The sequence below is a fragment of the Melanotaenia boesemani genome, chromosome 7 (genome assembly GCF_017639745.1).
Source record: "Melanotaenia boesemani isolate fMelBoe1 chromosome 7, fMelBoe1.pri, whole genome shotgun sequence".
Taxonomy (NCBI): Eukaryota; Metazoa; Chordata; class Actinopteri; order Atheriniformes; family Melanotaeniidae; genus Melanotaenia; species Melanotaenia boesemani.
In genome coordinates this window covers 22603557-22708559 of record NC_055688.1, presented here as the reverse complement: position 1 = coordinate 22708559, position 105003 = coordinate 22603557, and the positions used below count along the sequence as shown (strand labels likewise).

The window sequence follows — 105003 nt, the reverse complement described above, 5'->3', positions numbered from 1 at the left end:
TCAAGAACCACAGTTTGACTTTTACCATTGGTGCTCTGTAACATTTCCTGTTTTTTATGGAATCCATGCGGTGGAGTGATAGCAAGCGACAGTAGCAAGAATTAACCACCAAGGGGAGCTGCAACTATGTGCAACTGCAGGGTCAAAATAAGTTACCCAGTAGTTGATTACCAGTTTTCAGTCAATCAGAACTGCTTAAACTAACTTTTTTTAATATGTTGCAGTACAGAATGCAGTAATCTATCAAATGTTTTTGTTCCTCATTCTTTTCAAAAAATAGTTTAATAATATTTTATGGATGCATAGGGAATAAACTAAATGTTTAGAAATGACACAGAGAGAAAATTTGGTTGTTTCTACTGTGTGATTTAATGATATGACAATCAATATATATACAGTGGTATATCTGCACTTTTCCTTGTGTGATCAATTGAAATATGTCTAATGGCAAAATTTATCTCATAGCCATTTTAATTCAATTAAATACAGCTGAAGGTTAGAAAAAATGATGTAAATCCTCTGCCTGGAGGCTGGGTTAAAACTTGTTCAAACATAAAATAGGATTATATTACAAGTGAGATGTGTTGATGACACCCCTCCTATATATATTGTAAATATTGATTCTAATCTGGCATAATCCAACAAATATGCTGCCGACATGCCCACCTTTCATTCACAGCTTTGTTTGGGTAACACATTATGGTACTCCCCAGAGACGTTAACGGTTAAATAATATCAACATGTGGCTTATTAGTTTACATAATAGATTTACCTTGAAGAGTCGTTTCAGTAGTGTGGGGATTAATTTCTTCCATTTTGTTGGAGGTTCATGATTATCCCAACCGTATAAACTAAGTCTACTTAACTTTGGTATAAGTAGTTATACATTAATAAAAACATATAATAAAGAAGTGAATAGAAAAATATAAGATTAGTATATTGTGTATCAGATTTTTAATTATAACAGGGGAAAAGTTCACTAATGAACAAAAGTTATTTATAACTTCACTAGAATTCAGCAGATTAATAGTAGCATGTCATCGTAAGTAGCTGCTTCATCACTAACATGTCTGTTTTAAATTAGCCTTTGGAGGATGAGTTAGACCGTGTGGCCCACTCTGGCTCCACAAGGTCTTTAAGTTAAAATTAGCAACTCACGCAACATCTGCTTGAGTCTAGTCATAACACTACTCTAGGATTCCTTCTGAATGAAGCAGAGGTTAAAGGTGACAGGAATCTAGCCAATGGTAGTGCTTCCTGTTTAAAGTAGAATAGTTTAAATCCTCAGAGAGGTGTGGGTAGGAGAAGAGTGAGGCCCACACATCTCTGAGTTTGATTAAGTCAACTGAAACTCAAAGAATGACTAAATGTAAAAGTAAAGGATTCTCAGTTGGTTTTTAACAGAGAGAAAAGGGGATTTCCAGCCTTGTAGCTTTTATTTTAGAAGAAACAAAGATGTGTTGTTTCTGAGAAAACCTTTGAATCATGAATGAGATATGTGCAGGTTGCCTGACAAATGTCCAGCTACTTGCTCAAACATGCTACAGTGTTGAAAGAGGAATCTGCATTGGCAGGCAAGTCATTATCTATGTATGACTCACACTCTATGGCTTCCTGTGTTCCACAGGGATATCAGGACTATATTTTTTTTAAACTTACCATATTAGTTTAACACTCAAACCAGCAAATTATATGATAAACCTTTTCCCTGTAGTAATTTTGCCCATTTTCAACTGAGCTATCAAAGACTTTACTCATCAGTTCATGAGAGCATGTTGGAAAACCTGTGTAGACAAAACAGTGACCTGTATCGGAGGTACAATCTGCAGGCAAGCAGAGATATGTGTCTGCATCTTGTGTTTGCTTTCACCTTAGAGATGAGTCCAGACATTCATCTGGTAATTACACACCTACCCATGATCAGGCATGTTAGAGAACAAAATTTACCACATGTGTGTGTCTAGCTCTCTCTCTCTCTCTCTCTCTCTCTCTCTATATATATATATATACATATATATATATATATATATATATATATATATATATATATATATATGTATATATTGACACAACTGATCTGCAGAAAAACAAATCCTTTGTCCTCTTTATTTCATCAATTTACTCATCATTGCAATGGCCAAAAAATGTGACCCGAGATGTCATCAAAACTTTGAATGTAGGATGATTAAATCCTTTGAAACTGAAAAGGGGCTTCTTCTGGGTACTTTTCCTCTCGTCTGTGCCAAAGTGGCACTTAAAAAAAAAAAAAAAGAAAGCCTACTTAGCCAGTTCTGCCCCATAAAAGGACAAGAAAACAGAAAGGCTCTATCGTTCCACTGCTCTCTTACAATGGGGACGCATGAGGGGTGTTGGGGGTTTATAATAAACATGCATGCATTCCTCACCCCCCACACTCAAAGTGCACATAAACACACACCAAAGTGACCTTACGCCCTAGTCATTACTACAAGAGTACCTGCAGAGTAGGCAGGAACTATAACGTTAAAACAAGTAATCAAAGACAGACATCTACACCTACGGATTACACAAACACTGCAACAAGCACAAGCCTGCCTCCTGCTGCTGCTTTGCAAATTAATATGCTGAACAGCACACAGGCACATGTTGATCCCCCCCGCAACACACATGTACACACAAATTCCAGACAAAAGAGAAAGATAGGGAGTTGGGGAGGGTAGGAGAGCCTCGTTGAGAAAGAGAAACAAGCGTGAAAAAAGACAGAGCATGAAATAGTGAAAAGGGAGGGGAGAGGCACTGAGGGAAGAAAAAGAGGGGGATGTTGTAGAGGAGGAGAGTCTGAGAAACTACTTAAAACGGTGAGAACTGCACACAGTTGTGAGCACGCAGTTGAAGCAGTCACAGTGGGAACAGAAGACGGAGTGAAAGCAGACTTATCCATCATCATTGAGCAGGTACAGCAGACTATTTTCTGAAATTTTACATCCACTTTATCACTATCATGATATATAGATTCATAACTCCTAGACAATAACATTTTTTTTCTGGACATTTAGTCATTTGTAGTAGTATTTAAGGACATGAGAAAATATTTAGATAATTTTGAAATAAACCAGAAAACAAATTAAATGTATTACTTCACTCTTTCAGTATTCTGAAAGGAATAATGTGGCGTACTGCCAGGAGAAAATCAAAGTGTTAGTTTCCTGCACTCAAAAAATCTATTTATCCTACGGTGTTTACAAGACTGAAGCATTGTAAATGTTTAAATGCACTTTAAATGCATCTCTGAACTGTAAACTGTGGTAAAAGCATCTTGTGGAATTAATCTGGCCGAAGAGGAAGCAGAGGAGGAGGAAGAAAACATTCAAGCCTTTGTCTCTCTTCTTTAACATGCTAAAAAGAAGTTCCCCTTAAAATCTTGAATAAACTATTTTATCCTTGATAGAAATAGACCTCAGTTAAAACAAAGCTTCTTAGTAAAAATAATGGGTTTGAAACTATGCTAAGCACAATCCAATAATCTGATTAAATTGAGACTTAAATAAGTGTTAGTGGAAAACAAATTTTAAATCTGTTTATGCACTTGTTTTTCCCCTTTAATTAGAATGGCTGAGAGGAACATTGTGGCCAGTGAGATTTTATAGCCTCTCTTACACTAAATGGTCAAATATAACAATGGAACTGGTCTATTTTTACTATGTAATGACCAATATTTAATTATTCATTCTCACCCCTTCTGTCATTTCTATCCACAGAGATGGCGTCACTACACAGGATTCTGGCTGCACTTCTCTTTTTTGTCCTGCCTCTTATGCGCTTCCATCTTTTCAGTCATGCTGCCTCTACTTCCTTACCCACCACCCGTCAACAGATCATATTCTTGACTGGCTTGGGCTTTGAACATGAATATGAAGATGAATATGGAGATGAATATAACGGTCAAACCTCTCTTCCTGAGGTGCCGCTATCCTCTGTGAAGACTCCACTTTTACACCAGGAACGCAAATTCTGCCAGTACAACTTATGCTTGGAGAATCAGGAGCCCTGTCATAGTCTTGCAGAAAAGAATAACTGCCTCTGTCCTGGGATGAGTGGATCTGATGAACCTCCTCACGCACCACGTATTCAAGCATTACTGCCAGTCAGTCAAGGGGATAACATAGGGAAGATAGAGGTGCAGTGGTGTGCTCCAGCCTCTTTGGTGTCTTCTTACAGGGTGATGGTTGAAGGAAAAAACAGTGATACCTTGGAGTTTGGGAATAATTTGCGACGAGGTTTGGTGGGCTTTTTGGAGGTGGGTACTAAGGTGTGTGTGGAAGCAGTAAACAATGCAGGGCCCAGCAGTCCCTCAGAGTTCTCCTGTAAGCGGTATGAGCATCCTGAATCATCTGACCATAAACTATTGGCCTGGGTCATAGGAGGAGGAATTGCCCTATTTCTGTTTCTTGTCATAGCGGCTGTGATTCTCTGGAAGCATCTCCAGCATCAAAACGCAAAGAGAAACTCATCTGATGGACTAGGGAACCCCTCTTACAAGACAGAGGGAATACTGTAATCCAGACAATCCAGTAAGGACCATTCATTCCAGTCAAATAGAAAAAAGCTCACTGATCTGTGAGACAGAGTAATAATGAACAATAGACCAATAGTTTTACGTGTGTGTCTCTGATTACAGAAAGAAATTGTTCAAACTCCTGTTTCAAGGAGACTGTACATTGCACATAGAGCAGTGACTCACAGAACCTCACTAACCACTGTTTAATTCTGTTGATTTAGAGTTAAAACTACAGGTTTATTTGCTGGCGAATTAACCTTTGTAGGTTTGTTATAGATTTTTCCATTATGTTACAGATGAACTGAATTGAAAACGTCATTTTTTGTTAAGCTACTGACTGCAATTTTTTAAATAAAATTTATCTAAACAAAAATTGTGTGTATATCTTGGGTGAATCGTTTGATTTCTCTGCAAATACGTATAATCATAATTTAAATGCAAACAGCTTAGTATTTCTTCGCTTGCTTTTCTCTTTTCCCCCAACCCACTAAGCGAGCCTTCATACTTCCTCCACAACAGTCTGGACTTGTATAATGCCTACTGTTGGAAGCCCGCGAGGAATCTTCCTGGTTAAGCCCCGCCTACTGATGGTACCTAAGCCAATGATTTGCCACCAAACAAAACGCGGAAAGTGTACTCCTATTTACATTGGAATCCTGCACCTATATCATTCATATTTATAGCTTCACACTGTAACCGGAATGGCTAACACAGGTGAGTTTTTTTAGACAATGACATTTACGCTGACAGTGACTAAACTGAAACATATTTAAAGGAACGCTAAGAATGAGCCAATTCTTTGATCGATAGAAGAAAATTACTGCAAGTAACGAGAATTTAACAGAAGCTGTGGTTTTTTTATGAAATATTAAGCTGATGGTTTGGCGTAACTACAAGCTCACATTTATCAGTTTTAAAAATGTTAAACGAGGAAACAGGAAAAAAGTTTAGTTTGCTCCGAACAGTTTATTGTTTTATTTTCTTCTTACCGGTATACTTGAGAATGACTCAGCAGTCTTGATATTGTCGTATCTGAAGCTACTTGTTACCTTGGTTACATCAAACAACAAACCACTTAAAATGTTTATTACATAACTGCAATATACTTTAATCTGTTGCATCAAAGGCCAGAGGGCATCACAACTTTACCCCTTATTTTTTATGGGTGGCAGGGTTTGGTCTTTGATCATGTCCTACTCCAGACCTAAAAAAAATCTTAACAAAAATGTATTGTTTTCAGCTTTTCAAGTAAATATGAAGATATAATGGATAACATCTTAGTCTGGATAGCTCTATTGCTATCTCATGATGTCTGCCAACTATAAAACAGTATTAGAAAGATTCACTGTATATAATTCCTTTTTAAACATTTAATGGAAATGGTTATAAAGCTGACATTACAGTCACTTTCATGCAGTTCATTGCAGAAGTTCTGAATTTTGAAATACCATCGACCCAACACATGATTTAAAACAGTCATGTCACAACTGATACCTCATTGTTTGGCACATGTTTTATAATGGCGCTGTTTGCATGCACATCTCTTTACATAACAACATATGGTGTCATATTGCACAAATCCCATGTCCCGAACAGTCGCTGCTTCTCTTTGAAGAAGACTGCTGGTAGTACATTCTTGTGTCAGTCTGATTTGTGCTTATACTTTAAGTTTGTGGTGCAGTTTTATGGGAGTGTAACCCAAAGGGAATTGAAGCCTTTAATGTGTTGTCTTTCGTATTGCCAGTCAAGGAAATTTCCCATGAGGATCTGAAGGCAATTCTGGGAAAGAGCCCGAATCTGCTTCTGGTTGATGTGCGCACTAAAGAAGAAGTGGATAAAGGACATATCCCAGGGTCCATTCACATTCCAGGTAAGCCTGGTTTTATATTCACGTATGTAAATATAAAAAGGGATGATTATAAACTCCCAAACAGGGGTTTCTTGATGTGCTGCTTTGCATACTAAATATGTGGTGGCAGATGAGCATTGGTGTACTCTATTATGGTTTTTCAGGTTTTGGATGTTTTTAAAAAAATGTTCAGTTTTCTTTTATTGTCTTTTCCTTTTGATTTTTTTCATTAGTTGAGACTGTAGGGTCTGCTTTTGCAATGGAACCGGAGGAATTCAAGGCCAAGTATGGAAAAAACAAACCACCACTAGATACAAAAGAGCTGATTTTTCACTGCCAGGTGGGCCGGCGGGGAGCAATGGCCACAAGCAAAGCCCATCAACTAGGATATGTGAAGTAAATATCCTATTGTTTAGTTCTAGTTTCATACATAGGATTAATGGCATACCTGCACAGAAGTCTTCCTGATACTTGTTGAACCTTGTTTTATGTATTAATAATGCAACACCTGAAATATGATCAGATTAATTTAGAATTTTTTATTTGTAATGATGATAATTCTTGCTCTTTGTACCATTGTCCTCTCTTTCAGTGCATGTAATTATGCTGGTGGATTCAAGGAGTGGTCTGAAAAAGAAGGAAAGTGAATCATGAGGAAGAACAGCACATCATTGCATTTTATATGTATAACTGAATATAAATAAAATATTTAATTTAATCCAAAAACATGTCTTTCTTTGGATTTTTACAAAGAAGTCAGCATATAGATATAAAAAAGGCAAGTTTTAAAAACAAAACAAACAACAATATTCTAATTTTCTTTGCAGTGGTTTAATTATACAGTAGTTTCCTGCAGTTGCACAACGGGTCCAAAAATGAGCTTTTTGGCTCATCTGCCAAAAGAAAGTAAGCTGAGACAATGAACCAGCTTAAGGTGTCCGTTAACTGGACTAGGCATTATTAACCTTCAGTTGTTTATATGCAAACAATAAAATATACAATTGACTAACACTGCTAGACAGATATTCTCACCATGGTAAAAGCATGGCCTGACATTGTAGAGAAGGGCCAAATAGCAGTAAGCAGAAGCAATGTGATTCATTGTACAGAAGGTACAGTGGACAGTGGGGTCACATTAGCCTCAGCCAGTGCACATAAACAACACAGCACTGGAATGTCATAATTACAGGCTACCCAGCGTGGGCTTTTTTATCTGCCATATGTAAAGCTGACCAGCATTTTGGCCTTTAGCGAGTTAGTGTTGGAAAGTTTTTTTTTGTGTGTTTTGTTGTTGCTTTATGCATGCACTGTAAATTAGTTAATTACAGCAAAATTATTAAGTGTGTGTAATTTAGATAAATAGTGTTAATATATAAATCTGACTTGATGAGGATCACACTCAGTACAGAAAGGATTCACATAACTCTTCCTTCAATCTTCCAATGCTGTTCACGTCGAGCTTGGCTCCTATACCAGAGGCCGGGAAACTTGCTTTTATTTATTTATTTACGAAAAATTATTGTTTTTATTATTATTTTTTATTTTTTTATTTTTTATCTTAGGCTCATACAAAAATTAGCTTAGTATTTCCAAACGTGTGGTTCGTAGTCTGCTTTCAGGTACAGAGAGGATACTGTCGAAATCAAAAAGTGGCATTCATTAATACAGGAATTAGTAGTCAGGGTGAAGAAATGATTAGCATCTCTAAATATTTCACTTAGCATAATTAGACTGTTTCTAAGCACGTGCACGGCTCCGTCAGGCTTCAACAAACTGACATTGAAAATGCTAAAAGACATACGGCAGGTAAATGCTTACAGTCAAGTTGGTTTTAGATTAAAACAAAAGTATACATCATTACAGTTCCGTTTAAAGTGATTAAAAGAAGCTAAATTTGCTTTTTGAGGTTTGAAGTTAATGTTTATAACATAGCTTGCTAGGCTAAGAGTTTTGTTTTTCTAGGTGCTGCGGCTCATCATGCTAACGGGAAAACTACGACGACATAGTGTTTTAAGGGCTACTGGGGGGCTTCTGGTGCTCTTTTGGACTGAAACGGGGAATTCTGTTCAAATAATAAACTGTACTGGTAAGATACAACACCACAACATGTTCAGAAAAATGCTTTGCTTCACTTTTGATCACATATTTTTATCACAGAGCAAAGTATGTGGGACAAATTACATTGATTATACAGAATGCCAAGAATACTTAAAGAGAAGTGGAGGTTTGGATTGATGAAACTTTGTGGTCGATTTTTTTTAAAAAGGTGGAGAGAAAAAAAAACTGATTTGGTAGAGTTGACTTTTAACATTACCAGGTCTTTTGAAACACAACATTCAAATTCAGTTGTATCAGTACGTGTGTGTTGTCGACTTCCTGTAGCTAATTATAAGTAGCATGAAAATCAAACACACGATCTGACATGATAGGAAATCTGTTATCAAGGTTTCTTTTGTTATGTAGTTGCAGCTGCTGGTCTGTGGTGTGCAGGGACTGAAATGAAAGCACTTCAGTTGGGTATGTGTCCACTAATATACCTATATACATACACTAGCAGAAAGTTAAGGATTTTAAAATTCAGTTGAAATTGACTGAAAATGTAATAAGATAAGTTCATGCACTACTGATATATCGTGAATGTGGGGCATTTAAGTAGAATCAGTCTGTGGTAATTCCTTCATCGTAAACAATTTATTGAAAGAAAAGATAATATACATAAACATGAAATGTTAATGTCTCAATAACTTTTCATGAGTTAGGTGTCGTCTTGGTCTGATGATGTCTAAACAGTATGATGAAGAGAACAGATGAATACTTGTTGCCATTGCACCAGAACATTTAGTTGTCTATTCATGGTTAAGACACTACTTTTTTCTTTTTTTTTATTAATCATCTTGCTAGAAAACAGCATGTTGTGCAGTAAGTGCTTAGACATTGAACAGTTATACATGAGCATTCAAATGTGTAAAGAAAGTCAAATTAAGTTCATCTGCAAAGATTATAGTGCATTTTAGGTACATTCTGAGTTCATACAAAAAGTCAAATATCCCTAATGTTTGTGTGTATATGTGTTGTCAGTGTTTATGTTCTACATTGTTTATGGCATCACTTGGTTTTTGCTGCATTTATTCTCACAGATTTAAAGAAGAGCATGTCTTGCTGTATGTGGCCTTGCCCAGAGCCTGATCCTGAGGAACTGAGTGCCTTCACCGATCTGTATGGTTCTCTCAGATTACTGTTGTCTTTTCAGGTAATCAACTTACATTTCATTGGCTCCAAAAATAATTATTTTATGTAAGATATAAAACAAAAACAATTGAAATATAATCCCTTTTTAATAAGTGGATCCAAACGCTGACTATTTTTCATGTGTAATCTTTCTAGTATAATTAATTATAGACTTATCATGTAACTGATATGGTGTTGCTCTTGCAGATGAAAGACATAAGACATTACACTCCGGACTGGCAAGCCCACATACAGACATTTCTTCAAGCATTTAGTTTGGCAAATGCAGGGGTATGAAATAAAAATGTTTTTCTGTCCAGTCATAAGGTCAGAGTGAGGAAACAAAAACAAAAGGTTCTGTTTTCATTTTTTTTCTCAGATAAAAATTTATCTCAAATTCAAATTAAAGGACCAGACGTTACTGCGTGAAATTAGGTAAGTCTGTAACTATGTCTACAACAATCACAGTTATATTTATTGCCTTCCACCTGTTAGATAATGTCACAACAGCGCAGGTCTGTTCAACACGTTATATGAATTTCTAGTGTCTGTATATAATGTTGATTCTTTTTATAAAGCTTCTTAAACATGTCAATGTTAGAAGACCTCATACAAAGAACACATAATACATCATTCTGTGCATTTATTCATAGTTACTTGCAGGAGTTGGGATTTTGGAGTGAGAACATAATGATAGCCTTCATTAAACCTCCTGGGTAAAGGTGGTTCAACAACTGAAATGACCAGTTGAAATATTGACTTCCATATTCCTGCAGAGTCAAGCTCAAGCGTAAAGTTGCACAGGCAGACCAGTCGTCCGTGATCCTGGATGTGTCTTCCTCTGCACAGTCAGTATATCCATATAAGCCCTTTTTTTGTTTTATGAGATAACAAAATAAAAAAGTCCTAATCTGTAAACTTACTCAAATTTGCTGAAAGAGTGTTGTTTGTATAACAACATATCACGTGTTGTTTCTCCTTTTTTAAAGGCCTCCACATTACGTGAAGAAAGGATGCTGGTGTCAGGGAGGACATCCTGTCATTGGAGGCAAGTTGCCACTCAGCATCCCACCACAAGCCATGGATCAAGGTCTTTTCGGGGAGCTCAGTGTCCAGCTTGTTACACTCTTGAACCCTTGTGTGCTGCAGTACCCTAATCTACCTACAGAGCTGACAACCATACAAATATCCTTTTTTATCCAGATTTTATTGGAATTCTATTTGCAATAGAAAAACAGCAGTTACTTTAGGCGCTGGAAAATTGTAGGGAGTACTTTAGAGAGATGTATTGCAGATTTCTTCTGGCTGTTAGAACTGACGTTGCTCTGCAGCTGTAGTGCTGATTTCCGGTGCGCTAGTTTGTGTCTAAGTGGGGAAAACAAGGATCAGACAAGACACCTCTGTGTCCGAGGACATGGCACACCGCCAGAAAATTGTGGATTGCTCCCTTTAGATTTCATCTCTAGAGAAAAAGATTTACTATTTTGGTTCATGATCCTAACTGAAGGTCATCTTCATGTAACACTGAACAGAACCAGCAGAACATGCAATCTGACTTTATTGGAAGTTAAATGTTTTTTTAGCAGTTTCCAGCAGCCTCAGTTTTAGGTGGAGTAAACAACTGGTTGTCACAGGGAGAGAAAAGGCGAAATGTTGATTTCAAATATGGTGATTGTTGGATGATGTTTTGTTTGTTTGTTTTACACATGAGAAGGGCCACAAAGAGCATTAGAAGTTCAAACCATGGATATTTTCTTGCCCCCGCACAGCTGTCTGATCACAGCATTACACAATTATCTCACCAGTTTTTTAGATGGGGACACAGCGCCCTTATACAGCTCTACAGAGAAGTTCTTATGCTTGTGTTCTCGGCCTCACCTCCAAGCCACAATCTGTAGAAATCAGAGATGCGAGCAATCTGTAGAGCAGCAGCACGAGGAGCTCAGACATCTGGTGACCGCTCAGAGTGGACCTGCTGCTTGTGTTTGTTGACTGAGTTCATTTTGGCATGTGACTTGAATTAGTCATCCTTGACGTGACATGTTTTCAGGTGTTGGTATACAACCCCAGTAATATTCCTGTGCCAGGTCCATCTGGCTTTTTCCAAAACCTTCCTTCTGCTCTTGACTGTCAACAGCTGGGTTTGGACAGACTTGACTGCTCCTCCTTTAAAGGTAAACAGCAACCACAGTTGGGAACAACATGTTCTGTCAGCCAGGATATGTTGTAGGTCTTTAGCTAGAGGGGCTGATTTTTTCCAATAAAATTGTGGAATTTAAGGCAGGGGTAGGTCCCTCATCCAGCACATTTAATCTTGTCTTGTAAAGACGTTGTCTCACTATTAAAACACACTTTTGTTTTCTCTTGACTACAGGGTCTAAGTTAGTGAGGATTAAATTCAACCATATGTTTATGTTTGTGAGATAAAGTATACAGAATGCTGGGACTGCAGGAAAAAACACTTTAATGAATCCCACAAGCACATAATTAAAACGAGAGGAATAAAACCAAACAATGATGGAAAAATAAGGGGGGGTGCAACTTTAAAGCAGCAGCAGCTAAAGGGAATTGACCAAAAATTTCACTTATTTTTCTAGCTAATCTGCATTGCTGAACTAAGATGATTTTCTCAGCAATTTGAACTCATGTGGTGTTATATTGATGTAAACCTGATCTGATCTTCATGTTTGGTTCTAATGCAAGATGTAGTTTATCATTTACTAAATTTCCTCACCGCAGAGATTTGAGCAAAAATATTGCAATACACTATACCGTGTGATAAGTATATATGTTAAAGCATTCAGCGTTATCAGTTTTAATGGAAATATAAATACTTTTTTTGAGTCAGCAGTCCAAAATTCCTCCCTAGTTGTGGGCGTAGCAGTGTTTCACTTGGCTGAATTGTAAGGTCAGCCCAACATCATCCCAGTGACAATGCTCAAATTCAGATGACTAGCATGACAAATGTTCATTTTGCTCTCAGTGTTGCTTTAAGTTTTTTTTCCTGATAAAAGCCAGGGCAAATCAAGTTATTTCACATAGTCCTGAGGGAGGTAATTCATTTAGTTGTATTTTGTCGACACATCCAAAATGATAACTGAAGGGAAATCTGACACCTTTAGTCTTTAGGGTTCACGTTCTAGAGAAGTTTGACAATATAACATTTTTCTATCGCGCAAACACCTCAGTTAATTCATTTACTACTCTTATTTATTTAAAATGTTGATTTAAAAAGATCAAATGTGAGCACCCAGGTTTAGGACTCTTGTACATACAAGACTTTAGTCACATTGTGATGATAAAAAAACAGCTGATTTCTCTGAAACATGTCTTTCGTAATAGTTTTTTTTCTGTGGGTAGATTACACAATGAATCACAAAACCACAGGTCTTCATACATCACTTGCAGTGCATAGAATCCTGGCAGCTCTTGTCTTTGGATGTGAGAGAATCTGCTTTCATTATCACAAGTTTGATTTGATGTGAAACAAAAGATGTTTTTGTTCACAAGTTGTAACTTTACATTATAGAAAAGACTTGAATCAAGTCGTTAAGCTTGAAGATGAAAGTGAAATGTTCAGCTATTTGCCCAACCCAAAGGTGTGTCTTTCATATTATTAATGGTGGGCATATTTTGTAATTACAGCACAGTGAGTGTACTCTTAACCAACATTCAAGTGCGGACTTGGATAAGCTTTTTGCATTCACCCATTCACACAAGTAATCATATAGTACTTCGTATTAAATATCTTATATGTGTCCTTTTATTTATATATATATATATATATATATACATACATATACATGTGGAGGAGCCGGGATGAAGCCACCAGCCTTCCTATTTTAGGAAATCCACAACCATTCCAACCACTGAGACACATTCACCCCATAATAGTTAGTTGAATCTCATCTTAAATAAAATATGTTTCCCATATATATGCATCCCTTGCAGGTTGTGTGCACAGTATTGGTACCATTTACACAGTAGAACAAGAAAACTGGGATGATCCAGAGCAAGAATCAAGTCATTCAAGTCATCTCCCAGTGCCTCAGAGTCTCCTGCTCTTCCTCTTCTTACAGCATAGTGACCCCTTCATCTCCCAGGTCACTGACCTCATTGGTGAGAGCAAACTGCAGCATCTATAGCTACGAAACACTGATAGGTTCAAGTCTGTTTATTCTTTTGGCTACTTTCCTTTAAGCAAATGAAAACACTGAGTATGGTGTCATCTACAAGAACTGATGTTTGTGATCTCCCAGCTGCAGATGTTTTGATAGAGCACCACCTGGAGGATATTTTGAGTAACAATAAGCAGGCCGTCACAGCTGCCCTGCAGACTGAACTGTGGAACACAATGAAAGCACAAAATCACAGAAAAAAGGCAAGACCAACACACACTAACGGCCACTTTACCTTTAGTTAAAAGGCTTCTGGCCCGCAGCAATCATTTGACTAATTAATTAACCTAATATAGTTAAATCAAAGCCGTTTAACCCTTTCTGGGCTGCAGCCTCTAATATATGAGTTTGTTTAATACAGTTTCAGTCAAAATAATTGTAGTGTATGAATATATTTCCTCAGTTTTCTGGAATTTAACCACTGATATTTATTAGATATTTATAGGAAAATGCTAGTACATAAATTAATTGCCGTTATAACAAAAATTGATTTGTAAATGCTGTGTGTATTTAAGCAACAAGGGAGGCTGCATTCAGCGGCTGAGGTGATTCTCAGTTCCACCATCAGTATCGTGAGCTGCAGCAGCAACATGGACTTCAGAAATGCTTGTTTGAAGCGCATGAAGGTGTGACAAAAATGTTTTCCATGATTTATGCAGAACTTTGAAATTAGCTGTAAAATAATATGAAATTAATATGAAAATATTTGACCCTGCCAAGTATTTTATCAGGCCATATGAATATTGTACCTGCCACATCTGCAAAGCAGCTGTAAAATGTGAGGCAGAGATCCAGCATGGATGCAGTGTGTATGTGTTTGTCAGGTGTGTGACACTCATGAGCTGTCAGCTTCCCTCCGCGAATCACTGTGGAAAGTGACATCATGGAAATTCCTTCCCAGGAGCAGGTGCTGCTTCACTCAGGTTAGTAGGGAATGTGCTTTCCACCAGCACCTAGAGTACATCTGCTTTATACGTGTAATCCACACCATCATTGTTTCGACAGTCGGAGGAACATCCTGAGTGCAGCGAACCCACGAGAACAGAAATCTGAGGATGTCTGTGTTTGTCTTGAAAAGGTTGGGTTCTGACTGTGAAGGCAATTTAGAATTTAAAATATGTTTCCATTTTAAAATGTGCTGGTTATAAAACTATAGCTGTTAAATCTTTAAGTACATTGTTAAGACAATAGTTTGTAATACGCCAAGTGTGACTGATTTATTTAATGCTTCTCTTGCAAACACCTGGATGATTATTCCACAGTAAGATGTACATTTTCCAACGCTGGTCTAAATTGAACTAACTTGGTTGTGATAGTCCTACCTAAAATAAACAATGAGCTAGAAAGCATAATATTTGTAGATTTAACTGTATCCTTATGTCTGTATCCTTATTGATGGTGTAAAGTTGCATTGCCGTGCTAAAGTACAGCCAAAGAAGTCAAACTGGAACAACTACATTGTTTAACAGCCATGAAAGTGATTCTGAAGATTTTTGAAAATTTTGTTTTACTTCTATTTAAAAAATTACATAGTGATGGATTCACATCTGTATATTCAGCTAAATGTTTATTGAACTAGTTCATTTTCACACAGCATGTTTTGGTATGTATTTCTTATTACATTTGCAAGTATATAATAAACAATGTGCAAAAAAATGTTTACTTTTTAAATTTTTTTCTTAAGCATTAAATAAAAGTGGGGATGTGAAAATAGCACTTACATGTGAAATACAAGATGATGGTGTTAATTAAAGGTTCATTTGATTGGTTGTTTAAACCCACTCTAGACTTTATATTGAAAGAAAAGAAATCTTCAATTATAAAAATTGTCATTCAGGTTTAGATTTCAAGAAATAATCACTTTATAATCAAAATGAAAGCATTTCGTAAATTTAACTTTGGCAGTTCACAGGTGACAGCTTTCAACACATTTATATGGACTTTCTCTAAATTTAAGGGGGGATGTAATTATAGTTGTCCTGTGTTTCCAGGGCACTGGATATTTGCGGAATGTGTGTAATCGTCCAAATTTCACCTTTATTGTAACTTTACAGATCAGGAAGTTGTGTTTGTTAGACCTGGGGAGTTTTTAATCTATATTGCCCTAAAATGACAATAATAATCATCGTGGTATTTGATGTTTCAAATGTTAAGAGCTATACATGTCTTTCAATAAACTGGATAAGTATATTATTTTAGGAGACCTTGAATGGAACGTCTATAAGTAGAGAGAGTCTATAAGTAGTTTTTATTTTTGTGGTGCGCCGACTTCCGCTTACTACGTTCAACGTGACGCAACTTCCGGCCGCCAACACACTCAGACCGTTTTCGCGCTAAAGTGAAATGGCGATGTAATATTAGCATTTATTTCGTATAACTGCATATTAGCAGCCTACTTTTTGTTAACTACTGTACATGTTTTTAGACTAAGATGTGATGATTGGATCGTCGGAGTTGTTATGAAGCGAGAGCAAGCTAACCATAACTAGTATCGCCACAGTGTTGGACCCTCTTTATACACTTGCTAAACTGAGTTATCTTAGGTTGTAAGACCATGGCACTTGTAACCGCAGAGACTTTAAAGTCAGAGCTGGAAATATTCGGCATACCCTGCGAAGATGATTCTGTCCTCGACAAAAGTGAGTAAATTACAGTGCATTAACCTCATGGGCATGTTTTTGTAGGTTTTCATATTAAAGTCCCATCTGTTATGAGGATTTTTTGTATGTATCTTGTTTTATAATAGGTCTCACCGATTTTGCCAGATTTATTTGCAGTCTTTATAAACTAAATAATAAATTAATACTTATTTATAGTTCATTGTTTATGTATGCTGTGCTACATTGTTGTATTTAGGTAGATATTATACCCTGTTGCCTTAGTGACTTTTCCTTTAATTGCTTTAGATTATGTTATTTTATGTTCTCTGTTTACTCATTTGCTCAATAAGAAATCTGCTTAGTAGTTTATTCTTTTGTAATTATACTGTGTGTTTGATGTTAAATGTTCTTTTGGGCATTGCTGTTAAATCACATTAATGGTGCCGCAGTAAATATGTGGTTGGTTTGTTGTCTCTTATTCACATAATATCCGTTTTTACCCACTTTCCCTCCATCTTTTCTGTCTATAGTGGTTGAACAGTGCATTTGTAGCAGGATACAGGCAGATGAAATAGTACTGGAGTGGGTGGCGTACAGCAGCACAAAAAACAGTCTGAAACTCAGCGTGGACAACCTGGAGCAGTTTGAACACGAGGTATCTGGAATTTGTGCAAGCGAGATGAATGTGGGGTTTTCAGTGCTTGATTGCCATGTATACCAATAGTTATAAAAGTATTTCATCATGTTCTTTGTTTTCATTTTCTCTGCTCAAGTGGATTTGTTCCACAGTGAAATAATCTGTGACTTTGGTTCAAAATGGCAAATAATTGGCCAGATTAAGCAACTTCTCAGAAATGTGCTGTTACTATTTCCCAAGTGATGCGTGATATAAAGGGTTTAATGTGTCTTACTGATTTTGACATCACATTTGATCTGGGGTCACTTGTGCTCTCATCACAAACAACACCCATTCACTATCTTTGTGTGTTTGTGTGTGTTTTTGCAGGTCTTAAGGAGGAAGAACAAATCTAAATCAAGCTCCAGAAAAGAAGAAACTCGTAACAGGACCAGAGACATTTACACAATAAATGACATGTATCCTTTTGGACAAATTCCCAAAACAAAACCCCACACTCAGTTATAAGGTAGTGACTTTTTTCTTGATTTTTCTGTTTAGTGTGTGTTTACTGGCCTTGACTAGGTCTTTTACTCAGAATAAAAGCTGAGGAAGATGAGGAGAATCTCTTAGACTCCTATTCCACTCCTGCTAAGGTAAGCTGACATATAGTGTTTGACTAAACTTTTTAAATGTCACAGCTTTTCTTTTAGCTGTTTTTTTTTTACTTTTCTATATTAAAACCAAGTTCAGTGTGAGTCTCATATTCACCCTAAAATAAGTCTGACTGTATGAATTCTGTGTTTGGGCAACAACTTTTAAAATGTCTAATTTTCTGTGCTCTGTGTTTATGTACAAACAGGGGTCTCAGAAACGAGCACTAACTACTCCAGAACATCCTCAGTCTAAGAGGAGTGCAGCTCTGCTGGCCAGCCCAGGCCTTCTGCTGTCTCCAGCCAGTTTCTCCCCCAGGTATGCTACAGCACAAGCCAAAACTAGTAGTCGTTTTCATACTGTACACACCATCCTGTGTGAAAGGTACAGTGGTGCTCAAAGCAGATCCACCTCTGAACTTTCCAAACAGATACTCACAGCCAAATTGGCATATATTTGATATGCAAGTGGAAGCCAGAGCTGGAAATATTCACTCCCATTTACATGAGAAATATTTTAATATAATATCTTGATTCAAGTAGGTAAGAGAAACAAATCCTATCAGTCATATGCTTCCTCTTTTCCATCTCTCCTTGGAAGTGCAACGCCCTCACAGAAGTACAGCCAGCGAGGAGGGAAAGGGGAGGTGGTGGTGACATTTGGGGCAGTGCAGGGCACTCGCTGGGTGGGCAGGAAGAATCCAGGTGTTGATGTGCAGCTGGAGCTCCTGGAAGGGCCAGAAGACTCCCTCCGCTGCAGCTACAAATACATGTTCCAGAGGCTGCGAGATGTCCGAAATGGTGTGTAGTTTTACAGACTTATTGCCACAAATAAAGGTTATTCTATAATTATACTTGTATTATATCTGTATTGGAAACCTTTTGAATAACTAAATTAAATAATGTTATGATTTTGTACACTGATTGTGTTGTCCACATGTCCATATTTTTCCCCAGTGTTGTCAGAGAAGATTGAGGAGCTGGGAGAAAGCCTCAGGTCTCACTTCAGCATTGAAGAGTTCTCTCCTGTCTCTCTTCCTGCCCAGGTACCACTGTGAAAGACTAATGCAGTGTAAACACTGCAGTGTCTTCGTATTAAATGATTAACTAACCAACAGCTTTCTTTGTGTTTACGCATATCTGCTTCTAGGATGCTATAACTGTGTTGGGTCAGGTGTGCTGTGACAGTAATGGCAAACTGAATGCACAGTCAGTTCTGTTGGAGGCAGGACCAGAACTGGGTGGTCAGCAAGTACCTGTTGACCTGTCTGAGCTTAAAGAGTATTCCCTCTTTCCTGGTCAGGTGAGCTGAAGGAACCAACTTAATTTGACAAATCAAGCCACTAAAGAGTGCCTGAATATTTATTTTTTTTCTACTAGCCTCTGACATTTCTGTTAAGTATTCTTCTCTTATAAGTTAATAGAATAAGAGCTAGGTGTGGCATTAATGAACAAAACACACACACTGGTGGTTTTTCCTTTGCCTGTGCACTGAGGTTAGTGTGCAGCAGGTTATATGGCCACCTAGAGCAATAGAGCATGCCAAGGACATGGGTTGGAGACTAACCCATGTCTGACCGAGAACTCTAACAATAGTTTAATGAACATGTGTGTCAGCTCTGTCTTCCTATGCTTCATGTTATAAAGCTTGTTTTAAATCATTGTGATCAGGTGGTGGTGATGGAGGGGATGAATGCTACAGGAAGAAAACTTGTCGCTTCCAAACTTTATGAGGTCAGACACAAATTTGGGCATCTCTGAGGCTCTGCTTTCAGAATTATGGCCAGATTTAACATCTTCTGTTAATCATTTTGTCCTTTTTTTCAGGGGGTTCCTCTTCCTTTTTACTCCTCAAATGTAAAGATGGAGACTGATGAAGGTATGGAGCAACATTAGTTTACACTTTATGATACACATCACTGCTTCCTGTGGTACGTTCCTGTTTAACCTCAGTCTGCACACGCTTCATCTCATGCAGCTGCAGAGCCAGTAAATGTACTCGTGGCCTGTGGACCGTACACACCCTCAGACAGCCTGACTTTCGATCCCCTGCTGGACCTAATAGGGGTCATTGTCAGGGATCGTCCTGATGTCTGTGTGCTGGTACAGTTGCTAAATGTTTTTGTTACGCTTCAGTATTTTATATATAGAAGAGTGCTAAGTTCGTCTCTGTCAACAATCCTCACATTTCTGTTCTTTTCTTCTCCAGCTCGGCCCATTTGTCGATTCCAAACATGAACAAATTGAGGTTGGTGTGATGACAATCCCGTCTGATGTTTTGCATTTTAATCCATAAAATTTGAGTCTCATCCAAAGTTAACGTTTGTGTCCAGCTCTTAAAATCTTTTCAGCTGTTTCTGAACGTGTCTGATCATTTCTGTCTCCATCTGTTTCTCATATAGAAAGCTCAGGTGACCGAGACGTTCAAGTCTATTTTCTCTAGATGTATAGAAAGCATCGTTGACGGCACCAAAAGGCATGTTTCATCTTCCACAAACAGTGCTCTTTCATTCTATCCAAAATGTTTGCTGCAGACAAACTTTGGAAACTAAATCCCCCCTCCAGCTCTAACTTTAAACTGGGAATTTCTCCTGGATTATTTCTTTAACTTTGCATTATTCCACAGTGATCATTGGTATCCGACTCTGCCTTGTGCAGCAGCTGGCCTGCAGTGGTTTGATTACACATCACAATACTTAAATCATGCACAGGAAATTGTGTGTAAAATATAGAAATAAATACATTTAGGGACTTAAGTGGTAAATAAATTGAATATACATATATATATATATATATATATATATATATATATATATATATATATATATATATATATATATATATATATAAATTTTGGGTTTTTTTGTCAAAAGATGAGAAAAGTCAGCTAATCTGGTTGAAAAAACTTTGATATTTGATATAATTTGAGATATTTCATTGTTTAGGTATTTAAACAATTTTTTTTATTTTGTATTTATTGGTATTTTATATATTTTGTATTTAATTAGTATTTCTTTAATAATAATGTGCCCAGTTACGACAACTTTAACTCAGTACAGCCTTGTCTTTCTTTTATTCAGTGTTGGCTGTCAGCTGGTGTTTGTGCCCTCCCAAAGAGACATCCATCACCATTTCATCTACCCGCAGCCCCCCTTCACCCTGCCGAATTTCAGCAAAGACCAGGCCCAGGTCAGACAAACTAAACTTTATCATATATGTGAAAGAATTTGTGAGTAATCACAACAAGCCTGACAACAAAAAGATTAAACTTTTTCATCTCAGCAGCGTATCACTCTGGTCCCCGACCCCTGCACCCTGCTGATCGATGGCGTTACCTTTGGTTTGACGTCCACAGACATCCTGTTCCACATGGGTGCAGAGGAGATCAGCTGGTGAGCAAAAAATGTGTTTCTAAACTCAAAACTCCTTCATCCAGAAGATGTTTAGCACGACATCAGAGACTAGAATGAACAGATTTACTACAAGTACAAAGTGCACACCTGGCCAATTATACTGTGTACTAACATGGTATAAACATGAACAAATATAGTATGTACAGCACTGATTTGATATTTCAGTGTGTGAATGAAAGTACCCGTGTATTTTGTTGTAGTGGTACTGGCTCAGACAGATTCTCACGCATTCTGAAGCACATGCTGATCCAGAGGAGGTAAATTTCTTTCAACCATTCGGCTCTACTTCCTGTCTTTATATTGTTAAAGCATAAGCACGCCTGTGTGTTGTTTTTTTTTTTTTTTTTTTACAGTTACTACCCGCTGTATCCTCCTGCAGAGGAGGTGAACATGGATTATGAGAAATTCCAGAGTTTCGGTCAGATGCCGCTCACCCCCGATGTCCTCATCACTCCATCTGAGCTGCGATACTTTGTAAAGGTACACAACACTTCATACGCTAGTGTGAAACATTTTCCTGAAAGGGAAAAAAAATCCTTTCTTTAATCATTTGTTAATCTCCTCTTCAGGATGTGGCCGGCTGTTTATGTGTGAATCCTGGACGGCTGACCAAAGGTCAGGTGGGGGGCACATACGGCAGGATGCTCATTCAGCGCAGCGCCACACCAGAGGAGGGGAAGCGAGTGAGCCCCTGTTTGGCTGCTCAGGTGGTAAAAATCTAACGGGAATAAATATTTTAAAGGATCAGAGTCACCAGAAATGAGTTTAATTGACCACAAGCAGTTTTCTGTGAGCACTGTATTCTTTAACATCTTCAAAAGCAAATTCACTGTACTGTTAAGACCAATAAAATATTGGTTTATTTTTGTATTGCAAACATGTTTGATTGATCTGATTGATGACGTGTCAGTCACTCAGATAAAGCAGCAAAAATCTTTAATTGTGCATTTTTCTGGTTTCTTTTGGGCTTTTTTTTCCTGCTCTATGCTTTACTCTTTAAATATAGTAAGTTCCCCTTGACCAGAAATAAGAAATTGTTAGAAAAAACGAATAAACAAATAAAAACATTCATTTGTTTGATTTTTGCAATGGAAATGGGACAGAATTCAAATCCATCTCTGTTCAAGTTTTACTTACACTGATAACGAAAAGCAGTTAATACTTTTTGCTAGGTCACAACCCATTTAGTCGTAAAAGTGATCAAATTCATCGGAGTCACTGAGGTGCTCGGTCTTCGACCTGGCGTCCACCACTTGGAAGATGTCCACGTGACAACTCGCTGGAAAATGAGTTGAACATAAATCAGACTGAAAATCAACAAGTAGATGCAAGAAGATGTTTTGTCCATTTCTTCCTGGTGTACTGTACCTTTGGGATTCCCATCAGCTTTTCCATTTTCTTCTCTAACATAAAAAAAAGAAAAATGACATCAGTGTGATGTCACATTCATGATGTGTTCCAGTGGACAAAGTCAAAACTACTCACTCTGTCTTTGATTGGTCCTGAGGTGCAAGAAGATTTTCAACATCGTCTTCATCGCTGTCTTCATTTGAGTCATTATTTGAGGATCCCTCTTTACACTCTTCATCATCCTCATCCTCCTCTGTTCCATCCTCAGGAATAATCTGCATCTGCTTAGGCCTTAAAAAATGGATGCATGTAACTCAGGTGGCATCATTAATGAGGAAGATTATTTCATCATCTTCATACCTCTTTTCCTGTGGTGAGATGATGTCGTCTTCTGAATCTGTATTCTCTTCTTCTTTTTCACTCCTCTGCTCCTCATCCTCACTCTCCCCATCTTCCTCATCTTCTTTCTTGCCCTCGCTGCCTTCACTTCCATCCCCATCTTCATCTTGTTTTCTGATCTCTGCATCGTTGTTTTTCAGCTTGTTTGGCTCTTCATCATCTCCCTGATCATCTTCGTCCTCTTCTGCTGTTCCCACTTCTTCTTCTGTTGTATTTATTTTTGCAGAAACCTCATTGTCATCACTTTCTTCATCACTTTCATTATTCTCACTCTCTTTTTTGTCATTCTCTCCGTCTCCAGGAGGTTTCCTTCTTTCTTCTTCATCATTTTCTTCTGTACTGCTTTGCTCAGAGCTGCTCTTCTCCTGCTTTTCTGTTTCAACTTTAAACCTATTTTCTTTTTTTACACCATTGCTTCCTGATCCCTGCTCCTCTCTGCAGCTCTCTTTGTTTTCATTATGCCTTTGATTCCCTGCTTTTTTCTTCATGGATTCCTCACTGGAACTTCCAGGCTCTTCACCAGCAGGCTGACTCTCTTTATTGTAATTCATTGTCTGTTCCTTAACCGCTTTCTTTAATTTTGGTGATCCAGCAGTGAGACCCTCATCTCTCTTTGACCTCCTACTGCTTCTGGTGTGTTCTTCCTCTGAGGTCTCTGTCATTGCGCTTTGGGCTACTGCCACTGATGCAATGACAATTTCACTAGAAGTTCTGGATAACCTGAGGAGAACAGATGAGAAAAAAGATGGTTTTAAACCACTTCAGGCTTGTGGAAACAGTATGTGATGAGAAAAATGTCCTCCATTAGCTAATGTGCTGCGTTCCACTTGTACAGTTCACTCTTAAAATAAGTAAAAATATAAATCTAATACTTTAATGCTGGTAGCCAGCAAGAAATTTGTGAAGAGTTTGGTGTGACTTAAGTCATTTTTCTGGGAAGATGTTAGTTTCACCTGATTAAAGCAGAGTAAAGTGTCTTGTTCAAGTCTGAGGGAGGTAAATACTAGGGGACCTTTTCTCTGTAAATGAGAGAAATGTCTTTAAAGATGTTTAATGTCTGTTGGACAAAGCACGAGAGGACAAAAATCCTACACTTGAACCTGGAAAAAGACTAAGGATGTGGTGAGTGATTTTAGGAAGTCATATCAGCCTCCATCACATACGAACATTAGCAGCTTAGACGTGGACATGGTGGAACAACATAAATAACTCAGAATGGTTTTAGATAATGCAGTTAAATTTTATGCCAATGTGAAAGCGGTCATTAAAGAGAAAAATTATGATTGTTTTATGGAACCAGTTTAACGTCTTTTATTATTACCTGGCTTGATAGAACCATGGATTCTGCAAAGTTAAGCATAGTGGTGATGGTGGCCGATAAAATAATAGGCCTTCCACAGACTTCACAGCGTGTTGTTCATGAGCAGCAGGTGGTGCAGAACGCCAGAGCCATGTTGTGGGAAACCCCAACCTTCCTTTGCATTGAGAAATGAAACTGCTTCCCTCAGGCTGTAGATATAGAACTACATGAGGGAGGATTAAAAATCTCTGTTCTTGTGGTATAGCTTCATTGAAATAGGTTTATGTGACTTTATTCGTTTTCACAATTTCTTTTAAGGATAATTTTTTTGTGTAACGTTTTTATTCCGTTTTGTCTATTTCAACGGACAATCGTGTGGATGTAAGTGGAGCTTTTATTGTTTGTTGTCTCTTTTTCACTTCTCTTTAAACTACATTTCCTGTTGTAGGACAAAAAATAAACACATGGATTATCAATTTCAGGAAGACATAATATATCAGTGCTTTCAGGATTTATCAGCAGTATAAGTGCACTTTAGTTTCAGTTGTGTAGACAAGGGACTGTATTTATGGTCTAAGTGTGAGCATGTGTATTTTGCACTCTATTTAAAAAAATATAAAAAATCTACATTGGGACTTGTTATAAAGTATTGTCTGATTTTGTGATTATAAGCTGTCCTGTGGAGTCTTGTGTAATTTTGAGTGTGTATATTCCAGGTGCAACAGACCACACACAGCTGAGCTATTTAACCTGTGATAAGTCTTCAGAAGAGGAATGCTTTGATGTGCACAGATAAGGGAAGTTTGGACTCTGACTACAGTCTAATAAAAGAGGCAGATATGTTGATATTGCTGGGATCACTGATTTAAGAACACGGTGCAGTATGTACAGGAGAACATTATGGGTCAGGTCTGATTTACTGCAGTGAAATCTGTTGAGAGTATCTCTTACTCCTGAGAGACACATCTTTCGCTGTCTGAAGAGGAATGCTGTGTTCTTTCTCTCTTCTCCCTTTTCTTCCTCTTCTCTCGGGAAGAGGTCACGCTGGAATCTCTGCTGCTCCCGCTGCTCGCTCCATGAGCACTGGGCAGACGAACTGGATACAGAATGTGAGCAAGCACAAAACATAAATGCATAATGAAGTCAAGCATGAAGCATGCAGTACATTATGACAGGAGACTATTTATTTTCTGAGATTTTCTTTTCCTCCCACCTGGTTTAATGTCCAGCTCCGGGGACAAACGACTACTGCTGCGTCCACCACCTCTTTCCCCTTTTGAGCTCGGTGCTCTGCTTATTTCACCCTCCTGTTTTCCAGTCTCCGAAACCCTCGAATCAAAACGAGGTTCCTCTGAGTAGAGCTGGCCCCAGGATCCTGGTGGGATCCCCGCAGCCCGTGGCCAGGGATAGTTGTGATCTGAGGGATCCCAATATGCTGCATCCTGCCTGGACTGTGGGTGATGAAGAACCCCCGTTGAGGCAAGATGATGGCTAAATGGGTGAAGGTGGGTTTGACCAAGCACCCTGACAGGAAACCTACCAGTCTGGGACTGAGTGTGGGTCAACCAGGAGGACTGTAGGTTAGGATATTGGGAGGACCTATCTTGGTTATAATCAGAATACTCTTGAGTGGAATACGCTTGAGGAATGTTTTTTTGTGGTCTTATAGGGGTACCTGCGAATAATTATATGGATCAGATAGAGGCTTGTAGATATTGTTGTAGTACATCAACAATACTGAAGAACACAGGAGATCATATCACTTCTAAGTGGCAGAAGATAAAGTACAAACTTTGTAAAAGTAAAGGCTCATCTTCTGTGGACATTGGCATCCGTTCTTGTTCTGTTTCCTTTAGATATGACCTCAAATAGTCTTCCATCTTCTGTTAAAGAAACAGATGGGAATAAAATACAGGGTTATGAGATTTGCAAATCTATGCATGCTGTTTATATATACATTTTATATAGCATCCCAACTTTTTAGAATCGGGGTTGCAAAAAAAGCAGTACTTAACTTTTATAATTATATAGTACTTCTACAGGCCAAACTGCCTCTACATTCAGTGCAATGATTATTATACCTTCTTCTCAGCCATCTGTGTCTTCTCCTGAAGTTGCTGCTGCCAGCGGGGGAAGTTTTTCTCCAGATACCTCTCATACTCCATCTGCAAATGTCAAAGTGGTGATTTCAGTGCTGGAGCTTCTTAGAAGAGACATTTGAGTAGCTGTTATAATTTAAACTGCAGCCAAACTCCCCGTCCTCAGCTACTTCATAAAACTTTCCAGCGTTGTGTGTTTTCTGTGAGTGTGTACCCGAATAGTTTTCATAGCGGCATTGCGAGCCAGCATCTCGTTTAGTGTGTCCTGGGCATCTTCAAACTGCTGCAGCAGCTGCCTGTTGTGCTGTTGAGCAATGCGCTCTCTCGCCTGCAGCTCCTGCCACTGCTGCTGAAGGTGCATTTCTCTGCTACAGGAATATACACAAATGGTAAAAATTTTAACAAAACATACACGGGAAATTACCCTGCAAGCATTCGGTAACTTTTTTTTTTTACACTCACATATGTCCCCGACTCACAGTTGAAAACCTGTCTTGAAACATCACTGGCCCAATGATACTGTAAAAGAGAGACAGCGCATCATAACACAAGAGAAGAATAACTATAACCCGGATAAATTTGCTGCCAATTTGAATTCAACTTAACCCCTATTAAGCAGCATAGAAAAACAGAATAATAATAGAAATATATCTCAAGCAATGTATGCAACATTTGTATCCTTAAAGAAAATAGAAAATAAATCTGTTATAACAGCTTTACTTACATCAGCTTAGCTGAGCTTTACTCTGAGGTCTGATAGATTTTAGTTTCACATGAGAACAAATAGTCTGCTGTTTAGAGTCAATACAGTTTTTGAGAGGTGATACAAATTCAGTTATTTTACATCCGGTTGGTGGTGATAGGTCAGAGTTGTACGCACTTCTGTCTTTGACTGTAAAACAGAATAAGAACCTAAAATACTCTTTCAAGAACCACATAGTAGAACAAACTATACTAGCACGTTACTGTCATAATCATATGAGTAGTTTTTTTTATTCAAAAAGACAAAAACTAACAAGTTCAAAAGCAAAAAAATCCACATTACACTCTTCATCTCTATGTGGCATTCAAGTGCCTTACCTCTTCTTTACACAGCGCTCCTTTTGATTTATAAAAGCGTTTTGTTTTGTGCTGGTAAGATCGCCAAAAGACGGTAAATTCTCTGTTGGTGCAGCCATCACCACCAGCTTTCATTAGATGTAGAGATTATCTAGGATTAAGGACGAGGCTCTGAGGGGGAGGGACCACACACATTCAGCCATTCTACATATAGACATAGTAAGCGGGTTTAGTTGTGTTTAGCTGTGAAATTTTCTGTTGTTTTTGTGTTGCCACAAAGATAACCTAGCTAATAAAGCACATATTTAAATACACTGTGGGTCTGTATGAGCTTGAAACTATTAATATGGCACTTAACACAAAATTAAGCTAATTTCTTTCTATTACCTGATATTTTGACCATTTTTGACCTGAGCACCTCAGGAAGGCACGGTCTAGTTACAGTATATAATTACTCTTGGCTTCCTGTACTACACTGAGGCATCTTGGAGCAGAATGCATACTTTGACTCACATATAAAACACGACTACCTTCTTTCACCTGGATAATATCACCAAAATTATTAAAACATTCTGTCTTAGAGTGATGCAGAAACACTAGTTCATACATGAGTTACTTTAAAGTAGGACTACTGTCTGCAATTCCTTATTATTGGGCTTTAAAAGGCCTCCAGCTGATCCAAACTGCTGCAGTGAACATTCTGATAAGAACTAGAGATTAAATCATATTTCTTCAGTTTTAGCTTCTCTTTGTTGGCTCGCTGTTACATTCAGAATATTTTAAAATTCTTCCACTCACATATTAAGCTATTAATGAGCAAGCTTTGTGGAGTCTTAAAGATGTCATAGTTCCATATTTTCTTAGCAGAGCACTTTGCTCTTAGACTGCAGATTTATTTAAGTTGGTTCGTCAAGTTTCTAAAAGTAGAAAGGAAGGCAGAGCCTTCAGTTATGAGGCTACTCTTATAGAACCTGTTCCCAGTTTGGGTGTGGAAAGCAAACGCCCTCTCAAACTTCAAGATCAGGCTTTAAATGATGTTTTGTTTTGTTTTAATAAAGCTCATACTGTAGGTAGGACTAGCTTTGGGGATTCTTGGCCATCCTGTTAGTCACACTGCCAGAGATGGCTGTTGGAGAACTTACCATGATGCATTGAGCACCTCCCTGCTCCTTTCCCTCTTTGCACTTTATTCTCCATGTATAAATATATGACACTGTTGTCATGAATTTGTGCTTCTCCTTCTCAGCAGGAATACCTGGTTTAAAATTATTGACCACTTTTTCCAATCCTCCCCATGCCCAACCAGGTGAAGCAGATGGTTGCCCTTCTCTAGTTTGATTCTACTGGAGGCTTTCCTTCCTGTTAATAGCGTTTTTCTTTTCCACTGTTGCCAACTGCTTCATGAATGCTCAGGATGGGAGACTGAATCTATGATAAGATTCTATGCAATCTGTATGTTTAGGGTTAAACTGGCTTATAAGAACATATTAATTATAAACTGGACTAATGTCAGGGATGTGTCCTATCAACTATTGTAGGAGTCAGTATCAGAACAGGCACATCCTAAAATTTGCATGATGTCTGCTGCATGGTGGTGAGGACAACCGTGGGCCAGTGGTGGACAACTTTCGTCAAATGGTGCAATGAAGTCCACCTGCACCCAAATACTGGGGGGAAAAAAACTAAAGATATTGATTTCAGGACGTCCTCGCTCCATTACAGACCAAATACCTTGGTATGGTTTTAGATATGTTAAAATTTGATGCTATAAGAAGAGCTTACTTCTTGAGGAAGTATAGGTTTTTAATGTGGATGGAAAATGTATTACTTTTTTTTCCTTTTTCTTCTTTTGAATTGAATTGAACATTTTCTTTTATTTCCTGGTTATACCAAGTTAAGCAGAGTGGTGACGGTGGCCAGCAAAATAAGAGACCTCCCACATTCCTCACTACCTGCTGTATATGAGCAGCAGGTGATGAAGAAAGCCAGAGGCATCGTGGGAAACCAGGACCACCCTCTGCATAGAGATTTTGAACAGCTTTTTTTAGGCCAGAGATACAGAACAACAATGCTTAGGAGTAACAGACTAAAAAAACTTCCTTGTTTCTCACGAAATATAATTTTTAAATAGCTACAGGTAATCTTATATCTTTTTAAGATTTTACTGAATGATCATATTTTATGTAGTGGTTTTATTATTTTGTGTGTGTGTTCTTATTTTGGGTATTTTTAATTATTTAAGGATCATTTTGAGTATTATTTTCCTTTTCTTTCATTTTAGTGGTTTTTATTTCCTTAGTGGCTTTTATTGGTGATTTTATTGGGCATTCATGTTTGATGTATGCGAGTGGATTTTATTGTTTGATGTTGTAAAGTCTTGAGGAACAAAGTTTCCCATTAGGGACAATAAAATTACTTGAACTTAAAGAAAGATTGAACTGGAAAGTGACCAGGAACATGGCAGATTTTATGGGTTTTTTTTTTTTTTTTTTTGTTTGTTTGTTTGTTTTTTGTTTTTTTTTTTCATGTTCATGACAGAAGATTTTAGCTTCTTCTTGTTAAACAAAGATTAATTAAAGCTCCAAGTGGTTGAAATTAAGAAGGTGGAGGTGTAAACTGAAGCAGCAGAAACATTTGATGTAGAAAACATACCAGTATTTTATAAAGTAAAAATATAAGGTGGTTTTACATGAACTATACTGGATGAGCCACATTTTACATGTTATTTTTTATGCGGAACCATATAGTGTTGTTTCATTACGTATGTGTTATTATGCAACACCTGTTAGTGGACGTGTCGACAAGCCACAGTAGCGCAATTCTTAGTTGACAGAGTGAATATTTAATAGTTCAGCGTGGTGTTCTTTCATCGTATACATTGCTTATTTGTACGGAACATATATGAAGAATAACTGGTTTCTTGTGGTTGAATTAAGCTCGCGTAGGAAGCTAACAGTCGATTATTTTGCTAACTAGCCAACCAAGCTAAACTGTGTGTTTGTAAAACCAGGACGTGGACGAGCTCAAACCATGACGAGTTTTGCCAGCAAAGTGTTTTGTCGGGCCGAGAAGCTGTGTTACCACCTGCCCGTGTTCCTGAATACGTTCTTGGTTTTCTCGATTACCGGAGAGGTGAGCTATCTGGTGCTGGTTGAAGCTCCGCTGGAGGCGGAACAGAAGAAGACGGCGTGGTCCTCTTGGTGGAAGGGGACCCACCTGCTGGCTCAATATTTTATGCTGGGGAACATCTGCTGGAACGCCCTCCTCTTCCTTAAAACTAACCCCAGCATCAAAGGGGTGTTCCTTGGGGGAGATGGCCTGGGTCAGGGGTGGAGGTAAGGAAGAAGCACCTGAGTGTTATTTTGGCTGTTAACGCCAATATCGCCTGCACTGTTTAGTGAATATAAACCACAATATTGGACTGGAAGTACGTGTGTATCAGTTAGTGTGTAGTGCACCCCTTTCTTTATGTTACAATACCCTCTTTATCCACTCCTATAAGCCCAAATTCACTGACATGACCTCATCTTAGTCAGCACCACTGAGGTGAACAAGAAACCCTAAACAACTCTGTAAACATCTGCAACCAGATTCAAGCAATAATGTGAATCTGTCCTCCATCCCAGATGGAAACAAAATGTATATTTATCTGTCCTCTGTGATACATAACATACATTTCAACTGCCATAGTTACACAATCACCTATTTGTGATCATTTGAACTAAATGTTATTAAAGATTTAAGCCAATTTGTGGGGAAAAGAATAACCTAAAACTAATCTGGACATAAACTGGTCAGAACATTATTCATCACACAATTCTGACAGTTGTTCATGAACTAGAATTTCATTATTTTACAGCTGTTCTTGAAACTACGCAACATTATAACCAAAGAAACAATCTGTTAAATGTTATTAAGAAACATCTCCAACTATAAGTAATGTTTTCTCTCTTTTATAACCACAGGTACTGCTACACATGTGAGACACACACTCCTCCGCGCTGCTCCCACTGCTATGACTGCAAGGTGTGTGTGTTGCGGCGGGATCACCATTGCGTTTTCTTTGGCCAATGTGTCGGCTTCCGTAATTACCGCTACTTCCTGAGCTGCTTGCTGTTCATGTGGTCGGGACTCCTGTACGCCATGCTGATGAATGCAGAGGTCTTCATAGTCATTCTGAAGGAGGGTGTGACAGTGCACAGTGTCCTGCTGTTGCTCATACCCTGGATCATGCTTGTGTCAGGTACAATCCCACATCTTAGGTGTCCCATTTTGCTTTTATACAGTGTTGAGTGTAAGAGTTGCTCATATGATCATCAATTACATTTCCAGCTGTAATTTAGCTAAGTCTTCTACTCGCTACCATCTACTTTTCTTTTATTTCTTTAGGTCAGGTCTCGGCCCGTGCCTTTGCTTTCGCCTTCATCGCTGACACATGTGTGGTGGGTTTCCTGCTGGTGTCCGCCTTCTTCTTTTTCCATCTCTTCCTGCTGTTTCGAGGTCAGACCACCAGGGAGTGGTACTCATCCCGCCGTCCCTACAGTCTGGGACTCCTTGGAAACCTGCGTCACACACTTGGCCTCCGTTGGTACCTCTGCTGGCTCTGCCCACTCATCCCATCACCGCTGCCTGGAGATGGATTAAACTTCAAGGTCACAGGGTCACTGGAACCGACCCGGTAACAGATGGAGGTCTGAACAGGCTTTGATGGGTTTATTTTATTAGTGATGGTTAGTGGGTTGTTTTTGTGGAAAAGAAGCAGGGACAATTACCTCAGTAATGGGAGAGGTAGCTTGGGATGGGGTGATGCTTAAATGCTGTGATGCTGTTTAGATGTTACGGGTTGTCAACATCTGCACGCATCTTCTGTAACTGTTAGCTATGCTGAGACAGTAAGGGTGTTATTGTGAAGATGTATTGATCTTTGAGCTTAAGGTAATCTGTGCACTGATTGAGGCTGGCCTCAGAATATTACACAGTAATGAACAAGGTTCTTTAGGAACACTAAGCACTGAAATAAGAATGTATTTTACTGATCCAAAAAAGGAAAATGTAGAATTACAACTGTTCTTTAAGAAGGATTAATAGCCCCTGACAGTGATTTCTGGGGAAAATAGACTCTTGGTTGTGGTCTGTCTATTTTGGTTTTTTGCAAACAATTCAGCTTTCTGAATCTCAATCTCATTGCAACGTGTTTTCTATTGTTCCGGATTAGATCACAGGATTATAAATATGTTTTCATTAGCCTCCTGTTTGTTGTTGGACTTCGGCAGCTGGGATGTTGATGTATTTGTGTTGTCCACTTGGTAAACATCCACTGCTGAGCTGCAGCTATGGCAACGAACGGGGGTTCACAAGGATGTCTTAACACCTACGGGACAACAAACCCTCGAAAAACACTCAGAAATGGTACACGGTTTATAACCTTGTGTTTCAGTTTACAAATTAATGTAATATCTTCTGGTAAATACAGTATTCAGAATTTATATGATGCTGATGTGTAAACGTCTCATCGTTTTGTTTATGTTTTAGTCTGTAAGGGACTTGAGCAACACCGTGTCTTAATGTTTTATTACATGCTAACAGCATGCTAATCTTTAAAGTCTCTTCTCTTTGCAGGCTGAATAATTCAACTAAACAGTTTTTTTGTTTTGTTTTGTTTGTTTTGTTTTTCCCAAAGTTGCTCTCTTTTACAGTGCTTTTTGTTTACAGTACATGTCATTGCATCACCTGCCTCAGTTATTGCGTAATATGGATTTGAGACTGTGCTGTGTTTATTATTCCACTTGATGCCAACAGAAATCAAATGATTTCACTTAATTTCTTTTTTTATTTGCACCTTTGCTATTTTAATTTAAATTCTTCTTTTTGGATGTTTGAGAGCTTGTTGCTAAATGCAAATTATAGCAAAAAGCAGCAAAAATTCTTAAATGTGTTCATTGTTTTGATGTGTCCCTTTTTATGTTGAGTTTCCTTTTGAAAGCTTATCAATAAACTATATGAAATGAGGTGTAAGATTTGCTGTGCTTTATATACATTATATTTGAAACTGAAAAGAATTTTGTGCCATATCATGTTAAATACCCATGTTTCAATTATCTACACAATAAATTCCTACTCATATTCCTGTTGATTTGTGTAAACCTTTTATAATTCTTAATTCTTTGGATATGAAATATTCTTACAGCCTGAAATAAATAGAGATCAGTTAAAAGGGATTTAATCTAGCATCTACAACATAGAAAGTCTTTTGCAACAAATACAACTGTACTGAGTATTGTACATTTGGACATAATGTACTTGGAGAACATGTTTCTTTTGTCAGGAGCATAAAACATGGCAGAGGGAGGAGAGTTCATTGCTTAATGATATGGAATATTATGACAAGATTGTGAATAAACCATTCAGCTGCATTTATTCAACATCAGTACAACCACGTTCTTCATTATAAGGCAGCATTTGAATAAACACATGTATGATCATATTTGTCTGTTCAAACTGTTTACATTTTATAAAAAAGAATGTAACAGGATGTAAAAACCACCAGATGCATGCTGGATGGATATAGGTAAAACTTCTGATTGGGCTAAAAGCTGCTGTTTTTTAGATGCAACCCTTCTCCAACACACCTGAATCAAATGACTGGCTCATTACCAGGCCCCTGCAGAGCTGAATGACATGCAGATGACATTTGATTCAAGTGTGTTGGAGGAGGGTTGCATCTAAAAGTTGCAGGATGGTAGATCTTGAGGGCGGAATGTGGGCACCCCTGATCTAAAGTCTTTATTTAATAGCAGTTAAAGGTATACAGGACTGTCATGGTTCACATTTCCACCATGCCATATCTATGTTTAACATGTTTTATTTTATTTTCTCATCTTTTTTTTTCATGCCAAGGCTCTGTTCACCAATCAGCCTTATTCAGCCCACCTGAGCTTTGCCTAATTTCTTCCCTGTCCCACCTGTGCGCAGCACTACATAAACTCTCTCCAGTCTCTGCCCCTTCACCAGAATAGTATCTGCCAGTAGATGACCAGTAGACTTGCACTTGCATGTTTCAAGTTGCCGACCAAGTTCACATCCCTGGCTTGCTCTCTCCTTGCCTCGACCGCGACATACCTCTTCTGCTTTCTGGTTATCTGGTCATTGACCCCTGCTCTGATTCTTGACCACCAAAGACGGAGGAATGTAGAAAGTGGCCCTCAATTTTAACTGCGCCTTCAGACATGACTGGACTGTCCCAGACTCCTCTGCCAACCACCATTCTCACAATTTTTTTTTTTTTTTTCTTTCTTTCTTTAGATCAGGGATCACCAACTCCGGACCTCTTGAGCCAGTGTCCTGCAGGTTTTCAATATCTCCATTCTGCAGCACACCTGACTCAAATAATGGGTCGTTAAGAGGCTGGTGTAGACCTTGACTATTGACTATTTAATTTGAACCAGGTGTGTTGCAGCAGGGATGCAGTGAAAACCTGCAGGACACTGGCTCAAGAGGTCCGGAGTTGGTGATCCCTGCTTTAGATGCTTACCCCCACGTTGTGGCTGAACTTCTGAATTCTTAGTGTTAGCTGTTAAATGGGGCAATCCTAGATAAAATCAGTTATTGATGAAAATAGCACCATTGACTTTTTCTTTTTTTTCTTTTTTTTTTTTTTTGGAGGGGGAGCGGCTCATTGGTTTAGTTTTTATACCAAAAATTTCCCCCTGAAATTGAAAGATTTAACTTGCACTACCGTTTTCCCTGAATGTTCCGCCGTTAGCGTTAGTGTCGAAGCGGATATTTTGACTGGCTGATATCGAAGTATCGACTCCAGGGTTTCGATACGTCCATCTCTACTTGACAAATGTCGCCTAAATACTCGAACAACCTTCTTGGCAAACTTTCAACTGAAAATGTTATGAAACTGAACCAACTAACTGAAAATAATTCCAGGATATATTTGAGAAATCTGTACAAAAACAGCCAGCCAGCATTTGTTACCGAAACCGAGTAGACCAGCCAGTGCTGCCAGGTACTCTGTAAGATGTCTAGCTAAGTCTTCAACTTAGCTGTATTTAACATTTCTTGCTGGTAAGGACTATTTTTCAGATTTGTTAGCAGAAAAATTAACAGTCGCTATCAAGTAAAGTTATGAAACACTGTGTGGGCAACTGAACTGATACTGACAAACATTGGTTAGCTTAGTCACTAGCTTATGATAGCTTAAAAACTATTACTTTTTATTTCGTCTAACCCCGATGTTTATATGTTAAAAAAAAATGTATATAAGTAAAATGTTGCATTTTATTGGGTAATTTGGCTGCTCAGCTGTTAAGGATGACTTTAACATTAGTTGCCATTATACCTTATCTGCAGTTATTAGCATTAGCGTCAATTTAACACCTGAAACTCGAGTTGGTCTTAAACGTTAATTTAGCTATTAACACTAGCTAAACTAATAAATGGCGGTTAGACTGTATCCTATTGTTTTGTATAGATTAAGTGTAATTGCCATATTTGTGTTCTTAAATGTTCATTATAATCGGCTGGCCATCCTTTTCTTAATCCAACTCTCCCGATGTGTTCCAATTTGTTATTAAATAATGCAATAACCATGAAATCAAGCCCCTTCATTGTCACACTTCTTTCTGCCACCCTCATATGCAAGGAGAGGACGCCGATTTTTAGGGCAGGCTGAAAATGTAAAAATCAAATGGCGCTCTCGGATCAGCCCCCACCCTCTTTTTTTTTTTTTTTTTTTTTTTGCGAGGTCACGCAAAGCGCATTGCGTGGTAACGCTAAAGAAGAAGAAGGAAAAAAAAAAACGTGTCCGGTAACATCTGAAGTTGATTGATTGTGGTGCTTGCATTTAAAAATTATTGCAGTACATTGTTGCTTGTACACTGAGATTAAACTTTTCTAATCTGCACTTAATAACCATAATAATTGTGTGTGTGTGTGTGTGTGTGTGTATGTGTGTGTGTGTGTGTGTGTTTTAGTTATTTAAAGTTAGAAAAATGGAACAGAAATCGTAAAAGAGGCACTTTTGTGCTTTATGTGTAATTCTTTGGTGAACATGTGATCTGGAGCACAAGGAAGGAAAAAGCCAACAGCATGGATGCCACAGTCGACAATATGTGAGTGATGCTAACTGAACAAACTGAACCCCAACACATAAAGTAGTCAGGTTGAGTGATATAACAGCAAATTGTGTCTTCTTGGTGGTGTGTATTTGTGAAGATCACCGAAGGAGATGCTTGAGAAAATAGCTGAGCTGGATTACAGTCAGTGTCAGCTGAGGGACCTGAATGCTGAGATGAGGCACTGGCTAGATATTGCAGATGATGACATAGCGACACTGCGGTCGGAGAACACCACCCTCCAAAAACAAGTGAAAGCGTATGCCATTATGCGTTACTGTGGATGGGTCACTTTTCAGTTCTCTGTCTTTTGTTGGATTTCATTGATCTTAAAGTGTTAGAGCACTAGGTTTCAGATCCAAGTTCCTTATTACAATGAGTTGGGAAATGATGCCAGAAGCTTGTAGCTGTACGTCTATGTCTGCAGCCTGGAGAAGATCCTCAGTGATGCACAACAAAATGAAGCAGAGGCTTGCAGGCCCTTCATGGCTGATGACCTCGATGCAAATAAATGCAGTCAACAAAAGATTCATGAATCAGTGCGTTAACAGAATTAATATTCCTTCATAAATGGTGCCCAGATAAATAAGTACTCATTATTAAATGTAGATATGTTGGTATGCTTCTATATCAATGTTTGGATTACTTCATTGTTGCTTCGTGTGCTTTTCTGGCAGGAAAAGGAATCCATCATGATGAAGGAGCTAAATAAAAAGCTAACAGCAGAGGTAGATAGGTTTATTTCTGTCAGCAGACGTTACAACAGTGGTTGCAATGTGTAGTAATACACGTGTAGAAGGGAATCAGGTCTATCTTCCCGTTTTTTTAGGACAGTTTGGCTGATGGATTTTGATTTTTTTTTTAACCAGCTGTGGCAAATGTCTTAAGTAGTGCAAACATATAAAAGAATATTGCTTACTTTATTTGTTTTGGTGCTTTCAGCTTAAAAACTTAGAGCAAGAGAGAGACCAGGATAAGATCACTTTGAGCAAGCTCAAGACTGCCCTTCAGACCCTCAAGGTAACACTGGATTTTACCTGGACAGGTTTTATTACTTGTCTCTCTAGCTGTCTTTCTCATGCTTTCACTTCAAACTGAATAAAGTCAACCAAAAGTTCCCACCTACAATAAAATCTTATGCTTCCTTCACCTTTGTTGTCTATGAAATGAAGGGATTGTTAATCAAACATATCAGATTAGTCTTGTGATTAAGGAACATGTTTAGGTTTTTATCAGCTCATTTTGTTTGCATTTTTAAACATAACTTTGCAGAACATGAGAAACAGTTGTTTTAGTAAGTTATCATCTAGCAAAGTTCAAGTTTGACTCCTTTCACCTGTTTCTTTTCAATATATTATATTTATAACATAGAGTATATATATATACATTTATTTATACATTTGTGCTTTTTATATATTCTACGGAAAAGTGATTACTTGAATGTAGTTATGTGACTTTAAACTTTAGGGCATTAATAAGTAAATTATGTTTATTATGGTTTAAGTACACAAGACGTACATGTCTTCCAACTTTAACATTTTTTTTCAGCAGATTTTTTCTATTGGAGATTATTAAATGTTTTCTTCTGCATGCACACAGCAGACATTGCATTTTTACTTTGGAGTCTTTCTGTCTAATATATAAAACTACCTGTAGCTTTGAATCTATACAGATACCTGCAAATGTTTGCTGCAAGTTTAAGAAATTAAATTTTTGTTGTATATTTTTCAAACATTTTAGGATTTCATATGTTTTTGGGCGTGTAAAAAAAAAAAAAAGAAAAGAAAAATCTGACCCTTGGCTGTGAGACCATTTAGTATAATTTTACCCCCTTAAAGATGCTCAATAATTTAAGCTAAGCTTTAAATTTGACCCTCCTTCTGTAAAGGTGGCATCAATTATTGATTAATTGATCAAATATTCCCCTATGTCTTTATTTTTCCACTATACAGATATTAAATAGATTCAGCTTTTACCAGTAAATGGATTTAAATAGTTAAATTGAGGTGAGAAATATTGAGTGACCTGACATGGAATAATACAAGAGCATCAACCAGCGTCTCATGTTTTATATGGTGTGTTTTGTCAGATGGAAATGGAGGAGGTTCAGCTAGCGCTGCGGCATAGTGACGAGGTTATTGATCAGGTAAGAGCAAGAGTACCGTGCCGTGACTGAGGAGACAGGAATTTCTCACAGATTTTAATGTTTCCCTTGAGTTTTGACAAAAGTTTTACAGTTTTATTTATCTCTCTCTTATATTTTCTTCGAATATAATATGTTTTCTGTGTGTGATTACGTTAGAAAAACCAGCAGTTAAAGCATTTGGAGGAAACTGTGGAGGAGTTTTCTGACGTCATAAAGGTAGCAACGTTCACATCAACTTCTGTCAAGTTACAGAAATAATAATAAAAAAAAGTTAGTTTGAACTTTATACAGTTATAGAAAGCAACTTTATGTTGCTTTCTATAATATAAGCCTGTTTTGTATGTGATGCAAACTAGGAGAGCTGTCAAACTGAATTGCACTTAGAGGAATAAATAAAGTTTTCTGAACTGAACAGGAAATAAGCCAGAGTTTTTTTGGGGGGGTAAAAAGGGCTGCAGGGACAAATTTAAAATTGAGGTTAAAACTGTTAAAACTGATGCTGGAAATTCAATTCTGTTTGGGTGAAGTGGCTTCCAGATGTGCTGGGAAAAAATGAATACAAGGAATAATATTTTCCATTAAATATCAGTGGATTCATTATAGAAATGTAAGTCAAGGGATGAGACTGACAAGCACTTGATTTATATAACAGGACAAACTACCTCCAGATTTCTGCACATGCTCTACCACAGTTGCTTTAATTGTCTTTTTTATTTCCAAGCCTATGAATAATAAAGGGAATTTTTAAATTTGATGAAATATTAGTTTTGATGCCTCTTTGCCCAAATGTTTGTGTACTATTTTGTTTGCAGTGTTACATAAAACCAACAATGTCCATGTTTACATTCACAGTGCTCACACATGTTAAAAGCTGCCTTGTAGTTAGACTGTGTTTATTTGCTCCAGGATCTCAGACTGACCAAGCAAGAGCTGATGAATCAGCTGGAAGACAGACAAGACGAGGCCTCGTTGTAATTCTGACACACAGATCCACAAGTGATTTAAGTGCCAAGTAATCCACGAGCACTAGATCTTCACTGTGTTGCTGTTTGTTTTCAGTGCTTTTCAGACTGAGCTAATGACAGAAAAGGAGAGACTGATCAGTCCTCGCCTGTCCTTAGCAGAGGAAATACAGCTGGTGGCTTTATCATCCGAAGTGAAAACCAGCATGACAGATGTTAAACATGTATGAACACTTAATCTTGTCACAAAAATATTAAAATAGTTCCCTGCATATTAGGTGTGCTCAGCTTAAATTTTGTTCTGCATGGCTGTTAAAATAAATTAGATTAAAGTGAATCTCTACTGCCAACTTGACGAGTTCATGCAAATGATCCTCCTGTAATTCCATTAGTGGCCACAAGTGTGTGCCACAGCACAGTCCACATGCAAACCCAGTCAGGAAGCTGGTGTGTGCTGACATATGTGTCGCACTGTGTCTGCAGGAGGAGAGTCAAACTGAGGAGCTACTGGAACATCACAGTCTCACAGTTGACATGAAAACCAAAAGGTACGTCAGTTTCACATAATAAAAAAAAGCTCTGTTGTGTGATCTTTAAATGTTTTCTGTCTTGCAGTATTCATGTGTCACGTGTGTTTCACTGTCTTTACCTTACTGCAAATTGCCCCACAGGGGCAGATCTGCAGGTACCTTGAAGACGGCTGTTCAGAGAGCAGGACTCTTTGTGTTGTGCATCTTCAGTCTCTTTGTTTTGGCCTATGTGGCTGTAGGATGCTGTGCAGGAAACTTTGACTTATTTTCCAACATCTTGTGGAGCAGTGCACGTCTCATGTTACAGCCCTGTTTTAGTGTCCACTACAGGGCTTTACCTCCCTTTTGATTTGTTATAAACATTTGAATTCAGTTCGTTCAGCCTCATCTTGTTTCTTTATAATTAGTTATTAAGTCAGTCCTTGTCATATAAATATATGAAATCTGTGACAAACAAGCAAAGTCAAATTAACCAGTTTCAGAGTTATGTCATTTTGTTACAACACCTGTGCTGTTGCGACATGTGACAATTGGAGTTGTCAGTTTTAAACCACTTAAAAAAGGAACTATATCATTAAAAGTGTTTGTATAAAACAATGTAAATGTTTTAGGACAAAATGTAGATGTCATTCAGAAACTATTAACATTGTCCATTCAGAGAGTTGGGGGAATAAACTGTTTTTCTTTTTGTTTTGTTTTCTTTTTCTTCAAAATTGAGCAAACCTTGTTTAACCAGTGTTAGATCCTGCTTTACTACCCCTGGCAAAAATATATATAATTATCACTTTTTGGAAGAGTCTGATCAAGTAACAGAACTAGTATGGAATTACCTTGTAATCTGCATGTCTCATAAAAATACCTGATCATGTCTGAATATGAAAATAAGTCTGCACTAAAAGGAGTGCGTTCAGGGCTTAAGGAACTGTTTCTCCTGGCAAATTGGCAGGAAATAGCCCAAAAAGGCAGCTGTCAAACTGGCAGAGAAGAATATAAAATTCCTTCAACATGGAGTGTGCAAAAGATGGCTGTTCCCTGTCACCTTTTGCACTCTCCATCTTTTTTAAGAGGTTAAGGCTGTAAAAGCATCAACCAAAATAGAAGTTAAAGCATCAGGACAGAAAACTCAGCAATATGCCTTTTAATTTTAAATGTACAAAAAGAAAGAAAATTTAATGGAGTGAAACAGGAGTTATTGTTTGGGAAAAGGAAATATTTCATATTTAATGAAAATTTATATTCAGTCATGAATGGCAAATCTGCTGAGCAAGGAGATGATGCCAAAAATGTTTGATGCAGGACCAATGAAACATATAGATGACTGAAGAAAACAAATTTCCACAAACGTTTTTCAGGATGACATAACTCACGTTACCAGCAAGCAGTTCACATCTCAATCCAAACAAATATTTATGGTGGAAATTTTAGAAAACAAATAAAATGGGTCTATTAGGAAACCTCCAGCCCAAGCTGATCTGATAACTCCTCTAAGAGAAAGCTGAAGCCTGACTGATGAAAAATCAATATAAAACTGAACTGCCTTTTGGGGAATAATACATTTGTCTTAACTGAAAATCTGTAGGTTGGTTTCGGTGCTGACCTGAAAAAAAAAATGGATGTTTTACTAAATTTGTATGTTGAAATTTGTTATTTTTTCTGCAGAATTAACATAATTAAAGAACATAGACAGAGTATATCATTTTTGCCAGAGGTTTTTAGATAGTTTTAGAATTGTGCAAACTTCTATATTCACATTTCCCTGGATAAACTCCTGATCTTTACAAATAAAATGTAAATGTAGGGTAGCTGCTGTGTGCTTCCAGTCGCCCCACCCAGCTGAAGGCTCTCCAGTCTGGTGGGAAAACTCCCCCTCCCGGTCGGGAAAATCATAAACGGGATCAGATTTGGGGCGGAAGGGATGGGGATAGAGATGTCTGAACTTGTGGATATTTTCAAATAAACATTGACTGGTCATTCGTTTTCTGCGCTTATCTGCTGGGGGTGAAGCTGGTGGTGGAGGATGCGGGGTCGCTGACGCTGACTTCACCGGTGCTGGATGCTGAGACACTGATGACGGGCCGAGGCTCGGTAACATCTTCCTGTAACGTGGATGGAGCCCTGTGTCGATAGACGATAGATCAGTGTTGAAAAGCAACAGGCCAGTCAGATCCGGTCTAAAAAAGCGGGGACCCGGTGGGAGGGAGAGTGATCGTGGCGGCGGCATGTTCTGAGCGGAGAGCCGACGAGCAGCGGCGGCTGGCGGGATGAAGGTTCCGAGGAGACCGAGGCACACGCTGTTCCTTCCCCGGTTCTGCGTCGGTGGACTCGGTCTGCTTGCAGCTGCCTGGATCTTTCATTTTAATGATGTTACAGGTACTTGGACAAATAAACACATAAAACCTATTATTCTTGTGCTGTCTCTAACCAGGCATATGACATTTATGTGGAGATTACATGAAAAACAAAAACTGCAGAAGCCTAAAGTTAAAAAAAGGTGCAACAAAATTAATATAAACTTTGCGTAAATTTAGTCAGAAGTGAATGCACTTATATGTCAATCCTTCTTTTTAGGCTCTGCTCTCCAAACTCATGACATCTTGTCAAAGAGAGAGCTCATCCAGCACAAAGAAGACAACCAGAGTGGCAGTATTTCTAGATCTGGTGAGTCATCTTGGAATTTATTAACTTATTATTAACTTGATATTTATTAATGCATTAACTTGTGAGAATCTTAATCTCTAGACTGAGGATTTTCTCAACCATCACTAGGCAGAGATTTGGATATTCCTCCACTGTGTATAACCAGTGTAATGATTGTGATGCGTTGAGGCAAAGTGAAAGTGTGCTCATCTCTACTTATCTGTTTAATTCAAATCCACCTCCTATTTGCATTGATCTACCTTCCAGGTCTACTTTATTCATTATTTCTTAAAAACTCTGCACATCTAGATGTTTAAACACAGTGAAGCTTATGTGGGATCCAGTTGCTAGGAAACAATGCTGTATTTGTGGTTGGATGTTGCATGCATCTATAGCAGTTCAAAGTGCCTACCCTGTCGTAATGATCTGCCGATGAACAGCCTCTCATCAACATTTCTTCATGTGCTGGGATGTATTTGACTTGTTTGAAAGACCCAGAAGGAAACAGTGACAGCAGCTTATAGGCTCATGTTGAAATGAGGAGGTTTTTGCCAAATATAGAAAATTCATTGAGCTACATTTATTCAGCAAGAAAAAAAATGTTCTATCTCAGGAAGCTACAGAATATATTAGCTCAAAGGACCCAAATACATCTTCTTCCAAGTATCAAATTGGACTATTTACCACCAACACTGATCCCTTGACTGTTAAGACAATGAGCAGGGTGTTCAAGGAAATCCAAGTGGAATCCATTCTTGCACATGTTGCATGTTTACCTCTAACTGCACAATGTCGCCTCTGTCCAGAATCCAGTCCACTTTAGTCACACTTGTGTTACTTAGATGTTATTTCCACTCATCTTTGGCTAAGGTTTTATAAATCCTCACTCAGATCTAAATCAGAAAACATTGTGAGGAAAGACATTTGGGAGGCAGCTTTCATAATTGCTGTTTTGTCTGCTTCAAAATGGGTTTTTTTATTGCAGGATAGCTGTGGCATTTGAGGTAAGGCCAACAATCTGTTAGCAAAAGTGATTGCAGTGCTGAAGTCGGCCAAATTGATCACGTCTTTTGTATTGTTAACTTTTGACAGATTTTAAAAAGATAGTTGATAAGCACTCATTGCTATGGCTAGTATTAAGACACAGTGTAAAGTCCCATTTCTAAGTAGAAACATGGATGTAGCACTGCTTTAACCTCAAGTAGTCATGGCGCTTGTTGCTAAGGGATACTGAACATATATCCAAAGCAAAGACAAGGGACTTCCAGGTTCATGGTGCAGCTGCAAGTGGCGCTTTTTGTCATTACTGATTAATCTGGTTATCGTTTTCCCACTGTTAATACATCAAAAAGCTCATCACAAATTTCATTGATGTCATCAAAGGGCTTGTCTTGCCTGACCAGCAGTCCAATAGGCTTTTTAAATGAGATCCCTGACACAATGTGGAGGGCTGTTCTAAAAGACACACAGCGACAACAGTGAAAGCACAGCCATGTTTTATTACAGAAGCAGATCAGCAACACATCTAATAAGCTCATTCCAAAGATTTTATGGGAGTTTTGCTTGAAAATAATTAAAAGAAATATGAAAATTTAAACCACTTTGTGGTTTCAGCTGTGCTTCAGTAACTCATCTCATTTCACTCATGATGATTTTACCCTCCGCCCATCTCTTCCACAGCTATCAATGAGTTTCCAGAAGACATTTTTACTGTGGATCAGAGGAGACAAGGAGCGGTGCTCCTTCATGTTCTCTGTGTGAGTATAAGCTCTGTTGTTTTTTTTTCTTTCTTTTGCTAAACCTACAAACAAAGGCCCAGTGGTTAGTAATGTTTCTCCCGGTTTTAGGCTATCTACATGTTTCATGCACTTGCCATAGTGTGTGATGTTTACTTTGTGCCATCACTGGAAAAAGTGTCAGAGGTAAGAACTTGAGAAAAATTAAACGTAGTTTAGACTAAAATAATGTGAGATATAAAGTAGTTTTTGTGACTACAGATTCATACTTGATTTTTCTTCTTAAGTTGTTAGAATTTGATAACATAATGTGTTTGTATTCTATATTTCTAAATCTGTATGTTTATTACTGCTAACAATTTCCTTGCAACATCAAATCAGCTTTTTTAGTGTATTATTAACTATAGCCTGATGTGCCTCAGTGAAAACAACTGGGCATTGAAGTTCAAACAGAACTGAAATATAAATTTAATAGAAAATAATTACATCTTCAAGAAGAAATTGTCTGAATATCTTAAACCAGTTTAAACTCCTTACCTCTGTCCACTAGAACCTTCAGCTCAGTCAGGATGTTGCTGGAGCAACCTTCATGGCCGCTGGGAGCTCCGCCCCAGAGCTCTTCACCTCTTTGATTGGTCAGTATGATACTTATCTAAATAATCACTTGTGGGTTACAGCGGATGTATTAAGTGTATTCCGGTCCATGTCACTAATGGCCTATTTCATTATTTAATAAAATGAACATTGAAGTCAGAAAGAGCACATTTTACGTTGCTATAGAGTCTGCCATCTCTCCAATTACCTGTAATTGTTACTTAAACTCATCCGTGTGACCCAGTTTTGTAAGTGTAATTGTCTTGTAAATATGCATCAGTGAAATTTTCAGGGGTTAAATTCAGGAAATTCAGGTTTGTTCTTTACAGCACACTGTTCATGGTGTTTTAAAACTATCATCTGGATGAACAACAGTTAGCCTTGTTATCATCAAAATCTTTCAAAAAGGAAGTTGCCAGAAATACTTATTATTGGTGCTTCTTCTGATAGAGAACACAGCATAAAGTTAACTAAAATTACAGATTCAGTCATATAGGGACAAACAAAACAAAAAACATATTGCTCAACTTTAAGGTTTTATACATATCAAGGCATAATTAAAAAAAAAAAAATTAATCTGGTCCGTGTGGCGGACTTATAATTAGCTAAGTTAAACATAAGAAGACAAAACAACAAATGACATACAGCTTTGGTTCCCATCCTGAGGTCCCCAAAGGGGGTCCCCCAAAGAACACAAGGGGTCCTTTAGGCTTTGAACATTAGAGCCACTGTGATTAATGTCCACAAATTGTCCCTATTTTAATAAATAAAAGCAAGGCTGGTTGTTGTTAATTCAGCTTTGGCTTTATCAAAGAACAGAACTCAACCAGAGTACAGTATTTATGATGAGAATCTCACTTTTGAAAGCCTAAAACCAAGCATGGTTTCGCACTGGGTGGAGCACAGGGTGGAGCAGGGGATCCATGGCATTTAGTAGATGCATGAAGGGGTCCCCAAAGAAAAAAGCTTGGCATACATTATCACACCATGATACTGTTTTAGCTAAAATGTGAAGAAGTTCACAGAAGACTAAGTACACTTCATGTTTCATTAGCTGGTAAGCAACAACTTGAAGTGGGGTTTTGTTTATATGTATTTATTTTAAGGTCCCACCAGTCCTGAGGCTGCAAAACAAGCCCAAACCATTACCCCTCCACTACCGTGCTTAACAGTTGGTAAAAGGTGTTTGTTTTGATATGCTTTGTTTGATTTGTGCTGACTGCAGAGCTACAGTATATATTATGCCCATATATATATATATATATATATATATATATATATATATATATATATATATATACTAAATGGCTTCTAGCTACCTGGATTTAGATGCAAAGTTTCCATTCAAGGAAATTATACAGTAATATAGTCATGACTGATAAAATACATTTTCCTTAATGTACCAGGACATCATAAACTACATAAACCATGTCTTTGTGGTTCCAAGTGAAATCAGTATAAATGTGTTCAGAAGAGTAAGAAATTCCTAATGTTTAATATATAAACCTTATTTTTCCAGCTAACATATTTGAGACCAAATTTTAATTTCATATATAAATATATATATAATATAATATAATATATATAATAAAGGTCATACTTCTGCTAGCTATTTATAGCTTATTGTAAGTTTTCATGCTCTGGTTTTAGGGGTGTTTATCACAAAGGGAGATGTTGGTGTGGGAACTATTGTGGGATCTGCTGTTTTTAACATCCTCGTCATCATCGGCCTCTGCGGCATTTTCTCCGGACAGGTTTGTTTGTTTGTTATTTTATTAGCATGAAAACAACCTACAGAATCTTGCTTCCAGATGATGTCCATCTGCAATCACTTGGCAGGTAGGTGGAATAATAAATGTGTAAATTAGATATATAAACAAGATGCTGAATACACATATGATGATCAGACATGCAGTACATACACCCCACAATGAAAAACACACCATTAAAACACACACAAACACATGCTTCACCATTAAACTCCAGAACTATCTCATTAGTTTTTTTGTTTCACACAAGTGAACAAAGCACTCTTTGGACTTCAGTATTTAATGTGTCCCTCCTCTTTCTCCCTGCAGCCAATCTCTCTAAGCTGGTGGCCTCTGTTCCGTGATTCTGTTTTCTACATCCTGTCCATATTGGTGCTTATTTTGGTAAGATATCATTTTAATAAAAAAGAATTGCAGCTTTCCTGTTGACCTCTTCTCAGTGTTTGAATACTTAAATGTTTTCATGACTAATTTAGCATCAGTGTTTGGTGCTTGTTGACCAACAACAGGCCCAGTAGATGATCCTTACAACACTAACCACAAGTCCAGAAAGACTGATGAATACATGTCAAGTGCAAGAATCAGCAAGTTAAATCACAAGATGTCACACATCAATAAATACATTTATTCAGTTTATTTTAAGACATGTACAGACAACCTACAAGCTACAGAACACACTGGATGACTACTACTGCTTGAATCATGCGCATAAAAAGTCCTTTACTGAGTTGTGCTTAAATTTTCATTTTATTTACAGGTGATCTATGATGAAAAAGTCCTGTGGTAAGACTGTAATTGATCATCTTACATTAATTTTAGCAGCTTCTTTTGTTTTGAAATTAGACCCACAATAACTGTGATTATGATGACAGTAATGTTGCACGTTTCAGGTGGGAGACCATCATCCTGATCTCCATGTATGGAATCTATATCATCATCATGAAGTGAGTCTCTTTTTACCACATTTCTGTTAGCTTGGTACCAAGATGACACAGGCTGTATGTCAACTGATGGAACATTTTCTTTGTGTGTGTTGTGTGTAGGTTCAACCGATCTTTGTGCTGCCTGGTAGAGAGACATTGCAGAGTGGACGGCCAGCCGTGCCTGAGCAGCCTGCGACGGACAACTGCTGTCGGAAACGCTGGCGACTGTGACAATGATATGGTTCCCCTGAAGCCAGGTGCAGGAGCTCGAGTTTGTACGTTTGCATGTGTGCTTCCAAAACATCAAAAGCTTCCCTCGGTTTCTGAGCAGTGCTCAGCAGACCTAGTGACACAGTTTGTGCTGCCAATCAAAGCAATTTCTGTTCCCTCGTGGATTTCATACAAATTAAAATAGAACTTGATGCCCTTTATCTCGATCCATCATCTTTTTTCTCTCAGCTTTCAGTTTTTAAAGCAGATTATCTTTTTTACTTCTATGCCCTGCAAACAGTTGTCCATTTCCTCTTTCCGTCCTCAGACTCGTGCGTGGTGGCCGGTCAGGACTCAGCAGTGGTGATGGTGGATGAGTTACTGAATCTGCACCCCCATCAGCTCACCTTCTCAGAGGCAAGCCTCCGCCTTCTCATCACCCCGCATTTTCCCCCCTACACCCGCCTGCGTATGGCAGGACGCATAGTCATCAATGAGGTACACTGCACGTGCTCACAGCCCTCATATAACATCTGGTTCCCCTGGTTGTTTGGCTAAATTGATATTTCTTAAATGTGGGTGTACCACATTTTTAAAATCACCAAATACATTTCATATGTTGCTGATGATTTTACTGTTATTAAATCACAATTTAAAAGGCCTCCTGCCTTGTAATAACCAGACCACATTATAATTTTTGTTTTGTTTGTTTTTTTTTTGTTTGTTTTTTTGACTGGGTTATGAAAATTTAAGTGAGTTTTAACTCATTCTAATTTGTCACTATATCAATTTGAGGCCATAGTCGTCCTTATGTGGTGATACCTAAATTGGTATTAGATGAGATAAAATGGGATAGCTGCATCTGCAGCAATTACACATAGGTGTATCAAACAACATCCATAAAAAAACCACAACTAAATCACACAGACACAGAGTGCTGCCTGATGCCTAATATTATGGCCGACACAAAAACAAACAAACACTGCATCCTCATTCTGTCTGCTCTCCTGCACGCTTTGCCATTACCATCCCTGCTCGTGTTCATGCCCCTGATCAGCGCTTTCCTAATCCCCTCTGGCAAATGTGAGGCCCTGCTTGGCTGCATAATCACTCCTCCTGCTAGTTCTCATAGTGTTAGCCACAGTCAAATAAAGTCAGTTCCATAAACCTGCATCATTGTTTCTTTCTCCCGACCCACAGAGGCAGAGGCTGATTCGGGCTCAGGTGAACCCAGAGGAGGGTGCGGCTTTGGAGGAGGAAGGTTTAGGGGCAAGTGGAACTTTGGGGAGGGAGAACGGGACGGCAGCTGAGGGAGACAGACAACTACTGGAGGGGGAGAGGGTTAAAGAGACGAGTGGAGAGGTTGGTGGGGGTGCGCAGCTGAAGGAGGAAGAAGAGGAGGAGGAAGAGCAGGTTGAAGAAAAGGATGAGAATGCTCCTTTCAAACCTTTCGTCCTGCCAGGTGAATGAATAAAAGCTCGCTGGAGTAAGGTTATATTTGTAGCATTTTGATGCTTGAGGGAAGTTTGGTATTTATCTGATTTAAATGCTGAAACTAAAATATAAAAATGAGATGTCATCAGCTGACTGGGATAAGGTCGTATTTATCCAGAGCTGGTGACATGATGAGATCTGTTGGCTGTCTGCAATCTTTCAGCTGCTACATTTAATAAAAAAGGAGGCAAGCTGGAAACCAAAGACTTCCTCTCAATGCTCTTTTGTCATTAATGCTTCTATACCAACCAGAACCTCTTCCTGCTTCACCCTCTGTTAATATTTCACAGCTCAATAGATGGTTTTATAGCTGATGGAGCTAATTAAAAGGAGATGACACAGAGATTCACAGACACATTCAGGCCATGCCATGTGAATAATTTAGCTGTTGAGATAAATCTGTAATGATGCCTGTGGAGAAACTGTTGTGTGTGTGTGTGTGTGTGTGTGTAGATTTACGTATGTTATCTGTGTTTCCTCAGACAGTTGGTGTGTGCGACTGAAATGGCTGCTCTCTTGGCCCGTGAGCTTCCTGCTTCACTGCACCATCCCTGACTGTAACCAGCCGCGTTGGGAGCGTTGGTACCTGCTCACATTCCTGTCCTCTACACTCTGGATAGCCCTCTTCTCCTACCTCATGGTCTGGATGGTATGAGTTCAAAGGCAACGCAACGGCTCGCATACACGTGCAGACATAAGATCACTCGTTAACAGTTTTTTTTCTTTTTCCTCTGCAAAGGTTACCATTATCAGCTACACACTTGGAATCCCAGATGTCATCATGGGCATCACTTTTCTAGCAGCTGGCACCAGTGTTCCCGACTGTATGGCCAGTCTCATCGTCGCCCGACAAGGTGTGTGTATACGTGTGTATTCAGTACTTGCCAACAAGCATTTAACCAGCTGATTTAGTCATTTTTTACATATTTTGGTTGGTTACTAAATTAAATCAGAAACTATCCACAGGCAGCAATGATCAGAGTTCAATAAAAGCATTTATAGCTTTATTTCTGGCAGAAGAACATGACTGACAGAAATTTTAAAAACTTGATCGTATTATCCTACACTGTAAAAAATGTTGGGAAAACTTAAAAAAAAGTAAGGCAACTAGGTTTAAAGCATTTCTGAGTAAACCTAACAAAAATTGGTGTTTTTTTTAACCTACATTAAGACTGTAAATAAAAATCGATATATTAAGTTGGACAAACTTGAGATTACTATTTAGATTTACTAATGTAATTAAGTAGAGGCACCTTTTGAACAGAAGTTACCTCAACTTTGTTAACTTAACAACATAAGTTGTTCCAGTTCAAAGACACGATCAGACCTGAATAGCTATCCTAACTTGGATATAATTTTGAGTTACCCTCTTAATAACTTAGGTTTACCAACACTAGGAGCCTTAATTGAGTTTACTCAAAAAAGGTTTTAAAAATGCCTTCATTTTTAAAGTTCACTCAACCTTTTTAACAACTTTTTTACAGTGCACGTTTAGGCGACTCCACATGGTTTGCTAGAAACATAAACCTGATCATTACAGCTTCACTAACGGTTGTAATTCCTGGGGTCTGAGTGGTGGTGAGTATTTAGTGATGAAACATAATATTTCCTTGAAACATTTATGGAACAAAATAAAAACTTTTCCAAGAGAACAAACACAACTGAGCTCCATCAATTTTGCTGTTTGGACCCTTAAATACTAAATGTGAAGGTTTACAATCTTGAAGAAAAATTCTCTCACCAGTTTTTCGTAGCTGCTTAAGCTCTGAATATTATTTGGCCCTGCATCATTTCCTGTGCTGCGTGTTCGTGTTGAATGTTGCAGGGATGGGTGACATGGCTGTCTCGAACTCCATTGGCAGTAATATCTTTGACGTGCTGCTGGGCCTGGGCTTCCCTTGGGCACTCAGGACTTTGATAGTCAGCTATGGATCAGTGGTAACTCCTGTTATTCTTTCTGCTTCATGTCCTCAGGCATGTTGTCAGTGATGTGGTGCAACTATATCAGTTTAAGGAGCATCCACTGTTTACTGGCACCTTTTGACTGCCTACCAATAACAATAATTAAAACATGTAGAATATTAAAATTTGGGGCTAAACATTATACAGCTCCCCCAGCATCTGTTTGGCAATACTCCTTTAAAAGTTGGTAGAGGCTAAAATTAGAGATAATTTGGAATATACAATGAACACAAAGATTCATCACAAGGCTATGGACTGGACTCTATGTTAATTATACTATAATATATACTATATTGTGTTTTTGATGCTACAGAAAAATATCTCAAATTATCTGAGATTATTTTTTAAATATTTTTGTGATGGAAATTTTAATCCAAGCACTCAGCCGTTGTATCACAGTGCCATCATTTCATATTCAGTTTCAAAGCATCAGAAAATGTTGTGCTAATGTTTACTTTTCTCTGTTTTAGGTGACAATCAACAGCAAAGGTCTGGTGTACTCCGTGATTTTGCTGCTTGCTTCGGTCACACTAACTGTGAGTAACGTTCCACCTACTTGAGCACTGCTGTTCTTAAAAAAAATGAGAGATTTAATTGTGAGATTGTAGTATTGGTAAACAGATGCAGATCAGGTGCCTGTTTGTTCTCACATCTAATTTTCTTCTTATCATTTTTCCTAGCACAGAGTCCCTGATTCAGTTTTCTAAGATTTCTTAAGATTAAATCTACTGCAGGAAATGAAGTTTTTCTTCTATTAAATTTTGGTTTCAGACAGAACAAAGAACACGTGTCTTGTCTGTCCATCCATCCTCAGGTTCTGTGTGTCCATCTGAACCGCTGGAAGTTGGACCGCAGGCTGGGCCTCTGTCTCCTGCTGCTTTATTCCATCTTCCTCCTTTGCTCCGTCAGCTTTGAAAGGCTTTAGACGACAAATTACTCCGCATACACACTGATGGGGTAGCCTGACTTGTTTTTCACCTTCACTGCTGCCATCAGGTGTGTGCAGAGAGTAATTTTAATTTCATTTCACAGTGGCTGTACATCTTTAAGCAGCATTACTGTGACACTGGATCTCTGTAAGCGACATTGTTTACCTTTAACAAATGAGTATTTTAAATAGTTTTGTACCGAAGCACCTGCAGCCCAAATTTTGTGAAATCGGACCCAAATGCTAATGCACTATTTGTCACAATCAATGTATAAAGTGTTGAATTTGTATTCTGAGATGAAGAGTATTGTATGAGGAACCCCAGTGTGTTAGTTTACTAAATACTTTATAACTGCCACAAATAACCTCAATGACAAGATTATACATGTGCGTTTATGTAGCTGCTTCTTAGTTTGTGCACTTTTTCCATGTTTGACGTCACAGTTGTCATCACACCTTTGTGTCTGTAGCTGTACTCATCATAGCATGGCTGCTCAGCACGCTCCAGATAGTTGCACTAAGCCACTGTTGTCCTGGCCTTGTACATGAAGCCCTCCTTCCCATAATGCTTCTCAACTCTGAGGTGTTTTTGAATGTCTCTCTGAAGAGTCCTTGAGTATTTGTTCTTGAGGCATGAGTGCAATAAAACATTTTATTCTGTGAGATTCTTCTTCTCTGCATGAAAATTCATTACCTCTGTTCTGATCCTCTTAAATGTCTCCAACTAGCTAGTTAAACTTGCGATGTACACTCAAATGTTTTGTGAGTCAGTTAAGTTAGGATGAAACCTTGAAGCTTGTAAAAATGTAAAATGCTTTTGTATCAACATGCAACAGCTAATGGGTACATTCATCATACAATAAATTTAATCTAGTTCAGTGCAAAGAGCAGAACAAAATAAGAAAATCCAACAAGGGTGAGCTCATTTTATTCTGTATGTTTGGCTCAATACTGTCTGCTTTCTATCTTTAAAATATTTAGATAAGATGGACCACTTGAGACCGCAAACTTGCTAATGTGCTGGACCTCTACTGGACTTCAGCACCAGGGACAGCTCCATGAGACCGGGAAGCTGTCCAAGTGCTGAATCAGGACACATTAGATTAACGTATACAAAGAGGATGGTCAGCTGGTAGCAAAGTGAAAAGACAAACTCTGTTGCAGCTCAAGCTGGGTGCATAGTTCTTTACAAATGGTCCCAAATCTACAAGATGCTCTGATCCTATTGCTATCAGTATCAAGCAAGAAAAAAGTAAATAAACACTGCATCAGTATGTTTTATATAAATAGGATGGTGTGCCATCTGTGCAAAACATGAATTTTTTACCAGCTTGTTTACCAGCTAGCAAAGCATTTTTGCAGCATTACTTCTGCTTCTTTGCTGTTAACCCGTTTGTACCAGACGTGTCGTGGGCGGGACATGACAAATAAATATGCATTTTCTTCAGTCTCCCTTCCAAGTGCCTACATGTTATGCACCATTGAAAACATGAGATTTGAATGATGTATATCATCCAGGCAACAATCATAACACTTATTTCAGATCAGTCGCCTACAAAATAGGGTGTATATTAGCAAGAGCCCAGTAAAAGTAATCCACTGAAATAGTTGGTTCACAAATTTTTATCCATAAAAACATGTTTTAGGTAAAAAAATGAAATCCCTTTCCATATAACATATTACATACTTGGGGCTCAGTTATCTGCAGAAATAGAAATAGGAGTAAAAGGGAAAAACACACAAAGTATCAACCAGTAACTGACTACCAGTTAATTAAAAAAAGACACAAATACATAGCAATTTAATAATTAAAGACAAATGTTTGAGGGTTTATCTATATACGTATAAAATAAGTCAGGACTTATTTTGAGTCAGTAACAACAGACACAATGTAAAGTGATTTTATTTCAGTCGGGCTAAATCAGCTTCAATACCAAAGAAATGTAAAAAATAAAAATAGTACAACAAAGTACATCATTTTACAAATACTTATGATGAAGGTCTGACATATAAGAATAATGAAATGAATTCAAACATGTCACAGTCATAACAAAAATAGAAAGTCAATACAGTACGTAGAATACATTAGGAGCTATATATTGAAGTGTTTGCTATACCATAGACTTTACAAAATTTTACTAGAAAAAACTCCCAATACCAATGGAATATCAGGTAATAGAAAATGTAAAAAAAAAAAGAAAGAAAAAACAAAACACTTATGTGAGTTTGTGTGTGTTCATACAGGTGCAATCTGCATGCAAATCAGCCTCAGTATGACAAATGATAAAAGCAGCTACAGTTTGTAAATGAGTGTGTTGTGTGGACTTGACAGCAGCTGTTTATGCATGAAAAGACGACACAGCCAAACTATGTTTTTAAAAAGTTGCAAAAACAGCTTTTAGAAAATGAGGCGACTTTCCGATTCCTTTGTCATGTGTTAGGTTTAAAATGGGATAAAATGTGGAACCACTATCAGTTTTCCCAGAAAGTATGACACTATTCACAACAGGAGTGTTAGCTACATCTCAGGATGAATGATGCTGTAAAACATCAGATGAACTCAGTCTGCAGTAAATGCAACTCGTGTAGTGTTTGAAGCGACTGATGTGTTTTGACACTGAATAATGAAAGGCTGTTTTCTTTGTTTTTTTTGTTTTTTTTTAAGAAGCAACGTCATAAGCTTTATGCTAACTTAACTTTACCACCTTCGTGCCACTAATTTAAAACAATCATGCTTAATGGTGCTTGTGATAAGCTCCCTGTGTCGCTGCGAAGCGTCTCATATGATGGATGACCTTGGCACTGGCTGGACGCCCCTCAGGGAAACCTCTTTAAAAACACAGTAAACCGTAAACGCTCCAACAGATCAGACAAGAGTACACAGACAAATGCCACTACAAAGCCCACTAGTGATCAAAGACAATAATTATAATAATTCTAATAATATTCCTTGCCCATGTATGTATTCTTTTGTCACGTTTGTGAGTAAAAATAGAAAATTTGTCAGAGTAAAACTGTTGTCTTGAAGGTCCACACTGTGTCTTTTGAGTGTGAAGGGGGTGCTGATAATTAGCTGTGATGCTAATCCATTTTATCCTGTGAGCTCCCATGGAGACATCAGTTACTATGGTTACTGCATGCTATCGGTTTTGTATGTGTGTAACAGTCCACAAGAAAGTGTGTCTATACTGTATTTGTACACAATAAGTCACACGTTTGATAGCAAGCCTCAAGGACTTGGCAGGCAGACTGGTAGTGAAGGTTTGATCCCCGTGTCAACTGATCTGAGGTCTGTTTTGTTGGAGTCCCCCCCCCAAACCCACTAGCGCTGTATATAACAAAGAAAGATCTGTAAAGCTGATGCGCGATCTGGCTCTGCTACATCTGGACAGAGCCTGGAGCTCTGAACTGAGAAGAGGTCTGACATTTTGGTTGGGGGTGGGGTCCTGGTGGTGAGGGGTGGGCCTCATGTTTTGAAGTCACTCGGAGACAGAGCTCTGGTTCTGCTGGTATATGGAGGCTTTGTCCTTCAGCAGAGCCAGGCACAGGTGGCAGCTCCAGCTCCCTGGTGGGAATAAAAACAGTGAGATGGGGAACAAAATGGGTTACGCTTTCAAAGGACAGGGGTTGCAAATTAGCCTTGGCTAGAACCCTGTATGCATGGCATTAACTTCATAACTTTATGAAGCAATGCTTAATGCATTTATCCTTGTTTAAATAAGCGTGAATAAAGTAGAAATACATTCTTTAATGCAGAATAAGCATTACACTACGTTTAGTAGTCTATAGTTATCTCAGCTAAAGAGCTTCAATTGAAAGAGCTTTCAATTTGTCAGAGAAAAACTATCATCCATGAGACAAATTAAAAATGAACAGGATCAGCAGGTGCAACTACGACATATTCTCCTAAACAGAGATAACTGAACCAAACAAGTTTCCCATAATTACCAGTTTTAACACAGAAAGGTTTACGTAAGTGTCTATTCACAATTTAAGGGAGATTAATCGTCCTTGGCCAGGTTTATTTAGTCTTGACAGAATTATCTGTATTTAAAACTTATTTTATGTTAATCTTGCATATTTTCTGCAGCCTACAATTTTAGATTATCCAAGTCTGTTATCAAATCTCTGCCGTAATAGTTTCACAATGGAAGATTCACCACAAACAACTGGCAGGCCATGCGGCTTCAGATCTTCTGTCTTATAATTCAACATTACTACTTCCAGAATACAGACATTTTCAATGACATAAAGCAGACTTTTGCTATATTGAAGACTTTATTTCTGTTTTACTTTGGCATCTTATGTATATCTTGGCCCACAGGTTCTTGTAATTTATATAACTGGAATTTGTGTTGCCTTACTGATAAAAACTTTCCTTCAAATCACTCTGTTAAGCTTAGCTTCACCTCAGTGTCCATACAATCCCCTTTCTTTAATGTCAGTTTTAAACAATTTGACAATTCAGAACATTTCTAATAAATGATCCATACAATCCTGGGTTTAGTGAACATAAACATACATATAAACATTTTCCACCCATTTTCTAAAGAAACTCACAGTTTGCTTAAATTAATTTCAGGTCATTTTTCTTTTAATGCAAGTGGGAACTGGTAAAGATGGAAGATGTTAATCGACTGTATCATCACTATACAATTAGACACAATGGGTCCTATAATCTTAACAATATTAAATTATCTTCAAAGAGGGTGTTTTATACTGTCCCTCAGGGTTTTTTGTTTGTTGTTTTTTACTTACTAAAATTTTAAATTGAGGGAGGACAACTCTCATACCTTGACAAGTGTCTACTTAATGTAAAAATATTTGCTGTGAATTTACTCAAATAGAACCAGGCTTATCATCCACTTTGATGCCAAGACCACTTGTTTTGGAAAACTCTCCATGCACAGCTTGACTCTAAAGAATACATTTACGTCCAAAAGGTCACATCTCTATGACGACCTCTAGGAGCTCTCTCCACAAACGATTAGAGGATGAGGCAGCACATCAGACCAATTAGGTGGTTTTTGCTTTGCAGGTGACCTTTATAACAGCACACACAAGTCTTTGTAGTCAGTTAACCTCCGCAGTAAAGCAGTAACTTACCCTCTGGTGGTTCGGTCATGGGTGGAGTTAGACAGTACATGTGGTAACCTCGGTCGCAGTCATCACAGAACAGCAGCTGGTCCTGTGAAAACACAACATGTTCAGTCGACTGAAAAGAGCATGTTTTATTCTAAAATGTAAACTACTTCAGGTTGACTGCACTGAGCAGTTATATCCAAGTCATCTGGTGGAAGATGTTCAGCAGTTTAACTAGTACAGTGTGGCTGCGGACCAATATCCATTTAGGTCTATAATTATCATATCTGTTGCCAATACTTCTGCTTCCCAACCACATGAGAAATTATCTCAAGAGATCACCTACAAAAGACTTGCTGATGCTGATGACATTTACAATAAAAGCCCCAAATAAAGAACAAGCCTCAGGCTGCCACAGCTTTATAGAATAATAGTTTAGGGAACTAGAAACTCCTTCACATTCCTCCTGTTGGTAGTGTTTTCCACCAACTTTCTTTCTTTCTGGAGCTATTAATCCAAGAAGAAAAGTCTCACTGTCACTCATGCCTCTTCTTGCACAAACAAAACATAAACTTGTACAACTCACAAGTATGGAGTTTGTAAATCACATATTCCCTGTATGTCCTGACAGGCTGCTGGAAAAATGATTTTCTCTGAATGTTAGCCATCAACTGTAAGCTGTCATTTTTGGTTGTTTAACTACTTATTAAGTCTTGCACTACAAAAATCACAGAACAGTATAAATTCATTTTGAATTAATTTCCTCTGTGGCAAAAAACCAGTCAAGAATCCTCATAGGTCAAATTAGGTGAACCAAAGTGGTTTGTCAAATACAAAGGGAGGAGAAAGAGGTGGATACATATCATTTCAACATGACAAAATTTTATAAAAAAAAAAAAAACAACAAAAAACAAAAAAAAACGGATGGTTGTGGATGTAGTGTACAAATAAGAGAAGGTCATTGTGTACTCTAGGCAAAGAAGCCACAGTATGTGGTTTTGTTTTTGTTTTCTTTTTATTTGTTTGTTTTGTTTTTTTAACTTGACATTTTGCCACGATGTGACTGCGTACAAATTTGCTGAAAACATCCAAAAGAGACTCACATCATTCTCTGAGGTGCCACAAACATTGCAGCACTTGCACTCGATGCATTGCCAGCGGTAGGTCTTCACTGCGGCCATCATTACTGGTGTGAACTGCAGGCACGTCGGGTGGCCTAAAGGAATGAGGAATAGTTATATTTACATAAACATCGCCACAACAGCTGTGCCCAAAACCCACCCTGTAACTGACTAATCATAGCTTAGCAACAGTAACTAACCACAGCAGATATGACAGGATTAAAATCTTTCCACATGATGTAAAAAGCGTAGATCAACAGCTATAACATAAAAAATGTAAGCAAATGTTAGTATGCCCACATAACTACAGTTTAGTTTAGTTCCAGATCACTGACCATCTGCTGTATGAAAACTGGTCCAGGATAAAATAAAACACAGTTTTACCTGACAGATAAATGTAATATACTGTATATCCTACTCCTTGCTTTGTGAACTTTACTTGAATAGTTAAAGTGAAGGCAACTTTTCAATCAACTAATAGAGCTAGCACCAGTTTTCTGGTTATATTTGCTGGTGACAATTAATATTTTAGCACGAGCTGAAGAGTGACCCCCTATATGCAATCTGCTTTAATCTGCCTGTGGCCGTGTCCGAATGTGCACCCTACTCCCTACATTGTGCCCTATATAGGGGTCATGGCATTTTGTCGGAGTGTCCGAATGTCCAGAGAGAAAAAAGGAGGGCACTCAAAATTACCCACAATGCATCTTGAAAAGTAGTGAGCATCGATGGTCACTAGACGGGTCAATATAGACCACAATGCATTGCGGGCAGAAGCTCAACATGGCGCAAGGAGGCGAAAAAATTGAGCTGCGCGAAATTACCTAAAAGCAAACAAAGAATAAACTACAACATGAGGAATAAAAATAAAAATATTTACACACAACTTTGGATTTGGAATGACATCTTGACGCGGGTTGTGGTTGCCATGGTGTCGGGGGTAGTCACGTGGTTTGCAGCGAGGAAAAATTAGGCAGCTTCATGTCCGAATTGTCAAGAGAATGAGTCACTATGTAGTGTGCTATGTAGTGCTGCCCTATGTAGTGATCGAGGGGTTAGGGAGTAGGGTGGACATTCGGACACAGCCTGTGTTTGATTTTAAAGATCCTTTTTTCAAATATTAACCAAGATCTGCTTCTGATAACAATGAAAACTGCAGACTACATTGGCTCTGACTTTGACAGTAAATCAGAGGGATGACTTGTTCCTACCTGAGCGTCCACAGTCTGAGCAGGATACCAGTTCTTCTGATTGGCCAGTCTTTTGGTTTAAGGTGGAGTCTCCCAGACAGAAGTCACAGTAATCGTTTGGCAAAGCAAGTCCGTTGGGACCTTTCTTAGTAGCTGAGCAGGAGAAAATAAAGAGAAGGTATTTAATGCACATTAGGACTGATTCATGACACAATCCAGCAAATGAGTAAGCCAGCAAAAATCATTTAACGTTTCTTAAAACTGCAGGGTCGCTGTCTAAAGATAAACACAATTAGACAGTGATTACTGTTTGCAAATCAAAGTTTTCAATTTTCCAAGTATGAACCTGTTAACGTCACATCTGCCAGCAACAAGTTTTATTCAATCCAAATGACTTATCCCACCCTGAATCATGATCTGTACAAATGAATGACAACTCACAAAACACACCCGTATGTTGAAACATGGCATTGCGTGCACAAAAGAAAAACAATGGCTATGCGATGGATATTGAGGGGAGAAATTTTAAAAAAAAGATGGATGATAATCTAGAAAAAAATGCCCAAAGTCCCAACTTTACAAGCATGTTTCAGTCAGGAACATTCAATATAATTCCCCAAAATCATGAAAATCAAAAACTAAAAAAATGAAAAAGGGGAACAAAAACAGAAAAAAAGAATGAGAGAAAGAGAAATTTCCCTTGAACAAACACATACATGCTACATGGCATGCAACCAAACCTCCCTCCCCTCTCTCTTTCTCTCCGTCTTTCTCTCAGCACTTGAGAGTGACTCACTCTTCTGCTCCTCAGGCTGGCGAGGAGTGGGTGGTGCCTCGATCTCCTCGCGGTCCTCGCCCTCCTCCTCTGCCAGGTGAGAGTGTGTATAGTGGTAGCTCAGGCCTGGACGGTTCTTGTAGCGTTTTCCACAGACTGATACACACACACACCGTCATACAAAAGTGTTATCGTGATGAAAGCTCATTCTAACTCCCTTCAAAAAGGCCCAAGGTGAAAGTTAGCCATTCATCAACCCAAAGCTTTTTTCTGGGTGTATTTTCACATGATTAATTTCTGGCAGACACGCAAGTAGCAAACTCATACACATTTGCACAGTGAGCTGAGACCAACAGGAAGTTACAGAGCGCACACGGAGCATCATCCCAGAAAAAAAAAAAAAAAAAAAAAGTATATATATATTTATAAAAAAAAAAAAAAAAAAAAAAGCATCCAGAAGAGCAACTGCTCCAAAGTCTTTGTTGCAAAGTTTAGTTTTAGGTGAGGTCTTTCAGATTACACCATGCATGGCTAAAGGCTTGTCTTTGTCGTTCAGCAGGGAGCAAAGCAAAAGCCTCATTTGCTATCATGCATGACACAGACAGGTGTTAAAAGCAAGCTGCTACTCACTGTCGCAGGCGTAAGGTTTGTCTCTCTCCTCCAACGCTGCAGCTGCAGCCTCTGTTTTCTTCTTGCCATTCTTATCACTGCGGCCCTAGACAACCAATTTAATATTTGACAAAAATGCCACCACAGCATTAACTATATTCAGTCATTATCTGTACCGCGTAGTCCATTAAGGGTCGCGGGGAAGCTGGAGCCTATCCCAGCATTTTAACAGATGAGAGGCAGGGTACACCTGGACAGGTCACCAGTCCACCACAGACAAAAAAAAGACTATATTTTACTGAATAGAAGCACTAAAACTCTACATGATCACAGTGACACTCTCAAAACTGCAGCATTTAATTACATCTTTTTTGTTTTTTTGGCATCTTGCAAGGAGTAAATAGCTGCAAAGTAACACTTCAGACACTCACCTTAGACTTGCTCTTGCCTCGTCTTTTGGGGGTTTCATCCTCAAAGTCTTCATCATCCAGATCGTCCAAATAGTCATCGTGGTCAAGGACTCTCTGCTGTAATAGTCTAGATTAGTTCACAGCCTAAAATGTTTAAACTTTATAATCCATATTGGCACTTTGTCTGCTACATTCTAAGAATGTGAATGTCCAAAACATGGTCACAACCTCTGATGTGAAAATTTAAGAGGCAAGCAGCAGAACAAATAATCATGTTCAGGTCTGAAATACATCTAAGGTCTGTCTCAGGTCTGAGACATACTGACCCTTTGACTTTATCAGCATATTCATACTGTTATCTCAGTCTGGTGAATAAACCTAGCTACACTATTTATTTTTAACAGAGTGTGGTGCAAAAATTACAAGTCAGAAAAAGAGGGAAGTTTGTTATAATATTATGCATTTGACATTATAATGGAACAAGTTTCATTTTTACAAAACCTCATAAAACAAGAAAACTTTGGTCTTTAAATGAAATCACTTCAGAGTGCTTGATAATTTTCTTTAAACTACCTGGTGCTGCAGCCAAATTAGGATTTGCACTTTTAAAATAAAACTATGATTTCATCATCAGTGATACTGAATATCTGATGTATTTTGTTTTTTGTTAAATTTGAGCCTAACCTTGCGGATGCGTCCAGAGGATGTGTGAGTAACTGTCGATGTAGCAGGAGGCTCAACGGTGGCTGGATCGTCCTCAGGGCCGCGGAGATCCGACACGCCGCTCCTCCTTTCAAGAGGCTCCCCTTTCAGCAAAGCTTCCAAGCTGCTTCCATCCACTGCTCCCAATGCATCACGCTTCAGACCCAACTCTAAATCTGCTGCAAGTACCAAACAGAACAGAAATACATGCATTGACATGAAAACTAAATCGGACAAATAAAAATTAAAACTGATCAACCAATATAAAAAGGTCTGTTGCTTACTAATAAAGATTAAAATTTACAGGTAAAGGCTTTACCAGAATAAACAAATATGATGGAAAAAGTTTTTCAGTGAAAGCGGTACCTGCTTTGAGTGGGGGGAAGGCCAAGCGGGGGTCCTCAGGTGGATGGGAACGCCGTTTCTTCCTCCAACGACGAGCTGGGTAAGAGTACAGCTGGCCTGGAGCTAAACCTGATGCAACACAAAGGGGTAAAAGTTGCCGTAACAAAAAAAAAAAAAGGTTAAGTTTTTGAGGCTGTATTGATCATTACAATTAGTTGAGCTTTAATAAAATGTTGCCATTATTTGATTATATCATAAAACAATAGCAGAACTAAAATTGAGCTCATAATCATGCTATATACCTGTGCTCCGATGTCTTTTCTCCATCCAGATGTAACAGTTTGACTGTGCAACACCAGTCTGAGAGTCCAGAAAAGGCATGAGGATGCTGCGCTCAGCACAGAGACGAGCATTGTAGCTATGACACTGCTCCATGGCATCTCTATAATACTGCTCTCCCAGCCTGAAATGCGAAGACCGAACACGGACAGGTCAAATAACACAGCCTTGGGTAGTTTGGTTCTACTCACTGCTGAATACATATTGAAAAAGATAAAATGTAAAGTTAAACTGTAGTAGTAGAATATAGCACTTTGTATTGCCTTTTATTCTGGCGACTAACAACATTTACTTTCCATTTAAATCCGTTTAAGTCCTAAAATAGATCTGTGGTGTTGTAACAACTTGGAAACATGTATTTCTTTAATATACTAAGCAGTTGTCATGATAATTTTCAGACAAGGGAAATATTGTATACTCCGTATACTCCACGAATTAACTTGACCTTGTGCATAAGTCATTAACTGTTTTTATGGGGCTCTCAATTGCATTTTTCCTTTTTTTGTGTCTTAATTTTGACTTAGACATGTATGAAGTTGAACAATGACCTTTATGGAATGAGCCGCTAAGTTTTTGATTATCATTATACTACTTACTAGCGCACTGTAGTACTATCTTCTAAAATATTGCACTCCTCTGACTCTTTAGTTTATAAATGTCTCATTTGCCATTGCGTTATAACATAATAATTACAAGAGTTTAGTGCTATCATCGATGTAGCTAAAAATAATAATTATGAGTAAATGCATTCTTCATAAATTCGATATTTACGCTCAATGCATTTGCCAACGTGTATCACACTGCCTTCTGAGCCAGATTTTATGTTTAATATTCGCAGGACCTTTATAACGATGTGTCACATTAACTGTAACGGTAGAGTACTGACAGAACAAAAGGTTGATTGTTAGCAACAAAGCGCCCGCCAAACTGATAGTTCAGTGTAGAATTAACGCGTCCCTTCATTCACGAGCGGCTGACTAAACCACTTTACTGATATTGTGTGTACCACGGTAAACACACCCACTAGTTGCAGAGTTAGACATAAATAGTGGTCTCACAATGGGCTCGGCTCATTTCCAAGTGTCCATAGCTAACAAGCTAACATTAGCACAAAGATAACGTAATTCTCTTGGGAGAATTATTGTATGCCACAGTAACGATACGATATGTTTATGTTTCTCAGTAATTCATTGAAAGCATACACAAACAACAGCACGAACACATTCATGCAACTGCTCGTTTCACTCTTAGAATGAATAAAAAAGAAAAAAAAGGGTAAACTTACACTTTCACAACACTGTCGACGGCCGCCGCCATATTTGCTTATTGCGGTTGTGTGGAGTGTAATTGCGCATGCGTACATATGTTGACGACAGTAATGCCTCTCACAAGAGCGAAATAAAGACGCGAGCGTTACAGCAAACACTCCCAACATTTACGGTCTAAATACAGCCCCACAAAAAGAAGCAGAAAATAAATTGTGATGTCGTCCCCCTCCCCAAAAAAAAGCAGGCGTTGAATTTTCTCTTACTATGTTGTGGCCCGTGAGACCAGTATTTAATTTGGACGACGTTTGTGAGGATATGGAGATGCTAAATATATTTAGAAAAGAAATTAAACAGGAGACCACAAAATAATATATCGTACAAAAGGGCAAGAATACAATGAAAATTTAGAATATTTTTACACATTAACGAAAGGATCTAAAAACAAGTAACTAATAATTATGTAAGAAGCATAAATATAAATGCTGTGAAATTATTTGCATTTGTTGGTATGTAGTATGTGCGGGTAGGTGAAGGTAGGGCATGCAGCAGTAGACGGGTTAAGACAGAGGGAGGCGGTAATCCAACAACATAAGATGCCATATAAATCCAAAGAAGAAGAAGAGAAACGAAGAACGGAAGGAAGCGCATTTACTACCAGCAGAATGATTGTCATCTGCCATAAGTAGCTGTTAATTAATCTTATCTTAACTGCAGTAAGGTATAATAAATTATGCATCATATATCTAATCTGCTAATAAACAAATATGAAGACGTGCTGAAACTAACTTTGGGAAAGTCGGTGCTTGTAGAGGCGAAGTTAGCTGCTAGCTTGGTTAGCTGTAACGGTAACGCCTGTCGTTAATTGTTTTTAGAATGATTTTATGTAAACATTGTGAAATAAGCCTTATAGCTTTCGTAGCACTACATTTACATCAGTAGAATGTTTTCTAAGATGGCAGGAATTTTGTTTTGTATAGACAACTAAATGTAGAGCTTCAGATTTAGTTCCTCAGCCGTTGTAATCAGTCGTTACTTAGCAACAACCGCTACTAAACTGAGTTTAAGGAGAATTAATAAATCACCCCAAAAGCTGGGGTTTGAGCCACCTGAAATAATAAAATAATGCTGGTTAATTGGGGGCGGGGTATATATTATTTAGATTATCCATTCTATTTAAGCAACAATGAAGATTTTAAGTCTTTTGTGAGATTAGATGAATTCACTGTATTAATAACTAATTAATTTACATATGTCTTTTAATCTTCATCAGCTGTTTAGGACCACCACAGAAATGGAGGCTGCAGGAGCAGAGGGCGGTCTGAATGGTCAGGGAGCAGCGGCAGGAGAGTCAGGTCTTCCTGGACACAGAGTGACTACTGCGAAGCCAGTTTGGGCATTGCTGGAAGAAGCAGTGCAACTGAAAACCGAAGGGAATGCTTTTTATAGAGAGAAGAACATTCGCTCAGCCATTGGTCGTTATCACCGTGCTCTGCTGGTACTTCGAAGCCTGGACTCTGATGTGATGGCATCAGTGAAAGGCTTTGGACCTGAGAAACCCTCTCTGACATCGGAACAGGACACTTTACTCAGAAACACACAAGTGGACTGCTACAATAACCTTGCTGGTAGTTGACACTTGTGACCATTACTTGAATGCATCTTGTTTTTTGCTACGCTTTCTTCAGCTTAAACTTTAGTTAAATCATTGCATAAAGATACAGTGGGATGGTTACATATTTGTGTGTGAATCATATATGCATATGTCTGTTTCAGCCTGTTTGCTACAGAGACAGAGTGTTGATTATGCTCGTGTGCTGGAGTACAGTCTGCGAGTGTTGCAGTGGCGACCAGGTAACATCAAAGCACTGTACAGAGCAGGAGTAGCGACTCTGGAGATCGGGGATGCACAAACAGCCAAACAGTACCTTACACAGGCCAGCAGAGCGCAACCTAATGGTAAGAGAGCCAGGACACATTGATATCTACAGCAAGTTAAAGCAGGTGTCATTTACTAAGGGTAGTTTCCAAAAGCACCACATCACCTGCTTCAGCACTGTTATCATCTAAGCAGGATGTGTTCAGCTATAGCACTGTTGTTTACGTAAAGCATATTAGGTGGTAAAGTGCTTAAATTAAATGATGAAAGCAAGTGTGACTTAGTTTGGCTTCACAAAACAATATAGGACTCTAAAAACTACATGCAATATTTCAGGTTAATTTTCTTTGGCCTTTTCCTGTATTGTTAAGTGTTTATGTGATACACCTTTCAAAAACAAAAATTAAAAAAAAATTCTTTCACAGATGCCAGTGTTAGGAAGCACCTGCAGAGGGCAGAAGAGAAACTAAATCAGGAGCTGCAAAAAGAGAAAGCCATGTATCGAGGCATGTTCTCCTCCAGCCTGAAAGACAGCACTGAAGATGTGATTAACCAAACCAACAGAGCTGGTGACGGAGTTTAGACAAACCGCTCAATAAGCCAAATAAAACCTCAGCCTGAAACAGAGTGTACAACTTCAGCAGCACAGTTACTCAGTCACTCGATAATGTTACTGTCATCGTTATGAGCTTGAAGTCGGCCTAATAAAATAAGGACTGTACACTATACAGACTGATAAAAAGCAGTCAGTGGGACAGTAAATTTCTTGCTGCTGAAAATAGAAAGCCGAATACAGACGAGTCAGTTTCCTAGCAACGCTGAATGAACGAAAGTCCAATATCCTGTGCTTGTGAACATTGAAGAGACTCTTGATGCACTACTCAGATGCCTTTGTGATTGCAGTTGTCTGTTCAGTGATGTTATCTTGATTTTTCTGAGTCTCAGTAAAATATTTTTTAAATAATTCCCAGTTTCAGATTTGTTTTTATGGTGTTAAAAAATATTTATTTAATGTAGGTATTTAAGGCACTGTACAAGATTACGTATCTCCTTCTTTTATTAGTCATAAGCCACAAATGAACTTCATACAGCTCATCTTTATTTTAATAATTTGATATTTATTTAAAAATCCTGAGCAAAAGAACAAGTTAAAGAGTATTTGCTTGGTTTTGGTCATTATCCGGCCAATATGATTGTACTCCAGTGGCATTATTGCCCATAATCAAAGAAGAATATCACATTCTCACAATAGATATAATCACTTAACAAGTCACAGAGCAGCATGCAGGGGGAAGTATGCATACACATCCATTCTAATGGTTACAGGAGAATTTGACCATTTATCTAGAGAAGCTTCTCACAGCCACTAATAAGTTCATATTCAGTACCATTAAAATTAAGCATTTTTTTTTCCCAGAGTAGTGGTGTTGTTTGGCTAATACATCCTGGAAACAGCGTTCACACTATTAAACTTTATTAAAAACACAGAGGAAGATTTTAAAATGTCTGTAGTTCTTTTCAACTCCTTAAAAGAATTATTCACAGATAAATGTTCAAATATTCTTTCATTTAAATTTCTCTTAGCAGTGCTGCAGTCCCTTGCACTTTTGATCCATGCTTTATAAAAATGACTGAACTTTGATGTTCTCCATTTACGCTGCAGAATGTTTGGGTGGATTTTGGGTGTCGTGCTTTTAGATTTAAGACATAAAAAGTGGCTATGTCTTTAAAATTTACAAAAAACATTACTTGATCGGTTCCCTTAAACCATGAACAAAATTAATGGCAAGTTTTACAGACTATGTGCCTGAGAGGAGCTTCCATTTGGTGATGTATAAAACAACTGGCTGATTAGAGAACCAGTGTTTCTCGCTAATAAGTCAATAAACTTTAAAAAAATTATGGCACTTTCTTTTCCTGTAAAATATAATATTAAGCTCAACAGGTGTTCTGAATGTAACATGTCTACTGCTATCCTAATCAACTGTTCAAATGTCACTTTTTTGATGGCTTCCTTTTAAGACTCAGGGACCTCATCGAGCCAAACACTCTCCTCCCCAAATCCCTCAGTGATCGAGATCGCTGGAGGTTCATCCGTGGAGGAGAAGGAGAAAATGAAGGGGAGGACAGAGGGGATAGTGACTGGCAGCTGCCCTCGAGACTCTGAGAACGAGAGAGGTTAAAGAGGCTGGCAGTGGAGGACAGCCGTTTGTCCTCCTCCTTTGCCCTCAGTAGTCTGACTCCTTCATTTTTGCTGATCCCCATGCCGCCTTGCCCCACATCTAAGGAGGAGACCCAGTGTGCACGCCTTGTGGGCTCCTCACTGTAGTTACGGGGTACAAGCAAGCCCTGGGACTCACTCCTGAACAGAGCCCTCCTAGAAAGTCTGAGGCTGGAGCTGCGTCCCTCCCCATCTTCTTTCCCTCTCTTCCTTGAAAAGATGGGGGAGTTATCTACTTTTGGCTTCTTGTCCACACTACTGGATGAAGCCTTCACCCTTTGGTGCTCCCGCCTCCAGCTTCCAACGCTGTTCCTCCTCCAGCCATAACCGTACTCAGCTCGGTCCTTCTCCTCCTTTTCGCTTTCAGACTCTTTGCCCCAGAGGCGTCCGTCAAAGCCCCTCCAGAGCTTGCTGGAGGACCTCCTGGGTGTCTGGGCTGCTGATCTTGCCCTTTCCTCTTCCTCAGCCCACACTAAGTTGTAGTCCTCTCTCTTCGCATAGCTGCTAACAGTGGCTGCCCTCACCAGCTTATGAGAGTTGTGCTTCCCTCTGTAGAGCCCCTCTCCCTCCATCCTCTTCCACCTGCTTGCACCGTCACTTCCTCCCGCACTCTGCCGAAGTGATCCCCCTCTTGGTTGAATGCCTCCATGCTCCAAGGGGGAAGTTCTAGAGTTGTTGTGGGGCAAGGAGCATTGGAAGGGTGAATCTCGTCGGAAAACTGAGAGGGGGGTGGCACCCAAAGGGGATGGCTGGAGAGGACGTGGAGGGGAGTGAGCCCTAGGGGTGGGATGTGAGGCAGGGGAGGAGGCAGTAGAGGAGGGAAGTTCAGATGGGGAAGGGATGTGCTGGTAGTGGTAATGTGGATAGTGTGGAGATGGAATATGTTTAGACTGGTAAGGGTGTATAGGGCTGCTGGAGTGTGAGAGAGGAGGGGTGAGGCTAGTCTGTGACTGTGGAGAATGGGTAACACTGAGGGAGAGCTGTATCGGTCTCTGAGGATTCACTTCTGACAGTCTGGCATAGTCATGTGACGGATCTTTCTGTGTTGTTAGGTGAGTTTTACCGTGGCCCCTCACCTCACCTGCGGAATGTGTTTGGAAACAGTCGATATCCAGCTCCACACCTTGCTCCATCAGTCCTACCACAACAGCCCTTGAAAGACCAGAGAGGCGAGAGATCTCTTCCACTATGGAGGAGTCTTCACTTAGTTTTGGACTAGAGCTAGATTCTTGGATTAAGCTGCTGCGCTGAGACCCAGGAGCTGATGCAGTGTTTGTACCAAACACTGATTGTCCAGTCTCAGGTGGCGCTCCACAGCTCCAGTCTAATGAGCGACAGAAGGCTGAAGACCCAAATGCAGAACTGGCTCCTGAACCAGAGGGGACTTCCAGGGAACTGCGGTGGCTCAGGCTGCTTGGGCAGGTTGAAATGCGAGAGCGAGACCTCAGTGCTGGGGTAGGTGTTGAAGAAGAGAGTGAAGTGGCAGAGGCAGAAGGGGTTGTAGCAAATTCACCTTTTAGAGCTCCACGACTCCCATTTTTGGGATTGTCTACCAGCCCACAGCTGGAGTTCAGACCAGGAGTCAGATTCAAGTTGAGGTTGAGATGCAGATTTATGTTCAAGTCCTCACCGGTTGCTGATGGAAGGTTACCCAGGTTGATTGAATTCCTGGTGCCTTTTTTTCCCGTTGTACTGAGGCTAACTCTAGCTGAGTTCCCCAGCAGTGACTTACAGGGTGTGATACTGCCCCCCGGCACAGTGGAGGGTGCATTGCGGCTCTCAAAGGCAGACAGGGACTGGGTGGAGCCAAGGCTTTTGCCAGGGGTACAAAGACCTTTGTGTGTTACTAGACCAGGGGTGGCAGTGGATGTGAGATCAAAGGTGGAGGAGGTTACCCGGGTGTGGTACTGGCGAGAAAGCCGTGATATATACTGCTCCAAATGAGTGACAGAGGCCAGTGGGGGAGGCTGCTGAGGCTGAAGAGGTTCAGTGTTTGGCTCTGCTGATTCATCGTGCGGGGGTCCCTCAGGGTTTGTAGAAGTTGATGGCTCCTGGTTCGGGGAGGTGAAGAGGGGACTTTGGAGGGCAACAGCATGCAGTGGGCTCGGGTAAGAATACACCTCTTTGGTCCGACGGGACACCAGGTCAGTGCAGTAGCGGGGGTCTAGCTGGGGCTTTGACTGAAAGGGGGAGGGGGAGGAAGAGGTGTTAAGAAGCGGGATGATGTAAGAAATTAGGGAGTCACCAAGTCCTGAGCAAAGATCAGACAAAAAGCTCAGACCAGTGGCATCAAGGTCTCTTGAGACTGTAGGAGACAGAGAAAAAACATCCATTTAAGATTACTTGTACAGATTCTACATCATCCAAGTTATAGTAGAGTCATGAGTAGATAGCTAGGCTACTTTTTGGTATAAGACTTCTCTTCATGAGGGCTCCTTTAGTTTTACCTGACTAGTGAAAAGTTTCACGCTCATTTAAGATGACCCGTTGGTCGTTACTCACCTGTTTTGAAATACTGCCCTATTTTGCATCTAGGTAAACTGTTCAAGCTTCAGTCCCATTTGTAATTAAAGCAATACTTTACCAACTAAACTTGATCTGTCTTAACCAACTTTAGCCATGAGCTGAAAGTTGGACAGTGAAAAACATGGATGCACTTAGAATTCATGTCTGCAGCCAACTCACCTGAAACTGGTGTCCCTTGTGTTGGTTCAACATCTTCTGGGCTGTTCTCAGGTGCAGGCTGCTGTAGCTGCACCACACCTTCTGACCACAGGATGTCAGCGTTTTCAGCAGAAACTGGAACCTGTTCCCACAACTTCAGGGGTCTGACAGGTGGCGTCGGTCCTCCATGGGCAACGTCGCTGGACACAGAGTAGCAGGAATCCGACAGAGAGCTCCCACTTACTGAATAGAAACCTTGACAAATAAAAAGAAATCCAGATATGCCAATAATCAGGAAATTCTCTGTAATGTTTTTAATAATGTAGGCAAGCAACAAAAGCACTTAAAAGGTTTTACATCATCTGTGTCAGGCATTTCCTAAGGGAGGCATTCATGTCTTAGCTAGAAGAGTCAGTAAAAGAAGTTAAACAGAGACAAGACATCATCTACAGAAACTCAAACTTCATTAAAATTCCAGGAGAAGGGTGTCACAGTACTGTACTTCATTGTTTGACAAGTGTCATGTTGGTGCTTCAGTGGAAAAATACAACTGCTGTGAAAACAATGACGTATTGGTAAACTGAAATGAAAATTTGGCCTAAAAAAGGAAACTGTGAACTCAAAAATGAAAAAGAAACATTCAACAGTCATGCCTGAATTACCTGATCAGTTTTTATAAGAAAAATAATCATTTAAAAACAAACTATATATCAGCACAAAGCCCAAGAAAGGGGATACTGAATAAAGTTTGACAAGAAATGCTGCAGAGTTGACAGCAAGAAAGAAGCCAAATAAGTCTGGGCCAAGTCATCTAGAGTTCAAGTAAATAAAAGTAAAAAGAGTGTGGTTAATGTTTAATAAAGGTGAACTGAAGCTATATCAGAAGGTGACAAAGTGTTGGTCATTGTTCAAGTAAATGTTGTTATCAAACGTTATCTATCGTTTCAAGCACTTATGAGGAGTGTTTACCTGAACTAGGTCTAGAGTCACTATCCAGGTGGACCATACCACCAGGGTCCGGGGTTGGAGGAGAGAGCAAGTCAGATGGGGTGTCCCAGGACAGGGTAGACCACCTTGAGTTACTCCCCCTTCCGGAGGAAGAGTGGACTGTGGCATCCCCCGAGTTACTGCCACAGTCCTCTGGGCTGCTCTGACAGGGCAACACCATCGTATCTGAAGGAGAGGCGGCCTGAAAAAAAATACATACATGAGATCAAAATATAGATTGTTGGGCAATTTATTTAAAATCCCAATTTCAATAATGTACACATCTGCATGTTAAAATAAGTGGCCAAATAGCCAGTAGATAGTTAGACAAGACGACAAGACAATGTCTGATCAGGCATATTTCATACATGAATAAAACATGTGGGCTCTAATGTCTTGGACAGAAAGCTCTCTCTGTTCTACTGATTGCTCTCGGCTGATATATAGAGGCCTGTTTAATGAAACAACCATTTAGAATAAAAGTGAAACATCAATAAGAAGGAAATTTTCTCATTTAATGTAAAATTACTGAGCTGCATGTTTGGGTCATTTATCTGCACTTTCGTGGAGGTGCAGATAAATATTCAGCTAGGAAAAGTAAAAGTGCAGCATAATTAGATCACTATTAATGCAGTAGAACTCGGTTTGTTGTTGGGTAGAAAAATGGAGCTAAAACTACTAATACATAAACTAGGACCAGATGATCTAGCTTTTCACAACTAACAGTAATCTCACTGCTTTAAAAACACAACTCTACATGTCTTTGTAAGACAAACAGCTGTTGTTGCTCTAAAGACACCACGATGCTCCACCAGAACCAGCAGGAATGAGCACCCATACACAAAAATTACAGTCAGCAAGTTAGCATGTGCCTCCTTTACTCAGATTAGTAAGAGCTCAGTCAAATAACCCCCACCTCTTCCAGTTATCCTCCAAATCCCCCACCTATCCATCCCTCCAGGACCCCCAGCATTGGAATGATCAAGCCCAGACAACAGGAACACTGTGAGTGGTGCTGATCAATCCTCTTGTTACTGAGGAAACAATACAGGTAGTGACTCACTGCTGGGGTGAGAGAGGGGGGGTGGTGGTCCAGAGGATAATGGGAGAGGACAGATGACGTAACAAAGAGCAGCCGGAGCGACAGAAGGGAATGGGGGGGGCAGAGGGATAGGCAGGGAAAAAGTGGGGGAAAGAATTTCAGACTTTGACCCGTCTTCTGTTTATCTCTCCTCTTCCCCTCTGCTCTGTGAGAACCTGTCCCTTGTTTTTTTCCCTGTGAATCTACAGTGAGTCGAAGTTGAGTGGGTGACCAAAACGAGTGTGAGGGACAAAAAGAGAAAGAAAAAAAGACAAATATCAGAGTGAGTCACTGGGTGAGTAAAGGCGATGAAGGGAGGGTGAGCTGGGGAGGGAGTGAACGGTTGCTGGGTGAGAAAGAAGGGCATCTTGAAGGACCCCTACCTCCCCCACGTTCCCCTTGACAAATAATCCCCCCCCACACCCACTTCTATAATATCCTTCGAGCCTGCCGCCCCCTACTCACCATAGCTACAGCTACAAGCTCTCTAACTCTTGCTCACTTCTCCTCCCACACACACTCACAACAGCACAACAGGCCCGGCGAAATATTTAACTCAGCCTGAACACAAACACATTTCCATCTACATGTGACTTCCTGACATATCACAACAGATCTCATTTTTTATTTTTAGGAGCTTTTAAGACTTTTCTCATTTTTTCCTATTTAGAGGTTTGAAATAACTTTTTCAAAAGCTTTAGAAATGCATCACCACACTGTCCCTCAACACATAATGCTTTGCACATTACACTATATTATGTTACACAGTGAGCAGAGCATGATCAAATCATAGGAGGGTGGAGGCCTACTCAGTGCTTGGTAATATGATATTCCTCCATGTGAGGGAGGATTGCAGCCCCCTTTGGAGTAATGTGCAGAAAATGTATGGGTTGATTGGAAAATAATGCTAGTGATCACAGCTGCACAAGCACTATACCTCTTAATAGGTGCATGATGTCATCAGCAAGACAAATTGAAGCAGGTACCATGCTGAAGCAGAATAATGTGGTCAGACAGCGCAGGGCAGAGCGGGGGTTCAGTAAGAAGCTATTTCGACACAGCATTAGTATTTATTGTTTCATGCATTATTAATGTGAAATTTACAGACAGCCCACGCTGTGCATCTTCAACTCCACTGAGGAGAATGATGAGCTCCAGCTTTTCTCAAACATTAAGGTGGATACTGCACAGGACACCCTGAGGCAGAAAAAAAGACAAAAGCTGTCTCACTCCACAAGTCAGGGTTAAGAGTCTCCATGTAAAGTGATGCTTTTCAATACTGGTTTAAGACAAGCAGCCTTCAGTAGGAGTGCACACAGGACACGGGCTGTTTCTGACAGTTATCTTTATCACTAGTTTGTTTTTGTGATGAATTGATGAGTTGTTGGGTCTATGAAACATAAAAAGAAGCAACGAACATACAAATGTAAGTGTTGCTTCGTTTTATTTTTATGTTCATTTATTGTCAATAAAACACAACTGATTTTTATATTTGAGAAGCTGAAAACAGATTTTTTTAAGCAACAACTTTCTGTGCATCAGTCAGAATCACTGCAACTCTATTTTACAATTGAATTAAGGGGAAGCTTTGCAGCATATTCTCTACTTCTCCCACGCCTTTTCACTGTGTTATCTTCAACGAGGACACTGTTTTTTTTCACACAACAAGGATTCCTTCAACTTGGCCCTGACATCCATTTTGAAGACTGAGGAGCTGCTGACGAGTTTCATTTAGCTGGTACAAACTCTGCAAAGATTTAACGACTGTTCCAAAAATCTAAATGCACACAAATGCATTTAGATTGTCACCACAACTCTGAATGCATCACAAAAGTTGGAGCGAATGACCTGAAATGAGTCATTTAAAACTTTTCTGTCACTGATAAAAACATAAAGACATAATGAAAAGTTTAATACTAAAGTGGAAAAAAAGAGGCTGATGTTGGAGTAGAGCAACTATTAGTCATCAAATCCTCTTATAATAAAATACTTCTATTTTTAGAGGCAGGATGACTGTCTTTATACTAACAATAACTAAAGAATTACACATTACAGATGAGTCCGGTGAGCTTGTGGATGAAATTTCACTAGATTAAAAACTGAATGTATACATCATCTTTCGCTTCCTCGTTTTCGCTCAAGTTGTTAGTTTTAAACTAACCGTCGTCACTTTGGTGACAAAATGAACAGCAATTTGTTTCCTTTTATGCAAATGTTGTGTGTGTTAGTAAGAGCCGGCCCTGGCAAAGGGCAATGAGCCAGCCTGCTCCACTCCACCGGCAGCCCCCTTCAGAGGTGAGAATGAGCAGTGCTGCCTGCTTCCCCATGGGAGGGAACTACAGAGAAGATGATGGCTGGTGGGCGGCAAGGAAGGCAGCACATAAGGAGACGTGCTTCCGTGACGGACTGCTGTTTCTATCCTTCAGTTGATGAAAATATATTACGTGTTCTTTGCTCTGTGCTGCAGACTGTTCAGGGATCTGATGTCATTTTGTTATTTGTAGATAAACACACCTCACTGCAAAGGTGACCTCTGCTGTGGCCTGGCTTACATGGAGCATGCATAAATGTGCTGCAGGCTGCTGACTTATGCAACTCACTGGTATCAGAAACATATACTTTGACAATGTAATAATAGTTTGATCAAAATGACTGTGATGAAGTACTGGTTGCTTCCTTAGAAGAAGAATAAAATGTGATTCAATGTAGACAGTAGCGGCTTGTTTCATAGCTGAAAAGAAACCTCCAAACACTGTATTTCTCACTGGAGATGATCCAAAGATAATCCATGACAAACTGATTTTTGTGCATGGAAAACACTCCCCTACATTTGAAGAGCACTAAAGTTTAGCTCCATAACAACATGCCTGTACATACTGTTCAGCATTTCTAATGTATTTCTCTTCAACAACAAAACCACTGCAGGAAAATTAAACTTTTAAATAAAACTTGTCCATCTTTATAATGGAAAGTAGGAATGATTTTTTTCAATAAATGCAGTGCAAGCACAGAAACATTGCTGCAGTATTCCTTTGACCCGAATCATATTGATTAAACTGCTAAAGCAGCAGTCAGAAAGTGTTTTGTATTTTTTGCTTGAAAATAAGTTCAAATTATTGATTCACAGACCACAGTTCACAGATAATTCTTATTTAGTACAAAAATCAAAACAGCAAAATGCTACATGGTCTGTGCAATGCAGCAAATCTATAGAAGAAATCTATATCAGATTATTAATTGAGAAGTTTTGGTCTAAAGTAACATTTTTACTGTTGACAAAGACATCAATTCATGGAAAAAGGCTGAGAAGAGGCTGTAGTAGAAAGGAGTTTATATTGGTGCCCTGCAAAAGCAAATCAGTTGTTGGCTGAAGCTGAAACTAACCACTTATATTTATCCATCCCTTCATTATCAGATGGATTAAAATGACATCTTATTCAACCAACCGTCCAAAACTCTTATACTTTTGACATCATAAGAACAAGAACTTTTCCAAATCCTCTCATTTAAGAAGTCAGAAGGTGAAATGTTTTCAAAAACTCGATTATTTCTGTCAGTCCTCTAAATGACCGTTTTTCAAGGCAAAAACTCTTCCTGCTAGAGCACGTTTCATATCATTAAGTCCATTTCTGTTCACGCATTCACATTATCAGCATGTTCTACAATGTGATAACTTCACAGGTTTGGATTTATTCTGTCACCAATAATGGATCCGAGCAGGTCCATTCTCAGTATCCAGGCCTCAGGATGGGACCAGGACACATCCTGTTCTCTTGTGTTACATGTCAACCCACATTCCCTTCATTCTCCACACAAAAAGACCTTTGTATCCATTTCAGAGCAAAGTTTGGGAAATAGGTTGCCTTACATATAGGTGTGTGAGCCTGAGATCATACACCCTATAGGTCAAACTCCTCAAGGAGATTCGGTTTACCTATTCAGATAGTGATGGGGCAGATTTTCATGTTGCCTCCAGAACAGTATGAATGCAAACCAGGTGCTAAAGTGACCTTTGGAGAGAGGATGGGCTATAATAATGCAGCAGTGAGTGGATTCTGGCTTGTGTATCAATACTTGCACCTGGTTTCTGTGTTTGTGTAGTCTTGAAGCAGACAGGAGCTGGTCCTGCTTCCCTGACCCAAATGACATTTGTTCCATGTGACTGCAGCTGAACATAATAATCGGGCTGCACGCTTGGATGATCTGAGGCACCATCTCAATCAATTGGGTATTCAGCTCTAGGCACAGCCATGCGCCACCAGGCAGCCATAAAATCTGTCTACTGAGCCGCTGAGGGACTGGCTTGTTGGCAGATCACCATCAACCCACATTCATATTTAATAATCTCGTCATGTAGAGATCTATCTAAGAGCTGACAGACGCACTGACTGACCTGTTGCCTGCGGGATGTCGCAGAGCCCTGCTCGGGATCCGAAGCGGCGCAGTCAGAGGTTCCGCTCCCCTCTTCTCCCCGTGGCTCCTCAGCGTTGGTGGCAGCAGACCCTCGGTCTGCCAGAACACCGTCCACCATCTCCAGGTGTTTGCATCTGAGCAGCTCCAGCTCCAGCACCCCAGCCAGCGTCGCTTTGAGGCGCTCTCCGATGCGGACGCGCTCGGTGCCCGACCAGAGCGAGTTCACGTAGCCGCGGCGGGCGGCCATCCTCGTCGAGAGTGCCGACAGGCGGAGCAGGGCGCACCGCTGCCCACCGTTCAGTTACGGCACAACGGACAACGGCGGGTGAATGAGCTAAAGTCCAGAAGCGGACAGGACGACACGAGTCCGGACGAGTGATATTAACATGGCAGCGGCTTGAATTTACGCAGCATTAAGTGAAATAGACTATAACCCTGTCCATCTGTAACGTGCCATGTAGCCTGCAGCTTTTAGGGTGCCGCGCTGACACAAGACTAAAATTAATGAATCCACTGAGGAAACATCAACGACTCGTGTCTCATTATAATCCAGCTTTGATTTCGCGTTGACATCCCTTTTTCCCCCTGTCACTCAGAAGCTCGCTGGACTCATCGTGGTGCTGGACTCAGCGCTGCGTCCCCAATGAGACAATGCAACAGACGGAGAGACGGGGTGATAACGTTACATGTGGGAGCAGGCGGCGGAGAGGAGGAGCCACTGCAGCGGAGCTGCTCAAGGATTGGACGGACAAGTTTTTCGAATGGACGCATTAAGAAACCCTGGACTGTCCAATTTCAGTGTGCTTGGATGGCCCAGCACGAATACCTCCACACTCTCCCCAAAGTTTTCTGGGACTTCATGGAACAGTTTCAAGTAGTTTTGCTTTAGTTTTAACCGGAAAATGTAGGTTTTTATAACTGATCAATTTAGGAGTCAAATTCCCTGCAAACCCACACAGTAGTGTGCAGTATTTAGTTGACTTGAAGGTTTCTCAGTGAAATTAAGCATTGCCTCACAAATTCACAGCAGTGTTGCAGAAAATGGATCTTTAAGTCATACGCAGACGCTTTGTGTGAATAAGGTGTTTTCACTTATGCAGCCTGTTATTATTCAGAGTATAATTACATGTATAACTCCGCTAAATGTAGGCTACACCTGAGCTATCCAAAACTTTTGGGCTCCCACAAAATTCCCAGCAAACGTTTGTTCCTTTTCAAGACTTTTTTCGTCTGTTTCTTCTGGAAGATGCAGATCAGCATTTGAATAGATCATATCTTCTTGTCTTTTCCTGCTGCGTACTGTGAATTTGCAGCAAAATACAACATAACTGTTCCAGTTGCAGCTGTTTGGTGTGTGTTTGTCAAAACACAGTCTCAAGTCTTATGGTCTTTATTTATATTTACATTACATGTTTCAAGACTTGGAAGGATTTTTAAGTAAGTTTCCTAGAGTAATAGTGAAGTAAAAGAAAGTGCACCATTTCCACACTAAGATTTCCCATATCAGTATAAAATATAATGTAATCTTTCATTTAGGTTAACACAGCTTCAAATGAGCAATAACAGAAGATATAACAGCATCTCATTATGTAATACTTACAGAGGTCAAAATGCAGAAATGACGTGTGGAAAACTAAGTTGATTAAATATTCTGCAGAATAACCTTTAACAGCAATAACTTGCTGTTAATATATTCTTGATGACATTATCAGTCACTTAAATCATTGTGGGGGGGATTCTTTCAGTTCTTTGAAAATTCCAGGTATTTATTTAAAGAAAACTCTAATATAATATGTTCCCAACACATTATTATAATCAGGTTTAAAGTTTGGTCTTTAAATAGCCTGTTGGTAAACCTTGGTTATGAACTTTTTCAGTCCGTTTGTTGCAGCTGTGTTTGGACTCAGTGTCCTTTTGCACAAGACAATCTCTGCCTAATTCAGCTGTCAGACAGATGACTTAACATTTGACTTTCGAATACTTTGGCATACCGAGGAGGTCATAGTCGGGTCAGTAGCAGGTCCTGTGGCTGTAAAACAATCCTAAATCTGCCCCCCTCGACCACTGTGCACGACAGTTGGAGGCATTATTGATAAGTGATGTTCGGTTTTTACCTAAAGCGGTACTTTGAACTATGGCCAGACTTTTATACTTGGCCTTGTGTTTCTCTGGCCTCTGTCTCTCCTCCCCCCTTGTAATTGTACTGTCGTGTCACTGAATGTTAACATTTAGTATGCTGTACTGAGGCTTGTAGAGTATGAGATGTAACTCTTGTTTTTTTTTTTTTTTTTGGGGGGGGGGGGGGGGAGTTTCTCTGAGCTTTGGATGACAATGTGACCTTGTTGGGATGTCCACTCCTCAGAAAGACTGGCTTCTGTCTTGAATGTTTTGACCTTGTTAATAATCTTTCTTCACTGACGGGCTCCTTATAAGTTAACTGAGGTTGATGGACAGAAACAATAACTTATCTAAGATTATTGTTGGTGGATTTAATCTGTGTCACTGTGTTAATGCACATAGCTTTTTATCTACTTTTCATGGTCACAGATGGGCATACTTGTTTTTCAAATGCTGCTCTGAATTTAAAAAAAAATGCCACGATATGAACACATCATTTTGAAGTTGTTCATCTGAAGTTGAAAATGTTGTTTGGTTTTCTACTTATTTTTATTTCTTACCGCATCCTGGTATCTTTAGAACTGTTAGAGGATGTACTTCCTTTTTCAGCTGACTTTATATGTTACTCCAGAATGGGATTGGCCATTGAGCAAATATGGAATCTGCCTTGTGTGTTGTGCTGTGATCAGGAAATAATTGGAACTACAGGGTCACTGGACAGAGACAATACAGCAGGCAAACTTCCAGCAGCAGCACAGACCCCCCCACCCTACCCCCCACCCCCGAACTTTAAATCAGATGACACCAGAAATCTCCTTGAAATTTAATATCCAGAATTGTTCTTAACCAGTTGAGGGTAATATTATCCTCATTTGATCTTTTGGATACTTTTGACTTTAGAATAGCTTCATGATGAATTAGAGGTTTCAAGCTTGACTTAAATTTATATTATTTTCAATAGACTTCACACAGTTTATGAATATTACGATATTTAATTTCATATGTTTTATATTTGAGTTGGAAAAAAAACAATATGGCTTTACCAACATCATGATAAGGTAAGGCTGCAGGAAATATCCACCATGAATTGCAGTGTTTGACAGGTCAAAATGCCACATTTTAACCAGCAGAGGGGGAGCTTTACCCACATTTATCTGTGGTCCTTTCATACAGGCTGGCAACCAAATAATATCTCTGCGGAACCGCCTTAGAGATTTACATTGTCCATATAATCACAAATGATTACTTTCCAAACAATTAATACCTTAAAAAAACAGAGATTAATAAAAACTTCCTTAATGTGACCTTGACCTGCATTAGTTGTAGGTTGGTGGACTTGCACAGCATGGAAGTACATTTAGTCAAAATGTGTGACGCATATTTTACAAGAATTTACCTAAGAATACAATAATTTTTAAAAAAAGAGAGAATCTGACACATACAGTGCTTGAAGTATTTCATGTTTTATTGCAGTTCAAACAGACATTTTAAAATCTCATGTTGTGGAGTTTCTGATCAGATCACATGGTCTTCATCAGCAGATGAACATCTGACTTAAAGTTAAAAGAAAGTTCTTGTGAAAATGGAAAATTATACAAGACCATTTTATGACAACTCAGCTATCAGCTCTAAAATCAGATTAGATTAGATTTGCTTTATTAATGCCCTAGAGGAGGAAATCAGTTTGCTACTACACTACTACTACTACTACTACTATTACTATGGGGCGGCATGGCTCAGCAAGGTAGAGTGGTCGTCTTGCTGGTTCGATCCTCGGCCAAGTCGAGTTCATATAGAAGTGTCCTTGGGCAAGACACTGAACCCCTAATTGCTCCTGATGACTCGTGGTTGAGCACCTTGCATGGCAGCTTCCGCCATCAGTGTGTGAATGTATGATGTAAAGCGCTTTGGGTATTGTTCCAGGTACAGTAAAGCGCTATATAAAATACGGGCCATTTACCACATACATTAAAAATAAATAGTCATTTAACAATAAATGATAAATAGAAAAAAGAAAAACATCTGATGGCAGTTGTAACAAAGGATCTAAAAGTCCACTATAACACCAAGGAAACATTCATAAAAATAAAAAAAGCTAAAACTAAGAATACTAAAAGCTAAATAAATATTTGTTAAAAAAACTGATGCAGCTGGAACGAAGCTTCTAAAACATTCAGTGAAGGAAAATGAGACAGAAAAAGCTTTTAAAGCTGGTAAAAACTATGAAGAGAATAACTTTCAAGTGATAGTTTCAAGTTTCATCTGGGCCTTGTTCTCTTTATAATCATGAGTCAGGGACAATGCCAATCATGGTGCCAGCTTTTTTTAATCAACTTATTGATTTTGTTTTTGTCATCCAGATGTTCTTAGAAAGGATGCTGGCAAAACACCTGGTAAAATATTTGCTTACATTAAAAAATCTATGTTTCCTTAAGAAGAAGAGCCATGTCTGGGCCTTCCTGACAACCACATCAGTGTTGATTTTAGAAAACAATTTATTGTCCAGAAGGATGCTAAGATATTTATGAGATTTAACAACCTTAATCTGTTGACCCTTAATGCAGATTGAGGAGATATTCTCCTTCTTCCTTCTGATATCAATAATTGTTTGGTTTTTTTTTCTTCACATTCAGCTTAAAAAGTTATCATCACACCAGCTAACAAATGATTTATCTCTCTTTTGAAGACACAGTCATTCCCTCGGGTTCGCAGGCCCACCAGCAAAGTTTCATCTCAAATCTTTTGCAGCAGGAAGACAGACTGTCCCTGCAGTCAGTGGTTAAAGGTCACTTGATTTAAAAGAAAGACAGGTCCACCACAGAGAGGTTAACAACCACACATGCTCATGCTCTCTCCTAGGGAGAATTTGGAAACACAAATTAAACTAGCATGCAAGTTTTTGAACTGTGGGAGGAAACCGGAGGACCTGGAAATACAGGTCAAATGTACACATGCATAAGTAGAATTTGCAATCTTGCACATTTCAAAATGCAGATGCAGCTAAATGTGGTCAAATGTAGAAAAGGATTAGTGTTGCTTTCCAGGACTCAGTGCCATTGAAACCTTCTTCCTTACAAACAACATTAACAGAACGTACTGTACATGAAGAGCTTGGCAAGGCGCTGCACAGATAATGTATCAGAGGCACAATAATTCCCACCATCAGCATCACAGAAGCTCCACTGATCCTGATCAGTGTCGGTTGAGGTGACTAAAACAAGAAAAAAGTATTAGATGGAGCCAAAATGGCTACAGAGAGGTCAAAGGTCAGAAGCTATCAAATTCATATTAGTGATGAGTGTAACAGCAGATTTTAACTGTGGACATTTGGGGTGCCTCCTCATACTGAAGTGGACTGTCCTCCATTGTCCCTATATTGCTTACGTGACAGCGCCACCGATGTCACACACAGCTGTGAGAAAGCTCATTGACATAACCAGTATGTGTGAATGTGGCCTGAACCAGAGGACAGCACAGAGGCATCGCTGCGCCCACTCACTGCCCAACTCCTCCCAGCTCTGCCTCTATAAAACACCAGCAGTAACAGAGACTCGCTGAGGTTTTGTCACTTCCACCCGAGGGGACTTCACCGTCAGCCCGGGCACTGCTGCCTCACAGGCGCCGTCAGCGTCGCAGCCTCCATCACCACCAGACTTTGCAAACTTCCCCAAGGGGTATGGCTCCTTTTGAAAAATCCATGGAAATGATGCCCTTCAAGCAAAGGAAATGCCTTGGTAAGACCCCCTGATTACTGCTGCATCTTCTTGCATCAGCACACTGACCTCACAGTGCATGGATGGTAGTTTCAAGTCTATAATATTCTGCATTTCTGTTTAGCTACAAGAAAAGATGAAGTGTGCAGTATTCGATCTAAATTCCCCAATAAATTACCTGTGAGTTGGTTTGAATTCTGCTATTGTGCAATTCTACCTCATTTAATTGCATTTCTAGAGTATTTTTGAGCTATCTGCAGATCACAGGTGGGTTTTTGTGTTTAGGTGATTGTTGAACGTTACATACGTGAAAAGACTCTCCCCCTGATGGACAAAACAAAGTTCCTGGTTCCCTTTGAGCTCACCTTGGGTCAGTTCCTCTGCCTGCTCAGGTGAATTATTCTTTGTTTTGAGTTTTACTCATGTTTCAACCCTCCCATCTATTTGCTTTCTCCTCAGAGCTGTCAGATTTTTAATTGTTCTCTCATATCCTTCTTTGAGCTGAAGCTCTTTGCTGCTTTCCACCCATAATTCGACTTTCCACTCGTTTTTCTTTCAGGAATAAAATTGCTCTGGATTCCTCCCAAACACTCTTCCTTCTGGTGGCAGAAAAAAGCATGTCCTGCATGTCCTGCAGCATGGGGGAGGTGTATTCTCGCTACAGAGATACTGATGGCTTCCTCTACATCACATATGCCTCTCAGGAGATGTTCGGAGCACCTCAGCCAGCTGCCAGGCCACCATGCTGAACCTGGGACAGAACAAATGAACTCAACCCTGACCAAAAGTGGTTAAATCATACAAGCAAACTGGAGAAAAAAGTTTATAAAACTGAACCGAATGAGACCATTTTTCCCCAGCTTTGTTGCCACAAACCACACATCTGCCTACCTCATCAAACCTGTCTGGATTTTGAAACACACTGATTCGGCGTGGTGCCAGTTTTCTTTGTGCTGGCTCTTCACCTGATAAGCGAGGACGAGACTCACTGTGATGAAGACTTTGATTTGGACTGATTTGCTTTCATTTAATGGTTCCTTTCATTCACACAGAGAAGTGAACACAATACCGAAAAATGTATCCATATTCTTTTGTTTTTTAACTGAAGACAGCATTTTACAATCATCTGATCTTTCAGTTGCTACATCAACTTAATGAAAATGTTGAAACTATGATTGTTATTTAATCTTTTAAAAGACAAAAAAATGTCTTCTGTTTGGCTCCAATGTAAACACAACCATGTCCACATTTCTGTAACGGCAGCTGAACGACTCCCTCTCTCTAAAAGAAAGGGAAACTATTTTAGTTGGTAATTCTAACCCTTTTTAGCACTTATCTTTTCTCCCTCCTCCCTTTTTATAAATTGCCTCCTCATCCTCACGTTCCCTTAAAAATGTGAACTGGTCCCACGGATGTACCATTACAGGATTCACCGCAGCACCCCTGATGTCATTTAATGCTGCTCTGATGTGTTCTGTGTCTAAGATACCAAAAATAAATATTCCTCCTTTTAATGATTTATCTGTGTGTGATGTTCACTAATGACCTGCTGAGTTCATGCTGATTTGTAAATTTATGCAGATAACATTATGAGGCAGTGGTTGTATGTTAGCTGCATCACCCTGTCAGATAGCAGGTGTGTTTTAATAACCTTGTTTCCAAAAACAGCTGGGCGTAGTATACAATGTACATAAAACAGAAAAGACAATTATAAACATTTTTACAGCTTTTCTCAAACACAGACAACATATCAGGGATGAAATCAAGATGTTTTTGTTATTGAAGAATTGGCTAATTTTGAATACAACAGCAGTAATACAATTGCAACCAGGGGAACATACTGACTATAACATCCATCCATTTTCTAATTCTAATGCACACAGAGAGGCAGGAGAGGTAAGAGGTTGGGTACACCCTGGACAGGTCATTAGATCAGGTTAAAAACCTGTTACTGAAAATAAATTCTTCACTTATAAATTAAACATTAAAATCTCCCTATTGAAATTCAGACCCTTACAGGACCAGAAACCAGCTACGTGACATGACTGGACATGAAATTAAAAAAGGGCATCCCAGATATTTTCACTTCTACAAATGTAAACAAGCATTCATCACCCTGTGAAGAACTGCATGGAAAATCCAAATAGAGTCATTTTTTTTTTTCCACTTACAATTCAAAAGAATTTCAGGATTTCATCATTACTCTTCATGATATCAAATTCAGGATATTTGCCAATCTTTCTAAATGAGTTCAGCCCGAGGTCAGACTGTGGAGTTCTTAAAGAAAATGCAAAAAACCCAAGACCTACATCTCAGACTTTATAGGCCTCAGTTAGCGTGTTCAATGTTAAATCATGGCTTGGTTTAAAGGCCTACCAGAGGCACTACATTTGGCAAAAAAACAACAACAACAAAAAAAAGTATACCAGCACAAACACTTCAAAGCAACTCTGAAGCATTGTGATGAAGGGGAGATGATTTGGGCTTGATTTGCAGCCATGAGACCTCGATACCTTGTAGTCATAGAGTCAACCATGAACTCCTCTGTATACTGAAATATTGTACAATAGAAGGTGACACCATCTGTCTGACAGCTAAAGCTTGGCTGAAACTTGGTGATGCTACAGAACAATAGTCCCAAGCCCACCACTGAATCTACAACATACTGGATGAAAAAGAAAAGCATGATGCATTATCTAGCCAAGGTCTCCAGACCTCATCCTGGTTGAAATGCTGTGGTATGACCTTACAAGAGCTGTAAGGAATCAAAACCTGCTAATTTTAATAAACTGAAGCAAGTTGTGGGTCAAAATTCCCCCACAACTAGATGAGTGACAAATATGGTAATCAAGACAATGATATCTTCAAGTTATTTTGGCTTAGTTCTTGTTAAATAAATATGGACAAAGTGCATGTCATGTATTAGCCAAGATTGTATTTTACCACCTGGTAAGGTGGAGTATTTATTTTACTATATAGAAAACCTAAACTTTCTTATTCAAATGACGCTACAGCGTTTGGAGCAACATTTGCTGCCATCCAGATGAACCCTGATGTTTGGGGAGGCCTTGCTTTTTTAGCAAGACAGCGTCAAACTAAATTCTGGCATAATATGGGTTCATGCTGAATTCATCTACCTTCAATCCAGACCTTTTACACACTGAAAATATTTTATGGAAAAGGGAATATGCGAATGGAGGCCTGCAAGTGTTGAGAAGCTAAGATCTCATTGAAAAGATAAGAAAAACAAAACCAAACACTTACAGAGGGATATCAGAAGATTATGCAAAGCAGTGGTAAACATGCTTCTGTTACAGCTTGTGTGTTGTTCGCTTCCATGGTTTTCATTTTCAGCACTTGTGTATTTACTATTTTAATTTTGATACAAGGCTTAAATGCTTTGATGCATCCATTTCACAACTCACTGCACCCCCAATTTTTTTTTTTTTAGCTTTTTTTTTAAGTTCTATGAGAGAAACTTTCTCAGATATAAACATTTAACTTGAGTTTAAATATTAAAAACATAAAAAACAAACATAGTCTCATAACCTGTTTGGACTTTTCAGAGTTGCTAATGACCTGAGTTATTAACCAGCGCTTTGCTGTGAGGGGTATCCAGAAATATTTTCTGCTCCAGTGATTTGTTCTCACACATACAGGTGTTTCATTCCTCACCTGCCTCTGACAAGCGGCACTCCCAGCACATGCTTGTGTTATAAGCTCGACCCAGTCAACTCCCTGCTGGGTCAGTGTGTCAGAGGCTTGGATAGTTTATTTTTAAACCTGGTGGGGGCCAGTGCAATCCAAAATATGAAGAGGCGAGGTGATGAAACAAGGCAGCAGAGTGGCAGGAATACAGATGAGAAACAACGTTATTGACTGACTGCTCTCCATAAACAGTGGATGAGAAGGAAGGAAAAGGGAAAAAAATAAGATGAAGGGAGGGTGACATCCTAACAGAGGCTGACAGAAAAAAAGGAAATGCTGTAAAGGGAAGATATACAGTAGAGTAGGCTGACAGCTATGCAAACGCTGTGTACAGAAGCACAGGGATGTGGAGACGTACCGCCTCTCACTTCACACCACTGTGGGCATTCCAGCAGCTTTCTGCCATTCTTGAGCAGGAGGAGCCTCGGAGCGACTGACGGCTGTAAATTATCTGCTCTAACAGAACTCAAAGGGAAAACCATGTAACACATTATATAATACATCCCACAGGATGCTTATCAAACTATCACAACCATGTAAGTTCATCAGCAGATTTATATTTTTCACACCTTTTGAAATAAATGAATTATTAAATAAGCTGTCACTGTGTAGATTACACATTTCCAACAGCTAAACATGAAGGGGCATGACAAATACGATTTCTTGTTTGAAAAGAGAGTAGCAAGAGGAACAGTTGATAGCCCTTCAGTGAGCTAAACCCATGCATTTTCCAATAAAAATATATTGAAATGAGTCCAAAGGGAACATTTTGTTTAAAAAGCACAAAAATAGAAGAAAATATGACAAAGCCTTTTAGTGCAGAACTGTACTTCAGCTGCAGGAGCAAAGGAAAAAAACAGGCCTATTGAAACAGCCTGTAATTATTTATCAAGACACAAGAGAGCGCCTCTGGACTTAATCACCGATGAAACATCATGTGTATGTATCTGACACCAGCTACCAGTCTTGTGAGTTAGTGTGCAGGCTGAGTGTGTTTATGTAATGAAGTGCATGACTGTGAGTATAACAGAAGGATGAAGTGTAACATTGTTTTAGGTGAGCTGACGCTCTCAGATGTGATTCAGCGTCACAACCGTTCCTCTCCGTCGGATGATAGTTGCAGATTGGAGCTGATGGATGTGGCAGTGTTGGTTGGCGTGTTTGTGTAATTCTTGGTTAAGTAAATTCATTCATTACAGTTTTGTTTTAATGTTCTCTGTTATTGTGTTATTTTGTTTCATTGTTAAGCACTTTGTGAGTTTTATCTTGAAAGGTGCTTTATAAATATTTACTTATTTCAAACAGAAAGAACCTGACAACATGGTTCAACTTCTGGGGATTATTTACAAGTCTGTTTCTTGTGTCTGTGTCGTTTTTTTAATCACGTGAACGACCATCATATTCAGACCTGTGCCGATTTTACGAGAATGCATGTTTAAAAGGAAAAAACATATACGAGGAAAAGAACTTCCTGTCCTTCTGTTAATGATTTGTGCGTCTGAGCCTGGGCTGACATTTTATGAATGGTCTCCATGTGTCCTCTGACTGCTCCAGAGAAGAGTCCCAAGTGTCTTCTTTCATTGCTGTTTCCAATTTGCCTTCAAAAATATGCAGCCAGAAGTGACTTGTTTCATGAGTAAATGACCTTATATGTCCTGCTGTGGCCTCTAGTTTGGACTGTCTGGCCAACAGAGGGCAGAAGACGACACTTCAAGGAGAGCATATTAAAGAAAATCTCTGTCACAGTCCTCGATATGACCATTGTAACAGATGGCTACAAATTAAGCACATGTTGGATTTATATTAATTTTTAATAACTAATTCTTGGTTTCAATCTGTAAGGTTTTCAATCATCTTCCTGGGGTCACGCTGCCTCTGGACTAAATAGTGCTGCTTACCAGTAAGAAGTAATATTTATGATGAGTGTAATTAAAGATTCATTACAAATACACAAGTCACACAATGCAGTACTCAATTTTATTCATCTGGCAAAATAATAAAATGGGAAGCATTTGGAAAGAGTCAAAGTTAAGTCAGGAAATACAAAAATATAGTCAAAGCAATTCTAACAACTATTTTAATTAATTTCCTTTTTCCCCTCTCTCCAAATGGAAAAAAACTATATTTCTTTGGATCAACATATTATATATTGACTGTATACTTATAAGATATCTTTACACAGGATGCATAAATCCATGTTAGGCCCCATCATGCAACCTCCAGATTTGTTGCTTGATCCAGATTTTGTCCTTTCAACACCATCTCCTCTTTTCTTTCCACTTAGATACCTGAATATTATCCCCTAATGCACAAAGATGGACTTGCCCTCCCACCCACCCCAGAAACCCTCCAGTCTCTCTCTGGTGAAAAAGATCACAGCATTGCCTCCTCACAGAGTGTCAGGAAGCGTAAGGACTCACAGCTTGATGGGGATGATGCTGTTCATGCTTGTGACTGGACTTTTTTGAGTCTTTAACATGAGTGTTGACGTGGTTGTTTCCCCTCCTTCTCTCTGGTCTTTTAGTCCTGCACCACAGTCCCACGCTTGGATGGAGGTACCAGGTGCTCAGGCAGCGCTGGTGGCAGCTCATGGCCTTCCAGCTTCACCTTGATCAGGTGGTTGGCCAGGGCGAACTCCTCATCATCAAGCAGGCCATCTTTATCCACATCTGCCAGCTTCCAGATCTTTCCAAGGACTGTGTTGGGCAGCTTGGACTTAAGCATCTCCTTCTTGGCTGCAGCACCGGAAACTTTGCCATTGATGGGGGAGAGGGTGTAGAAGATCTCATCATAAGTGGGTTTGTCACGACCCACCACCCATTCCAGCTCGTCAATGCCTTCGCTAGCGCCCTCTCCGTAGCCATGGCAGAAGGGACCACTCATCGTTCCCTCGAAGGCTCCACCCTTGACGGACTGGCTGGGCATAGAGGCCTCCTCCTGGCGCACCATGGCCATGAGACGAGCTATGTCATTGGCAAGCATGTCCTCTACTGCCTCTAGTAGTTTGGGTTTCAGCGCTGCAAATTTTGTGAAGTCATGGCCATTTAGCAGCTCCTGAAGGGATGGGGAGGAGAGAAAACAGGAATTTGTGATAGAAATAGATCAGTCTTCAATGGCTACCAACCAGAGCAGAGTACAAGAAGCAGGATTTCCTGACAAACCAGGAAAAATAAATCTCATTCCCATCCTGGCCCATCCTGAAGGGTGAGGAGCAGGAAAGAAGGGCAAAGATGTAAAGAGTAAAGTTTAGAAGGTCATTGTACTCTGAGAGGTTTGTTTCTACACTGGATGAAACACAAAAATAACCACTCCATCATATCTGTAACTCCAGACAGTACATCACAGTCTGATGTGGAGGTGGCTACATCTCCCTGTGGATTGCTCTCTATTTTTAAGCTCACCTGCATCTTTGCAAGGTTGGGAAAGTCTCCAGGTGAGATCTGGTGCTCCTTCTCTATTTTGTGGTAGATCTCACCAAGGTTGCCGATCAGCTCCTTTTTCTTAGTGTCCTTTCCAAACACACTGGGCATCTCCTTTTTCAGAGAGCTGATAATGTAGGCATGCACCTGGATGTCATAACACGAATAAGAGACATTTTCAGTGATCATTAAGGTTTTTATTAACAGTTATTTTTCTTTTGTCCTTCATTAAACTGAGAAATATGGTAAATTCAGGGATGAAAGTGAAAAATAAATCAATGTAATTTGTATTTTAAAAATGTGGGGATTTTTAAAGTGGAAAAAAAAGATAAACTACCATTAAAAAAAAAACTCAGATTTTTTTTTTTAAACATGAAATCACGTGGTTCATGGTTTCAATACTTGAGTCATTCTTGTACCTGTGGTTAATTCAAAACAAAACTAACACTAGATTAGCCAAGACCGTTTTTTCCATGTGCAATCACTCACAGGAAGAAGGAGGAGGACATTTTGGTCAAAGAATAAAATAGACAATAAACCCAAGAGAAAAGTATGGAAAAAAACTAACAAAACATAAAGTACTCCTTTCTAAACTGAAGAGTAATATCACTGTATCTATAAGGCCCATCTCAACATTAAATTGGCTTTTTATTATATTTTGTAGACATTATGATTCTCTGATTAATGAATGATTCCTCTAATCTCTCATTTTTCTCTCTAGCACTGCCAGATGAATTCCTCCTTCAACTTACTCGAATCCTTCATTGTCTTTTGTAAAAACATATCACCATCATTTTTTATAACACCATCTTTTGTCAAAACTAAGTAACACAGCAGCCCGAGTTACACATTGTGTTTAATTTAATGATGCAAAGGCAAATCCAAAATCAAAACTGTGTAAATGCTGAATGTTAAAAAGGACACAATTGGTATGACAGAGGGGTGAGTGAATTGGACTTTATTAATACCGACCTTGGCGAGCCGTGCCCGTTTGATGAGGTCATTGAGTTTGCGCAGAGCTGCATTACGTGGCAAAGACTGGATGTCTACGAACAGGTCCTGTTCTTCCGCCTCAAACAACTTCCTGTTGTCGGGCACCAACAGGGGCTGAGCCCAGAACGACCCAATGTACACGCGCACAACCTAGAACAACGTTTGCACAGGTTACTCTCCATTTCCCTCACGTTTAACTTTTCTGCCTACATTGACTTGAGAGGAAATACTTCCATAAGTCATGTGCATGACACTGCAGTGTGGCTGTTGTATAAATAGACACAAAACATTTATCTTATGTCCCCAAAAATCAAATGGAGTGTACAACAATACACCACAGGATAATAGTCTTGTTAGTAAAGCAAAATGAAAACTTTAAAAAAAAATTAATAATGTGCACAATGCTTTATGTCCCATGTAAAGTCAATGAATAATGATCTTCAAGATCCAAAGGTTTCTCTGGGATCAGTTGATGAATATGGCTCTGGAGTAAACATTAACCAAACAGTCAGGGAACAATCATGAGACTATGTCACATGATAGGACACGCGATTTGAAAAGGAGGGTATTAGAATTGCTTTTCACTTTCATTACATTTATATGTTGGTTTTTTTCTCATGTCTTTTGATACAGTGACAGCCTGAGAACACGACATCTTTGAATGGTGTTGTCCATGAAGAAGTCATTTGACCTCTATCTTGACTTGAAAAACATGGTCAGAGCTTCAAAACTCACACTGACTGACTTGACTAATTACAACCAACAGTCAGGGTGTGAAATGAACTCAAGCTTAAATTTCTTATGAATGAATGAACGAAAGAACGAATGAGGCTGTTTTCAGATTTTAAGACCAATTTATATATGAAATTTCATATAAATATTACACAAAAGTACAAACATGGGGAATAAAAATATATTTTTACCTCGGGTGTGTTGATGATTTTTCCCAAAGACCACATTAGTGCTCCGTAGACCCTCATCAGCTGCTGAGTGCTGATCTGATCGGCCTTGTTCAGCACCACACGCATTTTGTCTTCATGGTTCTTGAGGGCACGGATCACCTCAGAGAACTCATCAGAAATGTCCAGCTTGTGGGCGTCAAACAGGAGGATGATGCGGTCCACACGCTCAGCAAACCACTCAAGCACAGCAGCAAAGTCATAGCCTGGGAGAGTACAGGAAGGTAGACAGGATCTTAAGGACATCTGCATGGGTGTAATTAATCTGCTTTTCAGAATAACATTAAATCTTGCATATACCTGGGCTTTAAACAATTATTTGATATTAGTTTCTTGAAGGGATCCTGGAAGAGTGATGATAATCATCGGTGCGGATGTGAGGTTATTCAAGTATGTTTCATCTGACAAATAGCTCAATGCCCCAATTACTTCATAACTAATATCCTTGCAGAGGCTGCAGGTTGTATGTTGCACATAGTATTAGTCATATTGATCTAATAATGTTTTTTTAAAAAAAGAAAGAAATTCTTTGAAGAGGCTGGGCTTTTCCCTTGGTTGTTGTTTAACTAGGTATACTGAGAAAATAGAGATGGGTCTAAAAGATAAAGACTGAATCAGAAAGTCTCAGAACAAACCTGTCAATGTACAGTATGTATTAGCCTCAGTGATGAAACAGTGACCTTAGTGATTGATCAAGTCCTGCAATATGGCTTCAGGATGTTGACTAACCAAGTTCCTATCCCAGATTAAGCACTTAAACTTGGTCTACTAATCACATCCCATAGTCGTTTCATGAAGAAAAAGGCTAACATAAATTTCAAAACTGGCCTTCTGTGAGTTTTATTTTCATTGAGCATACGGAGAAAGTTGGTGGTTGTGGTTTTGATTAGTGCCTGTGTGTCATCTGATCAGAAAAGAATGCAGCTGGTCTAAAAGCTCATCATGGCTGCTGCACAATCAACGTCAGATCTGCTGTGCATGCATTCCAACGTGGCTGGATTTTCTCCCTATCCAATACACATAAACAAAAGAAAGACAGAGAGATACAGATGATGTAGACAATGATCAAGATACAGACAGGTGAGCAGGGAGAAAAAAATAGGCAAAAGAGGGAACACAGAGGAAGAGATGAGTAAAAGCAAAAGTAAAAGTAAGAGACAACTAAATAGGGAGTTTTTGCACATGGTAAGTGAAAGTAAAAGGGAGACAAAGGGAGAATGTTTCTAATCTAAAATCCTAGTGGTAGCCAGCTGAGAACATTTGTTCATTCCCTCCCAAGTCTGTTTTTAAACACACATGTCAGGGAATCAGACAGAGACAGCTGCTCAAGCCCAGACGTACTTATAGCATCAGCAACTGCTATGTCTGTACCATATACAGTGAATGTACATGCAAGGATCAAGCCATAAACTCATGTCAAATTTTGACAGAGCTCAAAATCATTACCAGAAGAGGAAGACCAGTGAAGATTCACATTATAACTAGTTTGGCATTTTGGGAAGCACATTGATCTTCTAATGGAAGCATAAAAGTGCCAATCAATACCATCCACATATCAGTAGAGTAACCTCTAAGCTACGAACAGGAGTGAGTCAGAAAGCTTACCATACAGCCTAAATATTGCCAGGAACACCTTACGTGGTTGAGTTAGGCTGCAATAAAATCTACTAACCAGCATGTCTAAATCTTTCTTAATTTAATTGTTTGGTGTGCCAAGAGATAATTTAAAAAAACAAATAAATACTTTTTTTGTTGTTAATACAACAGTCTAAAAAAAAGCAACTCCAGTTAAATGAGAAATGAAAACAAGCAAACTTTCCCTAAATCTGAAATAATCAGTTTCGGTCTTTTCTAATCTAATTCCCTGAAAGGGAGGACATTTTCCAGAAATGTCAAGCTATTCCCAACATTACCGTACTGCAGGGCTTCATTTCATATGGCTAGAAGTTTTGAAAGTTTCAGCTTGGCTTCAAATAGCTTTAACACATAAATATTAAGTGTCATGTCATCAGTAGTGATTATGGGAAAGATACCAGACAGTTCTGCAAAAAAAAAAAAAAATAAAAACACTTGTTTTTGCTGCTGTCCATAAATAGTTAAGAAACTCACACCAACTCAAACATGCTAACCTAATCAAAAATAATGCATGGTCATAAAGTTACACATTTAAAAGAGGCCAAACATCCAGCGTATGGACTTTGTGATTTCAGTGTCTGGGGGTTTACTGAAGGCTTTTGCAGCTTCATAGTTATATCAAGGACATGAGACATACATCAAAAATAGTGGAATGTTTGACCTTATCTGACAAGTCACAGACACAACTTGTTAGCTTATATCACAAAGGAACACTCTAAAGCAAAACAACAGAATCATGTTGCCTTGGTACAAACCTGATATCTGCCATGATTCAGAGAGCAGACGTACATGCCCGTCACACATGAGCTGCACCATCTACTCAGTTCTGTTTATACATGACACGGTCCTAACAGTATGTCTATAGAGTACAGTACTGTATCCACAGTTTGTAAAAAACAGATAAGAAGATGACATGAATGAGAAAGTATGTTTAAGGAAGGGAGAAAGTGCCTTTGGGAGTAAGAATTTCTATGTATGTTTGCAGAGAAACAAAACTGAGGTATGTTGTTTGCTCTCGGACAGGGTCACCTCAGTGTGTGTTGGTCTCTGTTAACACACAGGCATGAACGCTTCATGTTTCAACCACCTGCAGAACAGATTAGCTTTGTTAATTTATTGTAATAAATATATGTATACACTTCTTGACAGACTTAATTTTCATAATTTTTTTCTAAAAATAAAAACCATGACCCTTTTACAGAAAAAAATGTACATTATATTCAAACTGTCATAAAAATACCAAAATTATCATTAATTCTTTGAACTGTTTTTCCTCTTTTTCATGTTGTTTCCACTTGGAAATAAACAATTAAGAACACACTGACAAATTATGAAGTAGCTCTTTGTGCACCTAGCTCTCTCTGGTGATAGTGGAGGTGAGGACAGTCTTGGGAAACTGCTATGTTTGCCATTTTAGTCCATTTCCTTTCCCTAGAGCACACAAAAGACTACATCTTGTATGTGTATTTCCTCTCAGCTACTTAAAGTAAGGTAGAAAAAGCAGAACCTTTGCTCAGGTGCACTGTTATAAACCGCTTGTGTTCTGTAAAATCATCAAAAGTCAAGTGAAAACTGTATGTGGCAATAATGAAATTACCCTATAGGTCCCAGCATTGTGAGAGCACAAGGATAAAAAATATTAACTCCATCATTTCAACATAGCACAAGGAAGTGATACGAAGTGATTAAAGTATAGAAAAAAAGTGATAAAACTAATAATATAAAGAATTTGGGAAAAATGTAAACAATATAGTTTTAAGAACAATTAAAAAATAATCCAAGCTAAGAGCACATGAAAATCAGAAAAAAATGGCTTAACTGTCAAAGTTGAGGATGCCCTAGAAAACAACACCTACCTAGTCAGGAAGTGAACTTCAAAGTGCAACAAGTAGTAGCTTTGCTACTGTCAAGCTGTGAGGGCCCCATCACATTTAGCTATTTGGCTACACTTTGCCTTGAGGGTGAAAAAGGAGTTAAATACAGGTTTGACAGCACTGCGAGTAAGACTGCTACAGTTGTCTTTGTAGAGTAGCTGCCAAGCAAATACAACAGAAAGGTTTGGAGATGGAAAAACAAGCATGCATATAGTTGGAGCACGTTTCCTTTTTATATCTCAACCTGCAACTTCCTGTGGGTTTATTTTGTATATGTGCAAAGCTTTCTGGTTACAGCATTCGGAAACTTTCAGATAGTGTGGTATGGTGCAAGCACAAGCTTTGCCAGGGATTTTCCAAAAGAAAAAGGTTGGTAAAGTGTTGGTGTGTGTGTATGCAGACCTCTGCTTATTCTCTGTTTTTCACCAGACAGGATTCCCGGAGTATCGATGATACTGATGCTCTCCAGGACAGGGTTAGGCATCTGAGCACACATGAACCTGCAGTGGAGATACACGGAGGACAGATGAAGGAGCACAGAAGGGAGAAATTAAGAGAAAAGAATGTCAGAGATTTGGTGAGAGTGTTTATACACAAACTTGGCATTTAACAGATGTATTTCTGAATCTTTTTAGTCACAACTGCCTTGCCCTCTGGCAGAGCACTAGTGGAATACCATTCTTGGTGTGGAAGAGACACAGCTAAAACACAAAGCAGTCAATGGGCAGCTGCAATCCCATTTTTTTCAAATTAGTTGGAAACAAGTGTATTTTACAATTTTGACATTAAATTTCATGTTGACAATTGGGTTACAATTATTATTAAGTCTATTATTTTCATGTCAATTACTATTTAAGTGAAAAACAACAAGTGATCGACTTTTAGGAGCACCATGTTAAACAGTGGAGTTGTTTCCACTATCTTCTGTTCCTGAATAACGTGATGCAATTCCCAAGTCATGTAGAAACACCCAAGAAATGCTTGCGGCATTGCAGGTCACTTACGCAGGTTACACCGTCTAACACAAACTTCAATCAAGCTTATATGATTAAATGTCTGAGCTCTAGCCAGCATTATAAACATAGTTTAGATGTTTTTGCTACAACAGAAACTACAGGATGATACAGATTTTCCAAACAGTGTGCTAAGGTGTTGTTTATAAGAGACCACTGCTGCTGTGACAATGATTATTGGTTTGATTATGATGCAATTATTGGGACAACACTTTATAAGCTATAAAATTATAGGTTTGAATTATTTCCAGTGTGAAACAATTTACATCACAAAAAGAGTCTCACACTGTTCTACTGGGGTTTCCATTTTAGTTGAGAGTCACAAAACCCCCCCAAAAAAACACAGAAACTGAGCCAATACATATGAGAGAACCAATAAACGAGAGAAGATGACTAGTTTTACATCAACCCACAATGTCCCACTCAGGACAAAGAAGGGGATTGTTACAATGCCCCACAGCTCAGAGTAATTCTTCTCCTTCTACTGCCCCCTCAGCCAAACTGAGCAATACTCACAACATGAGCTCAGAGGCACCAGGTCATAAGACTAGGAAAACCGTGCTTTTGCATTCCTGCTGTGACCACACTGAGAGCAGACACACACCCCTCAAACCTCACAGAGGTCGTGTACCTCATGCAATGGGGAAATGGAAAAGTCTGCAAAGACAAAGAAATATGGAAAGAATGGCCTCTTGCATAAAGATCCTATCCATGATATTACATGACAAAAACAGTGACGGCCAAGGATAACAAACATGCAGGTTTTTCCCTTCTCTCTCACATTAGATCCCCTATGATATCCAGTTGGAAATTTGGCTCAGATTTTCCATTGATCTATCTGTCTCAACATTTTTCCACAGAGCTTTTTAAGAAATAATCTTCAGATCAGCTTGAGCTGGAATTCTCAGAAATGGTGAACCCTTGCGGGTGTGGAGTCCGAAAATTCATCTGAGAGAGTAGAAAGTCCATGCATTTTGGAAGGCAGTTGGACATGAGGACATGGGTAAACATTTCACATCAGATCTGCTCTACAACTGGAATTCATGACACAAGATTTTCCTCTTCTGCCCTACTACTTGACCTACAGCTTTCCTTCACATAGTAACCTCAGCTTCCCGTACAGAAGAGGAAACAGGGTGGCTGTCACTAGCACTGGTGATGTGAACGGGGGGTTACAGCTGTCATCTTTTTACGTGCTTCCTGTAAAGTCTTGGCTTGTGTGGGCAACTAAATTACCTACTCCATTGATAACTGCACAATTCTTCACACATATTTTTAATATGCTCCGTAAGGCTTTACAAGTATCAGTCCCTACCTTGGTGAAAAGCAGAGTCAGCGTCCTGGAATATCAGGACAGGACGGAGCAGGACAGTGTGGGCCAGGGTGGGTCAGAGCGGAACTTAAGCTTTGCTGACTCCGGTTTTACTGACTAATGGCTTACAGAGAGCACAGAAATACACTGGGGCCCTGCAACTGCAGCGGTATGTAAAATAAAAGGGAACAAGGGTTAAAAAAATATTCATGCTTTTTGGGAGGAAATATTACGTTACTTCTGTGGAAACACTTTGAACAAAAATCACTGCGCAAGCCATAAGAAAAAAATAAAATAAAACAAGAAGAATATTAAGAAATGCAAAAAGATTGGCAACTTTGTTTTCAGTTTGCCAAAACCAAAAGCAAGCCCTAGGTTTGAAGATCCCAGGACTGGTTTCTGTTTACTCTCTCCCTAAATAACTGGTTACTGAAGGCAAGCCCCATCTGAGCCCGGTAGTTAAAGACTAATCCACATATAGAATAACTATAGTTAAGAGCTACATTATAGAGAAGTCATCACAGTCTGCTTAAAAAAAAAAGACAAAAAACAGCCAATTAAAAATCTGACCATCCTGAGCTCTTCTCCACGTATATAAGTAACAAGAACTCCTGAACCAGCTAAAAGGCCAGAATAAATATTTGGCCTTATGACAGAAAAATAATAAACTGGCCTAGTTTAAAACAAAAACAGCCCAGTTGTGATATATTTAATGATTGGATTTTTGACAGAAAGTTTTAAGCAGTTATAGGCCAGGTCAGTCATACTCAGTATTATGCTGTGTATGATCAGGTGATCTTCAAGCCAGAGTATTACCACTCAAGACAGCATATGCCTCTGAGACAAAGAGACAGACTACAAGTAAAGAATAACACTTCTCACAAGGCCACAGGACTTCATAAAACAGTTTGACAAATGATGCTTCAATGGACAATAGCCTTTGTTTACACACAATCTTATCTGGTTTCCTCTGAAGTCTGTAAGAAACTCTGAAAGGTTAATCAGGGACTATGAAGTCAAACATCCACTACTCATCAAAAGTGCCATCTGAAAAAGCATTGCTTTATTTTCCGAGTCTGCTTTCATAAAAGATAAGGATAACACTCTACATAATCACAGGAAGGAATTTTTGTGGATAATGGGAAGTAGACCAAAATAACCAAGTGTCCACTTGGGTGTTTAAATTACTACAGCATATTTGGTCATCTGAAGCCAATAACAGATTACGATCATGACAGGCTACAACTTAGTCATTTGTTAAGGGATTATTTGCCCATCTGCTCAGATGGGTATTGCTATGTAGGGTGACACCATGACAGCCCCCAGGGAGAGAAAGGGACATCCCCACATCCTTTGCAGGAAATGAAATCATCAACAATCAGATGTTAAGAAGTCTGACGTCATTACAAATCCGTAGTACAACAGGATTCAGGTGTTTATAGCTTCAACCAAGCACAGTCAGACTGCCTCTGACTCATAGCACTTTGCACTCTGAGCTTGACTGGGAGGAGCTCATTTCATGTGAATGGGACACTTTGAGCTTTTCCGGTGCCCTTGATCCTCTTCTTCTTTTAATTCTTTTTTTTTTTCTTTTTATTTGTTGGCACACCACTAACCACATTTTCCTCTATTATGTTGTCAATTGCCCTTTCATTTCTGCTTTTATTCTCCCCTTTTCCATAATTTCTACATTTCAGACATTGCTATGTTCTATTAACTAGCAAAAGCCCCACCTGAAGCCCTAAATTATATGACATTATAGAATGGCTCACCGTTTACACTACACCTGGACATCAATGTCAATGGTAATTTTGGAGACATTCTGAATGTTTAGAATCTATCTTATCTGGTATATCAATGTAATCTGAAATATCTGAACAGTTATGATGAAACATTTACTAACTTAGCAACCTCTACTGCAACAAATATGACACTAATAAAAGAGTTTGATACTAAAACCTTTAACCCTTTGTGATAAGACCTACTCACAGGTAGCACTTTAAGGAATTGGCTGGTCAGTTTGCACTGATGCAGAAACACTTACATGGCTAGCTGATCAAGAAACTTGTGTCAATGACATAAGGACAGAAGAAGGTCATAGAACAAGGTGTGACAGATGACGTGCCTGATAAAAAAAAGACACCAAAAACTATATAAGGTCATCATGTTGTCAAACATAGCTTACAACTATTTCTACTTTCATGAGGTCATTAGGACAGAAGAGTCTGTCAAGAGTAACTTTGCAAGGTGCCTAGAAGAAGAATAAATGCCTGGAGAAGGGTATGGTAGGGTTTTAAGTTAAGTGGCAAGGTTTGGTCCAAAGTGAAAGTAAGAGAACATTTGTTGATGGAATAACATGTTGGAAAGCACCTACATGTCCTTTGCTTGCTATACACGGGGTGGATTTGCGACCTGTCTGACACGAAACGGTTCATTCTCTCAACATGATGAAATAGAGAAAACTCACACACATTTGGCTCTTGCTCAAAGATTGCGCAACAACATACTGTGACTGTACCTTGAAAAAGTGTGGTGCATGTTAGAACTTGTAGGAGGAACATTTAAATCAGGGAAGATCCACTGTTGTGAGACATTGTTCACAAACACATACAAACTAAATGTTCAATTCAAGCATGACATTCACATGACATATTCACTTCACTTTGATCAATGTAATATCTTTAATGGGAAGCATACACTGGCATTACCTGTTGAGAAACGCGTTTCCAAAGGCGTTGAGTTTGCGGAAGGGCTTTTTGGGGTCGACAACCAGGGCATTACCCGGTATCACCCCCTCCTGTTCGCCGTGCATCACCGCGATGAAAGAGTCTGTGGTCGGCTCGGGTCCAATGCGCATACCGGGGAAGTCCTGCTCCATCAAGTGTCGGATGAAGGTTGTCTTGCCGGTAGAGTACTGACCCACCAGGAGTACCATGGGCTTGTTATCGAAGTCGGCATCTTCGAGTGCAGGAGAGTGGAAGTCGTGGAATCGGTACGTGTCCTCCAGAGGGAACAGTTTATTCCGGTAAAGCCGCCGCAGCCCCTCCGACACATTCTGAAACAGCTCGGGGTCCTTTTTCAAGGTTTTTCTGAACATGGCCACTGATTTTTACCCTTAATTGACACAAGTGTGCCGGTCTCCCCTTGAATAATTATCTAAATTGGTGGGTCTCTCACACCGTCAAGACGTTAGCTGCCTGCTGAAAGGAAACGACGACTGGGCGAGGTCTTCGAAGTTTTTATCCCCACCCTCCTCTTCGTTAGCTAGCCAGGCAGTAGCCACGCACTACGAGTTTCAGTCATTCAAGGAGGACTCTCTCTTTAGTGGACTTCGGTCAATATAACAGCCAGCAACAGTTCACTCTAAACCCTCTAGACACCTAACCCGTTTACCATTCAATGCAAGGTGAAAGCAGAAGAACGCCCCGATAACGGCTTTTAAATTAGCTACGGGCGTAGCAACGCTGTCAGTCATAAATCCAGCGCCAATGACGGGGGTGACACGCGGGCACCGGAAATTGTGCAAATATTTCACATTAAAATTTACCAGAACAATCTTGACCCAAACTTAAAAAAACTCACGTTTATGTTTTCAACAAAATATTTTACGTGAAAATGAATTTCTTTATCATTCTTTAAAAACATTTTAAGTCCGTTTTGTGGATATCAACATGAACATTTTTGTTACTATACCATCATAAGTGTTGCTTGTTAGTATAGGCCTGAATTGCAATTTTTTTTCTGTTTCCAATAAAAAAATGTATTCAGGAATAATTTTCCAATAATTAATAGATTATAGCTTCAACTTGTCCCACCAAGGCACCAAGACTGAAACAACCACCTCCACCATGATATGTTGTTTGTTGTATGTTACCAACGGTCCATCATGTACTTACTTTGTAATGTTACTGTTCAGCTCTCTGTGGTTGCTTAATATCTCATATTAGTAATTTGGTGTACATTTATATATTGTTTATTTTTACAACTATTTGTGTCTGTTTTGGCCTTGTTGTCTTGTTTGGTGACTCCTGTCAATTTTTTTTATCTCCTTGGATTCATGTGGCTTGTGTATTGTTAGTTTTCATTTCTTTGAAGCTTTTCATTTTGATCGTTTTTGTGTTACATTTTAGTTGTTTTCACACTGACACCACAGCCCTCATGAAAAAGCAGAGCAGATTGTACTTTTAAAGATCACTGAGAAGAGCTAAACTGACCCAAAAAATTGCAGTTATGTTTTTATAAATTATCAGTAGAAAGTATCATCACACACGCAGTTCAAAAGATGCACCATGGTAGACATGAAGCCATAAAATCAGCATATTGTAAGGACACAGCTTCTGGCACATCGCCACATGCATGTATAAAGTCAGAAATATAATTCGGGACTTCTTCCACTTAGAAAATAACTTGTTTACGCGGCTGCTTTCTGGGATGTGCTACAAGTTGTCCAAGGTCCACACTACCAGATTTATAAAAAGTTTTTATCCAAGTGCCATTAAAGAACTCATCTCCTAAATAGACCGTACACTAATACTAGGAATGTGCAATACATTGTGTAACATGTGATACAGTTTTCTTATACTTGCTTAAGTATTGCCTGTAGTATTTGTAACATGTGTCTGCTGTATGTGTTATTTTATTCTAACACAATGACCAGAACTGGATTTTTTGCTAATTTTTGCAGTAAAAGTATCAAATTGATTTAATTCAGTACAAGTTTTGTCTTTGTCTCCTTTTCATTTTACATTTCTTGTACATCTCTTCATTATATTTCCATTTATTTTTCATATCTCCTCTATGGTTAAGCTAAGTCATATTTCTGGCATTAGGTCAGGGACCACCTGACTCCTGGGACCGGTCTGCGCCCAGTAAGGCCGTTCAGTAATATGTCAAATGGTCACTAGGCGTACAGTTTTTGCTTTTGCTTTTCATTTCAAAGAGCCCGTATCAAGTTGCACATTGTACACAGTGATGACTACATTTCAGTTTCTGTTTCATTGCCTGTAACACTGACTATTTTTTAAACTATCTGATCTTTCACTTTTTGTTTAAGTTTAACCTTTTTTCAAATAAAACACACACAAAGAAATGTATTGTAATTTGTAGCATTTTAACGTAAACACATGTGAGTTGGAATTCTTTGGTGTTTGTTACATAGAAACCTCAACCAGGAAAATTTTTAGAAACCTCTTATTATTGTGTTTGCCTACACATAGTTTTGTGGGTAAACTTATCTAGATATAAACATGTATAAGATATGGATGATAGAGATATAAGAATGATAAGACACATATCCTTCAACCTTTGTGTTTTACCTGTCCAAATAACATGATTAAGAAACAGACAGAGAACTACATTGGATTCACAAGATCAGATTTATTCTGCATCAAACAACCTTTAAGTTATAAAAACAAAAACAGAATGTTAGTGAGCACAAGCTGTAGAGAGTCCACGCAGTGTTTGACGATGAGAGGTGTCCCTCCACAGATAACAGCAGCTCCACTGGAAGCCAGAGTTTTTCCATATGGAGATGCTGTTACAGCTGGTGAGACCCGCAGGAACAACACAGCTGATAAAATCAAGCCAAAACATGAGACCATGAGACGGGCTGTAGAGTCTTCTGCTGACATTTACTATTTTAGAAGACAAAAGACTTTAAGTCCTTTTAGAGTGTAAGCATGTTCAGCTGGCAGTTCAAACTCATATTAAACATTCTTCCCTGGCCTTTCCCTTTATTACAGTTTATTACAGGGCATCTGACTTGCAGGATTATTGCTACAGTCTTCTGTATTATATGACGTCTTAAGCAACCACCGTCAACCACACAAGATTTTCATAGTACTATATGAACATTATATCCAGTGTGATAAAAGTTTTCTTAATATGAAATTATGCTGCCCTCTTTTGGTCAAGTATGGATGATTAAACAAATTCACAAGAAATTATTGTACATCTTATTTTATCTTATATCTAATCCTTCATGTGATACAAGCCATACCTTGGATAGTATTAGTGAACTGTGAAGCAGCAACATATCTCAAAATTTAGGTTTTTTATTGCTTCTAAGATTACATTTTACCCTATGACATCAATAAAAATCACAGTGATATGTTCAGTGAACATTTACAAGTAAATAGCATCATAGCAAATAAACTTGAGTCTCAAGTCCATTTAAAATTAATCTTTTACATTTAGGCACTGATGTGGCTTTGTACGCATGCAATAAACATGAGCATGCATCATTTTCTTGAGCACCTATCATCTCCTTGGCTTCCCATAATCTCTCTCAACCTATCCTGGTTAGCTTTGACCCTTAACCCTGTCCATTGTTTTTTTAAGAAGAGAAAAAAACAAAGCCATAAAGCAATTAAAGGGTAGACCAAAGAGCCCTTAACCCCTATTTCCTCCATCGACTTTGTCCTGTCAGCTGAAGTTCTTTCTTTCGTCCTCATAATTCCACAATGAATGGCTATTAGGACCCTGAGGTAACTTGTATAATAAAACTGAGCACTGGATTTTAAATTAACACGATTTTAATGAAAGAAAATCAGAACAGAAGTACTGAACAACATCTATAGATCTAAACAAGATCTTTATGACATTTGGCTTTAGATAATACTAACACATTTTTAACTTTTGTAAGTTTGGCTAACTTCATTACATTAAAAAACTGTAACAGCTGCACAAATTAAATAAATGTACTCAACTACCTGCATAACAATTAAATCATGTTTGTTGCCTGGCAACCAATACTTCCACCACAAAGCATTTGGATGTTAAATTAAGTTTTCGTGCAATTCTTAAAATTTCCCAGAGTCATTTGGTTTTCTTTCTGAAATAATTAAATCCACTTAAATTAAGAACAAAAACTGATTTTAAGTT

The 105003-nt window shown here is 39.0% G+C and overlaps 13 protein-coding genes across 32 annotated transcripts; 9 read left to right on the top strand and 4 right to left on the bottom strand.

Annotated features, from left to right (window-relative positions):
• Positions 1-2776: 2776 nt before the first annotated feature.
• Positions 2777-4630, top strand: LOC121643648 (leucine-rich repeat neuronal protein 4). Its single transcript, XM_041991180.1, has 2 exons — positions 2777-2933; positions 3738-4630. Exon 2 carries the CDS (start codon positions 3740-3742, stop codon positions 4535-4537), a length of 798 nt encoding a protein of 265 aa, XP_041847114.1. The 5' UTR covers positions 2777-2933; positions 3738-3739; the 3' UTR covers positions 4538-4630.
• Positions 4631-4772: 142 nt separating this feature from the next.
• On the top strand, positions 4773-7131 carry si:dkey-34l15.1 (thiosulfate:glutathione sulfurtransferase). Its single transcript, XM_041991181.1, has 4 exons — positions 4773-5251; positions 6282-6407; positions 6620-6782; positions 6979-7131. Exons 1-4 carry the CDS (start codon positions 5239-5241, stop codon positions 7031-7033), a joined length of 357 nt encoding a protein of 118 aa, XP_041847115.1. The 5' UTR covers positions 4773-5238; the 3' UTR covers positions 7034-7131.
• A 365-nt stretch (positions 7132-7496) lies between these two features.
• zgc:195212 (DUF4554 domain-containing protein) lies at positions 7497-16206 on the top strand. 4 transcript variants are annotated; one of them, XM_041990831.1, is made up of 14 exons: positions 8013-8192; positions 8349-8472; positions 8850-8903; positions 9524-9636; positions 9822-9905; positions 9994-10049; positions 10391-10462; positions 10604-10799; positions 11665-11788; positions 13566-13733; positions 13874-13995; positions 14308-14418; positions 14617-14715; positions 14798-16206. In XM_041990831.1, the coding sequence occupies exons 1-14, from the start codon at positions 8172-8174 to the stop codon at positions 14843-14845; spliced, it is 1392 nt and encodes a 463-aa protein (XP_041846765.1). In that variant the 5' UTR covers positions 8013-8171; the 3' UTR covers positions 14846-16206. The 4 variants fall into 4 exon arrangements, with proteins under 4 accessions (XP_041846768.1, XP_041846765.1, XP_041846767.1 ...); XM_041990834.1 differs by lacking the exons at positions 8013-8192; positions 8349-8472 and adding an exon at positions 7497-7636; XM_041990833.1 differs by lacking the exon at positions 8349-8472.
• Positions 16097-22141, top strand: pola2 (polymerase (DNA directed), alpha 2). Of its 2 annotated transcripts, none has more exons than XM_041990829.1 (18): positions 16097-16431; positions 16923-17047; positions 17399-17487; positions 17607-17664; positions 17871-17980; positions 18263-18462; positions 18619-18707; positions 18812-18964; positions 19333-19395; positions 19489-19540; positions 19640-19764; positions 19871-19909; positions 20064-20137; positions 20742-20850; positions 20944-21053; positions 21275-21331; positions 21428-21554; positions 21644-22141. In XM_041990829.1, exons 1-18 carry the CDS (start codon positions 16347-16349, stop codon positions 21794-21796), a joined length of 1818 nt encoding a protein of 605 aa, XP_041846763.1. In that variant the 5' UTR covers positions 16097-16346; the 3' UTR covers positions 21797-22141. The 2 variants fall into 2 exon arrangements, with proteins under 2 accessions (XP_041846763.1, XP_041846764.1); XM_041990830.1 differs by having other exon boundaries at positions 16098-16431; positions 20947-21053.
• Positions 22142-22249: 108 nt separating this feature from the next.
• LOC121643416 (glutamic acid-rich protein-like) lies at positions 22250-26485 on the bottom strand. The gene is made up of 9 exons (XM_041990828.1): positions 26437-26485; positions 26205-26288; positions 25916-26006; positions 25337-25798; positions 25075-25219; positions 22785-23543; positions 22560-22715; positions 22443-22477; positions 22250-22353 (listed from the first exon to the last, which is right to left on the bottom strand). The coding sequence occupies exons 1-9, from the start codon at positions 26470-26472 to the stop codon at positions 22259-22261; spliced, it is 1863 nt and encodes a 620-aa protein (XP_041846762.1). The 5' UTR covers positions 26473-26485; the 3' UTR covers positions 22250-22258.
• Positions 26486-30060: 3575 nt separating this feature from the next.
• On the top strand, positions 30061-33404 carry zdhhc24 (zinc finger DHHC-type containing 24). The gene is made up of 3 exons (XM_041991114.1): positions 30061-30616; positions 31247-31524; positions 31671-33404. Exons 1-3 carry the CDS (start codon positions 30312-30314, stop codon positions 31961-31963), a joined length of 876 nt encoding a protein of 291 aa, XP_041847048.1. The 5' UTR covers positions 30061-30311; the 3' UTR covers positions 31964-33404.
• A 1705-nt stretch (positions 33405-35109) lies between these two features.
• LOC121643443 (calcium-binding and coiled-coil domain-containing protein 2-like) lies at positions 35110-40729 on the top strand. Of its 6 annotated transcripts, none has more exons than XM_041990869.1 (12): positions 35110-35295; positions 36353-36400; positions 36504-36662; positions 36831-36942; positions 37081-37131; positions 37346-37423; positions 38493-38549; positions 38706-38765; positions 39456-39520; positions 39609-39735; positions 39995-40059; positions 40183-40729. In XM_041990869.1, the coding sequence occupies exons 2-12, from the start codon at positions 36378-36380 to the stop codon at positions 40388-40390; spliced, it is 1005 nt and encodes a 334-aa protein (XP_041846803.1). In that variant the 5' UTR covers positions 35110-35295; positions 36353-36377; the 3' UTR covers positions 40391-40729. The 6 variants fall into 6 exon arrangements, with proteins under 6 accessions (XP_041846803.1, XP_041846801.1, XP_041846802.1 ...); XM_041990867.1 differs by having other exon boundaries at positions 36263-36400; XM_041990868.1 differs by having other exon boundaries at positions 35110-35354.
• Positions 40730-40828: 99 nt separating this feature from the next.
• LOC121643442 (sodium/potassium/calcium exchanger 3-like) lies at positions 40829-52954 on the top strand. 4 transcript variants are annotated; one of them, XM_041990865.1, is made up of 17 exons: positions 40829-42411; positions 42610-42699; positions 44359-44435; positions 44526-44600; positions 44965-45049; positions 46659-46762; positions 47087-47161; positions 47535-47560; positions 47668-47721; positions 47821-47957; positions 48239-48327; positions 49111-49372; positions 49887-50053; positions 50144-50258; positions 51230-51342; positions 51837-51902; positions 52181-52954. In XM_041990865.1, exons 1-17 carry the CDS (start codon positions 42303-42305, stop codon positions 52289-52291), a joined length of 1755 nt encoding a protein of 584 aa, XP_041846799.1. In that variant the 5' UTR covers positions 40829-42302; the 3' UTR covers positions 52292-52954. The 4 variants fall into 4 exon arrangements, with proteins under 4 accessions (XP_041846799.1, XP_041846797.1, XP_041846798.1 ...); XM_041990863.1 differs by having other exon boundaries at positions 48239-48408; XM_041990864.1 differs by having other exon boundaries at positions 47821-47975.
• A 1227-nt stretch (positions 52955-54181) lies between these two features.
• On the bottom strand, positions 54182-64228 carry dpf2l (D4, zinc and double PHD fingers family 2, like). 5 transcript variants are annotated; one of them, XM_041990842.1, is made up of 11 exons: positions 64153-64228; positions 62831-62991; positions 62550-62657; positions 62166-62362; positions 61503-61598; positions 61093-61177; positions 60484-60618; positions 59709-59840; positions 58480-58592; positions 57401-57482; positions 54182-55859 (listed from the first exon to the last, which is right to left on the bottom strand). In XM_041990842.1, exons 1-11 carry the CDS (start codon positions 64182-64184, stop codon positions 55774-55776), a joined length of 1227 nt encoding a protein of 408 aa, XP_041846776.1. In that variant the 5' UTR covers positions 64185-64228; the 3' UTR covers positions 54182-55773. The 5 variants fall into 5 exon arrangements, with proteins under 5 accessions (XP_041846776.1, XP_041846777.1, XP_041846778.1 ...); XM_041990843.1 differs by having other exon boundaries at positions 61503-61595; XM_041990844.1 differs by having other exon boundaries at positions 62166-62359.
• Positions 64229-64711: 483 nt separating this feature from the next.
• ttc9c (tetratricopeptide repeat domain 9C) lies at positions 64712-66975 on the top strand. 4 transcript variants are annotated; one of them, XM_041990716.1, is made up of 4 exons: positions 64712-64848; positions 65406-65760; positions 65909-66091; positions 66437-66975. In XM_041990716.1, the coding sequence occupies exons 2-4, from the start codon at positions 65427-65429 to the stop codon at positions 66592-66594; spliced, it is 675 nt and encodes a 224-aa protein (XP_041846650.1). In that variant the 5' UTR covers positions 64712-64848; positions 65406-65426; the 3' UTR covers positions 66595-66975. The 4 variants fall into 4 exon arrangements, with proteins under 4 accessions (XP_041846650.1, XP_041846649.1, XP_041846648.1 ...); XM_041990715.1 differs by having other exon boundaries at positions 64713-64853; XM_041990714.1 differs by having other exon boundaries at positions 64713-64863.
• A 112-nt stretch (positions 66976-67087) lies between these two features.
• On the bottom strand, positions 67088-78470 carry si:ch211-168f7.5. Its single transcript, XM_041990713.1, has 4 exons — positions 77358-78470; positions 71866-72085; positions 70918-71151; positions 67088-70537 (listed from the first exon to the last, which is right to left on the bottom strand). The coding sequence occupies exons 1-4, from the start codon at positions 77622-77624 to the stop codon at positions 68007-68009; spliced, it is 3252 nt and encodes a 1083-aa protein (XP_041846647.1). The 5' UTR covers positions 77625-78470; the 3' UTR covers positions 67088-68006.
• A 4674-nt stretch (positions 78471-83144) lies between these two features.
• Positions 83145-83957, top strand: map1lc3cl (microtubule-associated protein 1 light chain 3 gamma, like). Its single transcript, XM_041990592.1, has 4 exons — positions 83145-83229; positions 83333-83388; positions 83494-83600; positions 83768-83957. The coding sequence occupies exons 1-4, from the start codon at positions 83172-83174 to the stop codon at positions 83955-83957; spliced, it is 411 nt and encodes a 136-aa protein (XP_041846526.1). The 5' UTR covers positions 83145-83171.
• A 4917-nt stretch (positions 83958-88874) lies between these two features.
• On the bottom strand, positions 88875-101618 carry ehd1a (EH-domain containing 1a). The gene is made up of 6 exons (XM_041989380.1): positions 100830-101618; positions 96199-96296; positions 92252-92493; positions 91308-91478; positions 90318-90482; positions 88875-89970 (listed from the first exon to the last, which is right to left on the bottom strand). Exons 1-6 carry the CDS (start codon positions 101216-101218, stop codon positions 89437-89439), a joined length of 1599 nt encoding a protein of 532 aa, XP_041845314.1. The 5' UTR covers positions 101219-101618; the 3' UTR covers positions 88875-89436.
• Between the last annotated feature and the right edge of the window lie 3385 nt (positions 101619-105003).

What these genes read in the sequence shown, in the direction of transcription:
- ttc9c (XM_041990716.1), top strand. Translation starts at nt 65,427, where the DNA reads ATGGAGGCTGCAGGAGCAGAGGGCGGTCTGAATGGTCAGGGAGCAGCG. An exon ending in CTGCTACAATAACCTTGCTG is followed by an intron (nt 65,761 to 65,908) that starts GTAGTTGACACT and finishes TGTCTGTTTCAG; the next exon opens with CCTGTTTGCTACAGAGACAG. An exon ending in CAGCAGAGCGCAACCTAATG is followed by an intron (nt 66,092 to 66,436) that starts GTAAGAGAGCCA and finishes ATTCTTTCACAG; the next exon opens with ATGCCAGTGTTAGGAAGCAC.
- LOC121643648 (XM_041991180.1), top strand. Translation starts at nt 3,740, where the DNA reads ATGGCGTCACTACACAGGATTCTGGCTGCACTTCTCTTTTTTGTCCTG.
- LOC121643416 (XM_041990828.1), bottom strand. Translation starts at nt 26,472, where the DNA reads ATGCTGGCTCGCAATGCCGCTATGAAAACTATTCGG. An exon ending in TGAGCCTTTACTTTTACAAA is followed by an intron (nt 25,799 to 25,915) that starts GTTTGTACTTTA and finishes AATTATTCGCAG; the next exon opens with GTACCCCTATAAGACCACAA. An exon ending in GAAAGATGTGTCTCTCAGGA is followed by an intron (nt 23,544 to 25,074) that starts GTAAGAGATACT and finishes TGTTCTCCTCAG; the next exon opens with GTTATCCAGAACTTCTAGTG.
- si:dkey-34l15.1 (XM_041991181.1), top strand. An exon ending in AGGGTCCATTCACATTCCAG is followed by an intron (nt 6,408 to 6,619) that starts GTAAGCCTGGTT and finishes TTTTTTCATTAG; the next exon opens with TTGAGACTGTAGGGTCTGCT. An exon ending in CATCAACTAGGATATGTGAA is followed by an intron (nt 6,783 to 6,978) that starts GTAAATATCCTA and finishes CCTCTCTTTCAG; the next exon opens with TGCATGTAATTATGCTGGTG.
- LOC121643443 (XM_041990869.1), top strand. Translation starts at nt 36,378, where the DNA reads ATGGATGCCACAGTCGACAATAT. An exon ending in CTGCCCTTCAGACCCTCAAG is followed by an intron (nt 37,424 to 38,492) that starts GTAACACTGGAT and finishes GTGTTTTGTCAG; the next exon opens with ATGGAAATGGAGGAGGTTCA. An exon ending in AGACAAGACGAGGCCTCGTT is followed by an intron (nt 39,521 to 39,608) that starts GTAATTCTGACA and finishes GTTTGTTTTCAG; the next exon opens with TGCTTTTCAGACTGAGCTAA.
- zdhhc24 (XM_041991114.1), top strand. Translation starts at nt 30,312, where the DNA reads ATGACGAGTTTTGCCAGCAAAGTGTTTTGTCGGGCCGAGAAGCTGTGT. An exon ending in GGCCTGGGTCAGGGGTGGAG is followed by an intron (nt 30,617 to 31,246) that starts GTAAGGAAGAAG and finishes TTATAACCACAG; the next exon opens with GTACTGCTACACATGTGAGA. An exon ending in CTGGATCATGCTTGTGTCAG is followed by an intron (nt 31,525 to 31,670) that starts GTACAATCCCAC and finishes TTATTTCTTTAG; the next exon opens with GTCAGGTCTCGGCCCGTGCC.
- LOC121643442 (XM_041990862.1), top strand. Translation starts at nt 42,303, where the DNA reads ATGAAGGTTCCGAGGAGACCGAGGCACACGCTGTTCCTTCCCCGGTTC. An exon ending in TCATTTTAATGATGTTACAG is followed by an intron (nt 42,412 to 42,609) that starts GTACTTGGACAA and finishes CCTTCTTTTTAG; the next exon opens with GCTCTGCTCTCCAAACTCAT. An exon ending in GCGGCATTTTCTCCGGACAG is followed by an intron (nt 46,763 to 47,086) that starts GTTTGTTTGTTT and finishes TTCTCCCTGCAG; the next exon opens with CCAATCTCTCTAAGCTGGTG.
- ehd1a (XM_041989380.1), bottom strand. Translation starts at nt 101,218, where the DNA reads ATGTTCAGAAAAACCTTGAAAAAGGACCCCGAGCTGTTTCAGAATGTG. An exon ending in AAAACAGAGAATAAGCAGAG is followed by an intron (nt 92,494 to 96,198) that starts GTCTGCATACAC and finishes GTACTCTCCCAG; the next exon opens with GCTATGACTTTGCTGCTGTG. An exon ending in CCAACCTTGCAAAGATGCAG is followed by an intron (nt 89,971 to 90,317) that starts GTGAGCTTAAAA and finishes CCATCCCTTCAG; the next exon opens with GAGCTGCTAAATGGCCATGA.
- zgc:195212 (XM_041990831.1), top strand. Translation starts at nt 8,172, where the DNA reads ATGCTAAAAGACATACGGCAG. An exon ending in GATGTGTCTTCCTCTGCACA is followed by an intron (nt 10,463 to 10,603) that starts GTCAGTATATCC and finishes CCTTTTTTAAAG; the next exon opens with GCCTCCACATTACGTGAAGA. An exon ending in CAGAGCTGACAACCATACAA is followed by an intron (nt 10,800 to 11,664) that starts ATATCCTTTTTT and finishes ACATGTTTTCAG; the next exon opens with GTGTTGGTATACAACCCCAG.
- si:ch211-168f7.5 (XM_041990713.1), bottom strand. Translation starts at nt 77,624, where the DNA reads ATGGCCGCCCGCCGCGGCTACGTGAACTCGCTCTGGTCGGGCACCGAG. An exon ending in CGACATCCCGCAGGCAACAG is followed by an intron (nt 72,086 to 77,357) that starts GTCAGTCAGTGC and finishes ATTTTTTTTCAG; the next exon opens with GCCGCCTCTCCTTCAGATAC. An exon ending in ACAAGGGACACCAGTTTCAG is followed by an intron (nt 70,538 to 70,917) that starts GTGAGTTGGCTG and finishes TGTCTCCTACAG; the next exon opens with TCTCAAGAGACCTTGATGCC.
- map1lc3cl (XM_041990592.1), top strand. Translation starts at nt 83,172, where the DNA reads ATGGCTCCTTTTGAAAAATCCATGGAAATGATGCCCTTCAAGCAAAGG. An exon ending in CAAGCAAAGGAAATGCCTTG is followed by an intron (nt 83,230 to 83,332) that starts GTAAGACCCCCT and finishes ATTTCTGTTTAG; the next exon opens with CTACAAGAAAAGATGAAGTG. An exon ending in CAGTTCCTCTGCCTGCTCAG is followed by an intron (nt 83,601 to 83,767) that starts GTGAATTATTCT and finishes TTTTTCTTTCAG; the next exon opens with GAATAAAATTGCTCTGGATT.
- pola2 (XM_041990829.1), top strand. Translation starts at nt 16,347, where the DNA reads ATGGCACTTGTAACCGCAGAGACTTTAAAGTCAGAGCTGGAAATATTC. An exon ending in ATTCCCTCTTTCCTGGTCAG is followed by an intron (nt 18,965 to 19,332) that starts GTGAGCTGAAGG and finishes CATTGTGATCAG; the next exon opens with GTGGTGGTGATGGAGGGGAT. An exon ending in AGCTGCGATACTTTGTAAAG is followed by an intron (nt 21,555 to 21,643) that starts GTACACAACACT and finishes TCTCCTCTTCAG; the next exon opens with GATGTGGCCGGCTGTTTATG.
- dpf2l (XM_041990842.1), bottom strand. Translation starts at nt 64,184, where the DNA reads ATGGCGGCGGCCGTCGACAGTGTTGTGAAAGT. An exon ending in GTCGACAGTGTTGTGAAAGT is followed by an intron (nt 62,992 to 64,152) that starts GTAAGTTTACCC and finishes TTCGCATTTCAG; the next exon opens with GCTGGGAGAGCAGTATTATA. An exon ending in CTTCCCCCCACTCAAAGCAG is followed by an intron (nt 62,363 to 62,549) that starts GTACCGCTTTCA and finishes TGGTACTTGCAG; the next exon opens with CAGATTTAGAGTTGGGTCTG.